Source organism: Ovis aries, chromosome 7 (assembly GCF_016772045.2).
Source record: "Ovis aries strain OAR_USU_Benz2616 breed Rambouillet chromosome 7, ARS-UI_Ramb_v3.0, whole genome shotgun sequence".
NCBI classification, from domain to species: Eukaryota; Metazoa; Chordata; class Mammalia; order Artiodactyla; family Bovidae; genus Ovis; species Ovis aries.
In genome coordinates this window covers 57,696,122-57,824,656 of record NC_056060.1, presented here as the reverse complement: position 1 = coordinate 57,824,656, position 128,535 = coordinate 57,696,122, and the positions used below count along the sequence as shown (strand labels likewise).

General features: G+C 38.8%; 1 protein-coding gene, 1 long non-coding RNA gene and 1 pseudogene across 6 annotated transcripts; 2 read left to right on the top strand and 1 right to left on the bottom strand.

Annotated features, from left to right (window-relative positions):
- Window positions 1-16,814: 16,814 nt before the first annotated feature.
- Window positions 16,815-20,311, top strand: LOC121819981 (uncharacterized). Of its 2 annotated transcripts, XR_009601227.1 has the most exons (3): window positions 16,815-16,854; window positions 17,308-17,502; window positions 20,186-20,311. It is a non-coding gene; the product is annotated as an uncharacterized LOC121819981 (long non-coding RNA). The 2 variants fall into 2 exon arrangements; XR_006060390.1 differs by having other exon boundaries at window positions 16,815-17,502.
- A 10,337-nt stretch (window positions 20,312-30,648) lies between these two features.
- Window positions 30,649-85,207, bottom strand: SPPL2A (signal peptide peptidase like 2A). 4 transcript variants are annotated; one of them, XM_042252466.2, is made up of 16 exons: window positions 84,992-85,207; window positions 67,964-68,079; window positions 67,474-67,656; window positions 66,450-66,539; window positions 65,759-65,892; window positions 61,431-61,582; window positions 57,383-57,479; window positions 56,850-56,951; window positions 54,856-54,937; window positions 54,246-54,320; window positions 50,491-50,547; window positions 50,244-50,297; window positions 49,699-49,801; window positions 45,680-45,754; window positions 44,091-44,251; window positions 30,649-34,497 (listed from the first exon to the last, which is right to left on the bottom strand). In XM_042252466.2, exons 2-16 carry the CDS (start codon window positions 68,012-68,014, stop codon window positions 34,423-34,425), a joined length of 1,491 nt encoding a protein of 496 aa, XP_042108400.1. In that variant the 5' UTR covers window positions 68,015-68,079; window positions 84,992-85,207; the 3' UTR covers window positions 30,649-34,422. The 4 variants fall into 4 exon arrangements, with proteins under 4 accessions (XP_042108400.1, XP_060273963.1, XP_027827639.1 ...); XM_060417980.1 differs by lacking the exon at window positions 84,992-85,207 and adding an exon at window positions 84,105-84,871; XM_027971838.3 differs by lacking the exon at window positions 50,244-50,297 and having other exon boundaries at window positions 67,964-68,083.
- A 26,524-nt stretch (window positions 85,208-111,731) lies between these two features.
- LOC114115862 (large ribosomal subunit protein eL32-like) lies at window positions 111,732-118,652 on the top strand (annotated as a pseudogene).
- Window positions 118,653-128,535: the final 9,883 nt, after the last annotated feature.

The following is a 128,535-nucleotide window of genomic DNA, read 5'->3' as shown; positions in this document are numbered from 1 at the left end:
AGCATTCCCATGGCTAAGACTTTGCGCTTCCACTGAAGGGGGCGCAAGTTGGGTCCCCTGAGCCCTGGTCTGGGAACTAAGATCCCACAGGCCACATGACACAGCCAAAAAAACCCCCTAGATATATTCTGTTCTATTTCTAAGATAAATACGTAAAGTACAGGGGCATGGAATGGCTAATGGCACAGGCACCCAAAAATGCATCAAGCAAATTCTAATTGAAAGAAAAATAATACTAAAAAAAGAGAGATGCTAAACATCAATAATTACTACATGATTTCAAATGTCTGATTCACCAGATTGTTAGAACAATCTTAAATATGACAGTCCTAAAATGAATATAGCACAAAAATTAATAGGGAGAATAAGACAAATCTAGGATCACAGTGCAAGATTAACACATTTCCTTCAATTACTATAAATCTGAAACAATTTCAAGTTTAAAAGGTTTTTAAAAATTACTGTTTATACCACTACTTAAGTTTTTGCTTGGATCCCTAGCCTCTGTACCCTACTACCAGTGACTGATTAGAAAGAGATGGGGCATTATATATTGAAAAAGGTGAAACTCCATAAATTAGGACTGAGTAGATTAAAGATCTTGAGCTTCATCCTCCATATAACATATATATTAGATATATAGAAAATATTAACTATTATATCTCTAATGTCTATAGATATTACTATATATTCAATATAGATATTAGCACGCTCTCTATCAGAATCTCTTTTCCCTTCTCTACCTGGCTCTTTCTTACCAGGACAATACAAAAAGGAAGAGCCTATATTCCTTAATGAAACCTCTACAGTTCAGTGGTTAGGTAGAGGAGTTTCCACTGCAAAGGGTACAAGCCTAGCTGGAGAAATTAGATCCCATAAGCCAACCAGGGGGCCAAATCAAAAACAAACAAAAAAAAGGAAGCCCCTAGGAGAAGAGATATTCTAGACAGAATTATGATGGTAGAGTTTGCAGGTTCCTCTCAAATCCCTTAGATATTCTAATCATAAACCTTAGTATATCCTTTAATCTAATTCTGGTTGCAAAATTCTGTCTCTCCATTCAAAATGTCCATTTTCTAGGTCAATGGTTCTCCTTTAAATAGATTCACTTAAGTAGGAGCAAATTATACCATGATCCCCTAGTTACAAAAATCACAGGATGGGGACTTCCCTGGTGGTCCAATGGTTAAGAATCCATCTGCCAATGCAGGGGACACGGGTCTGATTCCTGATCTGGAAAGATCCCACATGCTATAGAGCAATTAAGCCAGTGTGCCACAACTATTGAGCCTATGCTTTAGAGCTTGGCAGCTCCAACTACTGAAGCCCATGTGCCTAGAGCCCATTGTGCAATGAGAAGTCATGCAATTCAAAGAAGAGTAGCCCCCACTTGCCACAACTAGAGAAAGCCTGCACCCAGTGAATGAAGACCCAGTACAGTCAAAGTAAATAAACAAATTTTTTAAAACTCACAGAATGCCCTCTAGAACCCATGACCCTTCATCAGTAAAATGTCCTATACTCTAGAGCTCATTTAACACAGTCCCTCCATCACCTTCTTATTCTAACTAAAGTCTGGTATTCCTTTGAAGAATCTGCTTTACCTACATACCTCTCAAGGGGGAAAAAAAAAAAATAGGACTCTCTTCAGATTTACTGTACTAGGAATACACCTGGAAAACCCAATCCTGATTCAATCCAATTCCCCATGTATTCCATAACTGCCTATGTTAATATGACTACAGGAAAAAACAAACAAAACACCACCCTTTGATTTCACTTTAAAACCTCAAATATCCCTTAATGATGCCCAACAGTCACACTGCATTTCCCTGGCCCATTTTCTCATTCTCCTATACGATTTCACACTATCTCCTCCTCTCCTCAAACCTCCAACCGTCATTCACCATTCTTACTCTCAACTGATGACCTACTTCCCACTTCACTCAGAAAACTGAAGCAAACCTGCCCACCAGAGAGGCTTACACTAAGATATGCAATCACCATTCCCTCTACTGCCTTATGCATCCACAGAACGATGGAGCCACCCCCAGGATCACAGTGCGAGCACTGTCCTGACAACCAAAAGATCGGGCCATGTCAGTCAGACTGCTGATATTACTGCTATCCTAACCCTTCTCTCACTCCAGAACCATAGTACACTGAAGGCAGGCAGCACATCTGGACTGGAAGACATTTATTCATGTGACTTCTGTTTGTAACTTTAAAAATAATCATTTGGTAGGCTGTTCTAACACATGATGATGTGAGGTTGAATTTTTACTAAAATTAACTTACACTTTAAACTCATGAAATTTCTATTATGCTCTTCTATTATTAAAAATCGCAGGGGGCGTCCCTGGTGGCTCAGTGATAAAGAATCTGCCTGCCAGTGCCAAACACACAGGTTCTCTCCATGGTCTGGGAAGATCCCGTAAGCCACGGAGCAACTAAGCTGGTGCGCCACAGCTACTGAGCCTGTGCTCTGGCGCCCGGGTGCCACAGATGATGAGCCCACGTGCTGCAACTACCACAGCCCATGTGCCCTAGAGCCTGTGCTCTGCAACAAGAGAAACCACCACAATGAGAAGCCCGCAACTAGAGAGGAGCCCCTGGCTCGCCACAACTGAAGAAAAGCCCTCTCAGCAACAAAGATGCAGCACAGCCAAAAGTAAAGAAATTTTTTTTTTAATGCAGGGACTTCCCTGGTGGTCCAGTGGCTAAAGACTCCGTGTCCCAATGTAGGCGGCCTGGGTTCAATCGCTGGCCAGGAAAACTATAGATTTCTTCACACGTTGCAACTAAAGATTCTCAGTGCTGCAACTAAGACCTGGCATGGCCAAATTAATAAATAAAACTTTAAATTATAAAAATGGGTTTATAATAACAAAAATTATACTGTGATTTATCTTCTAAAGGGTTGCTTCTCTCTTTTAGAAAAACTGGAACTGTGCTGGGGTGGGGGAGAACAGCTCAGTAATTGTACTTACTGCTATATTTTTACTGGTTGTTAAAGCAAGATAAAAGATTTGTTTGGAATTTCTCCCTGTGAGCTTACTTGCAAACAAAAAGGCAGCTCAGTCCCATGATACAGTAATGAAGTCCATCAAAATCAGATTCTAGAACTAAAGATTTAAGATATGCAAATAACACACTAAAACAGTGGCAATATACAAGCATGAGAAGCACTCAGATTGCTTCAGTATGAACTGTATGTTTTTTAAAAGACTAAATTATTTGCAATTCATGAGCATAGGCCTAAAGCCTACAGTATGAATGAAAGATGGGTGAAAAGTGAACACAACATGAGCAAATTTATTAATTAACAATACAGTGGACCTTTTTAAGGAGTTCTGTCAAGAGGAAAACACCTTAGGGAGAACTTGAAAATATATGGCTTAGATAAAGGTTAAGAAATGCAATCTTGTACAATTTACATCCCCCTTTTTCGCACCTCTTTATCTTGACTGGATAACTAGGCAGAAAGCTAGAAAGAACAGAGTAGACTTAAACACTATCAGTCAGTTTTACCTGATGGAACTTATGGAATGCTCCATTCACAACAGTGGGCTTTCCAAGTGGCACTAGTGGCAAAAAACCTGCCTGCCAACGCAGTAGACGTAAGAGACGCTGGTTCAGAAGATCCCCTGGAGGAGGACATAGCCAGCCACCCCAGTATTCTGGCATAGGGTCGCAAAGAGTCGGACACGACTGAGCAACTTGCACTTAGAGATTAAGAGCCAAATGGTAAATATTTTAGGCTTTTTGGACCACTTACTGCCTCTATCACATACTGTTTTGTTTTTCAACCACTAAAAAATATAAGAACCATTCTGAGCTCAGGCCTTGGCCAGAACACGCCTTGGCCAGAGTTGGTACACATGGCATAGTTTGCCAACCTATGCTCTAAATCTCACAAAAGCTTCCCACAAAAAAATCTCACAATTCCACTGAGCCAATTCAACCTAACAAGTCTATGCCACGTCCTTCAGATTCTTCCCCTGCATTGTTTCTTGGATATTATTAGTGTCCCTTCTACCAGGCCTACAATCCCAGTAGACCCTTGTATTAAGAGTTGCTTTCTAAAGACAGGAAAAATGAGATGGGGCTAGAGAGTTTTAGATGTACATGAACAAAGTTATTTTTTTCGGTAGGAATTTCAATAGAAAAGGCATTATATAAATAGATATAAACATGAAAATCTAAACATTACTGAGGAAAAAAATATCTAGTGTTTGAGTACATATACCTAGCTTTCTTCCCCAGAAATGGTCACTTTCAATCACCAACAAACTAAAACACTTGAGTCTCTTCTAGTACTCATTTGGGGCTTCCCTGGTGGCTCAGACGGTAAAGAATCTGTCTGCAATGCAGGAGACATGGGTTCAATGCCTGTGTTAGGAAGATGCCCTGGAGAAGAGAATGGCTAATCACTCCAGTATTCTTGCCTGGAGAATTCCATGGACAGAGGAACCTGGCAGGCTACAGTCCATGAGGTGGCAAAGAGTGGGACACAACTGAGCGACTAACACTTTCACTTTCTTTCAGTACTCATTTGTCTATTATGATAAAATATAAAACTACCCAAACAGGAACACTGTTAAATTGTAGGACCTGGTAGAAATGTACTCAGAGTTAGTTTCATTTTATCATTCTTATCAAAAATAATAAACAAACAGCCAGTACTATCTCTTCACAACTTCAAATCTTTCATAGTAGTCTCTGACAAATTCATCCAAAACTTTAGCAAACCCTCTGGCTAAGTCACTTACATGGTGTCACTCTGATGCTCACAAATTTTTATCATATTTTGTGCCTACAGAGACATACAAAAGCATTACCACACTTCAAGACTATCACAGTTTCCCCTACCTTCATTACTCACCAAGTTTTTTTCAAGGGTTTGCCACCTCTCCTGTTTGTGTGAACACCAAATGTAAATATATTCTCCCCATACACACCAGTTTTATCATTTATGGCATTCATTGATTACATTAGGGTTTGGCTTCCTATGCCTGACAGTGACATATCCCAGCTGATAATGGCAAATCATTCCCAATAATAGGTTTCTATAATTTTTGAAACTCTTGAGTTTCTGCTCTACCATCAAGTATCCAATAAAATGTGCCCTGGATTATAAATACATATAAAAATTCCTAATTTTATACTTCTTTTGCTAGACTGCATTACTGTATTTTACCAAAAGATGGCACACTACAAACACAAATCTGAAAATTCCTAAACTTAAATGTTCTAGGTAAAGTAAAAACCAACTATAATAACCACAGAATGTTAGCAAAAGAGGGAAACGTGATCTTCAGTGGTAAAAGAGATCAGATTCTGGAGTTCAGAATAACCTGTTCATTGTTGGTTATTCTATTAATGCAACCTTAAGTGTCTGAACTTCTGTTTCCTCACCCATAAAATAGAATGACATACCTATTGTACAAAGTTGCTCTGAAGATTATGATCCATGTTTTTAGCAAAATGCCCCCCACACAGTCATATCTTAACAATGCTTCAAAATTCAATTATAAATTCTTCCTATCTGTCTCCTAGCAATAAGGGGTATATATGCTACAAATAAGTCTACTAACCACATCCTACTCTTCAAACAAATCAGTACCAGCACATCCTTCTTGACTATATAGTGAAAATTGAGGCGGGGAGGGGGGGGGGGTTGCGGGGGGAAGGACTGCTTTAAAAGTTCTACTTCAAGGTAACACTGAAATTCAATCAATCTATTTTTACAACTAAATACACCCAACAATTCTATATATTAATATTAGAAAGGAGCCTCCAGCTATGGAGCTTCTATTGGATTAAAGCTCTGAAGATAATAACCATAAACTCAGGATAAAAAAAAAAAAAACTACTTAGCAGCACTGAACAGGCAACCAAAAGCAGGAAGGAATTAGATGAAGTTTGTACTCAGGATAAAGGAACAGTACTGAGTGAGTTTCCTATTTTATGGCTAAGAGAGGCCCCACTGCATACCTACTAAGTAGCTAAAACTCCAATAGAAATTCCATAGTTTTACTGGCTTGAAGAACCAGAATACAAACTTCAAGGTGACAACAGCAGCTGGAAAGTGATGGGGAAAGTCCTGCATAGGACAGAGTCACAAAAAAAGGGAACCCTAAATGCTGCATATTAACACTGCTGAAATCTAGCTGACCCATGAAGCATGCATACATGGGGCAGATTCCAAGCAGGTCAGTTAAGAATAGAGTAACTAACTCAATAGATATTTTTATTGCCCATTGAAGGAGTCAGAGTTTGGAATGTGAGTACAGTCAGGTTAATCAACTACTATCCTAATGTGTTCTGACTGCCATGAAGTGAAAAGTGAAGTGAAGTTGCTCAGTCGTGTCCAACTCTTTGCGACCCCATGGACTGTAGCCCACCAGGCTCCTCCATCCATGGGATTCTCCAGGCAAGAATACTGGAGTGGGTTACCATTTCCTTCTCCAGGGGATATTCCCGACCCAGGGATCGAACCCGGGTCTCCTGCATTGGAGGCAGACACTTTAACCTCTGAGCCACCAGGGAAGCCTGACTGCCATACAACTACCATAAGACTTAACTTCGGTTTCAACAACCAAAATTCATTTTCTCCAAGTTCTAGAAACTGGAATTCCAAGATCAAGGAGCCAGTAAGGTCTGCGTCTGAGAGCCCCTCCCTGGATTGCAGACAGCTGTCTTTTCACTGTGTCCTCACAAGGTGGGGATAGGGAGCAAGCTCTCTGGTCTCTGTATAATGACCCCACCTTCATGACTCCTCTAATTCTAACTACTTTACCAAAGCCCTGTCTTTAAATAACATCAACACTGAGTTTTGGGAAGACACAAACATTCCATCAGTAGCAACTACTTTAAAAGAGAAAATCAATAATCTTCAGAGGACTAAAACAGAACTCACAGTCTCTCCAAGATAACATTCACAACATCTATGATATAATCAAAAATTACTAGATATAAGAAGAAACAGGAAAATGTGACCCATATTCCAAAGAAAAGCCAATCAAATGAAAAGGAAGCTTGCCTACTAATAAACTGCAATAGCTTACAAAAGTTAAATGATACTGCAGATCTAGAAATTCTGAGTTCTGCGGTAATTTTGTACACTGGAAAACATGTCCGTCAGCAAAGGCATAATGACAAAGAAAACTTAAGGCTAGCTTGAAGCAAAATGTTGAAAATGGCTGGCATTCTTTGATTTCCTCAGTAGGAGACCTGGCACTCAGGCCCCTACTCTACAGAGTTCTGCTCTTTTGCTTAAAAGGCTGCCAATCACTTAACTAATTAGATATTATTGATAATTCAGATGTGAACTCTCCGAACAGGTTTTAAAGACACTGCTGAAAAGCTTCGGTGGAGTAATAAATAGTTGGTAAAGTTTTACACATTAAAAAATAAAATTTGGTTAATTGTTTTCAATATAAAATTAAAAGTTTTTTTAAAAACTGTTTTTGTCATTTTAGTGACTACTTTTCTAGTCTGCTCCAATAAACTGTTAGACTTTTGCCAAAAATAAATAAAAACAATCAGATTCATACCATGACTGTGTCTGCAAAGAGAGTCCAACTTCTATATTTAATCTTATTTTCTGTTGGTTTTGCTGCCCTGCTGACCTCATGGAGATTGCTACCCTGCCTGTGTACCACTACAGTACTGCTCCAATTTAAAAGACAGAAAATGTCTGGTAAAGGTAAGTATGAGCAGTTGCCACTGTGCCATTCCATGGAGTCCAACATATTAAGTAACTGAAGATAAGACATTGAGTCTAAAAAGTGGCTAACTTTAATTTAGCTCAAACAGCAGTAATTTATTTCTCGGGTATTCTAAAAAGAGTCTAACTTAGAACAATTTATCATTTTACCATAAAGAATTTTTATTAAAATGAAAAAGGATCAAAACTTATTGTTTTATGAGAAAAAGGATGATACATATGTTGGCAAAAAATTTAGTCTCATACAAAGTCAGGAAATGTTACAGAGACACCTAAGATTACTAAAAAATCCAAATAAATACACTGACAAAAAAGACAAACAGAACAATGGAATAAATCACTTGGAAACAGAAACTTGCACTTAAGAAAACTTGGTGAGTGCTAGAGAGAGCAATGGGCTTCCCTGATGGCTCAGAGAGTAAAGCGTCTGTCTGCAATTCAGGAGACCTGGGTTTGATCCCTGGATTGGGAAGATCCCCTGGAGGAGGAAATGGCAATCCACTCTAGTATTCTTACCTGGTGAATCCCATGGACAGAGGAGCCTGGTAGGCCACAGTCCATGGGGTTGCAGAGTTGGACACGACCCAGCGATTTCAGAGAGAGCAATACAAATCAGGAGACAGTATGATTATTATATGTATACATTACACTAGAATCCAAAATGAATACTAGATGGGTTAAGTCATAATGTGGGAAAGCAAAACTTTACAACTTCTACCAAAAATAAAAATAAATAGCTTTATGACTTCAAGATAAGAGAAAGTTCAGGCTATAATGAAAATACTGATAACTTATTACACTAAAAACCAATATACATCAACAATCTAAAAATAAGTAAATAGTCCACCGTTAACAAAATAAAAACTTAAAAAGTTAGAGACTGGAGAAGATATCTGTAGCTCATAAAACAAAAAACAACAAAAAATACTGTCCAGACTACATACAGAACTTCTACGAGTAAATAAAGAAGGAAAATAAAATTCATTAGAAAACTGAGCAAAGGGAATTCACCAGAAGGAAAGAAACCATAGCCAGAAACTTTTAACCTGAAATGACACACAACATTATTCATGGCCAGGGACATGCAAATTAGAACAATGAGGAACTACTTTACATTCATGGGTCGGGCAAAATAGAAGAACCTAAGCAATTAAATGTTGGCAAAGATGTTGGAAAAAGACAGGGAATTTTTACACAGTTCTAGAGGGAGTGGAAACTGCACAACTACTTTAGTCAACACTCCAGTAACACCTACAAAGGTGAAGATGCACCTACCCCGTGACCCAGCAACTCCATTTATATACTTCCTAGAAAAATTCTCATGATATACACAAGAATGTTACATCATTAATAAAAAACTGGAAACAACCTAAATGCCCAGTAACAGTAAAATGGATAACATACAGTATATTCCTACAGTGGAATAATATGTAGCAGCTCAAAGGGATAAACTAAACCTTACATGTATCAACATGACAATCTCCAAAACCTAATTTCATTAAAATGAAAAAAAAAAAAAAAAAAAAACCAATAAGCTATAAGGATATACTGTGCAGCACAGGGACTATATCCTGTATTTTATAATAACTTTAAATGCAGTATAATGTATAAAAATACTGAATCACTGTTGTACACCTGAAACTAGTACAATATTTTAAATCAACTATGGCACCCCACTCCAGTACTCGTGCCTGGAAAATCTCATGGACGGAGAAGCCTGGTAGGCTGCAGTCCATGGGGTCGCTAAGAGTCGGACATGACTGAGCGACTTTCCTTTGACTTTTCACTTTCATGCATTGGAGAAGGAAATGGCAACCCACTCCAGTGTTCTTGCCTGGAGAATCTCAGGGATGGCGGAGCCTGGTGGGCTGCCGACTATAGGGTCGCACAGAGCTGGACACGACTGAAGCGACTTAGCAGCATACTTCAATAAAAAACCAAGATCCATAAAAAGACGTACATAATTCTACATATACCAAACTTAGGAACACCAAAGGACCAGAACATAGCATATATACTCTAAGTAGCAACCCTACAAAAGCATCCAAAGGCATACTCCAGTATGCTTGCCTGAAGAATTCCATGGACAGAGGAGCCTGGTGGGCAACAGCCCATGAGGTCACAGAGTCAGGCACAACACTTTCACTTTTTCAAAGCACTTAGAACAATGACAGTTAAACGCTAGTATTAGTCCCTTAGTAGTGTCCGACTCTTTGTGACACCATGGACTGTAGCCCACCAAGCATCTCTGTCCATGGGATTCTCTAGCCAAGGATACTGGAGTGGGTTGCCATTTCCTTCTCCAAAATGCTAATATGCTAATACATGTTAGCTAATATTGTGAAAATTTGTCTAAAGCCTATCACACAGGTTTTTTAGTCAGGAGTACCTTCTGGGTAGAGTATCTTCCAGGTACTGAAAACATGAAAGAAAGTGAAAGTGGCTCAGTCGTGTCCAACTCCTTGTGATCCCATGGACAATACACTCCATGGAAAATTCCAGGCCAGAATACTGGAGTGGGTAGCCTTTCCCTTCTCCAAGGGATCTTCCCAACCCAGGGATCAATCCTAGGTCTCCCACATTGCAGGCAGATTCTTTACCAGCTAAGCGACAAGGGAAGCCCAAGAATACTGGAGTGGGTAGCCTATCTCTTTTTCAGAGGATCTTTCCAACCCAGGAATCAAACCGGGGTCTCCTGCATTACAGGCAGATTCTTTACTAAAGGAAGCCCTTCCAGGTATTGGGTATGGTGAAATACTCAAAAGCAAGGAAGACCTGATTCACATACTAAAGGGTAATTCACAGTCCTGTTTTTCTATTCTAGTGAATGTTTCTCCAGTCTCCTCCTTGCAGTAGCAGTCTGCTTCCCAGATAACTTCTATCATTTCTAGTGTGCTACCGAACTGCCAGAGGAAAGTAGGTAAGTAAGCCTATTAAATTTCACTTTGCACATATTTTTCAACCAGTGAACTCTGGGCTCAAGGTTGCCATATTTCTGATAATGGCTTGGCTCAAAATCTTTTTTTCCCTTCTATGAGGAGTTGGGCTTCCAAAGGTTGAAGTTTCCAGAAGTGTGGTAGCTGGGATAGTTGAGGTGTTACGAACATGTTTTCATGACGCAAGGAAGGACAAACAGTTTAATCCGAATACTGCTCCTGGAGTCAAGTAGAAAAAAGATTATCATCTGCCTTTCACAGACACAGTAACAGTGATGCTCGTAAAAGAGTGTGACTTGGCAAAAAATGCTTCAGTGAATAGGCATGTCTATCAGTTTCAAAGAACTGCTTACCTCCATATCTAAAATTTCTTTAACAGGGCTCTAAAACCTTTAAATGGTCAGGAAACTAAATACATGTTCCCCCAAAAGATTCAGAATAATTTTCTAAATCCAAGGTGAACCAAACCAAAGGGTGAACAAAATATATAAATGTATGAACTTAAACCAAATTAAACCAATTGTTTTTATAAAGACAAACTAGAAGAGGTCCAATTCTCCAAGTCACAGTTTTTACCAACATTCAAACTAATCTAATAATTTGCAAAGTACAGTATAAAAGTGACACACATCTAAGTTTTTTTTAAATACTAACTCACATAAATGACTCAGTTCAAATTCCCACAGATAGCCAAAAGTTGCTCATATTCTAAACAAATCTCAACCACTCTGAAGTTTGTCTCCAGGCATCAAAGTTAAAACAGGTATTTAAAAAGCTGTTACCCACCCCCCAAAAAAACTGTACAATTTAATCACATGCTGAAGGGTTTCCCCCATCACCCCTGCCAAAGGGAGAAAGAGAAATCCAGAATGAAATAACTAAGCAAAGGCAATAATCATCAACTGCTACTATTATGTGAACATATGATGGGAAACTTCACGATTAAAAGATCAGGCAGCTGACAACAGCAACCCACTAGATAATCTTTAACACCCCAAAGAGAAAAACCGCCACAGTATGTGCCTATTAATGTAATTCAATACAAAGTACTTCACTACCTGTTAAGCAGTCTTACCAAAAATCAAACAAGAATCTAAGAGTCTTAAGATCAACCACGAGTTCACAGGAAATACAGAAGAGAAAGGAACATGCTACATGATGCCACACGGATACATGCAACAAAATCCCAACTGTGAGAAATTCTGCAGGGCAAAGGAAATGCATTCCCCCTCCACCCCCATTAAATGGTAAATCACAAGACTGGAAAAAAAGCAGTTGGCAGGGAGACACAGAGACTAACAATCATTTATCAAACCAAATGCTATGTAGACTTCTTTGGACCCTGATTCAAACAAATCAATTGGGGAAAAAAAATAAGAATTAAGGCAATATGCTGAATATTTAATGATATTAAAGAATTATTAATTTTGAGGTGCTAATAGTACTGTAAGAGATTCCTAGGAAGTGCAGTGGTAAAGAACCCGCCTGCCAACGCAGGAGATGCAAGAGACTCAGGTTTGATCCCTGGATTGGGAAGATCCCTGCAGATAGGAAATGGCAACCCACTCCAGTATTCTTGCCTGCAAAAACCCATGGACCACGAGCCTAGTGGGATACAGTCTGTCGGGAAGCTAAGAATCGAACACGACTGAGCACAACAGTACTGTGCATTTACAGATGAACATAATGAAGTATTTAAAGACCGAACATTTTTTAAATTATCCAGTTGATGGAGAATGACAGAGTTAATAGAAGAAACAATATTCACGTTTCAAACTGTTGAAACGGGTCATGGGTATATGGTGATTCATTTTACTATTACACCTTTATATGTTTCAAATTTCCCACATTAGAATGTTAAAGAAAGAGAATGTCAGAGCACTGTACCAAAATATCTATATGACTGGCAAAACTCTCAAAATTAAATCTTAAGAGGTTTTTGCATCAATAGATCTTCATTTAAAAATCAAAATCAAAAATACACATTTTAAGTACTGCCTTTAAACATTACATTGTGCACGTATTAAAATAACGACTTCAGCTATTTCATGTTTTCATTTTATGTCTGGTTCTTACTACTGACATGTGCCGACACATACACAAACACCCTTCCCCGAAGGAACCAAGTTCTGAATATTCTAACTCCTACTAAACACCTCAGTTGGTTCCTTCTTTCCATCTTCTTTATTTCAAGTCCTAAATATTTTGCTCAGAATGTTGCTAAAGACTTCTTATGATCTGTTTTTAGTTTAAACACACAGCAATTCACCTTCCATACTGTTCCTTCAGTGGATCCTTAATCTCCAGAATAAAATCAAGACTTCTCTTCCTGACATACACTGCCCTCAGAAAACTGGTCCCTGCCTATCTTCATAACACTCGCACTAGTTCACTGTATCATCTCATACTCTACTCATTCTAAACTATGTACAGCACTTGTATAATAGATCTCAGATGAACTATGGATGCTTCTTCTCTTCTAAAGCTCAGTTCCCTTAAACTAAAACCACCAATTCTACATCTCTTCTACTTCCAGGTTAATTAATTACTATTGCCTCTTCTCAGGTGGTCCTACTGGTAAAGCACCTGTCAGTCAATGCAGATGTATGAGACACTGGTTTGATCGCTGGGTAAGGAAGATCCCCTGGATGAGGGCATGGCAACCCACTCCAGTATTCTTGCCTGGAGAATCCCATGGAAAGAGGAGTCTGGCAGGTTACAGTCTAGGGGGTTACAAAAAGTTGGACACAACTGAAGCAACTTAGCACACACGGTACAAGACTCACCTTTAATATCAGCTCCTTTGCAAGCTTACCCAGACTTCCTTTTCTGTCTGATTACCCTATACTTTTACAATAATCTACGCAATAATCAAACCAGTCAATTCTAAAGGAAATCAGTCCTGAATATTCATTGGAAGGACTGATGCTGAAGCTGAACCTCGAATACTCTGACCTCCTGATGTGAAGAACTGACTCACTGGAAAAGACCCTGATGCTGGGAAAGATTGAAGGCAGGAGGAGAAAGGGAGGACAGGATGAGATGGTTGGATGGCATCACCAACTCAATGGACATGCGTTTGAGCACGCGCTGGGAGTTGGTGATGGACAGGGAAGCCTGGTGTGTCACAGTCCATGGGATAGCAAAGGGTCAGACATGGTTGAACGACTGAACTGAACTCTTGCTTCTTTGCATATCTATACTGCCCTTCAAGACAGAGTATCATAGAATCTGCAACACAGTAGACACTTAAGTATTTGTTTTGTGAAGTAATGTAGGCATCTTCCTTTGACAACAGACAGGTAGTCAGTTCTTACATAAATAACCAGAATGTAACTGGTTTGAAAGTAGGAAACTTGTCTATCACATCTCTGCCACTCCAGTGCTGGGGAGTGCTGCGTGCTAAGTCATTTTAAGTCATGTCCGACTCTATACTTGGAATATAGTAAATATCAAGTGTTAACCAAATGAATAAAACAAATACTTCTAAGAGCCATAGCTTTTAATTCTGTAAGAAATTTTATTCCATGCCAGTTTAACTTGTATTTCTTGGTATTTTTTTGTTTTGTGGTCATTTGGCTGATTAGTTTCAAAGCAGTGCAGAACATTCTTGTACACTTTCTCTTAGTGTCAAAGAAGAAAATGACTACCAGAAACATAAGTCTTAAACAGATTTTACAGTAGGAATTATAACTACAACATACTTAGGGAAACTTTCAGGTCACAATGTTGACTTTAAAGTTTAGGAGGATCAACAAATTATCATTATTGGAGAACCTCAGTCTTAGGTTATCCTAAGGTTTCACTACAATTGGAAATTGTAGGCAAAATCACAGGACTCAACAGCAGTCAGGACCCAAGAAACATAAAAAATAAAACCAGATTCTTCTTGTCAAATTTTAAACTGAGAATTTCTCCCTGTAGAAACAATAATGTTGTATACAAACATGTTGTCTGGGAGAGTGCATTTGCTATATACACATATATAAAAGGACAAAGTGGAAACACAGCAAACACAAGAAAAACTCAGACCACATCTTAAATTTTGAAAGCTGCATTTCAATGTATGTAAACAGCAAGACATTAAGAGGCTGGACTTAAAAACAGCACCTGAGGTAAGACTAAGAAATTGACTTTTACTAGAAAGTCACTAGAAATAAAGTCATCTGGTTGCTTTAACAAAACAGTAGGAAGCGATGGTTTTGAAGACGATGAATCACCTTCATTTCCATTTTCTAATGTATCTAAATTTTTTCTGAATACTTAAATGGTATGTTCAATGTATGCCATTTACCATCTAAGAAAATGAGAAACATCACTGAAGAGTCAGTATTAATGCTTTGCTGTTTTTTTTTTAATAAAAACCACTTTGATTCAACCTCCCACCGAAAAAAAAAGAAGCTTCCCTTAAAATCCACTTAACTAATAAATGTTAAAGTTTAGTGTTGGTAGATGAACTTAAATCCTTTTTAAAAATTATGAAAAAAGGTAAAATTTTTATTGACTTTACATTTACCCAAAAAGGTGGAAAATAATGGAAAGATGCACTATTTAGTCAAAGCATAACTATATTCGTGGTTTCAGTTTTGTGCGGCATTTGAATTAGTTTCTAGAGAAAAGTATGCCCGCAAGACTCCGGCAGAGGGAGAATTTTTCGCCTGACGCCTATCTAGTTCAAGTACTGACCAGGAACACCTACCCGCTCTTTCAAGTCCCTGATCCAAACGACTTTTTTGGTAAGAAATTTTCTAATTTATTCCTGGCCTTAACAAAAACTTCTATCAAAAAGCTGCAATGCGCCGCATCCCTCTCTGCACCTTTGGTTTAAAACACGACCAACCCTTCTCTACAGCAACGAAGGAGGTGGTTAGACACAAACCCAGACAACGCATCGCCTCGCGTACCTACAGCAGCGCCCCAATAAAACCCTTATTGTTTTAGTCGGTCAGTCGTGTCGCACTCTTTGCGATCCTATAAACTGTAGCCCCCCAAGCTCCTCTGTCCATGGGATTTCCCAGGCAAGACTACTTGAGTGGGTTGCCATTTCCTCCTCCAGGGGATCTTCCCGACCCCAAGGATCGAACCCGCATCTCCTGCGTTGGCAAGCGGATTCTTTACCACTGAGCCACCCGGGAAGCCCAATAAAAACAATTATTGCTAAAGAAAATTCCAAATCAGAGCTAGCGTCAATATCATCAAATCCCTCCTCTTTGGCTCTAAAAGAAAATGTACCTGTGGAGTACTCGTTGCGCAGCCAACAAGGCACAGTTCCAAACCCGTATCCTCTATCCCTTTTTTGTTCCCTTCTCAGCCCTCCCTCCCCTTCCTTGCGGAACTTGAGCAGAGCATTTGGCTCCCTTATCAGCCAGCAACAAGCGCCAGGAGGAACGCGCTCCCGGGAGATGCGGAGCTTGGAGGCTGAGCGCTGCGTCTGGGGCGCTGCGGCCGCTCAGCTCTGCCAGGTCCTCCCCGGCTCGCGCCTCTGCCGCCTCGAGGGGCCTTACCCGGGGCCCGGGCTCCGCTCAGGGGATTCCCGCGACAAGCTGTGGCGCCAGATTTGCTACCTGCTTCCTGCCCCTCACCCGCTAAAAGAACCGCACTCCCGTCCCGTCAGGGCAAGTCCGGAAGCCTCAACGCAAAATCCGAGATCTTTCGCCCCAGGAAGAGCAGCTCCGCTCACACATTTGCCAGCCGAGTCCTCCTGCTTCCCTGATCGCAACCCCCGGGCCATTCCCCCACAGGGGCCTGAGTGGGTCCAGTACCATTCTCCTCACGGGGCGGACTCCGGAAGGGCAGCAACTCCACCTCCTCCTCCTCCGCGGCCTGTAGCCATCTATCGGGAAGCGTCTCCGGAGGCGGCAGCAGAGGCCGCCGGACAAGGACAGCCCAGGGAAACCTTCTCAGAACTAACTCAGCTCCGGCGCTAGCAGCAGAAACCGAGTCTTTCATAATTGTGCGACCAACTCCTCCGGGTGACTGGCCACAGGGACGCGCCCGCGCCCGCCTCCGCCGGCGACGGGGCTGGAGACAGACCACGTGAGGGGCGCGTCGTGTGCGTCGCCGCCCGCCGGGCGGGTCACGTGGAGGGCGCGCGCTCCCTCGTTTCCAGGCCGCGTCTCAGCGCGCCGCGCGCGCACGCGCCGGGCACGAGCGCCCTGCCCCCACCGCCCGCGTTAGCCGAGTTGGGTAGGTTGTTCTCCCCAGGTCTGCGTGGGCTACGTAGGCGGGACTTCCACAAACGTCTGTCTCAGCTTGGGGAGTGGAACTTAAGGAAGCGATAGCTGAGGGTTAAGGTTCCAGACCTCTGGGACCCTGGCGGGAGTTGCGACGTGGTCTCATTTCTGCTTACTCGGCCTGGCCTCTGTCTGCATTCTGAGCAGCTTTCCCTAGCCCTTTGGCTGTGCCTCAGCGAGGGTGGAGGCCTTAGAAGTGACTCTCTCCTCGTCCAAAATGCAAAATTGTCTTACCCCAAATCATGTTCTTCCTCTAGCTTACTCCGTTTCTGCCAGCAAAAATTCTTCTGTCTTTAACTGTGGGTACTAGCCTTTCCTTCCTCAGAAAGCACCCACAGGCACGCATACACCACACACCTAAACCAGAGAGTGCAGGTTTTCTTTCTTTCTTTTGCTCTTGGTAAAGCGTCTGTCTACAATGTGGGAGACCTGGGTTCGATCCCTGGGTCGGGAAGATTCCCTGGAGAAGGAAATGGCAACCTGCTCCAGTACTCTTGCCTAGAAAATCCCATGGACGGAGGAGCCTGGTGTCCATGGGGCCGCAAAGAGTCGGACACGACTGAGCGACTTCACCTTCACCTTTGCTCTTGCACCAGCCCAGGTTTGAAAATTAGGGATAATTTATGAAATGTTGCTTTTCGTACTCCAGGAAAGCGTCAGGAGTTCCTCTGTCTGATCCTGTGTGATGCGATTTTGTTAAATCTTTTAAAAACTGCTTTCTTGAGGAATAATTGACCTACAGCAACCTATGCGTAGTAAAATATACAATTTGACGAGTGTTGACATATTGATATATCCAGGATAGCATCACACTGAAGACTGTGAACGTATTCATTACCTCCAAATTTTCTTCCACTCTTTAATTCCTCCATCTTGTCCCTCCCCATCACTGCCTCTTAAGTGAAAGGCAGTCAGTCAGTCGTGTGTTTGCGAACCCGTGAACTATACAGTCTGTGGAATTCTCCAGGCCATAATACTGGAATGGGTAGCCTTTCCCTTTCTGCAGGGGATCTTCCCAAACCAGGAATGGAACTGGGGTCTCCTGCATTGCAGGCCAATTCTTTACCACCTTAGCCACTGGGGAAGCCCTCTTAACAACTACTAAGGTGCTTTCAGTCACTATAGATCAATTTGCACATTCTAGTGCTCAGTCACTAAATGGTGTCCGACTATTTGTGAGCCCATGGAGGACAGTAGCCCACCAGGCTCTTTTGCCCATGGGATTCTCCAGGCAATAATACTGAAGTGGGTTGCTGTGCCCTTGTCCAGGGGATCTTCCTCACCACCCAGGGATCCAACCTTGCATCTTTTGTATCTCTGGTGTTAGCATGCAGGTTCTTTACCACTTGGGCTTCCCTTGGGGCTCAGCTGGTAAAAAAATCCGCCTGCAATACAGGAGACCCGGGATTGATCCCTGGGTTTGGAAGATTCCGTGGAGAAGGGAGAACCTACACACTCCAGTATTCTGGCCTGGAGTATTCCATGGACTGTATAGTCCATTGGGTCTCAAAGAGCTGGGCACAACTGAGCGACTTTCAATTCTTTACCGGTAGCGCCACCTGGGAAGCCCTTTACCAGCATAGAGTTTTCTGTAATGAAATTATGCCCTATGTACTTTTGAGGGACAAGGGGAATCTGGCTTCTTTTAGCCAGCATAGCTATAACTTTCTATTCACTGAAGTAGAATATTCTTTTCTTAAATATTTTTTAAAATTATTTATTTCTTTGACTGAACCAGGTCTTAGTTGCGGCATGTGAAAACTTAAGTTGCAGTATGCAGGATCTTTAGTTGTGGCATGTGAACTGTTAGTTGCAGCACATGAGATCTAGTTCCCCAAAGAAAACTGAAATTGGGCACACCTGCATTGGGACCTTGGAGTCTTAGCCACTGGACCACCAGGGAAGTCCCTGAAGTAGGCACTTCTCTTCAAAAATTGATCCACCCATTGTTTTTCCTAACAGGCTTTCGCTATACTTGTGAACAAGCTTTAAGTACAAATGTAGCCTGGAGATATTTCAAGTTCCATTCCAGATTGCTGCAATAAAGTGAATATTGCAATAATCTGTGTCATACAATTTTTTTGGTATCCAGAGCATATAAAAGATGTATTTACCCTATACTATGATCTATTAAGTATACAGTAGCATTATGTCTTTAAAAAGCACATACTTTAAAAATACTTTATTCCTTAAAAAATATTAAGCATCTGACAATCTGACAACACAGTGTTGCCACAAACCTTCAATTTGTTTAAAAAAAACAGTATTTTTAAAGTGCAATAAAACAAGGTATGCCTTATCATGTATAAAAAGAAAGTACAAAGCGTTAGTAGCTCAGTTGTATCTGACTCTTTGCGACCCCATGGTCTGTCCATGGGATTCTCTAGGGAAGAATACTGGAGTGGTTGCCATTCCCTTCTCCAGGGGATCTTTCTGACCCAGGGATCAAATTGAAGTCTCCTGTATTGCAGGCAGATTCTTAACCATCTGAGATACCTTATTGTGTGGGACCAAAGTTAAAAAAATGTTTTAAAACGTGTCATATCCGTGCTACTAGATTGTCAGCCTCTTGGGGAAGGGATCTAAACGCTTATCATCTAGATCTCAGCAGGGCCTATATACTTCCTACCTTTGGGGAGTTTATAATCTGAAAAGTGGAAGCAAAGCAGAAGATCAAAAAAAAAGAATGTTTTGTTCTCCGTGGTCTTTGTGTCTCTGGCCTTTTTGTACACCAAAGTCCCCTTGCTTGGCTGGTGTAGAAAGTTTGTCTAAGACTGTGCTCCCAATGCAGGGGGCCCAGGTTCAGTCCTGGTCAGGGAGCTAGATCCCACATGCTGACCATGCCACCACTAAAGATCCTGAGTGCCACAATGAAGATCAAAGACCCTGCATACCACAACTAAGACCTGGCCCAGCCAAGTAAATGAAAAGAATTTTTTTAGAAAAGGAAATAAGAATAGCTCCATGATACTTAATCTCCAAAACTTTTTGGTAAATTGGAACATTTAATCTAGAGTTAGAAATTTTGCCTTCCGTATCAGTAAACAACGAATATTGCCCATGATCAAGCCGTCAGCCACTACCACCTTGTGCTCTGAGGGGAATTCAAGATAGAGAAAGACAGGTACTGGCTCCAGATAGTTAAGATGCAGATCAAAGGAATTACTTCAGTGAGCCCAGACTCTGCATCTTCCCATACATAGGATCCTTAACTTAAGATGTCTGTTTTTTGTAATTAGCAGTAATATTATGATGTTCAGTTACTTTTTTTTTTTTTTTTTCAGCAAAAACTGCCATATAACCTGACTCCTCCCTTACCTTTTTGGAACAGTTCTCAGAGCTGTCAAAGAGGCTGTTTCCAGGCTATAGTACTCAGTAATGTCCTCAAATAAAACCTAATTCTCAACTTTTATGTTGTGCGCTTTTTTCCCAGCCAATACCTTAATTGAACTACTGAAAATAAATTCTGTAGTTTACAGGTGATCAGACAGCCCTGAAGTTCACATATGCTGACCTTCAATGAGCTGTCAGTTCTGCTAGATGAATTTATTCATTCCCCAAAAAAATGTTGAATTCCTAAGAATATATCAAGAACAGTCCTATTCAATGTTCAGTGCTGAACAAGATGGAGAAATGCAATATTTCAGAAAAAGTTCATTAAATGCTGTCTTCTAAAAAAAAAAATGCTCTCTTCTCTCACTTCTTTCTCGTAGAGGCTCTGTTTCCATTTTGGTCAATGGCATCTGTATTTTCCACTCTCACTGGATCACATACTCATTCTCCTCCCTACCTTTGCCCACTTATTTGCAACAATTAAACATTTACTACTATACACTATTTAAAACATCAAGTGAAGTTCATGACATAAAAAGATGTAAAGGTTTGGTATTGTACCAACTCTTGGATTTTTAGCTTTCAGTCTAGCGCATACATTCTCAACCTCAGAGGGGATGACATCACCTCCTTCAAGGTAGTGAAAATTGCTTCTTGGGGGAGTGGTGAAAAATATTACTTAATGTGTATATGTATATACACATATATATCTAGCACAGATATACACACAGTACATAAAGAAACATTAATATTTCATGAAGGGAGCATGGAATTAGGAAAAACATATCTAAAAAGACTCCATAGTGGACTGATCATGAAAAAAAGTATGAGACACACTGGTCTAGTGGGACTAGAGATGGATACAAGCCTAACTCATACTAAAGATAAAGGTCTTAGTAGCTGCGTTAGTCAACCTCCCATAGGACGCTCAATGTTCCTCATTTCCTGGTATTCTCACTCTTGTGTAGTTTCCTTCCACAATGAATAGGGCTGATCAGTGTAATCAATGGGATACTGTGAAAATGGCAATGTGTGACTTCTAAGCTTGGCCATAAGAGACATTTTGGCTTCCCCCTGACTCTTTTAGATCACTAATTCTGGGGGAAAGCAGCTGCCATGTCATGAAGACACTCAAGCAGCCTCTGAACTGGTACATGTGACAAGGGACTGAGACCTCCCAAAAACCAGTACCACTTACTGGCAAAAAATGTGGAGCTGCAGGAATGGAAAATAGTACTGACACTTTGGAAGATAGTATGACAAAAACTAAATGTACTCTTTTGATAGGATCCAGCAATTGTTATCTTTGGTATCTACACAAATGGGGTAAAAACTTTTGTCCACGTAAAAATATGCAAAGTAATTGTTAATAATAGCCTTATTCAGGATTGCCAAATAATCAGTTTGTGTTTCATTAAATGGATAGAGAAACTAACTGTGGTATGTCCACACAATAGAATATTATTCTGTGATAAATGAATTATCATGCCATGAAAAGACATAGAGGAAACAAATATTTTTTAAGAAAAAGAAGCAAGTCTGAAAGGCTACAAACTGTATGATTCCAATTCCGTGTCATTCTGGAAAAGGCAAAATTAGGGAAATGTTTAAAAGTTAGTGATTGCCAGAAGTTTGAAAGGAGAGAGGGAGGGATGTATAGATGGAGGACAGGGCATGTTGAAGCAATGAACTAGTCTGTATGATAGGGTAATGTGGATACATGTCATTATACATTTGTCAAAACCATAGAATATACAACACAGAGTGAATCCCAATGTAAATAATGAGCTTTAATTAATAATAAGGTATCAATATTGGTTTATCAATTGTGACTAATGTACAACACTAATGCAAGATGTTAATAGTAGGGGAAACTCGGGAGAGGGGGAGGGTTTTGAAAGGGGTGTAAGAGAACTCTATACTTTCTCACTCAATTTTTCTATAAATGTAAAACTATTCTAAAGATAAAATGTATTAATTAAAAAAATCATATTGGGAAATTAGAATAGAAACACAAGTCAAGGACAGAAAAAGAACAACGTAAAATTTCCTATTTGGGAGACTTCCCTGACAGTCTAGTGTGTAAGCTCCATACTTCCAATGCAAGAGGCATGGGTACAATTTCTGGTCAGGCAAATAAGATTCCACATGCTGCATGCAAGGCCAAAGAAATTTTTCTTTTTCCAATTTTGAAGAAGAGTTTACTTTTCTTAAGTGAATGGTGATGAGTATCAAATAATATTTAAAATCCAAGTGATAAAGTTTATATTTAAAAGTTTCTAAATTTTAAATATTTTGTTAATTATATTTATTGCAAATATCTTAAATTATGATGAAATATGTGAGTTACATAGTGCTTTTTTTACACTGAAACATATTTTATTGCGATATAATTGACATGTAATGTTTTATTAGTTTCAGGAGTACAACATAATGATTTAATATATGTATATATTACAGAATGTTTACCACAATAAGTATAGTTAACCCATCCATCCCTAATAGCTTTTCAAATTTATTTTAAGTGATATGCAAACAAAAATATCTGAAGACCATTATTTCAAAGCTCTTTCATTGTTTTGGAAGGAAATAGAGACAGCCATTCTGTTTTAGACTTCCAGTTTCATAAGTACATTAAAAAAATTAAGAACCGAGAGAAAAGAAATAGATTATATAGCTCCCAAACTGTAAAGAGGAGAAATGGATTAAAACAAAAACAAAAGCTCAGTCAATCCAAATAATGTCAATGATTAGCCCACAATTTCTTCTTTGTTTTTATAATTTAAATTTGTTAACAAATATATACAATATTTGGTGTTCCATTTACATTTAGAAATTTTCAGAAGGACATTTTGTCGATTTAAACTCATCAACAGCTACTGTAGGGATGTGGCAACAGTAAAGCAACTATTTTAAACATTAGCATACAAAAAAAAAATTAGCAGATTCTTTGTGGCTTTTGGGTATTTAATAGTAAAGAGGCTTAATTTTAACCTAGAAAAATATATTTTTGGAATGCTGTAAGTTTATTGTAAGTTATATCTAAAGCGACCAATAAGTAGTACAGTTTCTAAAGGATGAATATCTCTGACGCTAGCCAGGTTTTATTATTTCCTACAATTATTTTAAACATGTTTCACCTTGACATCAACACAAATAAGTATAGAGGTTTATATGCAGATAAGTAAAAGTAAGCTTCATAGTAAAACAATTGGAAAGCATCAGGAGTCCTTACTTCTGAACATTGAATAGTGAGCATTTGTTGGGTGGTTTCTCCCTCTCAGGTATTGCTCTATTCACTCAATGTGTATCAAATCCTCTGAACTCTATGAACTAGACACTATTATTTTCATCCTTATTGTACAGAGGAGGAAACTGAGGCACAAGGCAGAGAAAGGGTTTCAACCAAGGCAGTCTAATTCCAGAGTTTATGTCTTTAACCCTTATGCTACATTACCTCTTGTGGCAGTAAAACACAGCTGAGAAATCTGTCACTAATAATAGAGATCAGTTTATATATGATTCAGTCTTTCACAAAATCTCTTCCTCAAACTAATTAATGAGCTAATCAAGATTCTTTGTTTACTTCACTAGGTCCAAATATTGGCTTACATAATTGTTTTCACGTTAATCACACTCTGACTTCTCCCTGAACGGTTTTGCCACCAGCGTGAAGTCCCTGGGCAACTGAGAAAGGAACAGTGTGACTCAAAGTTGAAAAACATGGACAACATATGAATTAAAACAATTAACATTGATTAAAGTATTAAAACAATTAAAAAGAGAGCCAATACATGAAATGTTTACTTTATGTACAATTTCCCTGTCATGTAAATTAGACCCTCATAAACATTTGGCAAATCCTTTGTTTGTATAAGCAGAGTGATTAAACCAGTTCCAAGAAATTTTGTTGTACTTTGAATTGAGGATTAATGGATTTTCTTTCTTAGACATTCTTTCAAAATAATTAACTTGTTTTGTAAGAGGAAAGCTTGTAAAATGGCACCAAAAATACCGGGAATGTTTCAAATATTAATCTTTAACCCCAATAGCTTATTACAGTGCCTGGCATATCATAGGTATTTAATAAATAGTTCTTGAATAATTGAGATGGTGAAAATCAGGCCTCTTCAGTTAGAGCATATGCATATATGCTATGGACATGATGCCATTATCACATTGAAAAAAATAATTATTTGATATCATTTTATATCTAGTTCATAACCAAATTTTCCCAGTTGACTCACAAATGTCTTATTTAGTTGGTTTATTGAATTGGGATCCAAATAAGTTGGATCCCAATTCAATAAATGTGAGATTTGGGTGTCACATTACAGAAGTTTCTTCTAATTTAGAGCAGCTCTCTGTTTCACAATTTTCTCCCCTGTACTATTGATTTATTACAAGAGCCAATTCAATTGTCCTTGAGAATGTTGCATATTCTGTAAGTTTCCTCCCTCAAGCATCATTTAAGGTCTTCATCCTCCATATTTCCCACTGTTAGAAGTTCATACTCTAGATTTGATGAGATTTCAGGTTATCTTTTTTTTCCAAGAACACTTCATGGTGCTTTGTGCTTCACACTGCACCACGTTGAAAGGCCCGTGATGCCTAGTCATCACACTTTCAGTAATGCTGCTGCTTACTGCTGCCATGCTGCACTCAGCCATGTCCCACTCTTTGTGACCCCACGGACGGTAGCCCACCAGGCTCCTCTGTCCATGGGATTCTCCAGGCAAGAATACTGGAGTGGGTTACCATTTCCTTCTCCAGGGATTTTGGCAATCCAGGGATCAAACCTGTGTCTTCTGTATTGGCAGGTGAATTCTTTATCGTCAGGGAAGCCCTTTTAGTAATGCTAATTTATCAGTGATGTCAGGTGCTGACACCTTAAGCCCTCCTCTCATCTAATGGTTTTATACACTGATAATTATTGCCTAAACCAATTATTTCATTTGGAATTACAAAATTGTTATTTTCTAATCCTATCATTCAATTTTTTTTCCCCTGGCTCTGGAAGAAGAATGAGGTTTGTTCTTTGGAGAGAGTAAAACAGGTGTCTTTGACTTGGATGATACCCATTAAAATAAAGGATGTGTATCAGTAACACACTGAAAATGGTGTTTGAGTGAATGTTTGCAAGTAGAATGCTGAGACTCTCAACACTTTCCTTACCACATGATTCCAGGAGACTGGAAGACACTTTTCTGAGCAATCTGATCAGCCCCAAGAGAAAACATTCAAATATACTGGGGTTGGGGTTTCCTGATAGCAGAGCCAGATTATCCTACAATGCAACTGTCATTTAATAAACCACTTATGTGCTCAGAGTGTCCAACTGTATTTTTAGTATCATACTATTAAACATAAACAGAAAACTAATGATTATCTTCTCTTTGAAGAAAGCTTCTAAGATATACCACACAAAAATGGAATTGGAAAAAATAAATGGTGGTTATATACAAGGGACAATTTCAAAAACAAACAAACAAAAACCCTATTAATATTTTCAGAGCATTAAAAGAATATACAGCATTAATGAAACAGCAGTAAGATATAATAAAAAATAAAATGTCAGAGAGCAAAAAGCAAATAATGATCTCTTGGAAATTTTAACATGATAGCAGAAATAAATTCAATAAAAGGATTAGATATTAAGGAAATCTTGCAGATAACGAGGCAAAAAGACATAAAGTAGAATATTTGAGAAGAAAAGTAAGACAGGAGGTAAAAAATCAATATAATTAGGGATTCCAGAAAGAAAAAAGCAGAGAAAATGAAGGGAATCAACTAATTTAAGAAAATATTCCCCAATTGAAAAACAGAGGTTTCTAGGCAGAAGGGACCCATGGCAAGATCAGCATAATGGATGAAAATAAATCCATTCTAAGCATACTTTGGAACATATTTATACTAAAAAAGCATCCACTTTTAATCTAAAATTTAAATTTAAATGGGCATCCTGTATTTTACCTGGGAAATCTACATTGACCTTATCATTACCAATATTGTCAATTCCTCATAATTTCCATTTCTATCAGTTTACCTGGACTACCACTGCCATCTATTCAACTTTTTCTGCTTTCCCAAACTCAACAATCATTCAACACTGTAGGGACCTACGATTATTATAGGGACCCGCATTCATCCTAACACCTTTTCACTATCATTTACAACCACTACCACCACCCCACCACCCCCCGTACTGCGCCTCAAATCCTCATGTTCTTTACCCAGTTAAAATTCATGGTTAATAAGTTATATTCACTCCTTCACACACATCCTAAATTCATTCCCTTGTTCCTCTTTTGCTTTCAGGAATTTGCTTGACTAAATCACAGCCCTGGTTCTATTCAATATTACACCTTATCTTTAGATACTGGGGACAAACCCTCCATAGTCCTATTTAATGCAAACCTTTCTACTTGGACACTAAGTTCCATCACCTCTGGCCTACTTAAGTATATAAACTTAGTTAATTCTCCAATCTCTTTCCAACATCATCAAAATATCACCTTTTATTGGATCCCCATCAACATTCTCCCAAAGAAAAGGCAATGCCAAAGAATGCTCAAACTACCACACAATTGCACTCATCTCACATGCTAGTAAAGTAATGCTTAAAATTCTCCAAGTCAGGCTTCAGCAATACGTGAACCATGAACTTCCAGATGTTCAAGCTGGTTTTAGAAAAGGCAGAGGAACCAGAGATCAAATTGCCAACATCCGCCAGATCATCGAAAAAGCAAGAGTTCCAGAAAAACTGAAGAAAGCTGAGTGCCGAAGAATTGATACTTTTGACATGTGGTGTTGGAGAAGAGTCTTGAAAGTCCCTTGGACTGCAAGGAGATCCAATCAGTCCATCCTAAAGGAGATCAGTCCTTCCATCAGTCTTTGGAAGGACTGATGTTGAAGGTGAAACTCCAATACTTTGGCCACCTGATGTGACGAGCTAACTCATTTGAAAAGACCCTGATGCTGGGAAAGATCGAAGGCAGGAGGAGAAGGTGATGACGGAGGATGAGATGGTTGGATGGCATCACCGACTCAATGGACATGGGTTTGGGTGGACTCCAGGAGTTGGTGATGGACAGGGAGGCCTGGAGTGCTCTGGTTCATGGGGTCGCAGTCAGACACGACTGAACTAAACACCAGCATTCAAAAATGCTGTTATTTCTCCCCTCGTCAATACCCGACTCCCATTCCAAACTTATTTCTTGACCCATTTCTCTCCTTCCTTTTACAATGAACTCTGTAAAGGAATATATTTGTTCTTTCTACATTTCTCTTTCCATTCCAGTGATACCTAAACTGACATTTGAATGGTATGTAGGTGATGGCTGAATATGAAAGGTGGGCCTGTGCACAAAGCTTCTTAGGAATAGTGTAAGGGGCAGGAATTATGTAGAGGAAAATAATGGGAAATTAAGTTAGAAAGGGGGCTTCCAGATGGCTCAGAGGGTAAACAATCTGCCTACAATACAGGAGACACAGGAGAGACGGGTTTGATTCCTGGGTTGAAAAGATCCCCTGGAGGGAGAAATACTGAGAAATACTCCAGTGTTCTTGCCTGGAAAATCCTGTGGACAGGAGTCTGGCAGGCTACAGTCCATGGGGTCACAAAGAGTTGGACATGACTGGGTACATGGCATAGGGGAGTTAGGAACAGGGACTAGAAAACCACATTAAGGAAACTAGACCATTCTTAAACAAATTTGGTGCTATTACAGGTTTTTTTTTTTAAAACACTTGAATTTGCACGATCAGATTTTCATCTTAGAAAAATCACTGGCAAGTGATGTGGAAGGGGAACTGATAGTGACATTAACATCTGGAAGACCAACTAAAAGTCTATTACAGTACAGGTGAATTAAATTGAGTCAAATTGAGTTGTTGGCAGTGGGGATGATGAGTACTAGAATTCTTTGAGAGACGTTTGGAACAGTATGGAGAGGACTTGGCCCTTCTATTTGCCTGTTTTATTTCTCTGCACTGAAAGGGGCTGGAGTAGAGTTTACAGAGAAAATAATAAGTGAGGATTCAACTGAAGTTTCAAGTGAGGATTCATCTGTAAAAAAAAATTACTTGGTTTTCTAAAGCTAGCAGAATCTATTAGTAGGTAACTATTAATTAGAACCCAATTGATACCTTTCCCACTTAGCTAGAGAGGTGATCCTATGATCTAAATTGGAAAGTTGTTTTTAACATAATAACATGTCAAATAGTAATTTTCAGCCAGGGGTAAGAACTATTTACCCCAATCTCCTAAAGGAGCTGTTAAGAATTACTGCCTTCCTCTCATTTACAGAGCTCTCTCCAGAATTCTGCTGAATCTGGCTATTGCTGCAAGTGCAAAGTGTCTACTCCAAGAGCTCATATGCAGGTTGTTGAAATTTCCAAATTTTTACCAAGAATACTTTGTTATCATCAGGGTTGCCTGGAATTGGACATTGTTTTCCATTGTTAATGCCCTTCAGTGATACATTATTTTTATTTTTGCCTTTTTATTTTTTTTTTTTTGGCCTTGCCACTCGGCTTATGGGATCTTAGTTCCCTGACCAGGGACTGAGCTGGGACCCGCAGTGAAAGCACTCAGTTCAGTCCTAACTAGTGGACCACCAGGGAATTTCCACTTTTGCTTTAATTTTTTTGTGGGACTTTTGGTTAAGGGTGACAAGAAATATTGAAAACTTCTGACATCGATTCTAGAGTCTTCATGCAATTATAGAAATGGGAATGAGCTTAAAAAATTAAGTTTTACTGCTATTTTCTAGCAAAGTAAAATGAATTTCAAGCTAATAAGCATAATTTGTAAGGAAAATAAATTTGAAGATAAAAAACATGACAACTGGGGAACTTCCCTGGCTGTCCAGTGGTTAAGACTCTATGCTTCCACAGCAGGGGGGACATGTTCTATCCCAGGTCAGGGAACTAACATCTGTATGCTGCATGTTGTGACCAAAAAATAAAAAAATAATAATAAATAAATTAAAAACATGACAATTGGTTAAATATTTCTCTCGTTAGTCCCACTATACATTATACTGTTTACAAATCTTAGTGCCTAAAGAGTTGGACATGACTGAGCGACTTCACTTCAGTACCTGAAGAAAATGATATGAGTATTTTATTAACCATCTATTAGTATGAATACCTAGAGGGGAGTAATTCAGTATTTTTTATGATTTGTATTTTGAATCTTAATAGATGTATATTGTTGGGGTCTGTGTGTGGGTTGGAAAAGAATTTCCAGTCATGAGGCAGAATGAGAGAAAAACCAAGTTTATGAGTGAGAGACCCTGTTAGAACAGCGGGCTGGCTCAAGGGAAAGCCAACCCCTTTCACAGGTCAGTAGTCAATTTTTATAGCCTCAAGACAGAAAATTCCTACTGGAAGGGAGACATTAGGTGATTGGCTAGGATGCTAGAGGGTGGGTATTTTACCTGGTATGGGGTTAGGGAACCGGCTGGTTTAGATACTAAGGCTCATGGCAACAGCTGCTCTGGGGCTTGGTCACTTTCAGAGATTTTTCTTCTGTGATCCTGGCATGCTTCAGTCCATGGGGTCATAAAGAATTGTACGTGACTGAGCGACTGAACCGAACTGAACTGAACTGACCTTGGAATAGGGCTCCATATATCTATGACAGAAAATGTAAGTGGTACAAGAGTATACAGTGAAAAATAAGTCTCTCTCTCACTGCTGTGCTCAAGCCATCATAATCCCTCTCTTTCCAGTTTCTTACGCATCTTTTCCATTTCAGGTATATGGACCTGTGGAATGAAACAAAATCCCTTCCCAGATGACGCTAGTGGTAAAGAAACCTGCCTGCCATGGGGGTGTAAAGAGACATGGGTTCTACCCTTAACTCAGGAAGATCCCCTGGAGGAGGGTATGGCAAACCACCCCAGTATTCTTGCCTGGAGAATCCTTTGGACAGTGGTGTCTTATGGGGTACAATCTATGGGGGGTGGCAAAAAGTCAGACACGACTGAAGCGACTTTAATGCGTAGAGGGGATAGGACTTCTTAACGTGTGGTCAAGACATATATATCTGGGCCATCCACATGCGAGTTAAAAAAACAAAACTGTCCAACGGCAGCAGGAATCTTAGTAACTTGTGAGAATATCGGCAAAGCTGCAAATGCTAGGGATATTCATTACAAAGGGTTTGATAATTTCTTGGTTTTAAAAAAAGTCTATATATATACCAATTTAATAAATACTTATTAAGGGTCATTATGTATCAATATAAATTTCTCATAAATGATATTTGTGGAATCTAGGTTATAGATAATTTTTCAGAGTTAAAATAACTACACATTTTTGTGATTATTATTTTTATCTTATGTGAACATGATCTAGTAGCTTTCAGTTCATTTTCAATTATTTTTCAAATGAAAACAAAATCAAATTTTATTTTAAAATAGAATTTATTGAATACATAGTGAATTCAATACATTAAAAAAACTTTTTCTTGTCAGTATTGGCACATAATGAAGAGATTCAAAGCACAGCCAAATTAACACTTCGAAATTTTTAAAATCATGTTCCATAAAAAAATAAAGCCTAGTGTTATAAAAGTACTAATTTATACTAACATATCAAAGGGTTAAAAGAAAAGAATTCCACACTCAAAACTTCATTTAAGAAGTAAAAATTCAATCATGTATTTAAAATAGGTTTTCATGTGATAAAAAGACAACAGAAAGTATAAAAGGGGCAAAACCTACCTAATTTATACTGACCTGTCTCACTGGGAAATCCTATAGGCTGACCAGGTAAATTTTAGATATTGAAAAAAAAAATCCATGTTCTGAAGGAAAAGCAGTTGTTTATGATAATTTTATGCCTAATCAAAGAAATACATGATGACATTAAATATTCTACATTTTTTCTTTTAGTTGTCCATTAATTGCCAACAATGTAGGACTTTTCTAAAAAACCTAGTTTAAAATATTTTCCCCCATGAACATTTTCTTAGATACAAAAGCTGTCCTTAATTATGGAAACATTAAACAAGGAAATTTATAATCTTTACTGTAATATGGCCACTATAATACTCTTATGATCAAATCATAAGTACTACATAATTTCTCTCAAATTCTAAAATGATCAGTGATTTGATTCAGACCTCCTGAATTTACAGAGTATCTTTCTTGTAGGAAGCAAAAAATGATTTTTGTTCAAGACTTTGATTTTATTTTCATTACCCTCCCTATCCCCTTCAGAGTTACCTCTGAGGTAAATAGAGCACTGAAAACATCAACAAAATTTTAAACTACAAAACTGGTTATCTGGCATCATTTTGAATAAATTCAGCATATTCCCTTGTTAATGGGAAAATACAAAGCCTTCAAACTAGTATAATCCACTAGTTTGAAAAGCAATTTCTATTTTTGAAGTCTCATTAACTGAGATTAGGTTGAAATTTTAGAGACAAATATTAAATAAATTAGTTCAAATATTAAAATAAATTTTGCTTATACCTAAGGCAGAAATTGGGCTTTCCAGGTGATGCTAGTGGTAAAGAACCTGCCTGCTGATGCAGGATACACAAGAAATGCAGGTTTGATCCCTGGGTCAGGAAGATCCCCTGGAGGAGGGCATTGCAACCCACTCCAGTATTCTTGCCTGGAGAATCCCATGGATATAGCCTGGTGGGCTAATGCCCATAGGGTCACAAAGAGTCGGACATGACTGAAGTGACTTAGCACATATGCACACAAGGCAGAAATTAAAAAAGCAAAAGAAAACTGCAAAGCTCATTTGTAATTATTACAAATGTACCATTTCATCAAAATCTCTATGAACACGTAACTAAAATCAGTGAATGCCAACAGAAGGGCTAAAACTCTTCCTTCAAAAGAAAAATAAATTGCTGAGTCTACTAATAAGATATTGCTAATCTAAAAAAATCTACAACTAGAAGAAAACAATGTAGCAGATTATCAAAGTCCTTTCCCACAAAACTCATATTTACCTTTGTTGAACTGAAATAAAAATCATCTACTTTTATAGTTGGAGAAAGAAATGATACAGTCTTCTAAAGGCAAATTTTCATCTTTCCTATCCTCTGTTCATATTTTGATTCCCCAAATAAAATCTGCACTTCACTGTAATTTTTATAAATATTTTCAGTTCAGTTGCTTGAAAGGTTAAGTAATATAAAGTTGATACTGAAGACAGAGAAACTCAAGGAATTTCACTTCTTGTTTTTTCTATTTAATCAGTAAGATTTAAATAGCAAACTAGAACAAGATTTTACCTTCTTACTAGTGGTTGGATAAAGTAGAATTTGTATCAAAGAACTAAAATTCCAGATTTCTAGGTATAAAATTTTCTGTAACATTCTTCATAAAATGTGGTCAAAGTTGTTGAATATCCTAAAGCTGGAATAAGAGTGCAGATAACTTTACTTAAAAAAGCTGTATTTTGGCAAACTTTTTATTGATATTATAAATGAAAATATAGTTGGGAGCTTTCACCTGGCACTTAATCTGTTCTTCTCTCTATCTGAGTCTGCCAAATAAATTAGATTCTTTGGAAAAAATTCAAACTTGATATTATGCAGGCAAAATCAACATGAACTCTTACTTGTCAGATACTTATTTGTCATTTGCCATAAACCAAGTGACCCATAAGTCTATTAAGTAGAAAGAAGGGCTGTCAAGGGAGCTCCTATATCTGTAAATTACTCAGTAACTTAACAATCTGAGAAGATATCAATGAATCAAAAGCATCTAATTCCCTCAAATGCTAAATTTAGATCAAACATCAAAGGTTTGATCTATTTTTGAAAGGTGTTAGCTTTATCTTTTAATCAGCTGAACTGGCCTTAGAATGAAAAATCGTAGATGTGTTCACATATCTTATACATTATTTACAGAGAAATACAAAATCTTGCTGTCTTTGCAATCACTTTTCGGAGATTTCTTAAGAGAAAAGAATAGAAAATAGACAATTTGACCTATGACTCACAGGATAATGTTCAAGTTCACATAAGAGATTGAACAAAGAATGAGAAAATTTTTTCAAGTTGGAAGGTACCAGAGTGATTACTTGGTCTAACATACTCATTTTGCAGATGAGAAAACTGAGATACAATTGCATTGAGCTAATAAAATTTACTCAAACTTTGTAATTAAACTGAGACTAACACCCGGTATCCTGTCTTCTGTCTCCAATTCTTTCCTCTGAAGCACAGTTTGTATCTTAGTAAACCATGCTTCACCCAAATTTTAAAAAGCTAACAGTGGTCTCCTATGGGGAAAGGAGTAGGAATTAGGGGAGGAAAGGTAGAGGAAGGGATTTTAGAGATGTTAATACTCAAACAATGAGTCATATGTATTAATATATAATTTGCTAAGAAAAATAGTTTTTATAAAATATTAAGTCTTAATCTGAACATTAGCAGATCCAAACTTCAGAGATCAGAAATACCATAGTGGAATTACAGGTTAGTTTAGAAATTTAAGCTACATCTTCAAGGAAACAGAAGACCACTGAAAAATGTGGATTTCAATTTTTGTTTCCTTTCAAATGACTAGCTTTATATGTCCCTCTATAAATGGAAAAATATTCTGATATAACACATATGCAATCTGAAGTAATTTAGGTTCTCAAGTTTAAAAAAGCATTGGGATTTTTTAAAACTCATGCTATAAAAATACACTTTTATCTATATTCCTAAATCATATATTTCTAACCTCTGCAGTGATAAAAGGTTCAAAATTCCACTGCTGAACTGCCTTCTTGAATGATCTTAAACAGTTACTTCTATAGAGCATAAAGTCTGCATAATTCTTTACAGTAAAATGTGCTCAGAAACTCACTTTGACAAATACTTTTATCTATCATTAGAGTTGAAAGAAACAGACTTCAGTAAGACAGGTACAGGGGTAGGTGAAGAGTTTTTTCTTTTTATAAAAATATACTATATATAATAGATCCTGAAAATTACACAGACCATATGCTTTTATTTAATGTGAAGGCACAACTTTAACATAGTTAAAAGCAATTGTATTGTAATCATTTATCATGTAATTGTCAATACCAGCTCTTACAGATACATATTTGCAAGCATATCATTGAAGTTTCTTTCAGATTGTCAAATTCAAAAGTCAATTTAAAAAGCCAAACTCTATTTGTAGAAAATCAATCGACACATTATTGCATGTCCATGATATTATTGTTGGATGATCTGTTCACCAGCAGTCCCAGGGTTTTCTTCATTTGTTGCATAGTCCAGATGGTCCATCATCTAGGCATAAATAAAAGATGTTAGGAAACGTAAATTTTCAACTTGCCCCCAGTCACTAATTTGGCAAAAGGATTACGAGTTGTTTTTTTTTTTAAAAAGACACAGAGTGTTCCACTGAACCAAGCACTCCTTTTGAAGCAATGTACTGTTTCCACAGCCACATTCCTCAGGTCATGCTCAAGGTGACAACTCCTTCAGGAAGCCTAATCATTGGACTCAGGGCCAATCTGATAGGTGCTTGGATCTTCCAAGTACTTGGATCTGGATCTTCCACTACTTCCATCTCCCAATATGAATATCGTCCTGTTGTGGCAGTGGAGACTCCACCACAAGGAGTTTCCACTTAGGAAACTATTTCAAGCAGTGTCCACTCCTGGAGGTGGAAAACTAAAACTGGTTCCACAAATCACTATGCTGGATCAGGGACAGTGTAACCTGGTTGATGCCTTGAATATTGACCTTAGGATAATTTAAAAATAACACGTGAAATTTTTAAAAGACTGTATGAAAAAAATTTCTACTAAGAATAAAGAAATTAAAAGTACTTAAAGGTCAAATGATATCTAAAAACAAAATCAATACATTTGCTATAGACTATCTTAGCTGAATTACCAGTTAAAACTTTTCTCAAATGATCAATTCTTCTCATATTCTCATTAAAGTCTTATCATATTTGGGAATAAAGAAAGAAACTGCTTAAATATTTTCAGTGTTTTTACCCTGTTCTTCATATAAAACTACCTAAAAATAGAAAAAAAAAAACCTTCGTCTTTCTGAAGACTGTCAAAGATTTTTAGATTAGTGATTAAATTTAAATACTGGATTTAGAAAAGGCAGAGAAACCAGAGATCAAATTGCCAACATTTGCTGGATCATCAAAAAAGCAAGCGCGTGCCAGAAAAACATCTACTTCTGCTTTATTGACTATGCCAAAGCCTTTGATTGTGTGGATCATACTAAACTGGGAAATTCTTAAAGAGATGGAATACCAGACCACCTGACCTGCCTCTTGAGAAATCTGTATGCAGGTCAAGAAGCAACAGTTAGAACTGGACATGGAATAAAAGACTGGTTCCAAATTGGGAAAGGAGTATGTCAAGGCTGTATATTGTCACCCTGCTTACTTAACCTATAAGCAGAGTATCATGAGAAATGCCAGGCTGGATGAAGCACAAGCTGGAATCAAGATTGTTGGGAGAAATATCAATAACCTCAGATATGTAGATGATACCACCCCTTATGGCAGAAATTGAAGAAGAACTAAAGAGTCACTTCATGAAAGTGAAAGAGGAGAGTGAAAAAGTTGGCTTAAAACTCAACATTCAGAAAACTAAGATCATGACATCCAATCCCATCACTTCATAGCAAATAGATGGGGAAACAATGAAAACAGTGACAGATTTTATTTTCTTGGGCTCCAAAATCACTGCAGATGGTGACTGCAGTCATAAAATTAAAAGACACTTGCTCCTTGTAAGAAAAGCTATGACCAACCTAGACAGCATATTAAAAACCAGAGACATTACTTTGCCGACAAAGGTCCGTCTGGTCAAAGCTATGGTTTTTCCAGTAGTCATGTATGGATGTGAGAGTTGGACTATAAAGAAAGCTGAGCGCTGAAGAATTGATGGTTTTGAACTGTGGTGGTGGAGAAGATGCTTGAGAGTCCCTTGGACTGCAAGGAGTCCAACCAGTCAATCCTAAGGGAAATCAGCCCTGAATAATCATCAAAAGGATTGATGCTGAAACTGAAACTCCAATTCTCTGGCCACCTGATACAAAGAACTCACTCATTGGAAAAGACCCTAATGCTGGGAAAGATTGAAGGCGGGAGGAGAAGGGGACAACAATGGATGAGATGGCTGGATGGCATCACCAACTCAATGGACATGAGTTTGAGTAAGCTCTGGGAGTTGGTGATGGACAGGGAAGTCTGGTGTGCTGCAGTCTATGGGGTTGCAAAGAGTTGGACATGACTGAGCAACTGAACTGAACTGATGCACTTTTTCCCTTTTCCTTCATCAAGAAGTAGAAGACAAGCAAGATAACTATTCCTAATTTTAAAAACCAAGTCTAAAATCTTTACTGTTTTTTGGAAGAGGAAGCAGAGAAAAGAATAATTCCAAATGGGGTCTCTGGAACTTGCCAGACAAAGAAGAATACAAACATGAGCTGAAGCATTCAGTTGACAACTATCTCAAGAGATGGAGTCAGCTTATACAACCCAAACCTGCTTATATTCCATGAGTCATTTCAAGCCCCTAAACAATCAGTTTTGTGGTTCTCTATTTGCCAAAGATATCCCTAAGATTACAGTAGTTGCATATTCATAGCACTTCTGGAGTAAGGGATCAAATCCCAAACCAAGATAGGTAATAGAAAAGATGAAGTTGTTGAAGAGCTGATTTTAGTTACAATTTAAATGAGAGAGGGAAAGGAGAAGCTTATAAGATATATTTAGGCCCCTTTTTTTCTAGCAATTTAGACACTCTGGGTGTAAGAGGCTGGAGCTGTGGGGACAGAGAACTGAAGAATGGATGGTGGGGAAACACTTTCTTTTCCAAGACCTGCTGATCCTGATAACTGTCACCTAATGAAATAATAGTCTATACATAAGTTATATGCTTCTTCTTTCCTAATCCTTTGATACCTCATTAGCACTGTAATCTAATTCCTAAATAAAGAGATATATTTTTAAAAAACTTGTAAAACCAACTTATTGAGAGGTAATATCTCTACTCTGCATTTATTTTTCATCACTGACTTTTCAATAAAAACAGTACAGAAACAGAGAAGTGCAAACTTGAAACAGGTTTTTAAAAACACAACAAAAATTAGCATAGGTAATAAAATTAACTGGCAAAATTCATGTAAATTGTTTTGTCATAATAAATAATTATTTTTTCATAGTAAATAATCAAGCTCAAGTTAGAAAGATGTCCTCTGAAATTGGGTCAGCTAACCCAGCATTTACTGATAGCTCTGACCCAATCTCCTAAAACAGTCTAATAAAAGCGCTCATGTTGCTGCAGTAACTGGAGAGCAGCTGATATTACAGCAGAGCTGTTTTAAGTATCTCTGTATTTTGATTTGTCAGTTACAGCTTGTGACTTCTAAAAATAATTAGAAGCACTAGTGACATTTAGCAGACACAAACCCACTGTTTACTGAATATTAACAAACTGAAAACTTACTTCCCACCCATTGGAGGTTGCTGCATAAATCTAACTCCACTGATTTAGGATTAGAAGCAAAAAAAAAAATTCTCCCCCTAACAATTTTCTATTAATTGTTCCATGTGCCAGAATAATTATACCATGGCTTCAAGTTTCGCTCTAGAGAAAAAACACCTTAACTTTCTCTACACTCACTAGAAAATAAATGAAACTGAATACTGTAGCTCTTGAAGCAATCCAGAAAAAAATGTTCATAAAAAATACAGGGTAAGTAGCTTTTAGCTATAGGAAAGAATATAAAATTAAGATACCCAAAGTAGTAGTATATTAGTGAAATCCTATAGAAAAACATTACTTCTCTTAATCAGATAAATTCATGGAAGGGTTAAAAGACTTTAAGTAAAATACTAAAGTATTTCTATGAAGTCTCTAAGTTTCAGCAATGAAAGACGTATAGTTATGTCCTTTGAAAACAACATAAAAAGGTCATCAGGGCTACCCATGAATTAAAAATTTCCAGTGGAAGTCCTGCTTTCTGCTACTCTCACACTCAACTCTAATATCAGGGATTAGAATGTACCAAATGATAGCAGCATAAACAAATGTGCCATCACCTGAGATTCTGATTTTAATTTATATTACTTGCTTTACATTTGATTCTTTCAAACAGCAGCCAAAACTTTTGGCACTTGCAAAATGGTTATATATAAAGACTGTAGAGATATATAAGTCTCAGTTCAGTTCAGTCACTCAGTAGTGTCCGACTCTTTGTGACCCCATGAATTACAGCACACCAGGCCTCCCTGTCCATCACCAACTCCTGGAGTTCACTCAAATTCATGTCCATCGAGTCGGTGATGCCATCCAGTCATCTCATCCTCTGTCGTCCCCTTCTCCTACTGTCCCCAATCCCTCCCAGCATCAGAGTCTTTTCCAATGAGTCAATCCTTTGCATGAGGTGGCCAAAATACTGGAGTTTCAGCTTTAGCATCACTCCTTCCAAAGAACACCCAGGACTGATTTCCTTTAGAATGGACTGGTTGGACCTCCTTGCAGTCCAAGGGACCCTCAAGAGTCTTCTCCAACACCACAGTTCAAAAGCATCAATTCTTCGGTGCTCAGCTTTCTTCACAGTCCAACTCTCACAACCATACATGACCACTGGAAAAACCATAGCCTTGACTAGATGGACCTTTGTTGGCAAAGTAATGTCTCTGCTTTTCAATATGCTATCTAGGTGGTTATAACTTTCCTTCCAAGGAGTAAGCGTCTTTTAATTTCATGGCTGCAATCACCATCTGCAGTGATTTTGGAGCCCCAAAAAATAAAGTCTGACACGGTTTCCACAGTTTCCCCATCTATTTCCCATGAAGTGATGGGACCAGATGCCATGATCTTCATTTTCTGAATGTTGAGCTTTAAGCCAACTTTTTCACACTCCTCTTTCACTTTCATCAAGAGGCTTTTTAATTCCTCTTCACTTTCTGCCATAAGGGTACTGTCTAGTTTAGTATTTAAAAAGTGCCATACTTTTATAATACCTTATAACAATTCTGGTAATTTTTTGAAGGCTGCTAAAACACAATCCAGAAATTTATACACACACACAAAAGTGATTAAAAAGGTCAGTGGATTAAGGACTGAACAGTCTAACTGCTTTGCATGAATAATATCAATAAACATAGACTAAGAACTTACAGTGTATAAAACAGTGTTACAAGCAGTGTGGGTTCCTAACACCTAGGAGCTAAATAGTGAGGGTGTGTGTGCTCAGTCATGTCTGACTCTTGTGACCCTATGGACTGTAGCCCACTAGGCTCCTCTGTCCATGGGATTTTCCAGGCAAGAATACTGGAATGGGTTGCCATTTCCTACTCCAGGAAATCTTCCCGACCCAGGGATTGAACTCACGTCTCATGTCGTTAGCAGGCGGTTTCTTTACCACTAGTACTACCTGGGGAGGCATTCCTTCATAAGTGTCTATACTACAAGGCAGATGTTAGTGAGTATTTAACGTCAAAGTCTAAAAAAAGTATGGGGAAAGGTGAACCTAATTTCAAATGGAGAACTATTGGGTATCTGCTTAGAGATGGCAGATTTTGAGCTGGGAGTTATGTAAGAGATATTCTGGAAACAGACAATGGAGGTAGGAGAGAAGAGCAAAGTGTTAGCCCAAGAGATGAACCAGTAACTTCCTGAGAGATGTCTTCAGGTCTGACCCTCGGGTCTCTCCTACACTTAAGTTCAGACACAGCCTCCCTTTATTTTACCAGACTTGTTGAGATTCCGTGTTCTACTTCCAAAGCCTCTGCCAGCCTTATCTGATTTCAACATCCACTTGCCTTTCAAAGCCTTGGGCTAATTCATCTCTTTAGATTAGATTCTCCTACCTGCCTGTAGATCCAAGCTCACCTGATGAATGAGGAGTCTTTAGAGACTAACTTGCCAGAACTGATGCCAAAGTCTATAATAATACTGTCTCGCACAAATAACAACATTCAAGCTAAATTAACTTGGACCTTAAAAGTTAGACAAAAGGAATGAGAGATTTTCTTTTTACATTAACAGAAGGCAGTACATTCTATAACTTTTATAAATGCTGTGTGTGTGTGGTATCTGACTCTTTGTAACTTTATAGACAGTGGCCCACCAGGTTCCTCTGTCCATGGAATTCTCCAGGCAAGAATACTGGAGTGGGCAGCCATTCCCTTCTTCACATGATCTTCCCGACTCGGGGATCGAACCCAGGTCTCCTGCATTGCAGGCAGATTCTTTACCACCTGAGCCACGAGGGAAGCCCTAGTTGTAGGGAAAAATAGACTGCCTCCTGGCAGCAGTTTATAATATTCTGCAACTAGCTCGCCTAAAAGTTCAGCAAATGTCCATTCTTAATATTTTAAAATTTAGTGCACTGTGGGAAAATGACCATTTTAACAAAATCTTTTCTCTGAGGCTTATGATAAGTTAAGAAAGCAGATTTAACAAAGATCCAAAGTTTTAATATTCAAAACAGGAAAATGGAAATCAGTTAATGAAGTGAAAGATGATCACCAAAGCAACAAGTTAAACCAAAACAAAAAAACTCAATTCATACAAATAATACTAGCAAATACATTTATAGTGCTAATGATGTGCCAGATACTGTGCTAAGCAGTTTGCATTTGTTACAACAACCCTGTGAGGTAGGCTGATTCCCATCCCATTGGAGGAAACTGAGGCACTGAGAAGTTAAGTAACTTGCCTAATGTCACATTACTAATAATTAACAAAACTTCAAACTTAGGTGGTCTGGGACCAGATTCCATGCTGTTACTATGTGGTATTTGTATTCTGAATGTCTTACCTAATGAAATTATGTGTGTGCGTGTGTGTGTGTTAGTCCACTCAGTCGTGTCCAACTCTTTGGGACCTCGTGGACTGTAGCCCACCAGGCTCCTCTGTCCATGGGATTCTCCAGGCAAGAATACTAGAGCGGGATGCAATTTCCTTCTCCAATGAAATTATGATACCACCCTACAAGTGAGAAGTGTATAACTGAAACTGTCCTAACTTTTCAGACTCTTTAAAATGGATTTTCCTACAATCAATTATCTTAGTTAGCTTCTACATCTTAGGGTGAAGGCCCTGGAGTCCACCCTTCTGGGGTGTTTACTACGGCTTTGGGTCTAGCTCCAATGATCTTAAACTTTATAGTAGCTGCTATGAAGAAGATCATGATTTCAAAGTCACGATTTTTAAGAGTAAAATTCAGATGGTCCAGGGCAGAGCACTTATTCATAGGGAATATAAATGCATCCTTTGGTTGAAGTCTGTTCTTACCTAGCATCTCCTTTCTCCTCAGTAAACAGCATAGAAAGAGAAAGGAGGAAAGGTGCTTATAATAAAGCACCGTACCCTTAAAGCTGTACTAAAGGAGAAAGAAAAATTTACAAGTAAAAATGAAATACTGGTGATGAAAATAACAGCAAACATACTTAATTCCATAAGCAGCACCATGTGCTCTCACTAGCTGTCCCAAATTTAACTTCTAACTTAAAAAAGACTTAATGCCAACCCTAAACAAAGTTTCCCTGTGTTGCTCATCCTCCTTCTCCTGATTTACCTCATGATCAGTTAATAAGATAAGTGCTCCTAAAAGTAGAAATCTCTTGGTCACAGTTCCGTCCTGAGTCTTTTCTTCTCCCTCTACATTCTCACTCACTCACAGAGTTTGCTAGTAACACTCCCAAATTTCTGTCTCTAGTTAGGCCTATCTCCTGCACATCAGGAGATGTTTATTCAACTGCTGATTTCTCTTTTCCTGGTAGTCCCCTAGGTATTTTGAAATTTCCAACACTGAATTCATCATCTTATCTCAAATCTGTTGCCCTTCTTAATCTCAGTGAATGGTATCACTATCCACCCACTCAGTTACACAAGCCAAAAACCTTGGATTCTACTTTCTTCTCTTCTCCCTAACTGAATCTATCACTAGGTCGCATTTATTGTGCTTCTAAATTTCTCTTGACTTTGTTCACTTCTCTCAGTCTCAGTACCATGCTAATTCTGACTACTACAGCTTTTCACTGTAATAGCTGCCTCAAGTTTTGCCTTCTTTCAATCCATTTTCTAGATTTCTTAAAACTCGTAAATGGTCTCCAAAGTTCTTAGGAGAGAGTCCAAGTTCTTTAATGTGGCTTATAAGTCCATACAGTCTCTTTCCCTTGCTTGCTTCTCCAGTTTTCATTTCCTGCACTCCCCTATTTTTATTCAATAGGAATGGCCACTCTGTCATGAGGTTCCTAAATCTGTCAAAGCTCTTCCCTCTGAGCCTTTGAAGTCATGGTTCTTTCAACATGGAACACAAGGCTCAGTCTTAAAGTTTCAACATAAACGTAACATTCTTTTAAGAAGTCGTCCTTGCCCACATCACCTTTGACTGTCTCAAAACCATAAGCACTGGTGTCCCCCTTCTAGTCTTCAAGGCACCCTGTCATAACTAATTCATTCATCACACTTTATTGTTAGTGACTCTATCTGTATCCTCCAAGAGACTCTAACTTTCAAGAGGCCATGAGAGTAGGCTTGTCTCTAACTTGTTCATCTTTTATCATCAGCACCTAAAATAGTATCTGGCTCATAGAACTGCTCAATAAACATTTGCTAAATGAAGGAACAGATAACTATTTTTAAAAAAATGATGACAAAGAGCACCTCTTAGGATATGACTTTCAAAACCAGTATTAGAGTTTGTGCTGTAGGACGTACTTTTACTTTGAAAAAATTCTATAAAACATTCCATGTGAGTGTCATCTTCATGAAAGTTACAAGCCACCTTAGTAGATGAGTCAAGGACCTTGTGACCATAAACTAATTCTATGTGTATAAATACAAGTTGAGAAACTGGAATTGGGAGGTAGGAAGGGCAGGTATTCTATCCTAATCTCAAAGAAATTATAAGACTTACCCCAAAGAATTCTAGGCTGGTGCTTTTTTCAATTATGTTAATAGTAGTCTAACTTAATGTGCGAATCACCTCTTGTTAAATAAAGATGACACTAGCACCAACCACAAGATGGATATGAACTTTGAACTGTTTATCTACTAACGGAATTACAGCTATCTACCCAAAATACCTTTAGTTTTGTTCATGCGATCACTGAAACAAAAGCAGGAGAGTGGATAGTGGAACACAGTTTGCTGTAATAGGGCAAAGCAGAGTTAACTGCCTCATGAAGGAATCAATGCCATGACCCTGACCTCAACAGGCTAGAGTTTCCCAACTCTCTTTAATTTCAATGCAAACAAACAAACTTTACAGGAATACCGATAACATTTAGGAAAAGAACAAAGGGCTTTAACTTCAATGAAGAAACAACTCAAACATGATAGATTCTGCTATGTGGATATTCTCTGTTGTAGGAATTTTACAGAAAAGGCAGTCTTGATCCATTTAAACCTGAAATAAGTGCCCACTTCCATTTGGTTAGGCTCATTTAGATGCTGGAGAGAGTATACTTTTTATCTGCAAAACCTGAGGACTCTTACTATAAATAGCTAGTGGTGTCAGCATCAAAATTTAGTACTTGAACATGGCTCTTATCTTCCATGAAGTCAACTTTTATGTGGATTCTGAAAACTCATGCTGAAATGCTGTTTTGATTTTCCCTGATGCCCTCCCATGCTTCTTGGTACTTTTGTCTTGAGTCACCAGCATTTTGGCATCAGATTGCAGTGAGGATGAGAAGTGATGATGCAGCAGGTGACAAGTAAGGGGGCAGTGGTGGAAAGAAACTTCGGACACTCTGGTAAATTCAAGGCAACTTTTAGGCATGTAAAAGCTTTGAGAATAAATACATAAAGCTTTGATATATACAAGCAGTTCCCAACCGAAGTTAGGCAATGTTATAACTTGGTAACCAAGATATAAGCACATACCTGATAGCTGCTACCTTTCCAGAACTTTTTCATTTCCTTACGTCTCCAGGCAACAAGTGAGGCAGTAATAAGTGTGCAAGGTACTAAATAGAGGAGAGCAGGCTGCCCCTTTTTCATCAGCACCAGAACAACAAACGTAAGAATCATGCCAATGGCATAGGCTGCAAGACAAGTATCAGTCATTTTCATGCTGTCAAAGGCGGATTTTCATTCCCTCACTCAAGTGCTGGTTTTCAAATATTTCTCAGAATGTGTCTGCCCTATGACTTCTTTCCATAATTTCATTATTTTCCTAGAGAGTAGTCAGAAGAGACATTCTACAGAGCTTTTGAAAAATGTGGAAAGTGTTTAGTATTTCCACTATAATTAATCATTAATAACATAATTAATCCTTAATCATTGATAAAGATAATGATTCAAGAAAGTCTCAGTTATCTGCCACTATTAAGGATGTTAAATTGTTCCACATTTTAGATAACTAAAATCTGTGCCTACAGGTACCAAAGGTTGTTTTAAAAAATCTTTCTGATATTGATTATATACTTCCTGGTCATCGTCAACAACTGCATATCAAACTTCATTTTATCTTTTATTAATGACTCTGGGTCTCATTATGAACACTGGATCTCAGAAAACTGGAACTAGTAGGGCTTTTATGGATAATGCAGTCCACCTTCTCGTTTAATAGATGATGCAATGGAGGACCAATGAAGTGAGTTGCCCAAAGTTACAACAGAGAAATAGTGAAGTAAAGTGAGGCAACGGAGGACTAGTGAAGTTAAGTGAGTTGTCCTAATTTACAGTCTTTTCTGTCTTTTCACTGAATGTTTCTTTATTCTATCACACTGACTAGTGCTGCTCGTTAACATGTTAATGCATTTAGGGAGTATCATACTTAATGGCCTCAAACTGTTTTTATTATTTCTTTATAATTTCCCCCCTTATTTCATCCTTTCACTCATTTAGATGTTCTTTCTTGGTGTCAGAGTAACTACTTCTAGAAAACCCCTTTTCTAACTGCTGATGTACACTTTTAATTTATAAGATTTAATTCCATTGTGGAATTAAAAACCTTTTTAGAACAGTATCTAAATTGCTCTGGTGCAGGCCATTTACCTGAGAATAAAGAATTTTGGTATATGGATATTGAGATATATATTTGATATGTTCAGAAGTAGAAAAGTACTTTTTGGCTTATTGCTGTTCTTGTCTGTTTTCAAGAAAAGAAGTAAGACAAGTAACAACTACCTCTGCTGTCCCAGGTATTATTGTGCCCATAACTTTATTTATATTAATATGCAAATATTATACAGTACTTTTTAAAAACTTAGTATTATACTAGTATCAACTACCTATGTGCCATATGCTCTAGTAAGCTTTTTATGTGTAGAATCTTCTTTCATATACAATTTCCTTTTTGATCTTCAAAAACCTTGTGATATAGGTAGTAAACTGTAATTATCTCTTTTTGATGGAAAAAGCATCTTATTAATTAATAGTGAAGAATTAGAATCCAGGACTCCTTACTTTTAGACCTTTTCCTACAGACGATACAACTCAATATAACAAAAGAAAAAACAAAAATTTACCAATTGTGGAGGAAACATAGTATATAGAAGAGCCAATCTCAACATCAAATCTTCTACAGTATGCAATCAACAGGCCTAAAAAAAATTTCACATTACATTCTTAAAATAACAATAGCAATACAAATTCAGTTGTTAACTATAGTAAAAGTACATGTTGCATTGTATTTAACATTCATTTTTGTGTCCTTAGAACATTAAAGTACCTCAAATTCCAGACAAACTTTTATATGCTGATTTCTTAAACTTAATACCATATATTAAACATCTTCCTAAGCCATTCAGTTCAGTTCAGTCGCTCAGTCGTGTCCGACTCTTTGCGACCCCATGAATCGCAGCACGCCAGGCCTCCCTGTCCATCACCATCTCCCAGAGTTCACTCAGACTCATGTCCATCGAGTCCATGATGCATAATTTTTATTAGCTAGCACATTATTTTCACCAATTCTATGCTATGTGCTTTTAATAGCACATGGTGTGGGACTGGTAAAAAGAGGGGTAAGTTTAAAGATATTCAAGAACTTTAAGGTTACTTAATAGAAAGCATTCCCTACTTTATCAATTACATGAAAGGAGACTCACTGGCCTAAGAGAGCTGCTACACTGGACTTTGCCATCCAGTTCACATAGCAACAATATTTGTTTCTCTATCTAGCTTTATTATATCAATGACAGGGCTTTTACAGAAGAGCCAGTACTCTTTACCTAGGCACAGCCCATTAGAACACAAGGAGACAGTAAGAAAAGTGAGAAAGGACACACTACCAGCTGACTGAGAAACATTATTAACTACTTCTATACTATGCTGCTGCTGCTGCTAAGTCGCTTCAGTTGTGTCCAACTCTGTGAGACCCCAGAGACGGCAGCCCACCAGGCTTGCCCGTCCCTGAGATTCTCCAGGCAAGAACACTGGAGTGGGTTGCCATTTCCTTCTCCAATGCATGAAAGTGAAAAGTGAAGTGAAGTCGCTCAGTCGTGTTCAACTCTTAGCAACCCCATGGACTGCAGACCACCAGGCTCTTCCATCCATGGGATTTTCCAGGCAAGAGTACTGGAGTGGGGTGCCACTGCCAGAATGCAAAAGTACGAAGTCAAGAAACACTTAGAATAACAGGCAAATTTGGCCTTGGAGTACAGAATGAAGCAGGGCAAAGACTATTAATAGAGTTCTGCCAAGAGAACACACTGGTCATAGCAAACACCCTCTTCCAACAACACAAGAGAAGACTCTACACATGGACATCACTAGATGGTCAACACTGAAATCAGATTGATTATATTCTTTGCGGCCAAAGATGGAGAAGATCTATACAGTCAGAAAAAAGAAGAGTGGGAGCTGACTGTGGCTCAGATGATGAACTCCTCATTGCCAAATTCAGACTGAAATTGAAGAAAGTGGACCACTAGACCATTCAGGTATGACCTAAATCAAATCCCTTATGACTATACAGTGGAAGTGAGAAATAGATTTAAGGCACTAGATATGATAGACAGAGTGCCTCATGAACTATGGACGGAGGGTCGTGACATTGTTCAGGAGACAGGGATCAAGACTATCCCCAAGAAAAAGAAATGCAAAAAAGCAAAATGGTTCTCTGAGGAGACCTTACAAATAGCTGTAAAAAGAAGGGACGCGAAAAGCAAAGGAGAAAAGGAAAGATATACCCATTTGAATGCAGAGTTCTAAAGAATAGCAAGGAGAGAGAAGAAAGCCTTCCTCAGCGATCAATGCAAAGAAATAGAAGAAAACAACAGAATGGGAAAGACTAGAGATCTCCTCAAGAAAATCAGAGCTACCAAAAGAACATTTCATGCAAAGATGGGCACAATAAAGGACAGAAATGGTAGGGACCTAACAGAAGCAGAAGATATTAAGAAGAGGTGGCAAGAATACACAGAAGAACTGTACAAAAAAGATCTTCACGACCCAGATAATCACGATGGTGTGATCATTCACCTAGACCCAGACATCCTGAAATGTGAACTCAAGTGGGCCTTAGGAGGCATCACTACGAACAAAGCTAGTGGAGGTGATGGAATTCCAGTTGAGCTATTTCAAATTCTGAAAGACGATGCTGTGAAAGTACTGTACTCAATATGCCAGCAAATTTGGAAAACTCAGCAGTGGCCTCAGGACTGGAAAAGATCAGTTTTCATTCCAATCCCAAAGAAAGGCAATGCCAAAGAATGCTCAAGCTACCGAACAATTGCACTCATCTCACACACTAGTAAAGTAATGCTCAAAATTCTCCAAGCCAGGCTTCAGGAGTACATAAACCATGAACTTCCAGATGTTCAAGCTGGTTTTAGAAAAGGCAGGGGAACCAGAGATCAAATTGCCAACATCTCCTGGATCGTCGAAAATGCAAGAGAGTTCCAGAAAAACATCTATTTCTGCTTTACTGACTATGCCAAAGCCTTTGACTATGTGGATCACAATAAACTGTGGAAAATTCTGATAGAGATAGGCATACCAGACCACCTGACCTATCTCCTGAGAAACCAGTATGCAGGTCAGGAAGCAACAGTTAGAACTGGACATGGAACAACAGACTGGTTCCAAATAGGAAAAGCAGCATGTCAAGGCTGTATATTGTCACCCTGCTTATTTAACTTATATGCAGAGTACATTATGAGAAACGCTGGGCTGGATCTGGATGAAGCACAAGCTGGAATCAAGATTGCCGGGAGAAATATCAATAACCTCAGATATGCAGATGACACCACCCTTATGGCAGAAAGTGAAGAAGAACTAAAGAGCCTCTTGATGAAAGTGAAATAGGAAAGTGAAAAAGTTGGCTTAAAGCTCAACATTCAGAAAACTAAGATCATAGCAATCTGGTCCCATCACCTCATGGCAAATAGATGGGGAAACAGTGGACACAGTGGCTGACTCTATTTTTCTGGGCTCCAAAATCACTGCAGATGGTGACTGCAGCCATGAAATTAAAAGACACTTGCTCCTTGGAAGGAAGTTATGACCAACCTAGATAGCATATTAAAAAGTAGAGACATTACTTTGCCAACAAAGGTCTGTCTAGTCAAGGATATGGTTTTTCCAATGGTCATGTATGGATGTGAGAATTGGACTATTTAAGAAGGCTGAGCTCTGAAGAATTGATGCTTTTGAACTGTGGTGTTGGAGAAGACTCTTGAGAGTCCCTTGGACTGCAAGGAGATCCAACCAGTCCATTCTAAAGGAAATCAGTCCTAGGTGTTCGTTGGAGGGACTGATGCTGAAGCTGAAACTCCAATACTTTGGCCACCTGATGAGAAGAGTTGACTCATCTGAAGAGACCCTGATGCTGGGAAGGATTGAGGGCAGGAGGAGAAGCGGATGACAGAGAATGAGATGGTTGGATGGCATCACCGACTCGATGAACATAGGTTTGGGTGGACTCCAGGAATTGATGATGGACAAGGAGGCCTTGGCCTGCTGTGGTTCATGGGGTTGCAGAGTCAGACACGACTGAGTGATGAATTGAACTGAATACTATGTTATTCCTGGGCTGGGATTAAGTTTATTCTATAGGCCAAACTGCAGTAACTGTCATAGCAGACATTCTAGTAGAAGGCAATCAAGTCCACCACACACTGTATTTTTTTTGGTATTATAGTGCCCTACACGACCTTGCTTAGTTCAAAGAACTTAGTTTGAACAAATAACTATTGTTTTAAAATATAAGTAACAGAAATTATAATACATTTGGCATTATTAAATTCAACTTTTAAAGGGGATTTATTATATACTTTCTTGGGGAAGAGGTCAAATTGATCCTAGTTACTTCTTCTAAGGCATTTTTTGAGCCATGGGAGATATACTTTGGTTGTTACTATTTGGGCTTTATCTTCTATCCATCAGAACACTTTTTCTCCATTCCTGTCACTGATCCTAGCTCTAGCATTAGCCAGAAATACTTAAAGATCAGGTAACTTTTAACATCTGATATATGATACCGCACATCTGAAAATTTTAAATCATCAGTCTATTTTCACTCAAATTGTTACAAACAATTGCTTACCTGGTACAATGATGTCTCCAAAACCCAATATTGAAACTGGCATGAGACAGACACTCATTACTGAGAAATAGGCCAGTTTTGGTACCCTGATGACTACTGGTAACTGTAATTACAAAAAAAAAGAGAGAGACCACCAATAAACCTCTTAGGAATCTTTACCCACATCTTCAGAAAGGAAAGGATTGATGTTAGAATAACTTAATGTTTAAAATTAACAGTTTAGAAATATGAGGGGAAAAAAGCTTGAAATCAGAGAACATAAATTAATCATATATATACTCTGAATGTATAGAAAGCTTGAAAGACATAGATATGTAGTTATGGAAAAACAAAACCCAACACACATGTAGGGTTAAGAGTATTAATCCAGTATCCCCATATCTAACGTTTTTTCTTTCCTTTTTACCAAAATTAGAGGACTCAGGCCTTGAAAGAGATTTTTTTTTTTTTTTTTTCACAATCTGGATTTTTTCCCCCAAAGAAGAGTCTTGTCTGAGAGGGTATGATTTAAAGTCCAATGAACATATCTGAAATACAATCCTTACTTTCTCATGGGGAGCTGATGGTTGAGCAGTGGCTTCCACCAAGTTTCCATCATTCTAGGATGAAACCCAAGTCAATAGGTATTTAATAATTTAGAATAACTAACAAAAGGGCTATATTTTGTGAGAAACAAAGCTTTACAATACCTTAACATGCACTACATGACCAATGAATTACACAGGAAGGCAAAATTATTAACTGGACACACATATACACTGGCAGCCATCTGTACTTAACTGCCACCCCTACCTTTTCATTATTTCCGAAAGGTCCAGCTGCAAGTTCAACCATGATACTCTCACCATTCTAAAAGTAAGAAAGGGAAACTGTTCAATCACTTAAAGTGAACAACCTCCTAGTATTCACGACCTAGGGCTTCCCAGGTGGCGCTAGTGGTAAAGAGCCTGACTGCCAATGCAGCCGACTCGAGAGACGTGGGTTCGATCCCTGGGTCGGGAAGATCCCCTGGAGAAGGAAATGGCAACCCACTCCAGTATTCTTGCCTGGGAAATCCCATGGACAGAGGCGCCTGGGGGGCCCCAGTCCTTGGGGTCGCAAAGAGTCGGACACACACACACGTTCATGATCTACTGCCACGGCTATGGCCTACCATAAGCTGATGGAAAGTCATCTGAAGACTGATTTTTTCCTAAAATGGTCTCTGTAGATGGCAAAAATTGGAGTTACCTAAAACAAATTTCACCTAGCACACTATCCACTTTATTAGAGCTCAACAAATAATAGAAACTTACAGATAAACCACACAAAAATTATTCAACTGAAGGTTTGAGCACTGATTTATACTGACAACTAATATCTAGCATTTCTTCTATGGGCTATACATTTTAAGTGCTTATACTTATATTATGCCATATACTATGTGTCATTTTTAGCAATAACAATGAACAGAGACAGAAGAAATATTGAAATTTTTTATATACAGATTTGTAATAAATCAATGGCTTTATTTAAATATACATTTAACCTTCTGTCTACTCACCACAATAACAATGAAGCCAAACTTGAAAAGATCAAGCCCTAAAGAACCTGAGAACATTTCTCTATCCTGACTCTTGTCCAGTTTCAGCTTTGCCTGCTCTTAATGCACCAATCAAAACATTAACCTTAGCAGAATTTTTTCCTTGTGCATGTCTAAGGTCTTTTTATGTGGGCTGTGTGAGAAATCATTAAAAAGTTCTTTCCTGGATAGTAAAGTCTACTGGGGAGAGGGGAAACATTTAGCTGTAGCAAGCTAAGACTGCATGAGCACCCACCTTACACTTAAAATAATGCCCCAAACAGGTCATGGGAAGATAAATAAATGCTGAATTTTTAGGAGAATTTGATTGATTAGCTATACTATTTTCCATGTGGGTGGGGAGCATAAAATAAATTACTTGAGTTTATTTTTAAGAGGATTTCACTGATACTGAGTTGAGTAGAAAAAGGAATAAATTCCTTGGCTACAGAAATCTTTTTCTCATGTTAAGCTTTGGGTTACAGAAGGGTTAAATCACAGGAGTTTATGAAAATAAACTAATATTAAATACAGTTGCTTACAGGAAACTCCCATGATGTGATTCAATTTCCAGATAAAGAGTTTATTTTGGTTCATTTTCAAATTGTTATTTAAAACACTTAATTGAAGACCATTACTGACATCCTCTCATACATTCAAAGATATCTACCTGAGAAACTACTATTTGCAAGACACTATATGAAGTATGGTGAAAGATGAAGGAAAAAAAAGACAGGCTCTTACTACCTGTACTCCTATGGCTACCTGCCCTGCCAACTCATTAAAAATCTACTAACACCAGGGTCAAGAAGTTATTTAGAATGCCTAAGATTTAATTCTTGAAATTTTCAGTGAAAACCACAAAAATCAGAAATCATGTATCTGGTTTTCATATTGATTTGCCTGACAAACCAGACTGAGAAGACAGTGTTGAGGTAAATCTACAAGCGTGAACTCCAAAGAGCACGTCAGTCTTTTCCATTGGATCAGATGACTAGAAGTCACGTTTCCAGTCAGTGGGATCAAAGATGGAAAAAAAGAAGAAGAAAAATTCTCTAACCACACAAGAAAGAAGACTCAAAGACATCTTTACTATTACCATATATACTTTTAAAATCCTGACATTTTTATGTGTACAAAATGGACATAGTTTGCTGGCAGACAAGTTTGGCATTTATAAAGTGACACTAGTGTTAAAACATAATGGAAAATTTACTTTTAGAAAAGAGTTTAGTTATAGCTTTTATGTTCACTGTGCATGTAAGTGTTATATGGCATGAAAGTGTTAATCACTTAGTCGTGTCCAACTCTTTGCAACACAATGAACTGTAACCCGTCAGGCTCCTCTTGGCCGTGGAATTCTCCAGGCAAGAATATTGGAGTGGGTTGCCATTTCCTTCTCCAGGGGATCTTCCTGACCCAGGAATCAAACCTTGGGCTCCTGCAACTGCAGGCAGATTCTTTACCGTGTGAGCCACCAGGGAAGCCTAAATGACTTCCCATATGACTACCCATTAACCTATGGGAATGGTTTTGTAAAGAGAGTGCTTTACTTTCGTTATGAGTTCTGTGATGGAGTGACTTATAGAAACATTTTTAAACCAAATAAATTGACACAAGCTAGAACAAGTTTGGACTGAACTTCAAAATATGCTTTAGTAAATTAACAGCTTTTGCTATAATTCCTAATACTAGTTCTATGCTTTTTTTAGGTTACCATTGCAAATTAAGTCAATGAGCCAGATGGCTCACCATTAAAGCATGGAAAGGTACTAGTATTTGGGGACAGTTAACTACACTTGTTACCTAGTTGCAATTTTAGCTCCCCAGTGGGGCATATGTTTGTCTTATGCCATCATAGCCAGTACCAGAAATCAGATATTTCACAGATAGCAGAGGTTAAAGAATAAAGAACTACTAGGGGAAAAACAGTCATTATAAAATACTAAATATATGAAAGTGACAAAGGATAAAAAAATGATATAAAGTTAGAAAGTGAGACTCAAAATGGGAAAAGTAGAAGAATTAAGCAATAATTAGTAATATATTCATGAGATAAGAATAGGGACAAGGTAGAAGAATTAAGCAATAATTAATAACACATTCATGAAATAGGAATAGGGACAAGGTGGAAAACTGGGCCAATAATGAAGGACTACCACACTTACCCAACACCTTTCCTTTATTCTAAGGACAGCACCATGATTTTATTGAGGAGCTAGTGGTATAGCTGGGAATAGATGGCCTAGGAGTTTCAAGTTACTACAATTCTAACCTCATGGAAAAAGCCAGTCTGAGACAATGAAAAGGTGGACAGAAGCAGGAAGGAAGAGTATGTGCCCCTGGGTCTAGTTTCTCCTGACGACAGGCCCTCCCTGGCCTTTGCACATATTCTGAATAGATGGGACCTCTTTCATATAGAAAAGTTAGGTTGGATTTTTGCAGAAGGAACCGAAAGAATTCTGCTGATGGAAACAGAGGATAGAATGCTAGCAATACTCCCTCACTCAAATGATTAGGAAACTGAGGGCTAAGTGACTAGCAGCTCAGGGTTATAAAGTTACAGATCTACACTTTAGGTCTCTAGACTTCCAGCGTTGGGCTCTTTCTTAGTCTCACGCTAGGGTTACAGAAATGAAAGAAGCAATGACATCTTTTCATTCTTTTTTGCTGTCTGTATTATCTACAGCAAATATTTATTGTTTTCTAATAGGAGGAAAAGTTACTTTAAAATGTGTAGGAAGAAAATTCATAGACATTCTCATGTTTACATCCATCAGGAGGCTTTTTTTTTTTTTTTTTTTTTTTTAGCAAAATGGTGTAAAGCCTTAAAAATATCCTCTATTAAAAGGCCAATTTCAATGACAATTCTCTTAAGAGAATTAGAACCCAATCAATGGTAAACATCTGGAAAATCAATACTTTAAGAGCATATTTAAGATTCTAATCATTTAGTATGTCTCCTATGCATTTAAAAATATCATACCTTTGTGATGAATGGTGTTATGAAAACAAAAAATACATCATAGAGGAGGAGAAGGCCTAGAAGTATCACACATGACTGTTGAAGAAAGAAACAAATTTAAAGGTCAAACTTCTCAAATTTAAATTAAGAGATATTATTTTACAAATACAAATAAACATGTAACATACATTTAAACACTATTTTTAAGGGATTTAATGTTTATTACTATTTGTAGTTTTATTCTATAAATCACATTAAAATTTTATCTGCTTCAACCCACTCTTTTAAAAAAGAATCACTGAAGCAAAGAAATGTTCTTCCTTATTTTAGTCTTGTACAGATTATATGAATTTGGCATACTATGTGAATGATTAAAAATATTTTATGTAGAAAATCAGTGGTTTCTTGGGTCGGGGATTAGGACTAATTGATAAAGGGCATGATAGAGCTTTTGATGAGGTAAGAAATATTTTATAATCGATTGGGATAGTGGTTACAAAGTTACATATTTGTAAAGTTTTGATAATCTGTACACTTAAAATAGGTACATTTAATTAAATGTAAATTATACCTTAATAAAGTTGTTTTAAAAAGAAAACAATACTTTAGCTAGCAAAGTAGTCTACTTTACCTTGAAGTTGGGTAACTTCAGTGTTTTAATTAAATTCAGACAGAAAGCAATCCCCAAGATATCCTGTAAAATCCAAGCCCACCTAAAATCAAAAGAAATTCCTCTATTGTTTTACTCAGTTATTTTTAAGCGGAGTGTTTCAAAAGAAAAGTATCATTAAAGCAATACTGTTCAATTGCTATGATTTGACTATGAAGTAGCTGTTATAACAACAGAAAAACCTGTTACAGTCCCCATATTTTATTGTTCTAGTAGAATAGTCAAGGCTGTATATTGTCACCCTGCTTTTTTAACTTATATGCAGAGTACATCATGAGAAACGCTGGGCTGGAGGAAGCACAAGCTGGAATCCTCCAGCACAAGCGGGAATCAAGACTGCCGGGAAAAATATCAATAATCTCAGATATGCAGATGACACCACCCTTATGGCAGAAAGTGAAGAAGAAATAAAGAGCCTCTTGATGAAAGTGAAAGAGGAGAGTGAAAAAGTTGACTTAAAGCTCAACATTCAGAAAACTAACATCATGGCATCCGGTCCCATCACTTCCTGGCAGATAGATGGGGAAACAGTGGAAACAGTGGCTGACTTTATTTTTCTGGTCTCCAAAATCACTGCAGATGGTGACTGCAGCAATGAAATCAAAAGATGCTTGCTCCTTGGAAGGAAAGTTATGACCAGCCTAGACAGCATATTAAAAAGCAGAGACATTACTTTGCCGACTAGTCAAAGCTATTATTTTTCTCAGTAGTCAAGTATGGATGTGAGAGTTGGACCATAAAGAAAGCTGAGGGCTGAAGAATTGATGTTTTTGAACTGTCGTGTTGGAGAAGACTCTTGAGAGTCCCTTGGATTGCAAGGTTGGACTGCAAGTCCAACCAGTCCATCCTAAAGATCAGTTCTGGGTATTCATTGGAAAGACTGATGTTGAAGCTGAAACTCCAATACTTTGGCCACCTGATTGTGAAGAGCTGACTCATTGGAAAAGACCCTGATGCTGGGAAAGATTGAGGGCAGGAGGAGAAGGGGACGACAGAGGATGAGATGGTTGGACGGCATCATCGACTCGGTGGACATGGGTTTGGGTGGACTCTGGGAGTTGGTGATGGACAGGGAGGCCTGGTGTGCTGCGTTCATGGGGTCGCAAAGAGTCGGACACAACTGAGCGACTGAACTGAGAATAATGAATACTACTGCACTAAGAAAAAGTTGAAAGCCTGCTTCAGAAGAAAGTATATCAGACAAAAGTGCATATTTATCCTTAATCTTTGAATTTTACATGTCTCTTTTTAGAAAGATAGCTCATAACAAAGAATATGATGTTAATATACTTCCAGATAGCTAAAGCATAAAGGAAATGAGAGCTATACATCAAACTCTACCAGAAACTGACAACTAACATGAATAATTATCAACTGATTATCATACTTGGAGCTGCCTACAATTGTATGAACTCTCCTCCCAAATTTTGGGCCATTAAATCCTTTGGGGTTTTAATAATTTTATTAATAAACTGTTGAAATTATTTTCTGGTTTTCTTCCTGCAAATAGATAGAAACCTATATATTTTATTATATTTCTTTCTTTCTCACATGAAAGGTAGCATATGCTAGATATTCTTGCATATTTGGCTCTTTTCAGTTAAAAATAAATCCTGGAAATCACTGCATATCAATTCACAGAAATCTTCATTTTTGACAGCTGCGTTGCACTTCACTGTGTGGCTATACCATAAATAAGTATATTTTTGGAGCCTATTTCAGTTTAGATGTTTAAAGCCTAGTTTATATTTCCTTCTCTAGACAACCTCAAATCCATTAGCACAAGATTTCTTTATTTAAGTATTTAGTATGTTTCAAGACTAGGATGAAAAAAAAAAAAAAAACAGACTAGGATGTTCTGGGGGAAAAAATCCATAACGAACAATTATCAAGGCTAGATATGAAACAACCTATCCTTAGTCTAACCTAAAAGGAAATATAATGAGTATTCATACCTATCTTCATTTCGAAATACAGCCCAAACAACAGCTACTGCTATGCACAGTCCAGAGAGAAAAATAAGTCTCACTTCAATGCTCTTGCCACGACAGGTAATCCTAAAAGACAGTTTGAAATACATTAATTTATCCTAAAAATGAAATACAATGTTCACTTAATGTAACAAATGAATGTTTGCCACAGTGAGAAGAAAGTTTTTGAAACCTCAATTTTAAAGCCTTGACTTTAATTACTATGAATGATACATAATAAAATATTCACCAGTTCAACAGAACTGTGTTGATGAAAATGCTCTATATCTGTGCTGTCCAATACCACAGCCATTAGCCACATATGGTTATTTAGCACTTGAAATGTGGCTAATGGGACTGGGCAAGTGAATTTTTAATTTTATTTAATTTTAATTATTTTTAATTAAAATAGCAACATGTATACTGGACTTCACAGGTTTATAAAAAAGGTCCTATTTTTCCTATTGTTTTAAATTACAAAAACCAGTATTATGGGCTTCCTCACAAGAGATACATACGTGCATTGTCCACATTGTATCTTACGAACTAGTGCAGCAAGACAGTTGTACAGACTCATCGCTGATGCTATGCAGAAAATTGCTATCATAACATAAACTAGAAAAAAAGACACCAAATTATATGAGAATAGAGGAAACATGATAAGGAAACACGGTAAGAAAACTTTTATACAATTAATATTCTTTAGCTTTCTTATTGGATCATAATACTTTCAATTCAGTGACCATATCATAATCTGAATTGGTTACTAAACTGAACACACTTAGATCTTGAGCTTTAAGGGTGGTATTTCATGTGTTGTTTCAGTTCCACTACATACTACTAGGATTTCTTTACGGGCTGAGGCTGGCTCTGCAATTTTTTTTCTTTTTTAAAAAAATTTTACTATTATAGTTGATTTACAATACTGTATTAGTTTCAGGTGTACAGCTTCAGATTCTTTTCCATTATAGGCTATTACAAGATACTAAATATAGTTCCCTGTGCTATATAATACTCATTGTTTATAATAGATAGTGGGATATATGTTAATCTTATACTGCTACTTTATCCCTTTATCCCTTCCCTTTCCCCTTTAATTGTAAATTTCTTTTATATGTCTATGTTTATTTGTAAATAAACTGATCTGTATTATTTTTTAGATACCACATACATGATATCATATTATATTTGTCTTTCTTAGTGTAATAATCTTTCGGTTCACCCACGTTACTGCAAATAGCGTTATTTCATTGTTCTTTAACGACTGAGTCATATTCCATATTATATATATCTCATACCTTCTTTACCCATTCAGCTATTGATAAGCATTTAGGTTACTTCCATAAATTGGCTATTGTAAATAACACCACAATGAACATAGAAGTAGAAAGAAAGTATTAGCTGCTCAGTTGTGTCTGACTCTTTGTGACCCCGTGGACTGTAGCCCACCAGCCTACTCTGTCCATGGAATTCTCCAGGCAAGAATACTGGAGTGGGTTGCCAATTCCTACTCCAGGGAACTTTCCCAACTCAGGGATTGAGCCTGGGTCTCCTGCAACACAGGCAGATTCTTTACTGTCTGAGCTGCCAGGGAAGCTCCTAATGAACGTAAGGATGCATATATATGTTCTATTTAGTTTTTTGTTTTCTGAGAATAAATACACGGACGTGGAATTGCTAGATCATATGTTAGCTCCATTTCTAGTTTTTAAGGAACCTCCATACTGTTTTCCATAGCGGCCACACCAATTTATATTCCCATCAACAGTGACAGGAGGGTTCCCTTTTCTCCACACCCTCTCAAAAATATTATTTGTAGACTTTTTGAAGCTGGCCATTCTGACAGGTGTGAGATGAAATCTCATGTAGTTTTGATCTGCATTTCTCTAATAATCAGTGATGCTAAGCATCTTCTCATGTGCCTATAGGCCATTTGTATGTCATCTTTGGAGAAATGTCTATTTAGGTCTTCTGCCCTTTTTCTGATTGGGTTGTTTGTTTTTTTGATATTGAATTATATGAGCCATTTGTGTATTTTAGATACTAACCCCTGCTGGTTGCATCTTTTGCAAACATTTTCTCCCAGTTCATACGCTGTCTTTCAGTTTTGTTTACGGTTTCCTTTGCTATGTAAAAGCTTTAAGTTTTATTAGGTCCCATTTGCTTATTTTTGTTTTTATTTCTTTTGCCTTCAGAGACTGACCTAAAACAACATTGCTAGGATTTATGTTAGTAGTTATGCATTTTATCATTCAATGATTCAAAGTCACATGTTTGTTAAAGATGTCTATGAAGTGAGTTGTAGACATTTGTATTTAAATGGAAGAATTAATAAACCGCTTAAAATACTTTTTATTTATTTTTTTAGTGGAAATGTTTTACTTTTTTAAAAAATTAATTTATTTTAATTGAAGGACAATTATTTTACAATATTGTGGTGGCTTTTGCCATACATCAACATGAATCGGCCATAGGTACACATGTGTCCCTAAAATATGTTTAAAAAGCTTAAAGATGAGAACTTCCACCTACTTTAGACATTATGATGTCTATATTTTCATGATGTCTATATTTTCCTATGGGAAATTCATCTCTAATAACTTCACATGTGGTAAAACCAAATCCACTTAAACAGACCTCATTGTCTGGATATGATACTAAGGTATTAAAATACACAAATGTTTTTCTCTATTAGCTATACTGCGTTGAAAACTACTTAAAATTAAAAACATTTGATCTTGCTGTTGTTAAAAACAGGAAGAAATTATCATGCTCTTAAAGTATTACTTTGTGAGATTTCTCGAAATTTTACAATGGAAATACACATTTTAACTGAATTTTGAAAATTCCACTAGATTTCAGAAAACTATAACTTTGTTTTATATGTGAGAAAAGACAGCAAACTAGAGACAGTAAACAAGGGGCAGTAAATTAACCACTTTCTAATTGGTGATCTTGGACAAATTATTTTTTCATTGGCTTATTATTTGTTATTATTGCATATATATAACAGTCTAAGTAGTAAGACTGACAATCAAAGATTGCCAAGTTGAGTTTGTTTGGTCATCCACCAAAGGTCTCCAAACCAAGATTTTAAACGCTAGTGGAAGTCATGCTGTGGAAGCCATACCAGAGTTGTAGTGTCCTACTATACCTAAGAAAATGATTTGGCATGAGAGAGAATTTGGCAAATATAACTATCTTTAGTTACTTTCTTGAACATGACTTAATATAAGACGGTATGGAGAATCTTAGCAATTTAATACATTGAACATATTAAGAAATGGCATCAATTTTAGCCATAAGGAACCATTTGAAAGTGTATTAAATTTCACAATATCACACAAAATTGTCAGAGTCATAATTAGACCCCATGTCTTGGGATAAGCATGAGGTTTAATGATCTTCTTCCTCCTACACTGAAAATTACAGTTACAAACAGGGTCAATTTTTAAATAGTGATGAGTTTAAGGAAATCCCTTACCAAAAACTAAAACATGCTTTTAGGGTAAAGTAGAGAAATCTCTTTGTTCTATCAAAGACCACTAAATATATCAACTGAGGGTCAGACACACAATTGAAGGCTGAGAATTTAAAACAGAAAAATTAGATGTGCAATGACGACATAATATAAATACCCCACTGGTATCCACTCTCCCAACAACATATTGAAATGAGTGATATTCCAAGAATAATTTTTCTAATTGGAAATATATATAAGTATAGTTTTAAAACTGCTACCATAGGAGAGGAGAAATTGAAAACTAAGGTGAAACTAACCTGAGGCCTCAGTTTTCTACTCCAGAAACTTATACTATTATTCTCTAAATAAACATTTTGTAGCCGGTGGTGGTTTTCACAAAGGGTTTTTGCTAATTCTCATTAGGCACACTCTCTTTTTCCCTGTGCTCCCTTCTCTTTCTGCTATGTGTTGGCCACAAATGGCAAATTTCCATCTTATCAGAACACTAAGTAGAGTGTTCAGGGGATGGGCAAGCCATGACCCTTTCCTTCCTAAAGGAAAAAGTATCATTTACTCTCTAGACTAGAAGCAAGCACCTGTGTGTTTTTAGATGTAGTATGATCTTAAATGTTCACACAAGTAAAACAAAATTTAAGCAATACTCTATTTTGATTTGCAAACTGAAAAAAAGGACCAATCACACTTTAGGAGTAAGTAGAAGCAATAAATTCATAATTTGAATAATCTTCTATTAGATTTCATGTAACTGTATATAGCTACCAAGAAATCCTTAGTCTGCTGCTTAGATACCAGTCTATTATGCTTTATCTGCAGAGAGGAAAACTTAGGGACCATAGCAATTCTTTCAGGTTGCCCATGAAGAAGTGTTCTTATTTTGAGTCACAGTGTATTTTAAATCAGAATTTTTTTTTAATCTCAGAGGAACAGGGACCTAACATTTTTGACAGTTTAAAAAGTTAATATCACTTTTTAATTATTCACTTAAGTTTTCCAGTTGAATGCCTTAAAGGAAAAGATAAATCTGGCAAAGAAAATGAAAAGATTGTATGCTAAACAGTAGCAAATATAAAATGATTTCTTACCCAACCATTTGTAGAAGAAATAAAGTAAGACCATCATAATACAGCAGATGACCACAAATATTATAACTGTTAGAGGGCTAAAAGTAAAGTATTCTTCCTTCTTTTTCTTCATTTCTCTATCTTCAGTATTTGTCATTGCCTTCATGTTTTCTCTGCATAAACACACACAAAACTTCAGCAATCTCTGCCAAGTACAGTCATTTTTAAAATCTATCTGTAATACTAACTTAAAGTTGTTTCTGATTACAAAGTTAATATACTTGAAAAGTTATACACCATGAAGAAATAAATCTAGAAGTAAAAACTCTCTATAATTCAGAGTCGGTGTTATTAACTTATGAAACTATTTTTTTCTGGAGACAAAACTGTTGAAACAGAAGCTATTTATTACATAAAAAATTTATGTTTTTGGTGATGTTTATATTATCTAAGTAATGTTTAAAATAAAAACCAATTCTTTTTATACACATAATATTACCAACTTGCAGACAGTAAACTACTTTTAAAATTAGCTTCTCTTCAATGTAAAACACTAACTTATTCTATCAGTCAGCTCAGTATTTACTGTAAGTCTGTTTGGTGCTCATCAACATATTATGAAGGATTCAAAAGAAGTTCAAGACATAGCTTTGTCCTACCTTGATTCAAGGTAGCAAAATATAGTTTCTAATTCTCCCAATACCCCTTCTGGGGTCACACAACTAGTGAAAGGCAGACACAGGAGCTGAAGAGGAAAGGGTCACAAGCTTCTTTTATTGAACAGTCAGTTTCTGTTCTGTCACCTTGTCTCTTCCCAGTTATACAGAAGCCACTAACGTACTTTTCTGGCACCAGTCCCTTCAACTCTGGTTTACTAAAATGGTATTCCCGATTGCTTCTTGGCCTTTTGGCTAAGATCAAGTGTAAAATGGTGTTCCGTTTCTTTTTCATATATCCTGATCCTTTTCACCAGGTCTGGGCTAAATATAAACTTTAGGTTAAAAAAAAAAGATTTATTTCTATCAACTGGTACATTTGCTAAGCTGCTTATTTATCAACATGCCACTTTCTTATCAGAAAACTGGGTATCAGGATGGTTACTATTCCACGCATCTGTGACTCTAGGGAGGCTGCCTGGGAAAGGAGCAGGGAGAAGGTTTGAGGAGGAACACACAGTACTTCCCTGAAACTGTAGAGCCAGATGACACGGCATTGACAGAGTTTCAACAAAAGTGGTACTTGAGTGGGAAAACATGCCCACCTTTGGATAAATTCATTGCAAACATTTATTTAAGGACATTTCTATCACAGAACCCATATAAGGCATAATTACCAAAAGGTTATATATTCATATTCAATTTATACCAGGTAATTTATTGAAGGAAAATATATTTTAGGTTTACATCATGTTAAAATAATACAACTCATCTTTTTTTAAAAAACTGTATTCAAATCAGGTTGAGAGCCACAGGCAATAGGAAGCTAAGCTTTCTTTCCTGTCATCTTGAGTTTATGATGAGGACCAGTTATATGCATGCATGCTCAGTTGCTCAGTTGTGTCTGACTTCTTTGAGACCCCATGGGCTATAGTCTGCCAGGCTCCTCTATCCCTGGGATTTTCCAGGTAAGAATACTGGAGTAGGCTGCCATTTTCTTCTTCACCAGTTATATGAGGGCTCATTATAACAGGAGTTTAACTCTCTACTGAAAAGTCTTTATATGGAACCTAAGCATTTTTCCTTTTTTGCATACAGCAGTACATCTTTCATTTGGCAGGTTAATTCTGGGTTATGAGGTTCTGTTCTAGTAAACCTTTCCTTTCCTAAGCCATATTCTCTTTTCCCCTCTCTTTCAGTCTAACTCTCTTTACTTGCTAAATAATTGCTCCTGTGTTCTTTTTTAAAATGAAGGTATAGAAGACATATAACATTAATTTCAGGTGTACTACACAATGATTTGATAATTGTATATACTGCAAAATGATTACCACAATAAGTTTAGTTCACACCCATCAGCACATAGTTAAAAAAATTTGTTTTTCTTGTGATGAGAACTTTTAAGAGCTGCTTTATTCGCAACATTCAAATATGCAGGAGTCATTCGCTACGGCCACTGTGCTGTGCGTCACCAGGACTTAGTTATCTTATGACTGGAAGTCTGTACCTCTTGAGCACCTTCACCCATTCTTCCCGCCCTCCACCTCCCCACCTCTGGTAACCACCAATCTGTTCTCTGCATCTATGAATTCATTTTTTAAAAGATTCCACACATAAATGAGATGTTCCGGTATTTATCTGTGTCTGACTTATTTCACTTAGCATAAGTAATATCCTCAAAATCCAGCCATGCTGTTCTAAACGGTCCTTATGTCAATAATTCTACTTTTTATGAAACTTATTCCATTTTACCATTGATTAATACTCTTGCTCTATACTGTCACTCCCACCCACAACATACACACTTCATTTTTTCTATCTTTATCCTACTTTGGGGGCTTCCCTTGTAGCTCAGTTGGTAAAGAATCTGCCTACCATACAGGAGACCTGGGTTCAATTCCTTGGTCGGGAAGATCCCCTGGAGAAGGAAATGGCAACCCACTCCAGTATTCTTGCCTGAAGAATCCCATGGACAGAGGAGCCTGGCAGGCTATAGTCCATGGGGTCGCAAGAGTCGGACATGACTTAGCGACTAAACCACCACCACCACATCTTACTTTTAGAACTGGTCACTTCAATTTCAAAATCCTTAACTCTGCAGGTAAAAGATATCTCTTCTCCCAACCTAGTTACTGAAGGCAAAACATTGTTTGTTTTTCTCCATCATCATGTTTTATGATTAAGTCAACTTGTATGTACTGCTCTCCCACCTTCAATTTTCTTGAGGAGGAGCCTGTCCTGACAGGTACATTAAGCTTGCCTTGCTAACTCAAAGTCCATGGACCAGTTTGTTAAAAAATGCAGAATCTCAGCATTCACCCCAAGCCTATGAAATCTGAATTTTTAAAAATTTTAATGGACATGGGTTTGGGTGGACTCCGGGAGTTGGTGATAGACAGGGAGGACTGGTGTGCTGCAGTGCATGGGATCACAAAGAGTTGGACATGACTGAGCAACTGAACTGAACTGAATGAGATCCCAAAACAGTTTGTATTCACATTACATCTTGAGCAGCACTACTCTAGAAAAGAAACAATTTACATAATAATGTAAGTACAGTGAGAATCTATATTAAATGGAAAAACATTTTCAATGAATCAGTAGCTTTTCAGAAATTATAACATTTTACCATACGATCTAGAAAATGATTTTGGAGATCTTCCATACTAGGCTTTATAAAGATTAATAGTGCAAAATATAATGGTTACTTATGTGAAGACATGTGACTAACACATGCTGAAATGTGTTTTCCAAATATGTAAAATATTTTAAGCTCAGTACTCTAGGAATCTATGCTTGTTAGATTTCTCTTACTGTAAGTCAATCAAATTTTAGTATTTTGAGAAATTACAAATAAGCTTATTAGCTTTGCTGCTGCTGCTGCTGCTAAGTCGCTTCAGTCATGTCCGACTCTGTGTGACCCCATGACGGCAGCCCACCAGGCTCCCCTGTCCCTGGGATTCTCCAGGCAAGAACACTGGGGTGGGCTGCCATTAGCTGGCATCAAATAAGCCCTTTTTAGTGGAATCTATAGATCAATTCACAAGGTGAACATATTGTCCTTTATGTACAAAATAATGTGCTCTGAGCACAATTTTTTACTCAGAGTTATGAAAATGAATTGATTCTTCTAAACTACACTGCCTGCTTTAATCTACAGCAAAAGGTACATAACTGTAAGAACACTGGGTTTAGGTTTTTATTAAATAGACAAATCCAAATTTCATGTACCTTTGAAATTTCTATATTTAAATTAAAATATGGACATGCTTAATTAATATCCAATTCCTAAAGCACTGAATAGAATGGTGAAGTCACATTGTAATGATTCAACTCAGGAGGAGCTGAAAAACTTCCCACCCTGATTATTTTCTTCCAATCTAAGCGAATAGGTACATTAGGATGCTAACTATCTCCACCTTTTCTGGGTGAGGTAATAAAACATTTTCATGTAAGAGCCTTTGGTGAAATTTCAATGTTTCCTTGCCAGCAGAAGAACAAGAGGAACCTACAACTCCCTTCTTCTCAGTGAAAAGTTGAAGATCTCTGTGAGGACAAACCTACAATCTAACGTTGTCAGCACTGTATTCTGCAAACAAGTAGAACTTTAAGTGTTGTTACATGAGAAAATGATTAAAGACAATAATTTTTTAACCATTTATCTTAAAAACAATGAAGTTTAATTAAGCTTACAATTCAATTAGCCCGCTCCAGTATCCTCCTAATGCCACAGTGAATACAGCAATTACAAAAATAACCACCATAGTATAGTCAAAGTCAGGCCACGATGGAGAATACATTTTCACAATAATGTTATCTCCGAGAGTCTGAAATGCAAAATAACAGTTAATACACTGGAATTCATTTTCTTTTTACTATAGAGTATGGTAGCAATATTCCAATTTCATTCTAGTATGGACAGGATATATAAGACAGTCAAGAATAACAGAATTATTTTGAAAACATAATATAGTCTCGTCAAAATTATGAGGCATTGCTTTATTAAAAGCAAAAGTGTGTTGTTTCATACATTGACATTTTGTTCATAAGATTTTTTTTTTAATCTTTATTTTTATTTTACTTTACAATACTGTATTGGTTGGATTTAAGATTAAGATAAATGATATAATACAAAGATTTTAAAAAGGTCAAAACAAAGAAATGTTTCAACATCAAGACTCTGAATGTTTCAAAATGTTTCTCAAACATCAAGACTCTGAAACACCTTGTGCTAAATGGGGAGGGGCTGAATAAGATTTGACTGAGACTAGCAAGTTTCATCTTACTAGCAAATGGAACATATATAATAATTTAAATATCAGTGGTTTAAAGTACAAAATTGTACTATTTATAAACTTTATCTAACAGATCATTATTAACTTACCTGCTTCATATCTTTAAAGTCTTTGTGGTTTATAAAAGCAATCAATATTTTCACATCAAGAAATTCAGATTTGTTCCCTGAGGGAGGAAACTAAAAGAAAAAAAACATTATGAAAACTTACAAACTACTAGTGTATTTACAGAATAAAGTACAAATTATTCATTAACTACAAATATCTTTTTTAAGTTATAAAACAATGTTTCATGTGTTCTTTCTTAATATTATAATATTAAAAAGGATTCAAACTGGAATCTTTTTAGCGTAAGTTTAAATTATATCAATTTAAATTTATACACACACACACGTTCCTAACATATCTTGTCTATTTTAGGAGTGGAAAAGAAACAAAATTTTCCAATTAAACACCTATTTTAACCAGAATGTTTAGGACTACCACCATCAGATTATTCAAAACTCAGCCCCTATAGCACAGGGAACCCAACTTAATGTTATGTGGCAGCTTGAATGAGAGGGGAATTTGGGAGAGAATGGATACATGTATATGTATGGCTGAGACCCCAATCAGTCAATCCTAAAGGAATCAGTCCTGAATATTCATTGGAAGGACTGATGCTGAAGCTGAAACTCCAATATTTTGGCCACCTGATGTGAAGAACCGACTCTGGAAAAGACCCTGATGCTGGGAAAGATTGAGGGCAGGAGGAGAAGGGGACGACAGAGGATGAAATGGTTGGATGGCATCACCGACTCGATGAACATGGGTTTGAGTAGGCTCTGGGAGTTGGTGATGGACAGGGAAGCCTGGCGAACTGCCATCCATGGGGTCGCAAAGAGTCGGACACAACTGAGAGACTGAACTGAACTGAGACCCTTCAATGTTCAGAATCTACCACAACATTGTTTGTTAATCGGCTACATCCCAATAAAAAACAAAAAGTTTAAAACAAAACCCAAAAAAACCCCAAAACACTCAGCCCCAAACCACACACAAAGAATATAATTCACCTCCTGTAATATTTGATATCAAGAACTCAAAAGAAGTTATTATAGTTTAATAACTTACTAGGACACTGTTATTGGCAACCAACAAAGCTTCAGCGCCTCCTGTTTGTGCAATTTTGGCTTTTTCAAGAAAATGGCAGGTTCCCCACTGTACCACAACTGCTTTGTTCTTTATTCCCTCAGGAGGAATATCAGAAATGTTGCAGAGTGGTGTGGTAGTCAGATTCATCAAACTAGTGGAAGTCTGGAAAGAAGAAATGTCTTTAATAATATATATATCATATTTCACCCTAAAGGCATTCAAAGAGAGTTATCAACATTGGTTTAACACAACGTTTTTTTAAATTAGAAGCATTTGATGACAATCAGGCTTTGAGGTAGGTATTTTTTAATTTTCTAAATTGTTTTTCTCATAAAGAGGAAAATACTAAAGCAAAGCAATAAATATTAATCATAATGTTATAATTAGGTTACACACTGAAACATTATAACCACTCATTCTCACCATTCAATATTTTGTTACAAATAAATAGGAACTGTGATTTACTTACTGCATTTTCTAGGGTACTTGGAAGAGATGTCCAGTGAGGGTTATATAGCATGCAGTAGTCCTTAGACAGTGAAGGCGTGCCATTTCCAGAGGCGTGGAGGATTGCTTCTTGAGCAGCTGTCTAGGACACAAACAGTAATTTTCACAGTGGCAATGATTCAGCTTGCCAAGAACTAAGGATTTTAATAAAGCTATTTATATACAGGTTTGAACACATTTCCTTAAGGGGTAAGGTCCTCCAATGAACTTCTTTGAGGAAATAGTAAAACTGTACATGGTTGCTCAGAAAACGTTCTTGAAGGAAGTCACTTTTTTAATGGCCCATGTTATAAGGGCCATATCCCAGGGAGGAATCTTGTTATGATGTTATAACTTCGATACTCCCTTCACACCCTGAAACTTTACTTCCCAATCTCTTATGAGTTATTATTTCATTATTCATATTCTATAAAAGACAATGCACCTGAAATCCCTTAACCTATTTTACCTTCCATATTCTATGAGTTACTAGGGAAAAAAATTTTTTTCCTTTTATTTTTGGCTGTGCTAGGTCTCTGTCACTGGGCAGGCTCTTCTGTAGTTGTGGCAAGCTGGAGCTACTCTCTAGTTGCAGTGTGCAGGCTTCTCATTCAGTGGCTCCTCTTGTGACAGAGCACGGGCTTGAGGGACGCAGGCTTTAGCAGTTGCCACACGTGGGCTCAGTAGTTGCGGCACAGAGGCTTAGTTACTCTGTGGCATGTGGGATCTTCCACGTGTCTCCTGCATTGCAGGGTAAACTTCTAAGTGCTATCTTTGGAAATGAACCAGAGAAACTAGAAATCTCAAGTTTTCAAGACCCTGCAAAAAATCTATTCCAAAAGACCAATCTAGAGTTTAAAGTGCAAAAAGAAGGTCTAGAAGAATGTTCTTTCCTTACGCCTCATTTCCCACTACCAAGGAAGAAGAGAGACAAGAGGTAATAAGCGACTAAAAAGAAAACCCATAGTACACAGGGGCAAGGGGTGGGAGTGGAGCCTATGATGTGAAGAAACAGCCCAAGATAACTAGAACGCTACTCTGCATCACAATTCCCTTTAAACTTGGATCAATCCAGATCCTTCCTCTCTCCTTTGAGAAAGTCTTATACTACAACCAAAGCGAGAAAAAAGATTGTCTGGCAGTTAAAGATGGTGTACTACCAAGCCTCTGCCGCTAAAGTACGCACCCACATTCGACCATTTTTGATCTATTAATTTTGTAAATTTGTAATTTTGGTAATTATATAGAAGTCAATCTAAATATATAAGAAGTACAGAAATGTTCTAATCCATGTTCTCCTACCTAAAATCTCCTGTGAACATTTGGGATTTGAGGGCTTTCTGACATACTTGGGACTTCATTAGCTTATGGATCTAAGAAAGGGTAGGGAATTCTTCAAACATGCCATCAGATTACATTAAAATGTTACATAATGAAATTATTTCTGGAAAAAAGAAATGCAGTTTTCGTTCAGCTACATACTTGGTGTCTATGAATGGATTCTGACAGCAGAGGTGGACAGAGCTGTTAAATTATTACTGAATCTATTGTTTGGGATTGCTTGATGTTCAAGTTATGCCCAATTTGGTTAGTTTGCAAATATAGCCTCTTCCACCTTGTTCTTTGTATCCTTTCGACAAGACCCCATTAGTCTTTGAGGACTTCCTTGTTTCTAGGCTGAATTTATCCTTTACCTGTCACAGATCAGAACCAGGAATTCTCCCAAGCTCCTTTTGGAAAGGACTGTATTTAAAATAGGATTTGGCTTTAACCAAAAGCAAATGAAAAAGGAAAAATAAAAGAAGCTAAAGGCAAAGGAGAAAAGGAAAGATACACCCATCTGAATGCAGAGTTCCAAAGAATACCAAGGAGAGATAAGAAAGCCTTCCTCAGTGAACAATGTGAAGAAATAGAGGAAAACAACTGAACGGGAAAGACTAGAGATCTCTTTAAGAAAATCAGAGATACCAAGGGAACATTTCATGCAAGTTCAGTTCAGTTCAGCTGCTCAGTCGTTTCCGACTCTTTGCTTCCCTGTCCATCACCAACTCCTGGAGCTTACTCAAACTCATGTCCATCAAGTCAGTGATGCCATCCAACCATCTTATCCTCTGTCATCCCCTTCTCCTGCTTCAATCTTTCCCAGCATCAGGGTCAATAAAGGACAGAAACGGTATAGACCTAACAGAAACAGAAGATATTAAGAGGAGGTGGCAAGAATACACAGAAGAACTGTACAAAAAGACCTTCATGACCCAGATAACCACGATGGTGTGATCACCTACCTAGAGCCAGATATCCTGGAATGTGAAGTCAAGTGGGCCTTAGAAAGCATCACTATGATCAAAGCTAGTGGAGGTGATGGAATTCCAGTTGAGCTATTTCAAATCCTGAAAGATGATGCTGTGAAAGTGCTGCACTCAATATGCCAGACAATTTGGAAAAACTCAGCAGTGGCCACAGGACTGGAAAAGGTCAGTTTTCATTCCAATCCCAAAGAAAGGCAATCCCAAGAATGTTCAAACTACCTGCATAATTGCACTCATCTCACAAGATATCAAAGTAATGCTTAAAATTCTCCAAGGCAGGCTTCAACAGTACATGAACTGAGAACTTCCAGATGTTCAAGCTAGATTTAGAAAAGGCAGAGGAACGAGAGATCAAATTGCCAACATCTGTTGTATCATCAAAAAAGCAAGAGAATTCCAAAAAAACATCTACTTCTGCTTTATTGACTACATCAAAGCCTATGACTGTGTGGACCACAACAAACTGTGGAAAATTCTTAAAGAGATGTGAATGCCAGACCACCTGACCTGCCTCCTGAGAAATCTGTATGAAGGTCAAGAAGCAACAGAACCAGACATGGAACAATGGACTGGTTCCAAATAAGGAAAGGAGTATGTCAAGGCTGTATACTGTCACCCTGCTTTTTTAATTTATATGCAGAGTACATCATATGAAATGCCAGGCTGGATGAAGCACAAGCAGGAATCAAGATTGCAGGGAGAAACATCAATAACTTGAGATATGCAGATGACACCACCCTAATGGCAGAAAGCAAAGAGGAACTGAAGAGCCTCTTGATGAAAGTGAAAGAGGAGAGTGAAAAAGTTGGCTTAAAACTCAACACTCAAAAACTAAGATCATGGCATCCAGTCCCATCATTTCATGGCAAATAGATGGGGAAACAATGGAAACCGTGACAGACTATTTTCTTGGGCTCCAAAATCACTGCAGGTGGTGACTGCAGCAATGAAATTAAAAGACGCTTGCTCCTTGGAAGAAAAGTTATGACCAACCTAGACAGCTTATTAAAAAGCAGAGACATTACTTTGCCGACTAGTCAAAGCTATTATTTTTCTCAGTAGTCATGTATGGATGTGAGAGTTGGACCATAAAGAAAGCTGAGGGCTGAAGAATTGATGTTTTTGAACTGTGGTGTTGGAGAAGACTCTTGAGAGTCCTTTGGACTGCAAGGAGATCCAACCAGTCCATACTAAAGGAAATCAATCTTGAATATTCATTGGAAGGACTGATGCTGAAGCTGAAACTCCAATACTTTGGCCACCTGATGCGAAGAACTGACTCATTGGAAAAGACCCTGATGCTGGGAAAGACTGAAGGTGGGAGGAGAAGGAGACGACAGAGGATGAGATGGTTGGATGGCATCACCAACATGATGGACATGAGTTTGAGTAAGCTCCGGGAGTTGGTGATGGACAGGGAAGCCTGGTGTGCTGCCATGGAGTCGCAGAGTTGGACACGACTAGGCAACTGAACTGAGCTGAACTGGTGTTTTATATTCTATGAAGTAAAGTGAAGTGAAGTGAAGTCGCTCAGTCATGTCCAACTCTTTGCGACCCCGTGGACTATAGCCCACCAGGATCCTCCATCCATGGGATTCTCCAGGCAAGAATACTGGAGTGGGTTGCCATTTCCTTCTCCAGGGGAATCGTCCCGACCCAGGGATTGAACTCAGGTCTCCCGCATTGCAGGCAGATGCTTTAACCTCTGAGCCACCAGGGAAGCCCGTATATTCTATAAGTTTTGACAAATGTATAATGACATGCATCCACCATTACAGTATCACATGGGAAAAAAATAGTTTCACTATCTTAAAAAGCCTCTGTGCTGTACCTATTTGGTTTCTTTTTGAGGTGATGTCAATGCTTTAACATTGACTGTAGTAATGGTTGCACCTATGTGTAAATATATTAAAAGCCACTGAATTGTTCACTTTAAGTGGGTGAATTTTATGGTATATAAATTATATCTCAATAAAGCTGCCCCCTCCCCGAAAGAAACACTAAATAAGCAATTATAGTCTTGTTGGGAAGATTAAAAACAAACCTGAAACAGATAATCACAAACAGAATATGATTAAAGACAGAGTCTCTAGTAAAAGCTTTAGTAGTTCTTGGGCTGTTGGAAGGGCTTCACTGGTGGCTCAAATGGTAAAGAATCCACCTGTAATGCAGGAGACTTAGGTTCAGTTCCTGGGGCAGGAAGATCTCCTGGAGAAGGGAATGGTTACCCACTCTAGTATTCTTGCCTGGAGAATTTCCATGAGAGGAACCTGGTGGGCTATAGCCCATGGTGTTGCAGAGTCGGACACAACGGAGCGACTAACACTTTCACTTTTCACTTCAGGGTGCTGGAAATGCAAATTCTTGGACCCTATTCCAGATCTACTCAATCAGAAACACTGAGAAGTTTATTTTTAATAAGCCCTTATGGAAATGTTGACCCTTGTTAAAGTTTGAGTACCACAGCTGTATGGAGAAGGAAATGGCAACCCACTCCACTATTCTCGCCTGGACAGAGGAGCCTGGTGGGTTACACAGTCCAGAGGGTTGCAAAAAGAGTCAAAGATATGACTTAGTGACTAAACAACAACAATCACAAAACCAAAGCTATGTGGATGGTGCTTCTCAAGATTTAATGCACAAATTATTTAATTATCATATTAAAATGCAGATTCTGATTCAGTGGGTCTGGGTGGAATCTGAGATTCTGCATTTCTAACAAGCACCCAGGTGACCCTGCTGCTGCTCTATGGACTCAACCTTGAGCAGCAAAAGCAATAAGGCAATAAGAGCGCAGTCATCCCTCAGTAACTGAGGGAGATTGGTTCCAGGACAGATAACGAAATCCAGGTATGTTCATATCCCACAGATTTGCTTCCACACAAATTCAGCCAACTGTAGATCACAAGTATAGTATACGTATTGAAAAAAATCCAAGTATAAGCAGATGCACACATTTCAAAACCACGTAGTTCAAGGGCCAACTAGCAGAAACCACATCACTGTGGGCCAAATACGTTGGGAAGCATAGAGGCCTGAAACGCAGTGTCCCTTCAAACATTACAAATATCAAATCAGGCGAGATCTGTGGTCCACTCATGCTAGTACTAGGTCACCTGAGAAAGACTCTATGGTGGAAGGATACCTTCCTTTACATCTTGCCAGTTAGAGACATGCTTCAAAACATCTGAATTTTCCTTTGTAATCAACTGTGGACTGGTCTTCTGTAACTTCATGCAACTCTTTAAAAAATGTTTCTATTTGTTTCAGTAATGAAAATATCCTCTTAATAAAAAGTTTAGAGTCAAGAGCTTGAAGGGATTTAGGGTAACAAAATCTAGTCCCTTTATTTCATAGCTCAAACAGGTCCAAAATGATCAAAATCAAGTGGTCTTGGGGGCCAAATTAGAACAGAGCTCTCTAAAACCCAGACCAGCCATCTTTCAACTCTGCTGTCCTTCAAGCTCCTTTATGCAGCTAGATCCCCCTTCAGTATTAATACTGGCCACATATATCTCTGCATTAGCTGTTAAGTCCCTTTCTGCCATGATACTGGGAATGGATCTCCTACACATTTGGAAAACTCAGCAGTGGCCACAGGACTGGAAAAGGTCAGTTTTCATTTCAATCCCCAAAAAAGGCAATGCCAAAGAATGCTCAAACTACTGAACAATTGCACTCATCTCACATGCTAGTAAAGTAATGCTCAAAATTCTCCAAGCTAGGCTTCAGCAATACATGAACCGTGAACTTCCTGATGTTCAAGCTGGTTTTAGAAAAGGCAGAGGAACCAGAGATCAAATTGCCAACATCCACTGGATCATGGGAAAAGGAAGAGAGTTCCAGAAAAACATCTATTTCTGCTTTATTGACTATGCCAAAGCCTTTGACTGTGTGGATCACAATAAACTGTGGAAAATTCTGAAAGAGATGGGAATACCAGACCACCTGACCTGCCTCTTGAGAAATCTGTATGCAGGTCAGGAACCAACAGTTAGAACTGGACATGGAACAACAGACTGGTTCCAAATAGGAAAAGGTGTACGTCAAGGCTGTATATTGTCACCCTGCTTATTTAACTTATATGCAGAGTACATCATGAGAAATGCTGGACTGGAAGAAACACAAGCTGGAATCAAGACTGCCGGGAGAAATATCAATAACCTCAGATATGCAGATGACACCACCCTTATGGCAGAAAGTGAAGAGGAACTAAAAAGCCTCTTGATGAAAGTGAAAGTGGAGAGTGAAAAAGTTGGCTTAAAGCTCAACATTCAGAAAACGAAGATCATGGCATCTGGTCCCATCACTTCATGGGAAATAGATGGGCAAACAGTGGAAACGGTGGCTGACTTTATTTTTTGGGGCTCCAAAATCACCGCAGATGGTGACTGCAGCCATGAAATTAAAAGATGCTTACTCCTTGGAAGAAAAGTTATGACCGACCTAGATAGCATATTCAAAAGCAGGGACATTACTTTGCCGACTAAGGTCTGTCTAGTCAAGGCTATGGTTTTTCCAGTAGTCATGTATGGATGTGAGAGTTGGACTGTGAAGAAGGCTGAGTGCCGAAGAATTGATGCTTTTGAACTGTGGTGTTGGGGAAGACTCTTGAGAGTCCCTTGGACTGCAAGGAGATCCAACCAGTCCATTCTGAAGGAGATCAGCCCTGGGATTTCTTTGGAGGGAATGATGTTGAAGCTGAAACTCCAGTACTTTGGCCACCTCATGCGAAGAGTTGACTCACTGGAAAAGACTCTGATGCTGGGAGTGATTGGGGGCAGTAGGAGAAGGGGACAACCGAGGATGGGATGGCTGGATGGCATCACGGACTCGGTGGACATAAGTCTGAGTGAACTCTGGGAGATGGTGATAGACAGGGAGGCCTGGCGTGCTGCGATTCATGGGGTCGCAAAGAGTCGGACACGACTGAGCGACTGAACTGAACTGAACTGAACCACTACTCAAATTTCTCTAATACCCAATTAGTTTCTCCCACACCCTAAATATCCCAAACTCAAACTTATCTTTTCCTTGCTGCTGTTCAGTTGCCCGGTCATGCATGACTCTTTGTGACCACACGGACTGCAGTACGTCAGGTCTCCTTGTCCCTTGCCATCTCCCAAAGCTTGCCCAAGTTTATGTCCACTGAATCAATAATACTATACAGCCATCTCATCCTCTGATGCCCTCTTCTCTTTCTGCCCTCAATCTTTCCCAGGATTAGAGTCTTTTCCAGTGAGTCAGTTCTTTGCATCAGGTAGCCAAAGTATTGAAGCTTCAGCTTCAGCATCAGTCCTTCCAATGACTATTCAGGGTTGATCCCTTAGGATTGACTGGTTTCATCTCCTTGCTGTCCAGGGAACTTTCAGGAGTCTTCTCCAGCATCATAGTTTCAGGGTATCAATTCTTTGGTGCTCTGCTTTTTTTATAGTCCAGCTCTCCTTACACTCTTCCAAGTAACCCCACTTCTAGGACTCTAGAGTTTCATGGAATTCCTTTCCCTATAACGAGTGCTCCTAACTCCAAAACTTCCGTTTTAATGACAGTTTCTACAACCTTTAGTTGTGGAATCAAATGTTCTTCATGGCCGTTGAATCATCAGTCCCACATCCATGTCTTTATATTCCACATGAGCTTGACCTCATGTGCAAGGGAAGCAAGTTTACTAGACCACAGTGTGAACCAGTAAAGAGTACTTCCTATTTTTCTGATTCAAATTTATCTCACATAAAACTTCATGGGATGTCTATTGTTCATGAACACTGCCAAATTTACTTTATCCAGATCACTTGACTTCAACCATATTCCATATCACCTTCTTTTCAAAACAATGTTTAATTCTTTAATTTTAGTTGGTTGCACTGGGTCTTTGTTGCTGCTTGTGGGTTTTCTCCAGTGAGTGGGGGCTACTCTTCATTGCAGTGCTCGGGCTTCTCACTGCAGTGGCTTCACCTGTTGTGAAGCATAGGCTCTAGGGGGCGCGGGCTCAGTAGTTACGGCTTGCAGGGTTTACAGCACTGGCTCAGTAGTTGTGGTGCCCAGGCTCAGCTGCTCCATGGCACGTGGGATCTTTCTGGACCAGGGATCGAACCCATGTCTCCTGCATTGGCAGGTGGATTCTTAACCACTAGACCACCAGGGAAGACCAAGTCTACCTTAATGTTATAGTTGCCTATTTTGACCATTTTTCTCCTAAATAACTTTTGGTATGACCAGTATCAAATGATTACCGAAAGCCTAAAAAAATAACCCAACTGTAATGGAGTACACTATACTTACATCTTGCAGGTACACTATCTCCCCATTTTCCCAGACCAATCAGACCTTAAACAAAAGGACATATGAAAAGAGCTGTACTTCATCTGTGTATTTACACTGAGTTGGTCTTGCACTGACCTTCATGTCCCTGTCTCTTGAGGCTACATCCATGCTTTATATTCCAATCTCTTGGTAGTCCTAAGCACAGGCATTTGTATTCCTGGCCTCTGTTCACAGGTCTCCTGATGCTGACTCACCAGCCCAATATTAATCTAGGAAACAGGCCCTTCTATTCCTGTCCAAGCTAACAGCACAGTTCAAGGATTCTTCTTTGACTGCATTTCACAGATTTGGTTTGCCTTCTATCTTTCTCCTTCAAAAGGTATCTAAGCAGCATTGGACCTACTTTCCAAATTTAAGTCTTTACACGTTCCTTTCAAAATAAGAATTCTCTAGCTAAAAATTTATCTAACATACACACCACCATGAATCCATGCCATCTTTTCAGTTTGCCAATTGGTCCATTTTCACTTGATCAAGATCAAGCTCTGAAAAATACAGTGTTAACTTTTACTCTTGTATATATATAATTCCCTTAAAAAGCCTACGAACAAAGCTAGTGGAGGTAATGGAATTCCAGCTGAGCTATTTCAAATCCTAAAAGATGATACTGTTAAAAGTGTTGCACTCAACATGCCAGCAAATTTGGAAAACTCAGCAGTGGCCACAGGACTGGAAAAGGTCAGTTTTCATTTCAATCCCAAAGAAGGGCAAGTCACAGAATATTCAAACTACTGCAAAAAGTGCACTCATCTCACATGCTAGCAAGGTAATGCTCAAAATCCTTCAAGGCAGGCTTCAACGGTAAGTGAACCGAGAACTTCCAGATGTACAAGTTGGATTTAGAAAAGGCAGAGGAACCAGAGATCAAATTTCCAACATCCACTGGATCATAGAAAAAGCAAGGGAATTCCGGAAAAACATGTGCTTCAATGACTGTGATAAAGCCTTTCACTCTGTGGATCACAAAAAACTGGAAAATCCTTCAAGAGACGGGAATACCAAACCGCTTTATCTGCCTCCTGAGAAACCTGTATGCAGGTTGAGAAGCAAAAGTTTAGGACCAGGTACAGAACAACGGACTGGTTCTAAATTGGGAAAGGAGTACGTCAAGGCTGTACTCCTTGTCTTGGCCTGCTCCTAAGACCTGCTGGATCAGAATTTTATTTTAATAGAACATTAAATTCAGGAAGCACTGATCTATAATAAAGGACAAGAAATTGCTGCCCAGATTAGAGCATAATGTCTAGGCAAAAAGAATCATGCTTGACTAATCTGATTGTCACCCTGCTTATTCAACTTATATGTAAAATACAACATGTGAAATGCCAGGCTGGATGAAGCACAAGTTGGAATCATTGCTGGGAGAAATATCATCAGATATGCAGATGATACCACTCCAATGGTAGAAAGCAAAGAGGAACTAAAGAGCCTCTTGATGAGAGTTAAAGCGCAGAGTGAAAAAGCTGGCTTAAAACTCAACATTCAGAAAATGAAGATTACGGCATCCAGTCCCATCACTTCACAGCAAGTAGTTGGGGAAAAATTGGAAACAACGACAGCTTTTTATTTTCTTGGGCTCCAAAATCAATGGGGATCAATGGGGACAGAGACTGCAGCCAAGAAATTAAAGACACTTGTTCTTTGGAAGAAAAGCTATGACAAATAAAGACAGCATATTAAAAAGTAAAGATGTCACTTTGCAAAGTTCCGTATAGTCAAAGCTATGGTTTTTCCAGTAGTCATGTACAGATGTTGAGAGTTGGATCATAAGGAAGGCTAAGTGCTAAAGAACTGATGCTTTTGAACTGTGGTGCTAGAGAAGATTCTTGAGAGTCTCTTGGACAGTAAGGAGATCTAAACAGTCAATCCTAAAGGAAATAAACCCTGAATAGTCATTGGAAGGACTGATGCTGAAGCTGAAGCTCCAATACTTTGGCTAGCTGATGCGAAGAGCAGACTCTTTAGAAAAGATCCTTTTGCTGGGAAAGATTAAAGGAAAGAGGAGAAGGGGACAACAAAGAACGAGATGGGTTGATGGCATCACTAACTCAGTAGACATGAATTTGAGCATACTCTGGAAGATAATGAAGGACAGGGAAGCCTGGCATGCTGTAGTTCATGGGGTCATAAAGTGTTGGACACGATTTAGGGACTGAACAATAACAACAAAAAGCCTTAACAGATTAGTTAAGCATGATTCTTTCTGCCTAGAGATTATGCTGTAATCTGGGCAGCAATTTCTTATCCTTTATTACAGATCAGTGCTTCCTGAATTTAATGTTCTATTAAAATCAAATTCTGATCTAGCAGGTCTTAGGAGGAGGCCATGATTATGCATTTCTAACAAGCTTCCAAGTGATGCTCTGATGTTGTCTACACAGTATGTGGTTACAGATCTCATCATGTACAGCAGTGAAACTCACCAGGTTTCCAGATGTTACTGAGATCCTCCCAGGAATTTTCTTAAGAGGTCAAAGTCTCACTATAACAGCAGTACACTGGTAGAGTCAATGCTCAGGTTTTGGCCAGCAGTTCCACCATTGCATCCACAAGTTCACTCAAAAATCTTATGCATGTGTATCACTGGGTCTCAACTCCCCCACCCACCTCTACAGTCTGTCAATTAAACCTGTTTCACATTATTTGTACTGCTATCCATTAGACATACTTAATCCTCTGGTTTGAAAGAACAATGTGTGAATGTGACTAACTCTCACATTAACTCCCCATGCAACTTTCTTCATAAAATCTACAAATTAAATTATTTCTCTAATTTTAGATACTGCATAGGAGCGCTGGAGGTTTGGAGCAACTTTTGCTAACAAACAGAATTTATTTAAAATGAGAACTAGCAATTAAAAAAAAAGCTTTATTTCTAAACCAAAAGATTAAAAGTTACAATGTAATCACTGAATGTTAAATGCTCAGGAGTAATAGTCATCCACACATTACCCTTATATCAGAGCAATGTGGAAGGTATCATTTTCTTTACAAACTTCTTTGTCTTTACACAGATTATGAGTTTCAGGTCAATAGCAATACAGTAAGAGTTGAAATGACCTCTATAGGAAAGGAAGAATTGAGGTTATGTGTCTAAATGATAGATGTTCCAAAGTCAGATCTAAGTAATTTTCTAACTCACTATTATGCCTCTTTCCTCCCTAATAAATTCTATCATCAAGACAATCTTATGTTCTTTCTACTAATTCCAGGATTCAAGGTTTATGCAAATGATGCACTGAAACTGAGTAGACCAAGATCCTCAGAGATGATGTGAAATCTTAATTACTTAATCAACAGCTCAATGGAAGCTTGGGCACCCAACAGATATTTACAGAGAATCAGAAGAGTCTGTGTGCCACCATGGGGAAAGCAGATTCCCAGAATCATTCCTTAGACTTGGAGAATCTGGGGACACGTAACAGGCTAAGATGTATTAGGGGGCAGGGAAGTAACAAGGTAACCATTTCATCCATTCAATACTCTGCAGTCTATGAGGTGTTATGGGAGACAGCAGAGGATCAGTCAGGTAAAATTTCTCCTTCATGGGGCTTATATCCTATTTGTTAGATCCAGACTTCTCCTTGGTTTTCCTTAAGTAATCTTACTACTTAACTATTATAGAATTTGTGATTTATACTAGAATTCATAAACTCAAATGCCTAAAAGGCCAGCCATAAATCAAATTGATTTAAGTCCACAGGACATGGTAATGTTTGGCAATTTCTGGCCTAAAGGTAATCACTTTTTTTTTTTACTTAGTATTTTGGGGTAAGTGTCCATACCTGAAGGCTTTATGGTCTAGATTTCTATAAACAGATTCAACTGCAGGTAAATTTTTAATAAAATTTAAATGTAATCGTAAAAAATGATTACACACATAATAAACATGACTCCTCCTATCTTTAGACCTTTTTTGTGAAAATAAATTCACAAATTTATCCAATCAGTCCTGTGATCTATTTTTGATAAATAAACAAACAAAACAAAAAACAACTTAGTGGAAAAATATAAAAAGATGTCTAGAAAGCCCGGGTTCTAGTCCTTTTTGGTGACTTTCTATATGGTCTAGGACAAACTGTAATCTTCCAGAAACTCCTCTCAGGATTATTTTGAGATGCTAAGGAGATGTACATGTAGGTGCTATATTCTGGAAATGCAGGGACTGCGAGCTTCCTGGTGTCTTTTCTCATAAGGGCACCAACTCCATCACAAGAAACCCACTCTCTGACCTCATCTAAACCTAATTATCTCCCAAAGGCCCCATCTCCAAATACTATCAACAATGGGTGTTGGTGCTTCAACATATGAATTTTGGGAGGACACAATTCAGTTCACTACAGCAGCTAAGCATGTCTCTGACAGGTTGGGTAGGAGAACACAACTACTTTCCTCAGGAAGCTGACAGAGACGGGATTAAAGAAGATTCTTTGAGTTGGTATACTATATCAAAGGAAGGAAGATTACAGCAAGAGAGTTTTCTGCTGGAGATCCTGATGATCACTTCAGGAAGGAGACAGATGGGCCCCGGCTGAATAGTTTCTCCCCTGTGGACAGAAACTCCATAAAATTATGATGACTGAGGAGGCTGGGACCTACCTAGATAAGAGTTAAAGATCCCATATTCCACTTTCTCAAACTCAAGGAGACTTCTGTGACTACACATGTACAGAAAGGCTCTTTGGAGGTCAAAAAGGGAGGGGCCACTACCCCATTTTAAGTGATGTCAACTACCCTTAGGCCTCTTTGCTAGAATCCAGCTTGGCTAAGAGATGCACATGGACACATGGGAGGACCCTGAGATATACCAGATACAGACTCAGAACTACGAAAAGCAAGATAATTAGCCAAAGGAAACCCAGAAGAAATGCCCTATAAAAGTGTCTCAAACCAACCACGAGGGCATGACTCTCTGAGCCCACCCGTATGTCCACATACCCTTTTCCTCCTAGTAAACACTTCACTTGTTTCACCACTTTCCATTCTATGTGGAAATTCATTTGTACACAGCTGAAAGGCCAGGGTCTTGCCACTGGCTCTGGTGGCCTAGTGGTGGGACTCTCTAGTGCTGGTCTAGCAGCAGCACTCTCTGCTGGCCAACCTCCATCTCTGGCCAGGAATGGAGAGCCTGCCTCAGGTCACTGCAGGCTGAGACCACCCAAGATCAACACGACACTTCAAATTATTTGAAGTAATGAAAACATGAATAGAACTTTTATAAAACACTATGAGAAAGACTCGGGATTCTTCAGAGAACTTTGAAACAATTTTAGAAAACAGATCCAGGCTACATTTCACTCATTCTCTTTGAAACAGAACTTTGAGACAGTCGGGGCTAGTGGTGGAAGCTGGACTGAGGAAAGACAAATGAAATATGGAATTATGGCAAAGACAAGAGAGAAGCAACTACCTGCCAGGCACTCTTTTCATGTCTAGACTCAAATGTTTAAAGGGTTTAGAAGTCATTAAAACAGCCAGACGTGCTGTAGCTTGAGCAAGACACACGGTAAGGTCATTGAGATGTTAAAGGGCCTTTCCAATACTAAACTGTCTGCCTCTTCTACAAAGATATGACACTTTCTGGAGATTAAGCGCTGCTTCTAGAAGAGGATGATGACCCTGTTCTAACACGACCAGGAGAAAAGAGGCCCCATTGGGCCAGCTTAAAAGCCCAGAAAGAAGAAATGAAATGATTAAGCTGGCATCATTCATTCAAATAAACTCAAGAAAGGCCACCAGAGCTGTAAAAGCAGGGAAGAGTAGTAAACAAAGGCGTCAGGGAGAAAATGGTTAAAATAACAACAGCAACAATAAAAGTTAAAGTAGAGAAGAAAAGGAACTAGGTATCCAGCAAGCAGAAGAGAGAGCTCCCTGCTGAGAAAAAGGATGTGAGATTTATTTGAGTTCCTCAGAAAAGGAAAGGAACAAGAGATCATTTCAGGAAATTAAAGGAAGAAAGAGTGAAGAAGTAAACAAATCCACTGAGAAATCAATAAGAAACAGAAAATCAATACTATTAGTTGGCACTAAAACAGATCTTTTCAACTGAAAAACATATTGTCAAGTTTATTACAGTTACCAGCACAGCTCCTTGCATATAAGAGGTGTACACTATTTGTGGAGTGAAAGAATGTTATGAAGCCCCCATAACAACCCTGCAACCAGGGAGTACTGAACTCAAAGGTTAATATACTGAAATATGACAAAATACATACATGTATTATGAAAAGAATAACATCTAGAATATGGGAGAGACAAACTAGCTACAATTTAGAACTGGGACAAACTTTTCGACTTGTGAAGCACTTGAAATTAAATGAAGTTTGTTTACATTTTTCCTGTGAGAGGCATTCGAGCTTTTAGTAAGAATTTCAATGTGAATTTAGTAAGAATTTTAGGGAGGGGGGTTCAGGATGGGGGCAACACCTGTATACCTGTGGCTGATTCATGTTGATGTATGGCAAAAACCATCAAAATATTGTAATTATTCTACTATAATAAATTAATTAAAAAGAATTTCAGTGTGAGTTTATAAGCAACTGATGTACTTATTAAGTTATTAATTTGCATTCAGAAAGGATAGGTGGAAATTTATACACATGTATATATTCTTACAATTAGCTTAAGAAGTTCAAATAAAAAAATGAGTGCAAAACCACTAAAAAATTTCATACCTAGGTTATAGTTTTATGTGTATATACACACTATTTGAATTAACTTTTGGACACGTCTAATTACAAAGTAAACAACATCTCAAAGATTCAGACCAACACTACTACTTTGTTATTCTCTTTATATTCTACTCCCCACATGCCATCCCTAACAATTTTTAGATACATTCCCTCATTCATGTTCCTAATACCGTCTAGCAGTTATGAAAACACCAAGGACACTTCAGGCTCTAAATCTGGTTTTTCAATAAATGTTAAAGACACTTTCACACTGAATACATTCACTAGTAATTCTTTAAACTGGAGAGTAAGCAAAATACACTATTTCAGAAAAGTTACACATTCTAATGGAAAGAACTAGACCGGCATACACCACATAAATTCTATAAAAAGCTCATAAAAGCTTCCAACTTGAAACTCCCTGCGGGAAATCTATAAGAAACAAAAACTGAAAGAGACAACACCGGTGCCCTGCCCAACCACTTACTGCAGCTCCAACTACTTGGTGTTTAATTTTAAAACACTATTACGTTTCTCTAATTATGAAAACAAACTTAAGGACACATATTCGTTATTGTTACTTAACTGGCTCTCCTTGCCTTTAAACTAGGCAGAGAACTGAAAACCACTAAAAGAATTACTCCGGTGTGTTCCTTAAAAAATTATTTTGAATCATTATATTACCAAAAAAACCCAGAATGAAATCAAATGAACCCTAAGAAGAAGCAGAAACACTGGAGGTGGGGGCGGGAGAATCTGTTTAAGAGCAACTAAACTAAAGCCCGGAGAAGGCAATGGCACCCCACTCCAGTACTCTTGCCTGGGAAATCCCACGGACAGAAGAGCCTGGTGGGCTGCAGTCCATGGGGTCGCAAAGAGTCAGACACGACTGAGCGACTTCACTTTCACTTTTCACTTTCATGCACTGGAGAAGGAAATGGCAACCCACTCCAGTGTTCTTGTCTGGAGAATCCCAGGGACGGGGGAGCCTGGTAGGCTGCCATCTATAGGGTCGCACAGAGTCGGACACGACTGAGGTGACTTAGCAGCAACAGCAGCAAACTAAAGCGCAGTTTTTGAACCGCTAAACTTACTCAGGGATCAAGTATACTGTTTTTCCTTCTTTCAGAGTTAGGGCTTGAGGCGGGGCGGGGTGTGTGTGTGTGTGTGTGTGTGAAGGTTAAACAGCTGTAAGAGAGGCTGGACAATAAAATCAGAGGTCAATTAAAAATAGCCTGGAACAGTGAAAACCTACAGAGAAGCATCAAGGTCAAAATAGTATTAGGGGTTGGGCAGATAGCTTTCTCTGGGATAAGTACTGGGAGATCTCAAACGACGCGAATGGGGGCTAGAAGGAGAGGGAGTAGCCAGTAAGTCAGGGGCTGCTGCTAAGTCGCGTAAGTCGTGTCCGACTCTCTGCGACCCCATGGACGGCAGCCCACCAGGCTCCCCCGTCCCTGGGATTCTCCAGGCAAGAACACTGGAGTGGGATACCATTAAGTCAGGGGAAGAAAGAAAAAAAACCCGGCAGGCCGCGTAAGAGACGGAGAAGGGAGGCCGACCCGGAGCAGGACGGGCTAGGGGGAGGTTTGGAGGAGGAGGAGGAGGAAGAGGAGGGCGAGGGGGAGGGAGAGGGGAAGGGGGAAGGGAAGGGAAGGGGCCCGGCCCCGCCCCGGGGAGGCCCGAGAACCCTCCCGCCCCCCTTACCAGAGGGAGCAGGAAACCCCAGAGCAGGGCGGCCGCGGCAGGGGGCAGCGGCGACTGCCGACCCATCGAACTGACGGGTAGGCGCCGGGCGGCGCGTCGAGGCTCAGCGGGGCAGGCTCCGGATCCCGTCGCGGCGGGCTGGACAGGGTCGGACCGCGGACCTTGAGTGGGGCCGCCGTGGCTGCTGGAGCCGCCGCTGCAGCGCCGACTTCCTCTTCCGGCCCCGCCCGGAGGACGCGGAAACCCCCACGGGGCATGTGGAGTCCGGGGCGGCGCGCGCCTCCCGCCAGGCTCTCGGAGCTTCGCGACGCTGGCGGGCACAGGCGGCGTGGCTGGGCGTGTCTCTGTCCAGCTGCCTGACCTGAACTGGCCCCAAGACCGGGCAGGCGAAGGGACTTTTTCAAGGCCTTCTTCCTTGAAGCCTTCTGTTCTCTTCCCCAGTAACTATCCAGGTGTTCGAGCCAGAATCCTACATGCTCTGAGTCTTAATTCATCTGCTCTTCAGCAGTCCTAGGAACTCTCATGCTATGTCCCAAATCGGGTCAGTTCAGTTCAGTTCACTCGCTCAGTCGTGTCCGACTCTTTGCGACCCTGTGGATCACAGCGCCAGGCCTCCCTGTCCATCACCAACTCCCGAGTTCACTCAAACTCATGTCCCTCGAGTCGGTGATGCCATCCAGCCATCTCATCCTCTGTGTCCCCTTCTCCTCCTGCTCCCAATCCCTCCCAGCATCAGGGTCTTTTCCAATGAGTCAACTCTTTGCATGAGGTGGCCAAAGTATTGGAGTTTCAGCTTTAGCATCAGTCCTTCCAATGAACACCTAGGACTGATCTCCTTTAGGGTGGATTGGTTGGACCTCCTTGAAGTCCAAGGGACTCACAAGTCTTCTCCAGCACCACAGTTCAAAAGCATCAATTCTTCGGCGCTCAGCTTTCTTCACAGTCCACCTCTCACATCCATACATGACCACTGGAAAAAGCATAGCCTTGACTAGACGGACCTTTGTTGGCAAAGTAATATCTCTGCTTTTCAACATGCTATCTAGGTTGGTCATAACTTTCCTTCCAAGGAGTGTCTTTTAATTTCATGGCTGCAATCAAATCAGGTCACCTTCTCCCAAATCACTGTGATCTAGGCCACTGATGTTTCTCTCCTCCAAACTGGTTTCAGTTTCTACTCCCCACAGCCCATTATCCACCCAGCTGTCCTGGAGAGATCTTTTTGAAAATGTAAATCAGATCATGTCACTCCTAACCACACTTGGAACAAAATAAAAACTCTACTCTGGGCAACGTTTATGTAACATCATCCCTGCCTTCTTCTGTGACCCCATCTTCATGATTTTTCCCATGCTTGGTTTAAGCTGCGTGGGCCCCCTTTATTTCTTCTGGTCTTTGTACTGGTAGTTCTCCCAGTTGGAATGCTCTTCTCTATGAATACGCAGCACTCTGGCATGCACTTAGCAGCTTAAATGTCATTTTCTCAGAGGGAACTTCTTGACATAATCTAAAGTAACCACCCAGTCACTGTCATATCACATGATTTATTTAAATTCTCTACATAGCACTTTTCACTCTTGCATTCTCTTTATTTACCTCTTCATTTATTTATGATTGATTCCCATTTGATAGAAAGGAGTATCTTTGATTTGTTCACTCCTCTATCCATTACAACATTTGGCATAAAGTTGGTCCTCAGATGTTTGTTGGATTAATATTCAATACCAAACATTGTATACAATGCTGTCCCTGCCATCCCACAGCTCAGGGTTTAGGGAAGGACAGAGATGTGTGAGCAAATAGTTCAAAGTGACTAATGACTCTTTTGTTTGCACAAGATGCTATGGGAATATCAAAGGAACACTTAAAGGGGTGCCAGGAAAAATTTCAACTTAAGCTGAGTCTAGAAGACTGAGTTAATTTTAGCCAGGCAATGGGTAGGGGAAGGGGGAGACTTCCAGGAAGAGTGAACCATTAGTGTCAAAGCCAAAGGTGACATTGGAGGAACTGCAAAACTCAGGCTTGGCTGAAGTTATGGGTGATGATAGATGAAGTGAGAGAAGAAGGCAGAGGCCAAATCACAAATAGATGGGAGAATCCTGCTTGGAATTTTAGGCTTCAGCTAGTTGGTAGGAAAAGTGCAGTGATGGACAATTTCTGTTTAAAAGCTCGCTGTGGTGGTAGACAGAGTGGCAGATGGATTGAAACAGGGCAATAGTAGAAGCCAGGAGAACTGTTAGACAACAGAGAAGCCTGGCAGACTACAGTGTATGGGGTCACAAGAGTCGGACGCGACTTAGCAACTAAACCAACACCACCACCACCGCCAGTAACCTAATCCAGGCAGGGGTAGTGAGGGCCTGAACTGAGACAGAGTGGCAGAAGAAATGGAAAGGAGAGGAAGGTGGTGGATCCAAAGACTTGAGGCAGGATTTGGTGTAACTGAGGGGACATGGGAGAAGAGGAGAGGGATGGTTCTCAGGACCCTGCCCTGGGTCTTTTATTGAGATGATCATCACAGGAGAAGGAAGAGACTGAGGATGGGAGAGGAGGAAGAAATAATTTTAAACTTGAGTTTGAAATGTTTGTAGGACATTCTATTGCAAATATCTGTAGGTTAATGGCTAAGTCTGAGACTTAGTGGCACAATGAGGCCAGAACCCAGGTCTCCTGTCTGTCAATCTGAGTCTCTTCACATTTTCTAGCTGCCTAGGGCAAGTCAGATTTCCCTTTTGCAAAATGACTGTGATTAGATGATTTCATCTCTAAATATTCCCTTCTGCCCATAATGGCTCTTTGCCTGTGAATCTCCAGGGTGGCTCTTGAGTCTATCTGAAAATCTCTGGTTTCCCTGCCTGGAAACTCCTGTCCTGGAGTTATGCCATTTTTCTTTCCTCTCAGTTGGGGAAAATTTTGTACCTGCATTCAAAGAACCTGTGGTATAGGCTAGTGCTTGTGCAGTCTCTCTTTACCTGCTTCAGTTTTTTTTCAGCTGAAAGATGGACAGTAAAACCTGTTCTGACTGTCTCATATGAGTATTGTAAAAATTACAGGATTTGCAGTTTGAGTGTAATTACTCCATTTTTTAAAAACAAACAAGTAGGGAGAGGAGGAGAAAAAAATAGAAGGCTGTGCTATTGTAGTGTTAGCACTGTTTGTCATAATTCTTCTGCCAGAATTTTTTCTCATTGGTCAAAGCCCCTGTGCATGATGAAGGAAAATAGAAGGGTTAATGGAAATTTAAAAACAGTTTAATAACTTTACTATTGGAATGACTGTTAAAGGATTTAGAGTATACCTCTGTTACACAGTTAACTACCTTGGAAGTGTCAGGTAGGATTAAAGTTATGTTGGATAACTTTTAGTCAATATTTTTCTTCTCTAGATTAACTATGTATAAAAACTCATTATGGGAAACAAATATCATTAATTAAAGATTGTTTTAATTTCTAAATATATTGAATTAATGAAATTTATTTCCCAATGATAAAAGACAGAATGCTATTGGTCGTCAGAATCTTTCTGTGTTCTAGGAAATGGACAGGAACTATAGGCCCCATTTTACAAATGTGCTAGGTGAAGGAGGAGGAGCTAACTCTGTCTCCTACCCTAGTTCACTGGAGATCATTCATACAACCTGTAATTTCCTGGTACTTCCACAGTGTTTCTTACTCAGAGGACATTGATGAAATTTTGGTCATGAGCCCCAAAGACTTCCTTGAGCAATCTAGATCACTGCTATAGTATAGAGCAATGATTCTCAGGGCTTCCCTGTGGCTCAGATGGTAAAGAATCTCCCTGCAATGTAGGAGACGCGGGTTGGATCCCTGGGTCGGATCCCTGGGTCAAGAAGATCCCCTGGAGAAGGAAATGGCAATTCACTCCAGTATTCTTGCCTGGAGATTTCCATGGGCCGCAAACAGTCTGACATAACTGAGCAAGTAACACACACACAGTGATTCTCAATCTTGATTATTTTTATCAGAATCACACAGGAGAGCTTTAAAGGATACTGATGTCTGAGTCCCATGACTCCCCTTACCCCATGCAGATCTTATATTTAATTGATCTGGATGTAGTCTGTGTCTCATAATTTTTAAAACTCCTCAGGTGGTTCTAATATGAATATAAGGTTGAAAAGCTTTGGCTTATTCGATGATTTTAAAACATGGCCTCTTGAACACTTGAGGCAGTATCAACTTGAACAGTATCAACACTACCTGGTAACTGTGAGAAATGCGAATTCATCCAGACCTGCAGAATCAGAAACTCAGAGAAGGGCCTAGCAATCCGTATTTTAATAAGCACCCTAAGCGATTCTGATGTATGTTGAAGTTTGAGAACTATTGGTTATAGAGCAACACCCCTTACAGCTACCTGCAAATTAGAATCAGATGTAAAATAAAAAAGCAAACCCTGTTCTCCAATACTAATCAAACTGAAAGAAATAAATAGACACATAAATAGACAAATAAATAGACACATCCACATTGTTAAAGATTTCAACTCTTCTCTCTCAATAATTGAAAGAAAGAGTAGGCAGAAAATCAGTAAATACAGACTTGGTCAACAATATCAACCAACTTGACCTAATTGGTCAAGAACTCTCCACCCAACATATGCATAATACATATGATTTTCAAGTCTACATGGGACAATTTGGTCATAAAACAAATCTCAATAAAGTTCCAAATAATCCAAGTGTGTTCTTTGCCTACACAGAATTAGATTAGAAATTAATAACAGAAAGATACCGTGAAGATTTTCAAATAATCAGAAAATAACCACACTTTTCTAAATTATCCATGAGCCAAAGGAGAAATCACAAGGAATTAAGAAAATATTTTGAACTAAAGAAAAATGTAAACATGACATGCCAAAAGTTGTGGGGGAGCTTAAAAGAAATTTGTAGCACTTATAATAGAATGGTATAAACATTTAAAATCAATAACCTAAACTTCTATTTTAATAAACTAGAAAAGAAGAGCAAATTAAATCCAAGGTGAGCAGAAGAAAGGAAATTAAAATATCTCAGCAGAAATCAACAAAATAGTAAGCAAAGAAACAGACAAACAAAAAATGGGATAATTAGTGAAGCCAAAAGACTGGCTTTTTGAGAAAACTGATGAGTTGAAAAAACTAAAATATGGCAGATCCAAATTATCAGGAATGATAAAAGGAATATTACTAATGATCCTAAAGACATTAAAAGGATAACATGTAAATATTATGAACAACTTTATACCAGTAAGTTTGACCACCTAAGTGAAATGGGGAAACTTTGAAAAACAAACTATTCAAAAAGAAATAGATCTTTTTAAAAATTTGAATTTGTCATGAAAAGCCCTCCCACAAAGAAAACTTCAGGCTCATATGGCTTCAAGAGTGAACTTTACCAAACATCTGAGGAAGAAATAATATCAATTCTGTGTAAACACTTTAAAAACCTTGAAGAGAGGGTAATACTTCCTAATTCATATTTTGAATCCAGCATACCCTAATACCAAAACACAAGCACATACATCAATGAGAGGAAATAGAGTCCATAATTAGACCTACACATATATGGCCAATTGATTTTTTACAAAGGTGCTAAGGCACTTCTGTGGGAGTAAGGATAATCTTTTCAACAAACAACTGTTATTAGAAAAATTTAGTATCCATGCCTCCTAAAACAAAACTCCCCCCAAAATGAAGCTTAGTTTTTAACTCATGACATGTTCTAAATTTAACTTGAAATATGTCATAGACCTAAATGCAAAAGACTAAAACCAAAAAATTTCCAAGAGAAAATCTTTTTCCCTTTTGTTAGGCAAAGGTTTTTAAAATAAAACAAAAACCTAGAAACTATAAAAGATAAAAAATTGATAAATCAGACTTTATCAGAATGAAAATTTTCTTCTCTTTGAAAGATAATGTTAAGAGAAGTTAAGGCTAGCCACAGACTAGGGGGAAATATTTGTAAAACATATCCAACAAAGGACATATCCAGGATATATAAGAAGCTCTCATATCTCAATAATTAGAACTCAAAAAGCCCAACTGAAAAATGAAGAAAATATTTGAACAGTTTGCCAAAGAGAGAAAAATATGCTTGTATAAGCAAATAAGAACATGAAAAGATGCTCAACATCTTTAGCTATTAGAGAAATACAAATTTTAAAAAGTAAATACCTACTAGAATGGCAAAAATTTAAAAATTGATCATACGAGGTATTGGCAATGATGTGGAGAAAACAGAACTCTCATACACTGCTGATGGGAATGTAATATGGTACAGTGACTTTGGAAAACTGACAGTTTCTTACAAAGTTAAACATATACCTACTGTACGATCCAGCCATTTCATTCTTAGATGTTTACACAAGAAAGCATTCAGTTCAGTTCAGTTGCTCAGTCGTGTCCGACTCTTTGTGACCCCATGAATTGCAGCACGCCAGGCCTCCCTGTCCATCACCAACTCTTGGAGTTCACTCAAACTCATGTCCATCAAGTCGGTGATGCCATCCAGCCATCTCATTCTCTGTCATCCCCTTCTCCTCCTGCCCTCAATCCCTCCCAGCATCAGTCTTTTCCAATGAGAACTCTTCACATGAGGTGGCCAAAGTACTGGAGTTTCAGCTTTACCATCAGTCCTTCCAACGAACACCCAGGACTAATCTCCTTTAGGATGGACTGGTTGGACCTCCTTGCAGTCCAAGGGACCCTCAAGAGTCTTGTCCAACACCACAGTTCAAAAGCATCAATTCTTTGGCATTCAGCTTTCTGCACAGTCCAACTCTCACATCCATACATGCCCACAGGAAAAACCATAGCCTTGACTAGACAGACCTTTGTTGGCAAAGTAATGTCTCTACTTTTCAATATGCTATCTAGGTTGGTCATAACTTTTCTTCCAAGGAGTAAGCATCTTTTAATTTCATGGCTGCAGTCACCATCTGCAGTGATTTTGGAGCCCAGAAAAATAAAGTCTGCCACTGTTTCCACTGTTTCCCCATCTATTTCCCATGAAGTGATGGGACCAGATGCCATGATCTTCATTTTCTGATTGTTGAGCTTTAAGCCAACTTTTTCACTCTCCTCTTTCACTTTCATCAAGAGGCTCTATAGTTCCTCTTCACTTTCTGCCATAAGGGTGGTGTCATCTGCATATCTGAGGTTATTGATATTTCTCCCAGCAATCTTGATTCCAACTTGTGCTTCTTCCACTAACAGTGTGCAACTTTTCCAATTTCTCCACACTTGTTAGCTTTTGGGGTTTTTTGATAATGGCCATCCTAACAGATATAAAAGATGGTACATCATTGTGGTTTTGATTTGTATCTCCCTGATGGCCAATGATATTGAGCATCTTGTCATACACTGGTTGGGCACTTGTATGTCCTCTTTGGAGAAATGTCTGTTCAAGTTCTTCGCCCATTTTAACTGTATAGAGTTTTAAAAGTCCTTTAAACATTTTGGAGATTAATGCTTTATCAGATACATAGTTTGCAAATATTTTCTCCCATCCCATAAGTTTCTTTTCACCTTGTTGTTTGTTTCCTTTGCTGTGCAGACATTTTTTAGTTTGATATAGTCCCACTTGTTTGTTTTTGTTCCTTATGCTTTTGATGTCATATACATAAAATCATTACCAGGCCCACTCTTGTGAAGCTTTCCCCGTATGTTTTCTTCTAAGAGTTTTAGTTTCAGCTCTTATTCTTGTCTTTAACTCATTTTGAATTTATCTTTGTGCTTATCAGTCTTTTGGTAGGAGTAATCAAGTTACCACTTCAGCTCAATAATTATCTCATCCATAGATTTTAAAATTGCTCAGTTTCCTGGTGTTGTTTTTCTGTAGTTACTACATGGCTTTGGTTAAACAGTTTGTTCTTCTAATACCTGTTTATAAGGTCTTTATTCTTGAGCAGAACATGTGATTTGAATGCTTCCTGGGTCACAGGAGGTGACTAGGAGCAGAGCCGCAAGCTGTCAGCTATGGTTTCATCCCTAGATCTTCTGTTTACCTGTTCAACATGTACTTATTAGTCTTCTTGACAGAGCTGCCTCCCAGTTGGAATTTTGTCAGTAAGTGAAACGTGGTAGACACTTCCTACTGTGAGGTAAACTGACATATTAATTTGAATCTTGGGGCATGAGAAGAGAAGTAGTTAACAGATGGAAATATTCTAAGAAAGAATTCATGAAGCTCACAATTTTAAGGGAGCATGTGAACAAGGTGAGAAACTGAAAGTCAGGCTCTGGTCACCTTCTCTTAGGAAATCTTTGTAAACTGTCAGCAAGGGAACTTTTTTTTTTCCCCCTGCCACACTGCATAGCATGTGGGATCTTAGTTCTCTGACCGGGGATGGAACCTGCACTACTGCACTGAAGTGCAGAGTCTTAACCACTGCACTGCTCAGGAAGTCCCAGCAAGGGAACTTCTTGAATGTAATATGCAAAGTTTAATAATAATCTCTTATAAAAACTATTTTTAATCATCTTTTTAAAGCTCATATTTGTTTCCATGTTAGGTACTTTGTATATATTAGCTCATTTAACTCATATGAAGCAACTTTATGATGTAAATTATTGTTCCCATTTTGCAGATGAGGAAATTTAGACATCAAATTATGCATATGAGATCTTCCAGCAAGATATGGAGCAAGAATTTAAACCCAATCAGATAGGATTCTGGAAAGAGGGCAGAATAGGAAGCACCAGGAATCTGCCAGTTGGATTCCCATGTATGTTATCATAGGTTCTCAATAAATGTTTCCTAAATTAATAAAATCTGAGAATAATTAACAGCCTGTATTGTGGTTTATGGATATTTTTTGGTTCAACTAAATCACTTCTTAAGCATCTTCTAAATCTTAAAGAAATCTAGTCTTTTAAGAAATAGCTGGATCTAATTTTTCAAACAAAATCAGTTCTTTGGATTCTGAATTGCCTGGGAAAATCTAAAAGTCTCCTCACTGCTGCGACCAAGGAGGAAGAAACTTAAATTACAGATTCAATATTAAGACAAATCATTTTGCTCATTAAGACTTATTAAATCTCAGAAATATCTTTTCAATTGTACAACTTTCTGAAATTTGAGAATAATTAACAGCCTGTATTGTGGTTTATGAATATTTTTTGGTTCAACTAAATTACTTCTTAAGCATCATCTAAATCTTAAAGAAATCTAGTCTTTTAAGAAATAGCTGGATCTAATTTATATATCTAATGTGTATATATATATATAATGTATGTATATATATCTAATCTAATGTATATATACCTTTAAGGGTATGTTATATGTGTATCAGGTTATCTTTTCATTTTTTTAGTGTAGAAATATGTTCTGGAAGGAAAATGAAATCAAGCTATTATCAGGGACTCACTTGTAAATTTAAACTGTTCAGAAAGTTGTACAACTGAAAAGATATTTCTGATATTTAATAAGTCTTAATGAGCAAAATGATTTGTCTTAATATTATATCTTTAAGACGGCGAAGGCAATGGCACCCCACCCCAGTCCTCTTGCCTGGAAAATCCAATGGACGGAGAAGCCTGGTAGGCTGCAGTCCATGGGGTTGCTAAGAGTCGGACACGACTGAGCGACTTCCCTTTCAATTTTCACTTTCATGCATTAGAGAAGGAAATGGCAACCCACTCCAGTATTCTTGCCTGGAGAATCCCAGGGATGGGGGAGCCCGGTGGGCTGCCGTCTATGGGGTCGCACAGAGTTGGACACGACTGAAGCGACTTAGCAGCAGCAGCGTATCTTTAAGATTATAAAATTGTATATATTATTATTATATATAATTCATTCATATAAAAGAATTGTTTTATAAACTAGGGTTTTATTGTTCTTGGTGTTGAGGCGTAACAAGGGGTGCTATTGTCTGTATAAATCAGTGTGACTGAGAGGAGTAGTGATTGATTTTAGATGTTTCTGGGAAAAGTAAAGACCAGCTCATTTCCAAGCTTCCCAGGCAGAGCAGATTGACTCACATGTTGCTAAAATCCCTCTCTGGCTCCACATGAATTAATTGATGTGGTATTCTTGCTTGGAAACTACAGTATTATCTGTTGACATGTTGAGACTACTCTGGGCTTTTAAAACCGAAGATTTTTATTTACAGGAGCCTCTAGATTAAGAACCTATCACCCTCAGATGCTCTTTGATGCACAAGGATACTATCAAGCCTCTAAGTATCATACATTATACAACAGAGTACTTTCCACATGACCTTTCCGGCTCCATTTTGCTGGGATTCTATGAACTATTACCTGCTCAGAAGAAACCAGACTCAGGACTTCTTGGCTAATAGTGCAATTCAACAGCAAAACTGTAATGAGCCTCTATTATGTGCAAGATGAATAAGGGATACTTTTGGTCATAAACCAGTGTCCTCCCCACTGCCAGATAAAAGATGATACAAATTCACACACAAAAAAATTAACATCTTAAATCAATGTTTTATCATTTGTCTGAGTTAGCCGGAAACTAGCAGGAAACACATTACATTCATCCCAACGTGTAGGCTGACCTCCATAAATTATATGCTTAAAATGCAAGGTATATAATTATATTTTCTCATTAACAAGCCTTGACAGTATTGAGCTTTTCCCCCATCTTTTCTTGTTTTTCATTAACCTATACCTGGCATTCTGTGTCAGGTGTGCGTGCCAGAGATTGTGATGATAAGGCTGTGTGATATCCACAGCCCAGTATAGGCATTACTGTGCAACCCCGTCAGCAGTTGCAGCCGGTCATTTCCAGCCACTTGGATCAGCTGAGATGAGAATATCAATTTAAATGAAAGTGTATTTAGGGTGGTGACCCATTGTCATGAGACACAGACTTAAGGCCAGAAGTTTAAAATTCAGTAATGAAAAGGTGGAGCACAGGAAATAGGAAAGAGTGAGAGAAACGTTTTACAACTTATGAAGACAAAGAGCTCCCTACATCTATAAATTAACTTTTAGTGTACATATTGCAAGCATGCATCTCGGTCCTACACATCTGTGTATGTAGCACCTAACCAAGAAACCGAACATTACTGATGCCTCAGAAATCTCTGTTGCATTTGCTTCTCGCTAGTATTCACTCCTAAGAGTAGCTGCTTTCTGACTTCTTTATTTCCACAGTGTTATTGAGATAACGATTGACAAACCATCGTTTACCTTTAAGGTGAAAAATATGATGGCTTGATATTTGTCCATACTGTGAAATAATTACCACAATAAGTTTAATGGTTTTTTTTTTTTTTTTTTTTTTTGCTTTTTGTTGTTTTGGTGGTGAGAACATTTAAGATCGTCTGTCTTAGCAACTTTCAAGTTACTATACAATATTGTTGACTATAGTTACTATGCTGAATATTAGAACCACAGAACTAATTCATTTTGTAACTGGAAAGTTTGAACCTTTTGACCAATATCTTCCTATTTCTGCCACCCTACAGCCTCTGGCAACCACCAATCTACCGGTTCTTTGAGTCCAACTTTCTTAGATTCCACATGTAAGTTAGGTCATACAGTATTTGCCTTTCTCTGCTTGAATTATTTCACTTAACTTAATGTCCTCAAGACTCATCCGTGTTATCACAAATGGAAAGATTTCCTTCTTAAGGCCAGGAGTTTAAAATTCAGTAATGAAAAGGTGGAGTACAGGAAATAGGAAAGAGTGAGAGAAGCATTTTACAACTTATGAAGACAAAGAGCTCTCTACATCTATAAATTAACTTTTTCTTCAAGTATAGTACAGTTCTTCTGTGTATTCTTGCCACCTCTTCTTAATATCTTCTGCTTCTGTGAGGTCCATACCATTTCTGTCCTTTATCGAGCCCATCTTCACATGAAATGTTCTAGCCTTGCTGCTGCTGTTGCTAAGTCGCTTCAGTCGTATCTGACTCTGTGCGACCCCATAGACAGCAGCCCACCAGGCTCTCCTGTCCCTGGGATTCTCCAGGCAAGAACACTGGAGTGGGTTGCCATTTGCTTCTCCAAAGCATGAAAGTGAAAAGTGAAAGTGAAGTCACTCAGCTGTGTCAGAGTCTTCGAGACCTCATGGACTGTAGCCTACCAGGCTCCTCCGTCCCTGGGAGTTTCCAGGCAAGAGTACTGGAGTGGGGTGCCATTGCCTTCTCCTCTAGCCTTAGGTCTTATCATATCCCTGATCATACTGAACTTTCTTTTATCTCTTGGCCTTTGAACATTCTGTTCTCTTTTCCAGGAATACCTGTTTCCAACCACCTATGCCTTAACCTGGAAAACACCCACTCCTCTGTCTCAGTTTGGAAGATTCCTCCTCTAGAAAACAACCACCTCCCTCTAAACTACTAATTAGTTTATTCTTCTCCATTGCCAGTTTACTCAAATGTGTCCCCAGGAGACTGCCAGACAGAGGCTGTCTTATTCTCTATGAATTCTATCTCTGGTGCTTACTGCAGAGTGGGCACAGGTTTGACTGAATATATTATTTTTTATAATCTAATAGGTAATTTAGTCCAGTAATAGCCACTAACCATTTTAAGACCTAGTAAACTTTCATAAAAACAGGATATGATCTGGTTATTTTGTGACTTCTCTTCAGTTGTAATGAGTACAGAAATTGAATATGCACATTTTCAAAAGGAAAATATGTTTCTTTTCAAATATCACTCTTGAAACACAAAATTCTATAAGCCCTGCTGTTACAGTGGTATTTTATACTTGGTGGTTAGAGAACTGGAACTATTGTTAGTCTAGATTCAAAACATGTCTGCAGTACTCTCATGCCCCCGTGTCCTGTGGTAAAAGAGCTATGTTGAAGTGTTGTCAGTTTTCCCATTGAATCTCTGTACTTTTTTTTGGATGATGGGCTGGTTTCTCCAAATCCTCTGGCATAGGGCTGGTCTTCAGCTTTGGAGGGAATAACCCAAGTGGAAGGTGGATGTGAATTGGGCTTCCTTGATGATAAGAACCACTCAGGGTATTTGTTAAAAATATAAATTCACAATGTAAATTGGTGCAATCACTATGGAAAACAGTATGAAGTTTCCTTAAAAAACTAAACTATATGATCCACTCGTGGGCATATATTCAGAAAAAAATGAAAACACTATTTTGAAAAGATACATGTACCCCAATGTTCATGGCAACACTGTTTATGATAGCTAAGATATGGAAGCAACCCAAATGCTCATCAACAGATGACTGGATTAAAACATACACAGTATTTGTCTATCTATAACAGAATATTGTGCTCAGTGAAATAAGTCAGAGAAAGACAAATACTATATGATATCATTCACATGTGGAATCTGAAAATAAAAACAAATGAATGCATATGCAAACCAGAAACAGGTTCATGGACACAGGGGAAAAAAACATGTAATTATCAAAGGGGAGAGAGAAGAGGGGGAAGAGACAAATTAGGAGTATAGGATGAACAGAGACAAACAATTACATATAAAATAAACAACAAAGATATGTTGTTATAGCACAGGGAATTAGACCCATTGTCTTATAGTAAACTATAGTGGAGTATAATCTGCAAAAATACTGAATCACTATACTATACATCTGAAACTAACATAACTATGCTTCAATTTTAAAAAATTAAATTCCCAATTCCCATCCAGAGCCTCTTAATCAAAATCTCCAGGGGAAGGGATTGCCTAGGTTTTAGTCTGGTTTTAAGAGCCCCAGGTGATCAAGAGCAAAGTGTAGGAAATGCTGTTTGAGAAATTCTAAGTGTTTTAAAACAGGGGTATAATTTAATGATGTGTTGGGGCTGGCTTGAATTGTAGGCTGATTGACCATATCTCTTCCTAGATTCATGTTGGGTAACCAACTCTTCTTGGTAAATTGAAATTGGTCATAGTAGGTGTATTTATACTACAGAAATTGGCAAATGCTACAAATCAGGGCATTTCCCCCTGCAAAGAGCCAGTTGCAAGTATTTATGAGCATACCATGGACTACAGAAGTGAACAAAAAAATGAAAATCCTTGCCCTCATGGAACTCATATTCTAATTGGGGAGACAGACAAAATAAGTAAGTGAATTATGTTACAAGTATATTTTAGGAGATAAACACTAAAGAGACAAAGTTGCAGAAAGAGATAAGGAGTCTGGTGGTGGTGGGCATTGCAATTGTGAATAAAGTGATCAAGAAGGTGCTCACTGAGAACATAATATTTTAGCATTAATTTGAAGGATGGGAGGGAGTGAGCCACGCATATAGCTAAGAAAAGAGTGGTCTAGACAGAAAGAAGTATCAGTGGAAAGGCCCTGAAACAGCAGTGTTGCAAGGAGCCACTAGGGCTGGAGCTAAGTAAGGAAGGCGTAGAGTCCTAGGAGCTGAGATCCTAGAGGAATGGATGAAGAAGCAGGGGAGGGGAGACGGCTAGACCATGAAGGGTCTAGAAGGCCATGTCAAGACTTGAGAGAAATTAATAGAAGCAACTGCAGTTTCTCACAGGGTTAAAATATGGTTTATCAAATGTTAACTTGTTAGATTCCCTGCTGAATTCAAAGGTGACTTCCAAATTGCTTTCATTCAGCTGCTTTAACCACTAGACTTTCCTTGGTAGCTGCTAGTTATGCTTCCCTGGTGGCTCAGATGGTAAAGCGTCTGCCTGCAATGCACGAGACTCAGGTTCAATTCCTGGGTCGGGAAGATCCCCTGGAGAAGGAAATGGCAATCCACTCCAGCACTCTTGCCTGGAAAATCCCATGGACGGAGGAGCCTGATAGGCTACAGTCCATGGGGTGACAAAGAGTCGGACATGACTAACCGACTTCACTTCTAGTTATAGATGGCTACTTAAATTAATTTAAACATAAATCATTAATTTAAATCTATTAAGTTAAATAAAATTAATTTAAATTATTTAAAATAAAATAAACTAGTAATTTACTTCCTTAGTTGCAGGGGCCAAATTTCAAGTGTGCCACAGGCACAAATGGCTAACAGTTATCCTGTAGGACAACATAGATGTAGAAGATGGCCATCACTGCCGAAGTTTCTGCTGGATGGAGCTGCTCTAGGCAGTGACCAAGGGGGGGTTAACCATAGGCTGGGTCTTGGTTCTTAGCCTTTTCATGGATGGTGCATTTTTTAAAACTAGAAATATAGTTGACATACAATGTTATGTTAGTTTCAGGTGTACTACATAATGATTTGACATTTGTATATATTAGGAAATGGTTACCATGCAATCTAGTAACTATCTGTCCCCATATAAAGTTATTATAATATTATTGGCCACATCCCGTATGTTGTATGTTACATTTGTTATGGAACTGGAGGTTTGCACTTCTTAATCTCTCACCTATTTTAACCAGTCCTCACCTGCTTCTGCTGGAAATCACCCATTTGTTCTCTGTATCTATACATCTGTTTTCATTTTATTTTATTTGTTTGCTATCCTCTAGATCCATCCATGTTGTTGTAAATAACAAAATTTCTTCTTTCTTATGACTGAGTAGTATTTCTGTGTGTATGTGTATGTATGTACATACATACATACCACAATTTCTTTGTCTATTCATCTGTTGATAGACAGTTTGCTTCTGTATTCTGGCTACTGTAAATAATATTGCAGTGAACACTAGAATGCATGTATCTCTTTTGAATTAGTGTTTCTGGGTAAATACTCAGAAATGAAATTTCTGAATCATATGGCGATTCTATTTTAATTTTTGAGGAACCTCCCAACTGTTTTCCAATTGTACCAATTTATAATCCTACCAACAGAAGGTTCTCTTTTGTCTACATTCTTGTTATTTCTTGTCTTTTTGGTGATAGTCATTCTAACAGGTATGAGGTGATATCACATTGTGGTTTTGATTTGTGTTTCCCTAATGATTAGTGGTATCAAGCATTTTTCCTATGTCTGTTGGCCATCTTTAAGTCTTCTTTGGAAAACATTTATTAATGTCCACTGCCCATTTTTTGTTTTTTAATTAATTATTAATTTTGGGGGCCTTGATGCATGACTTGTGAGATCTTCATTCCCTAACAGGGATAGAACCCAGTCCCTTGGCAGTGAAAGTGCAGAGTCCTAACCATTGGATCATCAGGGAATTCCCTCTGCTCAGTTTGAGAGTTGTTTGTTGTTTTGATGTTGAATTGTATGAGTTTTTTGTGTATTTTGGATATTAATCGCTCATCAGATATATTATTTGTAAATATCTTTTCCCATTCAGTAGGCTGCCTATCTGTTTTATTGATAGTTTCCTTCATTGTGCAATAGCTTTTTTAGTTCGATATAGTTCCACTTGTTTATTTTTACTTTTGCTTCCCTTGACTGAGAAGACATATCCAAAAACATATTGCTAAGACTGATGTCAAAGAGCGTATTGCTTATGTTTTCTTCCTTTGTTATAGATTAATTTACCATACGTGTGTGGGTTTATTTCTTGACTCTTCTGTTTCACTGATCAATGTGTTTATTTTTTTGTCAGTGTCAGATTGTACTGATTACTGTAGCTTGGTACTATGGGGTTTCCTGATGGCTCAGCAGTAAAGAATCTGCCTGCCAATGCAGGAGATGCGAGTTTGATTCCTGGGTCGGGAAGATCCCCTGGAGGAGGAAATGGCAACCCACTCCAGTATTCTTGCCTGAAAAATCCCACCGACAGAGGAGCCTGGTGGCCTACAGTCCAAAGGGTTGCAGAGTCAGACACGCCTGAGCACACATGAGCACAGCAGCTTTGTACTGCAGTTTGAAATCAAGGTGCATGATACCTCTTGCTTTGTTCTTCTTTCTCAAGATTGTTTTGACTGTTCACGGTCTTTTGTGTTACAAATTTTACAATTACTTGTTTTAGTTCTGCAAAAAATGCCAGTGACATTTTGATAGGAATTGCACTGAATCTGTATATTGCCTTAGTTGGTTTAGTTGTTTTAAAAATATTAACTCTTCTAATCCATGAGCATAGTATATTTTTCCATTTGTTTGTACTGTCTTCAGTTTCTTTCCTCAGTGTCTTATAGTTTCCCGAGTACATGTGCTTTATTTTCTTTGGTTAGCTTTACTCCTAGGTATTTTATCCTTTGTGATACAACTGTAGATGTGATTGTTTTCTTAATTACTCTTTTTGATAGTTTGTTATTATTGTATAGAAAAGCAGCAGATTTTTGTATATTAATTTTTCATCCTTCAACTTTGCTGAATTCATTTATTGTTTCCAATAACTTTGGGTAGCATCTTTAGGATTTTCTATATATAATGTCATGTCATCTTCAAACAATGACAGTTTTACTTCATCCTTTACGGTTTGAATCCCTTTTTATTGTCTGATTGCTGTGGCTAGGACTTCCGATACTATGTTAAATAAAGTTGGCAAGACTGGACATCCTCGTCTTGTTTCTGATCTAGAGAAATTCTTCTAGCTTTTCAAAACCTGAGAATGATGTTGGTTGTGGGTTTGTCATATATGGCCTTCTTTATGTTGCATCTATACCCACTTTGTTGAGAATTTTTTAATCATAAATGGATGTTGAATTTTGTCAAAAGCTTTTCCTGCATCTATTGAGATAATCATATGATTTTTATTCTTTGGTTTATTAATATCGTGTGTCACACTGATTGACTTTGAAATTGTGAATCATTCTTAATTCCCTGGAATAGATCCCGCTTGATCATGGTGTGTGATCCTTTAATATGCTGTTGAATTTGGTTTGCTAATATTTTGTTGAGGATTTTTGCATCTGTGTTCATCAATGGGATTGGCCTATAATTCTTTTTTATGGTGTCTTTACCTAGTTTTGGTATCAGGGTGATGGCCTCATAGAGGCCATGAGTTCAGAAGTGTCCCTTCGCCTTCAGTTTTTTGGAATAGTTTGAGAAAGATAGGTGTTAACTCCTTTTTACATGTTTTGTAGATTTCATTTGCAAAACTATCTGGTGCTTGACTTTTGTTTGTTGGAAGTTTTTAAATTGCTGAGTCAATTTCATTACTGGTAATCCATCTCTTTATATTTTCTATTTCCATCTGATTATGTCTTGGGAGATTGTACATTTTAAGGCATTTATTCAGTTCTTTTAGGCTGTCCATTTAATTGGCTTGTAATTGTTAGTGGCGATCTCTTGCGATCTGTTGTATTTCTGTGGTATAGGTTGTAACTTCTCCTCTTTCATTTCTAATTTTCTTGGTTTGGGCCGTTCTCTTTTTTCCTTGATGAGTCTGGCTAAAAGCTTATCAATTTTGTTTATCTCTTCAAAGAACTACCTCTTTAATTGATTTTTTTCTATTTTTCTAGCCTTTATTTTATTTATGTCTCTGATCTTTATTATGTCTTTGGGTTTTGTTGTTCTTCTTTGTCTACTTCCTTTAGATGTGACATTAGAATTTTTATTGAAAAGTCTTTTTGTTTCTTTAGATAGGCTTGTATTGCTATAAACTTCCCTTTTGGAACTGCTTTTGCTGCATCTCATAGTTTTGGATTGTTGTGTTTCTATTTTCATTTTTCTTCAGGTATTTTCTATTTACTCTGATTTCTCCAGTGACTTATGGATGGTGTACTTACCCTAGCAGACATTTTGGCAAGGACAACTTGGCACAAGCATCCTGGAGCCATTTGATTTCTGCTCAGATTGTAGGTTTCTTATTTCAGGACCTTATTTCTGAAAGCAGCCTTACATGAAACCTATAATCTTCTCCAGAGACATCCTCCAGTTCATTTATATATTCATAAAAAGTGAGTGGTCACTGGCTATTACCTGGCTTGTATAACCTGTTGTTGTGAAAAGCAAGGATGAGGTAGATGCAAATTACTGGTCAAAAATGGCCCAAATTACAGCCTAGAGACTTTAATTTATTCATTTATTTATTTTGTGGTTGTTTTCAATACTAAGGATTCACATTAAATAGTGATTAAATCTAAGATGTAAATTGCCCAGAGTCAAGAAATGCAAAACAATCCCTTAAAAGAAAGGATGCTTTGTAGAGTTAACTAAGGAATTCTTCACCTCCTACTTCTTAGGGCTTCCTGAATGTCAGGGTGTGGAACCATTAAAACTTGGTGGTCTGACCAGGGACTTTTCTCTAGCTGATTGTGTGTGATGAAAATAAAGGAGTCTCTAAAGTTCATAAAAATGGCAGCTATCCTGTGAGCTTCTAAGCTAGCTTATTTGGAGCAAGGTGATTCATCAGCAGGTGGGAGTTCATTCTTTATATTCTGCTAGAGATGTGTCCCTTAGGGATTGGTGAGCATAGATCCTTTGGGCCATTGAGGCTTGGCTGGCCACTATGGTTCCTTGTGGGTGACTCTGAGTTGAGGCTAGGTCTTAAGGTCAGGATCATCCTCAGACTTCTCCAGCTTCCCTCAGGTCATGTATTTTCTCTTTTTCCTCAGCCCAACACAGTCCAGAATTCTAGACTGGCCTTTCCTCTTTTTCCAAACTTTCCCTCTGGGAAGAATCTGAAAGGTTTATTCATGTTAAAATATAAATTACTTTTCCTAGGAGTAATTTTATGGAAACTGAATCAATCCCTTGTTGGTTTAAGGCAAAGAAATAAAGCTTTGATTGTGGAATTTCAGACATCAGCTAAGAATCTATCTACTCCCTCAGAAATAACATCATGGTGACTAATAGAGAAACTATATGCATCCAATCTGATTGGAACAGTCTTGATTTATATCTATTACTCTTATATATTTATTAACAGTGTTTCCTTTCACTCAAAATATCTGGGTGATAAATTAGTTAACTTATTTATAACCCTTTCTCTACCTAAAGTCTGGAGAGTAGGTGCAAGGTAGAATCTTTTCAAAGTAATTTTCATGAGTTGGCTGCCCCTAATAATCTCTAAGCCTTTCCCCTCCATTTTAAAATTTCATTCTCAAGTAGGAAAGTACCAGGAAACAAATGACAGCATGTAGAGTATTAATTTTTTTCAGCAAATGGTTAAATAATGTAATAAGTCTTGATCCTTGAATAAAATCTTAAAGGGGCACATCTTTTCATCCTATTGATTTAGTAATCCTGATTTCAAATATTTTCCTTTCTGTTTGTCTAGGAAATCATGCTTCCTCTAAGAACTCACTTCATTGAATGATTTCCTCATATTGGCATTTTGATTGGATTGATTCTACTTTCTATTTCTGGAACTGCAATGAGTTTATTTACAGATTTTTGTATGGAAGGTTGACAGTTAGAATTTGTTATAATCTTGTATTTAGGCCCCATATCTTATCTGAGATAAAAGCCTGGAGTTTCTGACATTTGCAAAATTCATTCCCAGCTAGACTAGCCTAGAGGCAAACTAGAACATCAGTCACTAGCATGAGCTATACCTGCATGCATATAAATGGCATTTTAAGAAGAAGAAAGCATAAAGCCGCAAAGTCATAATATTAATTTACAGCTGGACTGTAGCTATAAAAAGCACACTATGTAAGCACTTACATTTTTAGCTGTTCTAGGTTCTCTGTTGGTTTTTATGAAAGTATGTGTGTATTCATTTGGATTTTTATATCAAGGAGATAGTCTGACAGTTCTCTTTTCTTGTACAGCTGTTTATCTTAAAATTTTCATTATATATCTTACAAGCTACCTTTATAAAAAGTCAGGCCAAAAAAAGGATTTCTCTGGATACTTTGCTTAACACTTTAGATTATAGAATTTTCAAATGCAAGCATGACCTAAGAATTTTCATAATTTTGTCCCTGTAACTCTTGAATTCCCATTAGTTAGAAATTAACCTATTTAATGCCCTTGGAAGCAAAGGGTTAAATCATAGCATCAAGGTTAATTTAAAACAACAGTTGGCCTCTTATGCAAAGTCTCTTCCACTCAAGGACACACTCCCCCCTCCCTTTTTTTCCATTCCAAATGCCAGTTTACAATTCAGTGAGCTACTTTTCTATTTATAGTCTCCTCACCTTAAATGCGACTCCCTCAAATAGTATCAGAAGTTATTTCTAAAACACACAAAAAAGGTATATCTGTCATCACAAACCCCCAAAAGTCTACCTTGGCCAGGAAAATTATCTGTGGTAGTAATGTGCTTAGTCAGTCAGTTGAGTCTGACTCTTTTCTACCCCGCGTACTGTAGCCCCTGCTAGGCTCCTCTGTCCATGGGGATTCTCCAGGCAAGAATAGTGGAGTGGGTTGCCATGCCCTCCTCCAGGGGATCTTCCCGACCCAGGGATCAAACCCAGGTCTCCCGCACTGCAGGCAGATTCTTACTGTCTGATCCACCAAGGAAGCCCTATGGTAGTAATAGCAGTGACAATTTGAACACAGTGCAAATGAGAAGATATTAACAGTCTAACTCATTCCATTAAATGAAGAATTTAATTAGACAAAGAAACAGTAACTGAGTAGAAATAAAAATGAATTTTCTATCTGAAGTAAAGGGACGATACATTCTAATTAGACAGAAAGGTGATATCCAGCTTTAATAATTAGCTAATTAGCATCTCCAACCTTACAGTTAGAGAGACGTGTTGATTGTGGACTAGGAAGGTGGACTACTTAGGGGGCTGACTTTGCTGGGTTTTCACACCTGGGTTCTGACTCACTGCAGGCCCTGAGATTCATTTTTGAAGGTAACATCTATAAAAAATCATAAGAACGGTAGTGAACACGCAAGAATCATGTGTTCATTTTTAACTTTTAATAATTTATATCTATATATGATGTATAGATAACTATGTCTGTGTATGTGCTTGCCTGCATGTGCTAATGTAGTTACTTGGATCTCAAGTGCAGAAGGTTCAATTATGACATTATTCTGTTACTGGTTGTTATCCTTATTGGTCCTGCTAAGACTCCTCTGTCCTATTTATGTATCTATCCATTCTTTTTTTTTTGATAATCATACTCTATTCCCATTCCCCATCCTTGTAGGTAATTTAATGTATATCTTTTATTCGAATGTTATACAAGCTATATATTTTTTATGTGCTGCTACGTTTTTAGTTTACATGAATCATATTGTGTTCTGTATCTTTTGTTATTAAGGACTATATTTTAAAGGTCTGTTTTCATTATGTGTGCTCAGTCACTCAGTCGTGTCTGATTCTTTGTGACCCCATTGACTGTAGCCTGCCAGGCTCCTCTGTCCATGGATTTTCCAGGCAAGAATATTGGAACAGGTTGCCATTTCCTACTCCAGGGTATCTTCCTGCCTCAGGGATCGAACCTGTGTCTCTTGCATCTCCTGCATTGGCAGTTGGATTCTGAGCCACCAGGGAAGCTGATTTCTTGTTATATGGTACCTCTAAGCCATCACATTCAACCTATCCACTCTCTCAGTGATAGTCGCCCAAGTTACCTTCAACTCCTCAGCACCATAAACAATGCTCTAGTGAATATCTTCCTATGTGTTCCCTAAGAGACCAGTCTAATTGATGTAAACTTCTTACCACATTCTCTTCATGAGGTTTTGTTTAAAAATTTTCTCCAAAATGGGGAGCCAGTTTTCCCAGTGTCTCCTAAGGAACATATTCCTCTTACAATGATCAGTGGCTCCCCATTTATTGCATAGTAAGTTTCAACTTGAAAATGGGTATGTCTCTGAGCTCTTCTCTTTATCCAAGTGCAACTTTGTATTCTCAGAGAAACAATAACTCTTGTAGATTTCAGGGGAGCTCCCTCTCCCTTCCTGGTTTCAGATTACTTGGCAGATCAAATGAAGAACCAGAAAATTTCCTGGTGAGCATGGAGTCAAGAGACATTATTTTAAGGGATATTTTTATGTGTACATCTAATCCAGCTGAACAATCTCTGCTCCACAGAAGAACAGGTTTCTACTGAGATGAATCTTTGTGACTTGTGCTTATTTGGCTCTTCACCTCTAGGTTCCAAGCAGATCCATTCCCCTTTTGAATATACATATATAAAGCACATTCATTCTTCAGGCTGTCATAGTACAAGTAATCAGAGTCGAGCATGTTTAAAACAATGGCATTCCAGTTTTGCCTTCTGAGATGATTTCGAATCATCTCAGTGAAGTCCATATAGTCAAAGCTATGGTTTTTTTCCAGTCATCATGAATGGATGTGAGAGTTGGACCTTATAAAGAAGGCTGAGTGCTGAAGAACTGATGCTTTCAAATCGTGGTGCTGGAGAAGACTCTCGAGAGTCCCTTAGACAGCAAGATCAAACCAGTTAATCCTAAGGGAAATCAACCCTGAATATTCTTTGGAAGGACTGATGTTGAAGCTGAAGCTGCAACACTTTGGCCACCTGATGAGAAGAACCGACTCATTGGAAAAGTCTGGCTCACTGGAAAAGTCACTTGATGCCGGGAAAGATTGAAGACAAAAGGAGAAAGGGGCGACAGAGGATGAGATGGTTAGATAGCATTGGCAACTCAATGGACATGAATTTGAGAAAACTCCTAGAGATAGCAAAGGACAGGGAAGCTTGGTGTGCTGCAGTCCATGGGATCACAAAGAATTGGACGCAACTTAGTGACTGAACAACAACTGCTACAGTTAATTCAAGAGATGTGAGGTAGTTAAGTTTTGACACAGATGGATTGAATTCTGGCTATACTATTTCTTAGCTATGCCATTCAAGTTTAACGCCTATCCTCCATTTCCCCAACCTCCATTCTCACCCACTTCCATATCTTCCTTGCTAGATTTTTTTTTTTTTTTTTTTTTTTGAGCTGGCAATGTGCCTAGTCTCAGGGGGAATGAACTGCATTTCTAGCCACATACAAATGTGACATCTTTGGAGCATGGATGGTCATCTTGAGGAAATGGCGTAGGGTAAAAAAACTTATTTATGATGGCACATCAGATAAATGGAAAAAGTATGTGTCCTAAAAGACACTGTAGAGCTGCTTAATCAATCCGGGATCTGCCTAATTCCAAGCCTCTCACTAATAAGTAAACAATGAGTGTTCTTGCAGTTAAACACTTACTATTCAGTGTATGGTCTGCAGACCAGCATTTGGATGGTTGCTTATTGAAAAAGTAGAATTTCACCCCCAATTCCCAGTATACTAAATTAGAACCTGCAGTTTAACAAGATCCTAGATAATTTTTATGTATATTAAAATATGAGAGGCACTGGTATTAACCACTCCTCATATGTGTTTATTTCTTGCAGCCAAATTCATCCTAATTGACACACTGTGACATTGACCAAGTTACCTAAAGCATCCAAACCTCAGTTTCTTTATCTGTAAAATAGGGGAGATAATAATAATAGTTGTTAAAATGCTGTAAAATGCTACCTTGTGAAAATGCTGCAATGTGTAAAAGAGTATGTAAAAATGTGCTGCACAATGTTTGGCATATAGTTCACACTCATTGTTAGCTATCTCACTGGAATCTGCAAACATCCTTAGTATAGATAATAAAGTCTGAGTGAAAATGCAATTCTCTGTCCTTCCAGGATGGACACTGGGTGTTTCCAGGACATCTGTGGGGCAAGACTTTTATTGTCATTGTTGCTGCCAGGAGTATGTGAAAGCGAAAGTTGCTCAGTCGTGTCTGACTCTTTTTGACCTCATGGACTATATAGTCCATGGAATTCTCCAGGCCAAGATACTGGAGTGGGTAGCCTTTCCCAACCCAGGGATCAAACCCAGGTGTCCCGCATTGCAGGCGGATTCTTTACCAGGTGAGCCACAAGGGAAGCCCAAGAATGCTGGAGTGGGTAGCCTATCCCTTCTCCAGGGGATCTTCCCGACCCAGGAATCAAACTGGGGTCTCCTGCATTATAGGCGGATTCTTTACCAGCTGAGCTATGAGGGAAGCCCAGGAGCATAAGACAGACTAATTCTAGTAGTTGCTTTCCTGAAAATTGACTATTGGCAACTTGTACCTACTTGCAACAGGTTTGATTTTATATTGTAACTTCCTTAAACTCAATAATAAAAGTCATTCTTTGGAAATGACTTGGTCTATTTGGCTGGACAATAAAGATATAAGCCAGCAAATAGAAGCAAGGCACATTAGGAGAGACGACAGGACAAAAAAGAGATTAAAGAAGGAAGGTATTTTAAATGCTTGTGTACATTATGACTGTGTAATAAGACAACTACTCAGACCTTAGCAAACTTGCATACTAAGTCATCGAATGTTAAGCTGAGGTCCCAATAGACTTGATTTAGCACAATAAAATAATGTGTGTGCCTGCCAAGCATGCCCTAAATGTAGTATATCCCATATCTCATAAAAAAAAATAAGGCCCTAAAACCATTAGCCTATTTGCTATACTCTACAATTAAAATATATTTGTCACAATAAAAAGCATTCACTGATATACTAAATGCCAATGGAAAAACAGACCTGATGATACCTGAACTGTGCTAATCTCAGAACGTCCATGTAAGGCTGCACTGTTACTCTAGGTTGGAGAGGACCATCAGGAGGATGTTTCATCTAGACCCACCCATCTCACAACTACAATCAGACAGAAAGCCGACTTTTGCTGCTCACCATGGTTAATTAGCAGGTAATGGCCTCTAGATTAGGGGGTATAACTCTGGTGCAAGTCGCAGCAAAAGTGAAGCAAAGTTTCATTCTTAGGCACTTCTGGGATGTTAAGCTAAAAACCTCCAAAACTGGACTAAGTTTTGTACACTGTATTGGAACTCAGGCTCAGGAAGCAGTGTTTATTACCAGAACAGGGCACCTTGTGGGCATAAATAACTGCAATTCCTTAGTTCTCCAGTGGCAGACTGACCAAGTCCCATGCTAGATCTCAGTCAGGGAGCAAGTGGAGGAAAAAACAGGAGCCAGGATTCAACACTACAAGAGGATCTACTTCTTTCAAGCACTTACAGATTGGGAGTGATGACTAAGGTGTACAAAGCTGCCTAAGTGCTTTTTATCCCAGCCCTGAATGGATGAATCAAAGGCTCTGAAGGTGATTAACAATCCAAAATCCCAGTGCCAAACACAGTAATTATTTCTTATTAATCTTGCAGTCCAATTTGATTGGTTGGCCTGAGGTAAATGAAGTAAGTAGAAATTTACCCCACACAGTCTTTCAGGCACTCAAGCTTCGAGTCCTTTCCATCCGGTGGCTCCGGCACCTTTTCTGCTCTTAGTATCCTCCTCTGGTTCCTCCGCATCCAATAGAAGGGACAAATGGTGAGGGAGGACCTCGAGGCTGGGAATAGAACTGCAAACAAAGTCAGACGATGCCGCTAACTTCTAGCTATTCATAGGTTAATGGGGGCTATAGACATGGGTGCAGAAAACATAATGAAAGACAGTAAATGTTGTAATAGAAGTGTTCTGTGAACTGAGGGGAAACACACCTGAGTTTAGAGTGGTTGCTGCTACTAAGCTGCTTCAGTCATGTCCGACTCTGTGCGACCCCATAGATGGCAGCCCACCAGGCTCCCCCGTCCCTGGGATTCTCCATGCAAGAACAGTGGAGTGGGTTGCCATTTCCTTCTCCAATGCATGAAAGTGAAAAGTGAAAGTGAAGTCGCTCAGTCATGTCCGACTCTGTGCAACCCCATAGGCGGCAGCCCACCAGGTTCCTCCATCTATGGGATTTTCCAGGCAAGAATACTGGAGTGGCGCGCCATTGCCTTCTCCTTTAGAGTGGTAGAGGCCTGGAAATAATAATACAGTTAGTATTTTTCCTACGTGCCAAACATTGCACTAAGCAATTTATATCCCCAATGTGATTTAATCTTACAAATACCCAGTGAAGTTATTTTTGTCACTTTGTAGATGAGGAAACCAGAACAGAAAAAAAGTTAACTAAGTTTTCCTATGTTACTTAGCTTTTAAGAAATTAGAACCTGAACCTGGCAAATTCTGAAACCCATACCCTTTCCTGGATGCGCCATGTTGCCTTTAATTAGGTTTAAGAAGATACTGTGGTTGGAACTGGTCTGATGGTTGAGGTGCTAGGACCTTCCACTTATCAGAACACTGTGTGCCAAAGCATGATGAGTGAAAGAACAGGTTGCATTTAAAGAATTGTTGTGAATTGGACAAACAAATTAAATTCTTGTGGAAAACAGCCCCCAAAGTCTCAGTGGCTTAAAACAACAAAAATTTGTTTCTGTTCCAAGAAGGTAGGCAGTGGGCTTTCCTCCACATGATCATTCAAGGATCCATGAGATCACTTGAGTCAGAGTGGAAAAACAAGGAAATCTAGAGAATCAAGCACTGTTTTTTTTCTGCCTTGGCCTGGAAGTGAAACATGTCAGTTCCCCTCAAAGCCCACTAACCAGAACTAGTCACATGGCTCAGACTACCTGCTATAAGCTGGATAGAGATGGGAGAAAATGAGTATTGTGTGAGTATTACTGTCTGCTGCATCTGGCATTTACTTTAAAAAATATTTCTTAAAAAAAAAAATTTATTTTTAAATAAAGAAGGTAGGGACTTCCCCGGCAGTCTAGTCGTTAAGACTCCATGCTTCCAATGCAAGGGGCTTGGATTCTATCCCAAGTCGGGGAACTAAGATCCCTCATGCTGTGCAGCCAAATAAATAAATAAAATAATGAAGGTAGAACGCATCAAAGTTAAAAATTCTCATTCCTGACTTAGATCTTGGTCTGATGGTATCTTCTTTTAGGTAAATTCTCATTGGAGATTTCCGGAGGGACTAGTTCAATTCTAGGCCAAACCAAGGCTTTGAATCTCTCTGAGCTGGTAGAGAGTGCCAAAGTTTTAGATTAAACCTCTCTTAGGTCCAGAACAGAACCACTATGCTTTGTGGAACACAGATTAACCTGGACTGGACTAAACCTCTTGGCACTTAGACCAGATAAAAGTGTATTAAATTATAACTCCAGAATATTTTACATAAGTACATTGAAAGTTTTTCTTAGAATGAGACTGTATGGTATATCAGTTTTTAAATGAAACTAGCCAGGAAAAAAAAAGAAAATAGAAATGATTTTTCAAATTTAATGGGTTTATAAATATCTCAATAGGCTTTCTGTTTAATGGTAAACAACTGGAAAAAAACCACCAGCAATCCCAAGATGATAGTTCCTTAAAAACATGGAAAATGAGTATATTTTGATAAAATATTTCATATTTCAAAACTGTGTGTATAACTTTTAATATTAGAAGGGTGAGGTGGTTAAGGAGAAGTTGGGGAAATTGAGAAAGTGATTATTTGTACTCAAATATCCTGTTACCAGTCTTATGATTAGTCCCTGGGGATTTTTTGGATTGTTATACTTTCCTTATTCCAAATTTATATCAAAATCTGGTTCTTAATCTTTCAACAGCAAAGCACAAAAAAATTCCTAGATACTCACCATTGGTTAGTGCTATGGTATTCTTATTTTACAGATGAGTAAAGCAAATGTCTAAAAAGTTAAAATCTGGCCAAGGTGTCAAGCTGGAATTTGAATCCAGGCTGACTGATTTCAGAGCCTATAACTTTCCCCATGTTTCCTTGTTCAGTAGACAAGATGAGAGCAAGCAACAGGATAATTGACAAGAGGGTGGATGAAAAGTGCTGTTTATCCTATGGCCTATATTTAGCCCTGGGCCATTAAGCATAATCTTCAAATAAGCATTCTTTACCTTCCCAATCTGATCATGCAAGAAATGTTCTTGCTGCATACCCTTGGGATCCTTTTTTCATTCCCTGAACTGCTGTGGGTGGGCTGGACACACTTATAAGTCATAAAATGAAATCAACCATGACAGGCTTTCATCTGTCCTGTCATCAGCTTCCCAAGTGTCAGAGAGGTGGCTCAATCTGTACTTCAGTTTATGTTGTCACCAACTAGAGAAAAAAAAAAATGTACTGGGAATACTCTGTGCCAACTACCTCAAGACAAAACTCTGGTAATGTCTTTTTAATAACATAATTATCCCATTAGAGAAAGTATTTACAACGATAAGTTCAATTCAGTAATGGTGAATAGAATGTTATTTTTTAGAGTAATTTTGTGTTCACAGCAAAATTGAGTGGAAAGTTACAGAGAGTTCCCATATACCCCGTGCCTCCACACATGATTGGCCTCTCCTGTTACGAACATCCCTCACCAGAGTCATACTCTTTTTTTCCACTTTGGCTACTTTGCAGAGCTTGCATGACGACCAGGGATGGAACCTGGGCCTACTTGGTGAAAGCGCAAAGTCCAAACCATTGACCCACCAGGGAATTCCCATCAGAGTCATACATTAATTACAATTGATGAAGTTACACTGACACATCCTTATCACCCAAAGAATAGAATTTTTTTACTTCAAAGATTTAGTTGTATCATTTTAAATGACCCAACCACAGTGAATTTGTTGTGAATATTAAGACTAAGAATGATCAGATTTCACCTTTAGTTAGAAATATGTATTTCTAGTATGATCTTCAGAAAGTTTCAGAAGATTTTGATTTTTTCAAATGGAAATAGCTTTATAATTTGTGTGTGTATATATATATTTGTCATATGGCCTGTGGAATCTCAGTTCCACAACCAGGGATTGAACCCAGGTCATAGTAGTGAAAACCTTGAATTCTAACCACTAGGCAACCTGGTGACTTCCCTTCCCCCTGCTTTTAAATCCACAGGGGCAGGAGAGAATGGATTGGCAGGACATCTAGAAAATGAGGTCTGTGGGCAGACTGACTCTAACCCTGACTAACCCTGAGCCATTCTCATTCTCATTCTCATAAAGTAATCAGAGTGAGAGGAAGGGACCGTCTTTTCTCTTTTAAGACAAGTTGGAAAGACAGAAATTCAAAATTTTGCTTGCAACTAGCAGAAAACGTGTTAGAAATAATAAGATGAAAAGTTAATACTTATTGATTAAATAATATTTATACTATGCCAGACACTGTGTTTAGTCCTTTGCAAGTGTTACCTCATTTGATTCTCACAAGCATTCTATAAGATATGTATTGTTATTATTTCTATCTTAAAAATGGGTAAATAAAGACTAAGTACCACACAGAAGTTCACACCAGACTGGTAGATTGCAGTACTGGATTTTAATCCCAAGTGTATTAGCAATCCCCAAATCATAAGCAATGTAACACAGTAAATGTTTCTTGTTTGGGGCAAAGAGCAGTGTATATGGTCCTCATTAGATTTCTCTCTTAAGCAGCTCACCTCTAACCAGTGACTCATATACACAGGCCCCTTCCGTCCTGTGACTTAAGCATGTTGTAGCTTCAAGATCTCTTCACTATCAATCAGCCTGGAGTGATGGAAAGAGAGCATAGAAGATTGAATAGGATGTTTCAAGGTCAGACCTAGAAGTAGTGACATTACTTGGTTCTATGGGCTAGAACCAAGTCAGATAGAAATCTGGGATGCAAGGGTGCCTGGGGCCAGCGTGAGGAACTCCGCCCATGGCAAAGGTCATGAGGAAGGAGGCTTGGCATATGCAAAGGTGTGATCAAGCCTCAGGAAACCCCCTGTTCCCGAGCATCTACCCCCAAAACCAGAGTCTATCTACTTTACTGTTTCATGCTTTCGCCTACACCTCTGACTTTATGGGGGGCTGCTCCCCACCGGTTCTCTCAGAGAAGGAGTAAACGTGCAGCTCCAAGTCAATAAAAATTCCTGGGCATGACAAGAGTGTTTCAACTTACGAACTCCTCTGAAGGTTATCTAGCCTGCCTGTATAGGTTCGTCCGGCCACATGTGATTGTTTACAGCCTCCCAACCGTGAGAGGCATGAGATGTTTTAGACTTACTAAAGGCAAATTCTTTTGGGAAGTTAGAAATTATTAGTATAGTGGGTTGGTTAGGAATTATATTGGTGAAGGGTTTTTCATTTGTTGTGCCAATAATTGCTGCTAATTCCCTGCCCTGGGTGGGACAAGGGTGTCTCAGGTCAAACCTCTCTGCTGGCAAACTAGCTTATGTGACAGGATTATCTATACTCCTGCACATGATTGTTTACTACCTCTCAACCATAAACAGCACAGAGAGTTTTGGAGTATTTTGAGAGTCTTAATTAGCATAGGGCTTTCCTCATTGTTGAGTCAATGATTGCCAGGCCTCCATATCCTTAGGCACCTGGGAATATATTAATCAATGTATTTGGAATATAGAAAAGGAAATATAGTAGTTTTTAAGGTTAACAATACTAGAATTTTTGAGTTAATGAATTTTCTCTTTTGTAATAGATCACTATACTTTGTTATAAATCACTGTGTCCTTGCTATGTAAAAATGCAACTTTATCTATCTTAAGACTAAACAGATCTTAAGGGGAACATTGGTGAAAGGATTTTCATTTGTTGGGCTGATGTTTGCTGCTAAATCTCCATACTCCCTGCTCTTATAATAAATATAACTTACATATAGGAGAAATAAGTATTAACCTTTAAGATTAATCATGTTAACCTTGGGTTAAATAAATTCCTTTCTTGATTGTAACTCACTACACCCTCACCCTATAGGAATGCAACTTTATTTGGAAGGTGGTGCCTGGTTTAAGAAAAAACACCCTTGGAAAAAATAAGTTTTTTGGTTATCAGGAAGAAAGGCTCGTAAAATGTCAGCAGGCCTCATGGCCAGAAGATGATGTAAAACCCCTAAGATCTTTTTTTATGTAAGGCGCCTGATTTTGATAAAGGTCAGGACTGCTGACCCCCGCGTGGCTCTGTATTCATCCCTATGTGTAACAAAAGGTATATAAGCAAACCCAAAAATAAAGAAATGGGATCAGTTTCCAGAAAGACTGATTCCCCCATGTTGCTTCTTTCTTGCTCTCCGTTTTTCTGGCCAAATTCCCATCTGGTGCATGGGTACCCACCAAGCCTGAAAATTTTACCTGGGCTTCTAAGATCAGACCGGGGTGGGGCTCAGTGCCTCCTCTCCTTCAGGATAACGGGAAGACGCCTGTGGCCTACATAGGTGGTGATTGGTATTCCATGTAAACCAAGTTATTCGGCCTCTTTTTCTCTGCTAATTTTCTAATCCCTCTCTATCTGTAATTAAATAAGTTATTTCCAAGGACGCCGACTCCGTCCCCACCTTTGAATCACCCTGGATCCACCGGGGCTGGACCCCGGCACAAGGGAACCTGGGAAATGTGGTTTAGGTCTGTGTTCTGGAAGGCAAGGAAACCTGGTGACCCCAAGAAACTGCCGCAGCAGTTTTGTCTTGCTCAGGATTCTTAGCCACTAGACTCCACTGTAACTCCTCCTCTACTCTTTGACTGGAGGGAAACTATCAAGTCTCTCTGAGATTTAACACTGTGTGAAATAAATCCATTTGGGGGTTTAAAGAGCAACAAGAAATGGCATGGTGCAGTCATTATGAACCTAGAAACTAATGCTAAATCTGATGACCTGTTTATTAACTAGGTAATCTTGTGCACATTCTGAATTTCTGCCTTTCCTTATCTGTAACTGAAAATACAGTGTTTTCCTTTGCATGTCTCTCTTTTTTTTAATATAAATTTATTTATTTTAGTTGGAGGCTAATTACTTTACAATATTGTAGTGATTTTGCCATACACTGACATGGATCCGCCACAGGTGTACATGTGTTCCCCATCCTGAAGCCCCCTCCCACCTCCCTCCCCATCCCATCCCTCTGGGTCATCCCAGTGCACCAGCCCCGAGCACTCTGTCTCATGCATTGAAACTGGACTGGCGATCTGTTTCACATATGATAATATACATGTTTCAATGCATGTCTCTTAAATTGCTATGAGAGTCAAAGGGAATACTTTGTGTAAAAATACTTTGTAAAACGTAAAATGATGCACAAATGTTGGAGTTGTTGATATTATTGTTACTTCCTAAGTGTCAATATCATTGATATAGATAATGATAATCACGCTATAATATTGGAGAAGAAATCACTGTGAGTTGGGCTGGTCAGGGAATGCTTTACAGGAGACCTGGGGTTTGAATCTGATCTGGAAGGATGAATAATATTTGCATAGTAGAGAAGTAAGGAAAAGGCATTCAAGCCAGAGAGTATTAGCCCACCAAAGAAGTAGAAGGCAGAAGAAGCAGAGTGCTTCTTTTTTCAGAAACACTGAAAAAATTGCTTGCTCTTGGAGGCTTCTGAGATTGGAGTGGGCAAGAGCAAGTGAACTTCAGACTGCTGCTACCTCTGTCTCACTTCAACCATCTCTTGAGACATTTCTCTAAGGGCCACTCCCATCCCTGCATGTCTTATAAATGGGACAAAGTGCCAGACTACCTTTTCAGGAATGTTTGATGGCAATAATGTGTCCTTCTGGAGTAAAGGGTAGGCATGTTGACTACCCATTATAAAAGGTTCTAAGGAGGTAGCATCCATCTCCAACCCAGCATCATGACTGCTCTCAGACACTTTATGAAGCCCCAAAATCATCCAAAAGAAGACCAAGAATTTCATCCAGCACCAGTCAGCATGATATATCAAAATTAAGTATAACTGGCAGAAACCCAGAGACATTGACCACAGGGTACAGAGAAGATTCAAGTGCCAGATCTTGGTGCCCAAGATTGGTCATGGTAGCAACAAGAAAATGAAGCACATGCTGCTTAGTGGTTTCTAGAAGTTTCTGGTCGGTGACATCACAAAGCTGGAAGTGCTACTGATGTGCAACAAATTTTACTGTGCTGAGAGGACTCACATTTCCTTCAAGAACCTCAAAGCCATCATGGAAAGAGCAGCCCAGCTGGCCGTGAGTCACCAATCCCAATGCCAGGAGGCACAGTGAAGAAATGAAGAGAGAGCTCATGTGTGAGTTTTATTTGGTTATGGAAAGCCATAACAATTCTGCAAAGGAAAACAAAGATTCTGATTCCCTAAGCTCAGAGTTCTTCATGTACAGATGCTAACTGGCCCTATTCCCATCACCCTCTGAAAACTAGGTCTTGGAGAACCAACTTAAAGAGGCAGATACTACTAGCTACTTTCTCTCTAACTCAGGAGTCTTATGTCTTCTAGTAGCATCCATGAGACTGTGACAGGCTAATTTGTTAACTTGCAAGTAGGGTAAAACTCAGATCCTTTACAGTTCTTGACAGAATCTATCTCTAGGAGTGATTTCATGGAACAATACTACATTCCAGGCAGGGCACTAAACTGCTAGGGATACAGAACCAAAAAGCACAGTTCTTGCCTGTAAGGAGCCTCCAAGTGTACAAATCAGGAGCTTACTGAGCTTGGTTCTGGTAATTTCAGAATAGTTAAATCGCTAAGCTAGTGAACACACACAGGAAAAGATCAAACTCAGACTAATAAAATTCTAGCTGTGTTTACAACTAAACCCCAACAACAGGGTAGAGACCATATGGTATTTCAGTCCTCTGAGAGAAAGTATATTCTCTATAGATAGCAGAAGCTGAAAAACAGAGTTACCTGGAGCCTTAAAGAAGGCTTTTAAAACAATACCCTTCAGTCCTCAGCGGCCAAGAAAGAAAGTTGGTTCTAGATGGATTTGCTCATTCTATAACTCTTCCCTAAATAAATTGTCCTGAAGAGTGACAGTAGAGGCATCACTTTCTGGCCCAGAGATCAAAGAGTATCTCTTGTGTAGTCATCTGATGATGTTGGTAAGGGAATTTCTAACTCTGGGATTACATCTAGGATGGGAGAGGAGGCAGATACTATGTTAAATGCAGGCACAACCAATGAACAGAATTATACTCTGAAGAGCAGAAAAGTTGCATATAGATGGAGAAGGATCTAGAACCCTAAGCCTCTGGTCTCTGAGACAGAATTGGTTTCGCATACAGGATCCAGAAACCCTGGATTTATGATAGAGGCTCCATCAAATAAGTGGGATGAGCACTTTCAATAGGAAAGGAGTGAGGGAACCTGGCAGGCAGAGTACTTAGTTTTCTGGGCATAACAGACAGTGCTAAAGTTGCTCAAATGATTTGGTAAATAAACAGGGTGTTCTAGGCTCATCTGACACATCAGATACAAATAGGTATCATGTGGTATTTGGCAAAAATGAGTACCTAACACTGACACCGAATATATGACAGCACAAAACCAGGAGCTTTACACAATGTGATGTGTGAGACTGGTCCTTGGCACTGGAAGCAAGAATCCACTCATTCAACAAAGTGTATCGGCACTGTTCTAGGTGCTAGGGATAAAGCAGGGAAGAAGACAGAAAAAAATCCAGCCCCTATTTTGTTTTCAATGAAGTTAAATCTGCTTCCGAGCTACCTAGGTTTAGGGAGATGAGAAATCCAGGATATGTCATGTTTACTTGTGGGGGAAGATAATTTATTAGGGGTATCTATAATTGCACTCATCTCACACGCAAGTAAAGTAATGCTCAAAATTGTCCAAGCCAGGTTTCAGCAATATGTGAATCATGAACTTCCAGATGTTCAAGCTGGTTTTAGAAAAGGCAGAGGAACCAGAGATCAAATTGCCAACATCTGTTGGATCATCGAAAAAGCAGAGTTCCAGAGAAACATCTATTTCTGCTTTACTGACTATGCCAAAGCCTTTGACTGTGTAGCTCACAACAAACTGTGGAAAATTCTGAAAGAGATGGGAATACCAGACCACCTGACCTGCCTCCTGAGAAACCTGTATACATGTCAGGAAGCAACAGTTAGAATTGACATGGAACAACAGACTGGTTCCAGATAGGAAAAGGAGTATGTCAAGGCTCTATATTGTCACCTTGCTTATTTAACTTATATGCAGAGTACATCATGAGAAATGCTGGGCTAGAGGAAGCACAAGCTGGAATCAAGATAGCCGAGAGAAAAATCAATAACCTCAGATATGCAAATGACACCACCCTTATGGCAGAAAGTGAAGAAGAACTAAAGAGCCTCTTGATGAAAGTGAAAGAGGAGAGTGAAAAAGCTGGCTTAAAGCTCAACATTCACAAAACTAAGATCACGGCATTGGGTCCCATCACTTATAGATGGGGCAAATAGATGGGGAAACAGTGGAAATAGATGGCAAATAGATGGGGAAACAGTGGCTGACTTTATTTTTATGGGCTCCAAAATCACTATGGATGGTGATTGCAGCCATGAAATTAAAAGATGCTTGCTCCTTAGAAGGAAAGTTATGACCAACCTAAACAGCATATTAAAAAGCAGACATTACTTTGCCAATAAAGGTCTGTCTAGTCAAGGCTATGGTTTTCCAGTAGTCATGTATGGGTGTGAGAGTTGGACTATAAAGAAAGCTGAGCACCAAAGAACTGATACTTTTGAACTGTAGTGTTGGAGAAGACTCTTGAGAGTCCCTTGGACTGCATGGAGATCCAACCAGTCCATCCTAAAGGAGATCAGTCCTGGGTGTTCATTGGAAGGACTGATGTTGAAGCTGAAACTCCAATATTTTGGCCCCCTGATGCAGAGAGCTGACTCATTTGAAAAGACCCTGATTCTAGGAAAGATTGAGAGCAGGAGGAGAAGGGGATGACAGAGGATGAGATGGTTGGATGGTATCACTGACACAATGGACATGGGTTTGGGGAGTTGGTGATGGACAGGAAGGCCTGGCATGCTGCGATTCATGGGGTTGCAAAGAGCTGGACATGACGAAGCAACTGAACTGAACTGAACTGAACCGATATCATCCCAGGGCTTCCCTGGTGGTTCAGACGATAAAGAATCTGCCTGCAATAAGGGAAACCTGGGTTTGATCCCTGGGTTGGGAAGATCCCCTGGAGGAGGGTATAGCAACCCACTCCAGTATTCTTCCCTGGAGAACTCCCATGGACCGAGGAGCCTGACAGGCTGCAGGCTGTGGTGTCGCAAAGAGTAGGACACGACTGAGCAACTAACCATACATATATATACCATCCCAGGATCCTACACACTGCATAATATTCTGAGATGAGCCCTCTGGTCTTCAGACCCATTAGCTATCACTGTTGGATGTTCATGATCCAGGTCCTTATCGTTCCTGGCCCAGGCCACCCCTAATACTTACAGGGCCTAGAACAGAATGCTTCCCAGGTGGCACTAGTGGTAAAGAACCTGCCTGCCAATACAGGATACATAAGAGACACCGGTTCCATCCTTGGGTCACAAAGATCCCCTGGAGGAGGAAATGGCAATCTACTCCAATATTCTTGCCTAAAGAATCTCAACGACAGAGAAGCCTGGCAGGCTACAGTCCATACCGTTGCACAGAGTCAGACACAACTGAAGTGACTTAGCACACACACAGGACAAAAATACAAATGGAGGGACTTCCCTGGTGCTGTAGCGGGTGTGAATCCACCTGCCAATGCAGGGGACACAGGTTTGATTCCTGGTCTGGGAAGATTCCACATGCCTTGGATCAACTAAGCCTGTATGCTACAAATACTGCAGCCCAAAGGCCTTTGAGCCTGTGCTCTGCAACAAGAGAAACCACCAGCCACCACGAGGATCCCGTGCGCCACAAGGAAGTGTAGCCCCCGCTCACCGCAACGGAAAGCCTGCACAAAGCAACAAAAACCCAGCACAGCCAAAAATAAAAAAATAAATAAAAATATTAAATATGGAATACAAGTGGAGGAAGTTCATATATCCTATGTTAAATATCTTTAAATTATAAATCAAGCTGAGAATCTGTTTAAGAAAGTAGGTTCTATCATTCTATCTTGACACAATTTTGTAACAAGCTGGCCACCATCAGGGGCCCTGGATCCTGCTACTGTATGGGAAGAGACCACATGTCCCTGACTCTTTTGAAATCTCTTCTAAATGTGAGGAGGTGTTTCCCAAATAGCTTTCACTCCAGTGTTGGTCCACTTTTTTATCCTAACCCTTGATGACTCCTGCCACCTGGAGCAATCCAGCTATATCACCTTCAAGACTACACCACAGGTTTTGCTCAGAGTGTTAGAAAACTTTCAATTTTGATCCTGCAACATTAAAGCCAATAACAACTCCCTGAGGCAGAACTGGTTGCTTTCTTTGTATTGGGGAGGCAGACATACCTATAGCAACCTGAACAAGATATAAATTAACATCTCAGACAGTTGCCCAACCGAATACATATTATCTCATTCATTTCTTTTTAACAGTCTTATTAAGGAAATAAAACTGGAGCTCAGGAAGAGTAAACAACTTGCTGCATGCCGTAGAAGAAGCAGAAGAACAAGTATTCAGACTCAGTCGTCACCATCCACGCTTGCAGTCCATGGGGTCGCAAAGAGTTGGACACGACTGAGTGACTGAACTGAACTGACACTTCCAGCTACCACGTCTAAGAGCTTTGAAGAAATTCAGAAACAAATTTGTGAAACTGCCTGCCAAAGTGTACAATATTGTATAACTATTTCAGTCACTAAAATAGATCCTGAATGTGGTGTCCCAAGAACGAAAGAACAGAAAAAAACCAAGGAGAGTCTTGGAATGCAGGAACCAAAAAAACCAGAACCTTATCATCCTTCCCTCCCCCATGTTGTAACTAAAAGGGGATTTTAGGTCCTCCTGAGCAGCATAACCTGTCTCCTTTCCTACCCCACAGGGAGAACGTGTTTGCCTTACTCTTCCCCACCCAGTATACCTGCCTCATCCAATCAGCAAACGACCCACAAGACCCTTGTCCCACTCCTCGTACCCTGGCTAAGGACCGATGTTCAACGTTGGCTCTCCCTTGAACTGGCCTGCTGTTCTAACAGCGTCTCCCACTCTAATAAACTTTATTTCCCTCTCATTCTATCCCGTGTCTGAAAATTATCTTCCAACCCGTGCATGGATCACGACACTGAAGTTTGTTTCTGACACTCCAGAGTACAGTAGTTCCCTCTCTTATTCACAGGGATACCATCCAAGGCCCACAGTGGGTGACAGAAACTGCAGATAGTACCAAACCTTATGTATGCTATTCTTTTTTACCCTAACCAGTGGGTAGTGTATACTCCAAGGATATGCTGGATAAAGCGATAGTTTGCATCCCAGGTGTATGGAACAGGTGGATGGAACAAAACAGCACAGTATTTCATCACACAACTCAGAATTGTGCCCATAAAAAGTTATGAATTAATTCTGTAATTTTCCATTTAATATTTTCTGATCTTGGTTAACCACAGGTGAAGCAAACCATGGCTAAAGGAAGATTATTATATTATGAGACACAACGAGAGAGGAATTGGAGCCTATTAGAGGATGCATTTCTGTTTTGTGATCTAGTAGCATTTTATCAAAATGTGGATCTGTTGCAGAGAAGAGTCAATTCTGGCTGTGTTGGATCTGTTTCCTTGACTTTAATCTTTGCTTGTCATTGCTTTCATAATTATAGTCATACATAATGGCCTACCTCAGGGAACCCTGGCCCTGTACATGACTTTTAAAGTGACTTTTTTAAGCTCACAGGGAGATAACCCTGTAAAAGACATTAAAACATCCCCAAAGTTGGCCAGTCTAGGAGAGATTTGCAAGATAATAGGCCTTTTTCTTTACTTCCTCAACTCCTCCCCCTCTCTGTTCTATAAAAGAACCTGGCATCCAGACCCAACACAATGTTTACTTTGAGAATTAGTCTGCCATCTTCTTGGTCAGTTGGCTTTACGAAAAAAGTCATATTCCTTGCCTCAACACTTGCTCTCTGTTAATTGGCCAGTTGTGCGCAGAGAGCAGAGCAAGCTTGAAGTCACGAACAGATCAACTCACTTTGCACTACTGTTTTAGTTCCCAAAAGCCATAAGAAGCTCAGCAAAAGAGCCAGACATTATAATAAAATAAAATTAGAAAAATATCACTTCTAAATAGAATTGATTGTGAAATGCCATTTGGTTAGTTCATTACGTTTGCTGTCCTCTTGTTTCCTGATAACCTATTATCTTGCTCAGGGCAGAATGTGTCCTCCTAAAGGGCAGGGCAGAAAGACTCCCAGGTTGTGTTTTTTATTGTCCTTCAGTCACTCAGTCATGTCTGACTCTTTGTGACCCCATGGACTGTAGCACGCTAGGCTTCCCTGCCCTTCACTATCTCCTGGAGTTTGTTCATACTCATGCCCATTGAGTCAGTGATACCATACAACTATTTCATCCTCTGTTGCCAACTTCTTCTCTTGCCCTCAGTCTTTCCCAGCATCAGGGTCTTTTCCAGTGAGTTGGCTGTTCACATCAGGTGGCCAAAGTTTTGGAGCTTCAGCTTCAGCACCAGTCCTCCCAATGAATATTCAGGACTGATTTCCTTTAGAATTGACTGGTTTGATCTCCTCGGTGTCCTAGGGATTCTCAAGAGTCTTCTCCAGCACCACAGTTCAAAAGCATCCAGTCTTTGGCGCTCAGCCTTCTTGGTGGTTCAACTCTCACATCCATACATGACTACAGGAAAAACCCTAGTTTTGACTAATGGACCTTTTTTCTGTCAGCCAAGTACGTCTCTGCTTTTTAACATGCTCTCTAGGTTTGTCACAGTTTTTCTTCCAAAGAGCAAGCATCTTTTAATTTCCTGGCTGCAGTCACCTTCCACAGCGATTTTGGAGCCCAAGAAAATAAAGTCTGTCACCATTTCCATTGTTTCCCCATCTATTTGCCATGAAGTGATGGGACAGGATGCCATATCTTTGTTTTATGATTGTTGAGTTTTAGGCCAGCTTTTTCACTCTCCTCTTTCACCTTCATCAAGGAGCTCTTTAGTTCCTCTTTGCTTTCTGCCATTAGGGTGGTGTCATCTGCATATCTGAGATTATTGATATTTCTCCCAGCAATCTTGATTCCAGCTTGAGCTTTATCCAGCCTGACATTTAGCAGGCTGTATATAAGTTAAATACGGAGGGTGACAATATACAGCCTTGATGTACTCCTTTCCCAATTTGGAACCAGTCCATTGTTCCATGTCTGATTCTAACTGTTGCTTCTTGACCTGCATACAGGCTCCTCAGGAGGTAAGGTGCTCTGGCATTCCCATCTCTTTAATAGTTTTCCGCAGTTTGTTGTGATCCACACAGTTAAAGGCTTTAGCATAGTCAATGAAGCAGAAGTCTTTCTGCTTTTCTGGAATTGCCTTGCTTTTTTTTTATGTCCAGTGGGTGTTGGCAATTTGATCTCTGGTTCCTCTGCCTTTTCTAAATACAGCTTATATATCTGGAAGTTCTTGGTTCACATACTGCTGAAGCCTAGATTGAAGGATTTTGAGCATTACTTTGCTAGCATGTGAAATGAGTGGAATTGTGAGTAGTTTGAACATTGTTAGGCATTGCCCTTCTTTGGGATTGAAATGAAAACTGACCTTTCCAGTCCTGTGACCACTGCTGAGTTTTTCAAATTTGCAGGTATATTGTGTACAGCACTTTAACAGCATCATCTTTTAGGATTGAAATAGCTCAACTGGAATTCCATGACCTCCACTAGCTTTGTCCATAGTAATGATTCCTAAGGCCCACTTGACTTCACACTCCAGGATGTCTGGCTCTAGGTGACTGACCATACTCGTGATTAACCAGGTCATTAAGACCTTTTTTAGTGTAGTTCTTCTGTAACCTCTTAATTTCTTCTGCTTCTGTTTGGTCCTTACCGTTTCAGTCCTTTATCGTGCCCATCTTTGCATGAAATGCTCCTTTGGTATCTCTAATTTTCTTGAAGAGATCTCTAGTCTTTCCCACTCTATTGTTTTCCTCTATTTCTTTGCATTGTTCACTTAAGAAGACTTTCTTATCTCTCCTTGCTATTCTTTGCAACTCTTACTTCACCACCAACCTATCAGAAGAATGCAAGCCTGTCACTGCCTTGATCCCCTGCCTGTAGACCTCTCCCTATTCCCCAGGTTCAGTTCAGTTCAGTCGCACAATTGTGTCTGACTCTTTGAGACCCCATGAATCGCAGCACACCAGGCCTCCCTGTCCATCACCAACTTCTGGAGTTCACTCAGACTCATGTCCAGTCAGTAATGCCATCCAGCCATCTCATCCTGTCATCCCCTTCTTCTCCTGCCCTCAATCCCTCCCAGCATCAGAGTCTTTTCCAATGAGTCAACTCTTCGCATGAGTGGCCAAAGTACTGGAGTTTCAGCTGTAGCATCATTCCTTCCAAAGAAATTCCCCAAGTAAGAGGGCACAGTTCTTGAGGCTTTAGCATACTGTTTCCTCTTTGCCTGGCAAAGAAATAAAGTCACTCTTTCTTTCGTCATAAGTCTGTCTGCATATTTCTGTTTGGCGTTGGTGCACAGCAAGCCAAGGATCAATTTTATACTATTGTTCATTGTGAGTCTCAAGAATATACACAGAGGATGAAGAACAAGGATTTACTATACTGTAAACTTTTAAATCATGTAACTCAGAACTTTTTCCCCATTATTTTTATGCAAAACCTTAGACACTATTAAATTCAGGTCCTAATTGTCTCAAAGACACCCTTTTTTAAAGGTGTAGAGGAAGTAGGATAGGGGTAGGGGAAAGTAATCAAGCAGGGGTGCCAGTGCCCATGTTTCATGAAGCCCTGGGCTTAGCTTGATCTTGTGAGGAACTCTGAAGCATAAATTATACGCCAGGGTTTACCCAGCCTTGAGGCAGAAGAGGTTGGCACCAATCAATCAATGGCTATTATTTTCCCTGGGCAACATTTCTGCAAATATAAACAAAGCAGCTTGTTTGGAAGCAAAGCAAACATAAGTTAGGAAACATACCCCAGAACTGATCAAAAGTGATCAGAGGGGCTGTGAGTGATACACCAACATCAGCTATGCCACTGACCATCTTTTCTGCAGTTTGCTATTCTTTCAATATAGGTTTGTCTGTTCTGATCAATAGACAAAATGTCCATTAACAACCAGTAAGTGGTGGAGAAGGAAATTATAAGTAGTTTGAATTTTCAGAGCAGTGAAGGGAATTTTTAAGAGATCCCACAGTTTACATGTTTTGTTTTATTTGGCCACACTGCATGGCTTGTGGGAACCTAGTTTCTCAGCCATGGATTGAACCTGGCTGTGTAGTGACAGTACAGAGTCCCAATCACTGGGCTGCCAGGGAATCCCCGAAGGAATTTTTAAAAAATCCCCTGCTCAAAATTCTAGGGAAGTCAGATTTGCAGATATTCGGGCATATATCCTTATATAGTGTTAAAAAAAAAACAAACCCAAAAACCCTTTAGGCAATTGATCACTAAGTATATGCCACATCACCAGCCCTGTAGGGAAGGCAAACCACTTATCTGACTCAGACAGTCCTTATCTTGAGATGCTTACACTATAGTTGGGTAGATGAAGTTCACAAGCATGAAACAAGTATAAGCAACATCAACACTTTATAATTACTGCTGGATTCTGAGAAAAGGGAAATAGACTTCCCTTGGATACATTTTTTTTTTTTCAGAGACTCATAGGAGGAGTGGTGAACAAGGTCAGATCAAGTCCATGCGTGTGTGCACTGACTCAGCCGATCTAAGTGACGTCCTTGTGCCAGATGGTAGGCATGTGAGGGCTAGGGAGAGGGATTCATAAGATACCATGATAAGTACAGTAATAAAGTGTGTACTTTGGGAGATTATTTGGGTGCTATTTGTATTTTTGAGTGGAAAGGTGAATTACTCTAATTCATTGAATTTAAGATGCCATGAATTGTAAGAATTACCAGTATTTTGGAGAAGGAAATGGCTACCCACTCCAGTATGCTTGCCTAGAAAATTCCATGAATGGAGGAGGCTGGTGGGCTACAGTCCATGGGGTCACAAAGAGTCGGATACGACTGAGCGACTCCACCATTATTTTATTCAGCGTTAAGAAAAAGAATCCTGTCAATCAAGCAATGTAAGACATACTCTTATTTCAGAGGTGTTATAATATGAAATGTCAGTCT

Excerpts from the sequence above, each read along its gene's own strand:
- SPPL2A (XM_027971838.3), bottom strand. The coding sequence starts at position 85,057 with ATGGGTCGGCAGTCGCCGCTGCCCCCTGCCGCGGCCGCCCTGCTCTGG. Across the intron at positions 50,548-54,245 it reads TAACACCATTCATCACAAAG|AATGGTGAGAGTATCATGGT; the intron begins GTATGATATTTT and ends TCTTACTTTTAG. Across the intron at positions 34,498-44,090 it reads GGAAAGGTAGCAGCTATCAG|ATGATGGACCATCTGGACTA; the intron begins GTATGTGCTTAT and ends ATTTATGCCTAG.